Source organism: Furipterus horrens, unplaced genomic scaffold (assembly GCF_987537825.1).
Source record: "Furipterus horrens unplaced genomic scaffold, mFurHor1.1.pri manual_scaffold_5, whole genome shotgun sequence".
Taxonomy (NCBI): Eukaryota; Metazoa; Chordata; class Mammalia; order Chiroptera; family Furipteridae; genus Furipterus; species Furipterus horrens.
In genome coordinates this window covers 69,948,021-70,092,199 of record NW_028327175.1, presented here as the reverse complement: position 1 = coordinate 70,092,199, position 144,179 = coordinate 69,948,021, and the positions used below count along the sequence as shown (strand labels likewise).

Sequence of the window (144,179 nt, the reverse complement as noted above, 5' to 3'; positions counted from 1 at the left end):
TGTGCAGTCCGACTCGGGAGTGACACGGTATCTGTCTCCTCCCGTGTTGAATCGACATCTTGCGATGACGCTGGAGTGTCCTCTCCAGTGAAGCTGAAGCTACAGAGCCTGGGCAGGGTGATATGGAGGGTCTGCTGTTGCCCATGCAGCAGACCCCCCCTCTCTTCGCAGCTGAAGGGTCCAAGGGAAAGACGGAGTCAATACAGCTTGGCTTCAGGTGCGCCGCAGGAGTTGCCGGTGTTGACTACAACGTCAAACCGCCTTAGGGACTCCGGCTCCGGATTTTCTGTCGGGGTTTACTCCCTTAGCCTTTCCCCTGAAGAGGTATGCCGCAAGGCAGCGGAGGTTTTTTGGGGTCAGAGTTTTCCTTCTCTGATGTACCCTGACTGGAAGATCGAACCAGCGACACTTAGCTCGCAGGCTGACGCTCAATCCACTGAGCCAAACCAGCCAGGGTTAGTTTTGGTAGTATGAAGGCATTAATGAACAAGAGGAGTGTCAGTGGAGTGGAAGGAATAGAAGCTAGATTGTTAGATTAAGGAGTTGATGGGAGGTGAAGAAGGGGTCACTTGTCAGTGTTCACCTTCCCTTAGGTGATGAGGAAGGCTCTTACAGAGACATGAATGTTGGAAATACAGTATTTTTTAATACTCTGTGCAGTTCCCAGTTGTAAAGAGGATATGTTCCACAGTGATATGGACCAGTAGTGGCATAGTCACGTAGTGATGGGTTCCAGAAATTTCCTAGTAATATTGCTTTTTATAGTTCAGGTCCAAGTCAGCAACTGCCTTTGTAGTGTATTTTTTTAAGTCTCCCTTAAAAAGCCACTATTTGTAAAATCACTATACACCAGAATCTTGTATACCCAAAATTTCAAAATCACCTATAGTAGAAGTCTGAGCTAACACAATGTGTAAAATGGATGTTAGTACATCTATCTTATATGAGAGTTATACTTTATTAGTTCAAATTATAGTTAAATCTAGGCTTTATTTGTCATATGTAGAATTAAATCTTTCCCTTTATGTATACATACATCATAAAAATAGGAATACTAAACCCTTGATCACACAGCTGTTCAGGAGGATATGTCTTTATTGTGACTTAAGAACATTTATATTGTTAGAATATATGTCTTCATTATGGCTTAAGAACACTTTACTTATATATTAATTTGTTTACTATTTGTCACAGAATTAAAACTTTTTGTTTCTCCTAAAGGGGTGATAGCTCAAGCAAGATCTGTTCTTGCCTGGCACAGTCGATATAAGTTCTGCCCAACCTGTGGAAGTGCAACTAAAATTGAAGAAGGTGGCTATAAAAGAGTATGCTTAAAAGAAGACTGTCCTAGCCTTCATGGCGTTCACAATACATCATATCCAAGAGTTGGTAAGCCTTTTCTTTTACAGTGAAACCTCAGCCATCCAGAATCTTAGGCAATAAGACATTCTGGAAAGACACGATTTTCAGTTGCAGAGGGGTTAACATTTTTATTAAGAGCATGTTTAATTTAACCATTAAAACTATAAATATTAAGTTGTTACATACTTTTATGACTTTTAAGTAAAGGACATTGTACACAATTAACCAGAAGAAACAAACAAAAAAAAAGAGTGCTTGTCTGAGGCATCATCACCAAAGCAGCACAGCCTGGAGCTAGCTTCTCATGACTGCTGGTATCTGCCTGTACCTTCTCTCCTTCTGCTACAGATTTGGAAATCTGATAACCCAGCCTTTTAAAACTGTGAAAAAAAAAAAAAAAGTAGACTAAACAACACTTGGGGAGGCCTCCTGGGAGTAAGTAAAGTGCATGACTTAGTGACATCTGTTTTTACTGCTCGGGAGCCTTTACTTTTGATTCCTGGATCTTAGTCATGATATAGGGAAAATAATTCATTAGATTAGTGACTCCCGGAGAGATAAGCTGTTATTTAATTTATATGTATGTACATTTTTTTTAATGGCTTAAACTTGATCATAGAGCCATCTTAGCTTTGAAAAGCATTTTGTTAAGGATTGGGATGGAAGGGAGAGGGAAATTTACTATGATAGAAGTTGAATTTTCTCCATGCCACCCACGTATTATCTACTCACATTTTTCTTATAAAAGAAATAAGAATATGTGTGGCATACCACAGGTACACAATAAATGTTGCTGTTAAGATGAGGAGGACAAAAATGATTTTTTAGTTTACTGACAGTATTCTATACAATTTCCTTGAAATACTGTCGTTAGACAGAAAGGAACACCCTCTTGTAACTAGACAACAGCCTTGTTCTTACAATAGATACAGCTTTTAATTATCCTAGTAGATAGTGACTCTACATACACAATGAGTCTGAACTACTTTTTCCTGTCATTCGTACATCTGATTTTTTAAAAATAGATCCAGTAGTAATCATGCAAGTTATTCATCCAGATGGGACCAGATGTCTTTTAGGAAGACAGAAAAGATTTCCCCCAGGCATGTTTACTTGCCTTGCTGGATTTATTGAACCTGGTAAGCTTCTTAAAATAATTTTTGTAATAATTTTGATTTAATTTATAATTTCCAAATAATTTTAGACAGCGTTTGAGAAATAATATTTGATAAATTATTATGTTATAAAACATTCCTAAATATTTTTTGTGTATTTTTAAATGATAATTGTTTTTACTAGTGGAATAATTTTGTATGTTTTAAAAATTCAGTATTTGCTCTTTCATATAATGTTGTTACCCAAGGAACAGCATGATTTACACTTTACTTCCTTCTGTTACCTTTTCAAATAGGGCCTTTCCTGATAGCCCCAAATACATTAGTTAGCTCCATACCCTGCATTTGCAATCCCTGTTATCCTGCCAGTTTTTTGCTATAGTATTCAACACCACCTAACCTGGTATGTATATATGCATCTGTCTATCTGTTTGTCTGTCTCTCTATTTTTCTGCTCATACCAGAAGGTAAGTCCCATAATGTCAGGGACTTTGTTTTATTCATCCATGTATCCCAAACCCTTAGAGCAGTGCCTCTTACATGAATGAATATCTCTAATTAATACATGTGTAATCTCAACTTCCAATATTTATCTGCACTTCTAGATAATAAATGCATGTAGAGCCACATTCTGTTCTGAAGGCTTTCCATATATTAAATCAATTTTACCGATGGGGCAGTAAGGCACCAAGGCTGAATAACTTGTCTAAAATCAAGCAGCTAGTGATAGGGCAGGGATTCAAACCTGAGATGTTGGCTCTGAGTCCATGCTCTTAATCACTGTGCTGCGTCTAGTAGCTCTAGGGTTTTTTGTTTGTTTGTTTGTTTGTTTGTTTTTTTACTGCTGTGTAGCATTCCATTTATGAATATTCTGCAATTTAACCATTCTGCTGTTGGTCATTAAGCTTATTTCAAAACTGTAGCTATTACAAACAACACTGCCATCAATATTTGTATACGACTCCTTATAAACATTTGCCAGAGTTACCTAGAGTACATACCTGAGGGTAGAATGGCTACATCATAGGATATGAGCATCTTAACCTTTTCTAGATATCGCCAATTTGCTCTCTGAAGTGTCCTGCCAATTTACATTCCTTCTAGCAGTACATGAAATCTTCTGTTGTTTCACATCTTCACCAAGTTAGAATTTTCAGACTTTTTAATTTGCCATTCTAATGGATATGAAATAGTATGTCATTGTAATTTTCATTTTTATTTTCTTGCTGATGGGGTATCTTTTTCAAATATGCATTAGGCATCCAGTTTTCTTTATCACTGAGTTTTACATGTTTATGTTCTTTGCCTATTTTTGGTTTGGTTTTTATCCTTTTTCTTATTGACTTTAGGAGTTTTTTAATATGATTCTATGTTACTCTTTAGTTATAGTCTTGCAAATATCTTACACTAATCTATGAATTATCTTTTGCCTATATTTTTATGAACATATGTTGTTAATTTTAATGCAGAAAATGTATTAATCTATTTGAAAAAAATCTATATTTAAATAGCAAAATATTTCTAAACTTCTAGATAAACAACTTAGAAACTATTCCCTCTATTCTAATTCTCAATACCAACAAATCAAAATATAAAGTACATTTATTAGCATCCTTTTATTTTCTCATAGTTGAGTCAACAGTCATCTAGAACAGTGATTTTCAACCTTTTTCATCCTAGGGCCCGTATGAAGTAATTATTAAAATTCTGCAGCACACCAAAAAATGTATTTTTTACTGATCTGGCAAATAAAAGAGGTATAAATGTGATTGATTTACAAAAATAATAATAATTACCTACCCTTTTTGCTCCAAAGTGACTTTCTAAAAAATTAAGTGCCTATACTTGTATATAAGGATTTTGGGTACCAAGAGTTAACCAATCAGACGCACCCTTATTATGCGATGTGACTGATAAGATGCAATTCTGTTAAATGACATATGTATTTATGGTTCCAGACAGGGCATTCACAGTGGACGGCTATTGTTGCATTAGCTGTTGTCATTTTTTTATTTGACAGTCTAAGGGAAAAGAGGTCAGTGCCCCTTACTAAACAGGTATTGCATACATTTTAAAAATTCTAGTGGCACATTGGTTGAAAATTGCTGATCTAGAGGAAAATAATCATTTAGAAAGAAAAATACTGAGTTTTATTTAATGTTGTTTTTAAACTTTTAGTGTTATGCACTTTCTAACTACTTTGAAAAGAGTTATCTACAATAATTGACAGCATAAGAAAAAAAGAGTTTGAAGATTTTAATGAGGAAAAGACTAGTCACATAAAAATCATGTAATGATAACTTACAACTATTTAGTGATGATATATAAACGAAATACTATTTAAAGTCTTTACACAGTATTCAACCAATAGTAAATGCTAGATAGTTGTAGATGTTATTTTTTTAAACATAAATAAAAATTTGAACCTTTAAGAAATGAAAAGTGTTAGTATTTTGATTGTGTATAGAGTCATATATGTTAAGAAATAAAGTTTTCTTGAATTTCAATCCAGTTTTAGCCTGTTTTCTAATTCTTTGAATTGGGTTCTGTCCAAAGTGATTTCCAAATCTTTGAATCATTCAGAGCACAATATTTCCAGGCCGTGTTCATCAGCTACTTGTTCTTTTGCCCCATTTGATTAGGGGAGACAATAGAAGATGCTGTTCGTAGAGAAGTAGAAGAGGAAAGTGGAGTCAAAGTTGGCCATGTTCAGTATGTCTCTTGTCAGCCATGGCCAATGCCCTCCTCCTTAATGATCGGTTGCTTAGCTGTGGCAGTGTCTACAGAAATTAAAGTTGACAAGAATGAAATAGAGGACGCCCGCTGGTTCACTAGAGAACAGGTAAAGTTCAATTCAATTTCCTTCTTCTATTGATTGTTCCCTGACTGTATTGGTGTAGGCATGCAGCAAGGGTACCTGTTTTCAACAAGTTGAATGAATGACCATGGCCCTCTCATCATGCATGGATTACAGTGTAATTGATGTGTCCTATGTTAATTCATTCTGTGGAATTCTTCTAATAATGAGGATTCTGTGCCATTTTCCAATTTCAAATGCTATTCCTTCAAATTAATGATCCCTTTCAATGGACTTAAAATAGGTAACCATTATTTCAGAGATGAGAAATAGGAATATTATTTTTAAACATTTTATATTTACTTTATAGCTTTAAAACAGTCCTCTCTTTGAAAATTTCAGTAAATATGCTTGAAATTTGTGAAAAGTTCTTTTTCAGTTAAAAATATACTTAAGGACAAGAATGACAAAATTGTATAACATAAATACACTCAGAAGAACTTTTAAAAATATCATTAAGTTTTATAATGACAGATAAATTGCATGTGTGTGTTTTGCATGACCCAAAGTATTTGTATAGAAAACAAATGGATATTCTACAGTACTGAAGACCTGAAGTCCTTTCTGACTTTGTCTAAATAAAATTAATTTTATTTTATGCTCAACCTTTAGAATCAGAAATAAGATTTTTTTCAAAATTTTATAAAATGGTACCTATCCCAAAGTTGACATCACTTTGAAAAAAGTATGGAGCATATGCTTTGCTTTTTCATGACCTTATTTTCATAAGGGAATGTACATTTCTCAAATATTTTAAAATTGAATCATTAACTCATTGAAGCAGCTAAAGATGGTGTACTAAATTTTGCCTGTTGAATATAGATATTATCACTTTCTACTGTTGTTATTCACTATAAAAGTCATCACATTTTAGTCAAATCGTGTAAGCATAGAAATGGTATTTAAGTGTTACTGAATTGAAATCCTAATACATTTTATTGTGGTATATTTTAGGTCATGGATGTTCTGACCAAAGGGAAGCAGCAGGCATTCTTTGTACCACCAAGCCGAGCTATTGCACATCAATTAATCAAACACTGGATTGGAATGAACCCCAATCTTTAAGTCAAATAACTAGGCTTTGAGTACTAATTGATATTTAATACCACTTATCCCTCAAGTGAGATTAGGAAATGTTCAGTGCTCTTTAGAATGTCATAACACAAAATATTAAATTGAGTTTTTGAGCTATTTTCAAAGTGTACTTTTCATCTTAACCACAGAATTCTTATTTTTATAAATTACAACATTGCCTCAGATTTTGTTAAGTCTGGATCAGCCTTCTGTGAACACTTTTCTTGGTTGTGCTCCACAATTTTATCTCAGAAAACCATATTTCTGATAAGAGGAAACATACTGTAAAGAAGTATGTTCTAAAAATGTAGGTAAACCTAAATTCTAGCACCTCTTGTAAGCATTAGACTAGTCATTAAAGACCTATCACTGAAATTAAACATATTTACAAGTAATTCTCCTCAAAGATCAGATATTAAATCTCATATATATTTACATAGTTGTTAAAAACATGGGCTTTATGTCACATATGTTTTGAGAAATGAAACAAAATAATTTTAGTGAATTTTGAGCTTGAATATTTAATCTTTTCATTACCATAAAGTGTCTTTTAGATGTCAGTAGCTGATTTTTGCTCAGCTTCCCATTGTAATTCACTTTTTCCCCTGGTTTTATTGTTCTAGCAGCGCTGCAGTTGCTACTACTACTTACTAGTCTATTTTCATCAGTTAAGAATTTTCTATTTTGACTACTCTACAGAATAAGTGAGACTATTACCATGTCTGGGGCCTCCTCCTTAAACCTAAAATTACTTCATCTATTTTTCTGTTAAATCTACTCAAAGTCTTAAGACAAATCAGGATTCTCTGCTTTTTCACTGAAATTCATCATATTTCAAAGGATTATCCTCAAAGGTCAGATGTTACGTAAATCACATATTTATATATTTTAAAATAACACTGGCTTTATGTCATTTTGTGATAAGGAATGTATCTGCATTAGCGAAAAATTACATAAGCATTACTAATAACATCTATTAAGCTCAAATATAACATTTTGGTTTTGGCCTTAAATCAACACATTCTAAGAAACCTTTGTAAAATAAGTATTTCTTAGTAATGAATCAGTAAGATTCTAAAGAAAGTAAATTGTAGTTCACTGTTGTGCAACATAGAGCTGTCATATTTTACAAGGCTGTTTTAAAATTGTTTTAAAAGGTAGCATTTAGGCCTGGCTGGTGCACCTCAGAGGACTGAGTGCAGGCCTGCAAACCAAAGTGTCGCTGGTTCGATTCCTAATCAGGGCAGATGTCTGGGTTGCAGGCCAGGTCCCCAGCTGGAAGACATACGAGAGGCAACCACACATTGATGTTTCTCGCCGTTTGTTTCTCCTTCCCTTCCTCTCTCTCTAAAAATAAGTAAAATCTTAAAAAAAAAAAAAAGTAACATTTAAATATATAAATTTATATAATTTGGCTCTACAGTATAGGTTGTTAGAACTAGAAGAGACCTAGAGGATAATATATAAAGTAGTGCGTTGCCCTTCTTTTATAGATAAGGTAAAGGAAATCCTGAAAGGTGAATTTAATTAATTTAATTCATTAAAAGTGAATTTATTAATTGATGAAAGTTACACAACTACAACTTACAATTTTTAAAACATTTATTGTATTTACTATTAAGTAACTTAATTCTTCCTCTAATCAAAAGTAGAAACTATTTCTAAAAGTGTATGCATAAATCAAAATAACAGATAAGAATAATAAATTCAGTTTACCAAATGTTAAATAAAATTTTAGATACTAAAATTTATGTAACTTAAATAAGATAATTTTATTAGATAAAACTTTGTTTTATTAATAAATAATGGTTTTCTTAGTAACTGATGAAGGCTTATTGATATCAGGACATTTGGATACACAATAAAATTTGAACTGCATAGATATATAGAAAATGCCGTGCCTGGATTATTATGAAGTATAATGAATTAAAGTTCAGTTTTACTTCACATACACTTTTAATATTTACAGATCCTAAGACTGCATCAAAAATTTGAGGATAACAAAGTAAAATACAAAGTATCAACAAAGTTGTTATTAATTCAGTTTTTGATATTTAATCCTGTACTTAGGGAAAATCAGTATCTAAGTAAATTATTGTTTTAATAATCATTCTTAAATTGTTAACCTCTGAGAGGTGAATAGTTATATGTAAGTAGAAGAAACAGCCAAGAAATGGTAGAGGTTCAAGTGCCATCAATGTATTCTAATGGAAATAAAAATAATTATACATTAGCAATTTTATCTACTCTCAGTTTTGTGTGTTATGTGTGCTTTTTAATGTTTTGATAAATTTCTTCTGAAAAAATTGAAAAAGCCAAATTTCAGTCATCAGCCTCTATTTAGAAATAATGATGTATAAACAAAAAGTACAAATGCCTTTCTAAAAGTTGTCATATTTGAAGATTTAAATTTTTTGTTTAAATCTTTTTAATTTTATAGTTTTGGGACATACATATGTATGCATGTACATACACACATACACTAACCTACATATACATATATATCAATAACTTATATTCATGTTTAAAGTTATATATCTAATGTCTATTTTTATTACTTGTCTAATATTACCAGTTTTTGCATTTTGAATTTCTTATTTTGTTTTTACCATTCATGGAAAAACTAGAATTAGAAGCCTACATATTTTATTTAGTTGGAAAAATAATTGAATAACTCTTGAAGTTCGGGTAAGGAATGTAGATAAAGACAGAAAAAATATATAGAACAACCAAGGTGAGACCTTAAGATGAAAGGAGAAAGTATAAGTTTGTTAATAAATTAAATAAACTCAACTAAATCTCATATGACAACAGGAGATAGAACTGGTCCTTGAACTGTGTTGCTAATGTATCGTCGTCGGCAGCCGTCCGTCTTGAGAGACGATGGTGTAGCTTCTTAAGAGTCTATCTGCACCGCCGAGAATGGCTGTGCAGTCCAACTCGGGAGTGACACGGTATCTGTCTCCTCCCCTGTTGAATCGACATCTTGTGATGACGCTGGAGTGTCCTCTCCAGTGAAGCTGAAGCTACAGAGCCTGGGCAGGGTGATATGGAGGGTCTGCTGTTGCCCATGCAGCAGACCCCCCCTCTCTTCGCAGCTGAAGGGTCCAAGGGAAAGACGGAGTCAATACAGCTTGGCTTCAGGTGCGCCGCAGGAGTTGCCGGTGTTGACTACAACGTCGAACCGCCTTAAGGACTCTGGCTCCGGATTTTCTGTCGGGGTTTACTCCCTTAGCCTTTCCCCTGAAGAGGTATGCCTCAAGGCAGCGGAGGTTTTTTGGAGTCAGAGTTTTCCTTCTCTGATGTGCCCTGACTGGAAGATCGAACCAGCGACACTTAGCTCGCAGGCCGATGCTCAATCCACTGAGCCAAACCAGCCAGGGGTGCTAATGTATATATAGCAAAATATTAGGTGAAAATATTCTATAAAACAAATTCATTAATTATGAGAAAAGATATAGGGATGAGAACCAGTTATTAGGTTCTAAAAGTTTATATATATAATTGTGTGTGTGTATGTGTGTGTGAGAGAGAGAGAGAGAGGTGGGAGTGGTGGGTGTTGAATGAAATTTATGTGTGTGCTATACTTAAAAGGGTCAGTTTTCTGTAGGATAAAAAGATCCAGGACAACATAATTCAAAGTGCAAAATTAAAGAGTGTTTGTCTACAAGTGTAAAAGATCTAGGTCTTGAGGCATTTACAAACGGGTTGGAAAAGGAGTGCAGGAGAGTTTTACTTCAGTGCAGATGGGGGAGGGTGCTCCGTAAGGGGGCCGAATGCTTAGGAGCTTTGACACCACAGTGGTAGATGAGAGACAAACATGGTACATTTTGAGAATTCCTGTTTTGAAGAGAAAGATAATAATATTTCCAAGAGCCTTCATCTTCAAAGAGTTTCATTGGTCAGGAGAGAACTGGAAGAGTTTTTTGTGAAAATCAAAACTGAAAATGATTTTTCTATACTACATCTTGTCCTTTTTCTTCCTGGTACACTCAATTCGGAATAGCTTTTGAAAGAGGAAGTGCAGTTTATTATCATATACAAGAGATTTTCAAATAATTTATTTTCCCAAACTAGAAATGGTCAAAAGAAAGTTATTGGAGTAATGAAGAATACATGGGAGCCCTGGCTGGTGCATCTCACTGGATTGAGTGCCAGCCTGCAAACAAAGGGTCACCAGTTCGATTCCCAGTCAGGGCACATGCCTATGTTGCAGGCCAGGTCCCCAGTTGGAGGCACACAAGAGGCAACTACACAATGATGTTTCTCAGCCTTTCTTTCTCCCTCCCTTCTCTTAAAAATAAAATCTTAAAAAAATAAAAATAAAAAGAGTGCATAGGAAAAAAATGGGTACTCAGAAGCCTAAACTTTTTTATTGTTTGAGAATGATTTTTCAACTATAAAATGAATATTTGGACATATTAATTGGGCTAACATGCAAGTTCCTCATTCTGCAACAGAACCCATGGGCTGTTCAGTTATTAGGGGCCCGATTGCCCGCTGCCAGAAGCACAACTCTCAATACCAGAGTTTCGTGAAAAGAAAAAGAATTGTTTATTTAACAGTTATATAGATTTAGATTATTTGCAGATTTCTGCCGTTAAGTCTTATTTTCTTTAAAACACCCACAAACACACATGGTTCTGCCTCCCCCCACCAAACCAGGCTAGTTTTAGAAAAGTCAGAGATACAGTCTTCCTACTTCCCAGACACAGTTCAGTTTTACCAGCAGCTCCCCAATCATTCTATCCTGATTGGGGAGGTTTTGCCTGTGTTGCGGTGCCCTCCAGCTCTTAATGCAGAACCACTTGGGGTTCCCAGCCTCCTTGTAAACCACATGGAGTTGTCCCTTTCCTTTCAAGCCTCATGGAGTTCTCTTCTGAAATCCAGATGGTGTTCTCCTAGCCAAAGTGTTTGCCGCCTGTTTTTTAAAACCCCTGACTGCGTCCTCTACTGGAGTGGGTGTGGTAACCAGTTCTGACCATTCACGGAACCTTGTGCAGACTCTGTGTGCTCTTTCTGCACCATTCCTTGATCAAAACCCCTCCCATCGTCTTGGGCCCTTGGAAGAATCAAACCATTTGCATGACAAAGACACTAGCTACTAACCATAGTCATGCAAAGACATCTTAAAAGCTGTCCTTTTTCCCCATTCCCCAGCCCGCAGGCTCTGGGGATTTTTGGACTCCCCGACTCTGTAACAATTCTATTTTCATTGAAAGATATGCACATATAATTGTACTCTTTGGTGGAAGTAGCACTTTTAACTTTCCTTTATTCCTCCAAGAATACTGTGTTTCTTTTACTGCCTAACAGATAACGCCATAGCATTGGACAATGGATATTTCTCCTTTTCACAATTCCCATTATAATGATGCTCTACAGAATAGTGGGGGTGGCTGTGAAATTTTAAAACAGATACTAAGTTCAAAAAGAAACCTTTCTGCTAATGGAAACATTTTTCTTTCTAACTACAAGTCCCATAACAGACAAACTACAGCATAAAGAATTAAAAAATGTCCTGGCTTTCCATTCCTGGGCTCATGGGAGCTATACCAGACCATCTTTCATCTCCCCCTTGATGGATTAAGAACATTCTTCTAATCACTTACCTTGTGAGGTAGTTTCATTTTTAGTAATGTGGGACTTCCACCCAAGAGTAGAAATTGAAAATGGTACTTTTATCTATTTTAGAACAGAGTGAGTAGAAAACTTACCTAATCCAAAGTTTATTTTTGTTTACTTTTTATTCAGCCCATTTTACTCTAGCCTGAAATTGTAGTCTATTGGAGCAGTGTGATGTTTTGAACATCTCAGTAAAATACCTTACACATATTTATTACTGCTTTCAGATAGCAGTAAGCTGAAGTCATCTCTCACTGGGGGTAAAAACAATTTAAAATGCCATTGATCCAACAGCTTTGCTGCTAAGAGGTTGTTTTTTGTTGTTGTTCGTTTTTGTTTTTGTTTTTGTTTTTTTGCTGTTTTTGCTGGGTTTATTTGTGTTATAAGACAAGTTTGAATACTCTAGTGCCAAGAGGTTTGTAGGATTTGGAAGTCCAAATAAGATGCCATAACAATGGGTGCAAAATCTACCTCAGGGGCTGCAAAGGCCCTGACCATCTGCTCTCCATCTTAGTGAGGGCTTCAGTGGGATCGTAGTGGTGAGTGGGAAGCCAGTAGGAACTTGGTGTGTTCTTGGAGACACTGTTAAGGATAAAAGGAGAAAATATGCCATTGCTTCTAATAAACTGAAAATTTAATTCATATTCAAATTTGTGAACTTTTTAAAAGTTGTTTTTTGCTTGTTCTTTCCAATATTTCTAAGAACTAATCCATATCTTTCCAACAAGCTCCTAAGAAATAGAACTCTTTGGTTAGCTTATTCTCATAATACTAATACTGTTTACATGGAACTCTATATAGAATATTGACAATTATTTTTTATTCTTAACCCTATGAAATGCATGTAAATAGCATTATCCCCATTTTACAATTAGCTTAGAGGAGTTAACTTTCTCAAGGTACATTGTTAATAAATAGGAGATCCAAAGCTTTAACCCAAGTATTTCACTCCAAATTCTTTCATCTTTCCACTTACCAGAGCTATCTTACAGAAGTTATTTCACAACGCTGCATTGACAAAAGCACGCCCAGTCTCGATTTCCTCTTAGAATTCCTTAAATTTTGGTTGTTTTTTAGGGGGAAGAGGGTCTTTTTTTTTTTTATCATTACACATTTTTTCACAACCTTCAATTACTTATTTGGTTCCGAAGCCTCTGTCTCCAACTATCTGTTAGACATATTTGGTTAGACATCTCGGAGCCTCCTAAATACTATATATGTGAAGTTAAATTATCTTTTCTCCAAAGGATATTCCAGTTTCTATATTCCTATTTCAATAGTCTTGCAAGCGTTATCTTTAACTTGTCTACTTTATCTCTCACCCTAACCATACCCCAGAGCCAATCTCCAAATCCTCTCCCTTTTATTTATTTACTTCCTAATACTTCTTAAATAACTGTCTTGTCTCTCTACCCATGCCCACCCCATCTGTCTGCAGCCACCATTCTACTTTGGGCTACTCACCTGGGCTGGAGCTCAGCTCAGCTTCCTAAATTAGTCTCCCTACTTCAAAGTTTTATTCTCTATTCTTCTCACTGCAGCCAAGGAGAACTTGCTAAGAGGGAATCTTATCTAGTCTTTTCCTTAATATATTTTTTTAATCCTCAACCAAGGGTATGTTTATTGATTTGAGAGAGAGAGGAAGGGAAAGAGAGAGAGAAACATTGATCAGTTGCCTCCAGTACACACCCAGACCAGGGATCAAACCCGTGAACTTTTGATGCACAGGGCAACACTCCAACCAACTGAGCCACCCAGCCAGGGCTCTCATACTTAATATTCTTCAGGAAGATCCCTCTGTGGACAAAGGATAAAGTCCAATTGCCTTAGCATAGCAATTTACCTCTGCAGTTAAACTCTCATCACTTCCCTTTCTTCCAACCCCTTATATTTATGTGGCAAAAAGCCACAGACAAACCTAAAATTTTATTATGCATTAATAAACTTAATTTAAGGATTATCTGAATAATTATGACCAATATATTATGCTATTAGTTTAAGTAGAAATGTTTCATTTAGTTAGATTCTAAACTATATTTTTATTTACATTTCTCATAGTATTTCAAAAATCCTAGTTCAGGGCTTATTTATCCCAGTTTTATAAATAAGCACATTGAGTCTAAAAAGTCAGATGACTTCTCCAAGATCAACATAAGATATGGAAATAGGACTCAAACTTAAATCTCTCTAACGAAAGTCTAGAACCTCCACTATAACATACACCATACTGCTTCTGCTCCCGTAATCTACCACTCAAAGATAAATAGCTGATAAAGAGTCAAACTAGATATTTAACTTTTCATTCTTGTTTCGGTTTCTTTCTCTTACTCTGCTTACCATGTGAGCATCATACCTGTGTATTAGGAATGCCCCATCCAAGTTCCTAAACTACAAGATCATCATTGTGCACTAGAAGTATCTTTGAAAATAAACAGACTTTAGGGATGTTTAAGATAGATAATAATAGACCGATTAAAGGACAGTGGATCATTTCTGACACTGCATAAGATTAAATATGATAATCAGATTTTGGATTGAGACAACCCAGATAATTCCAGAGTAGAACAAGAGGAAGTCCTCAAATCTTTATCTCATTTTCTTGCCTTTCAAATTACCTATTTGCATTTAATTCATGTCTCCTTCAGAGCGAGGAATCTATGAAGGCTTTACCCAGGTGAGCTGATTATATTTTCTTTTCTACTTTTTCTATTTTTCTGTGCTGTTTTGAATGAAATATTCTATTTTCATCTTTGTTGTCCTAAATTAGTTGCTTAGCAAAGGATAATAGCAAAGGGAAAATTATTTGAATGTTGTATATGAGGACAATTTAGCATTGTATTTCTTTACAGTTACAGAAAATCCAACAGCTATTTGTGACGTTCTCTGTTATCAGAGAGGATGGTTAATACAAGGAAAAAAAAAAAAAAAAATCTCAATCATCAATGTGTTTAGGCCTCTTTTATTTGGGCTAAGAAAGACATCATATGCACATTTGAATAGCCACCAGCCTATCCTAATTTGGTTATTTGAAATAGTACATTTGGAAAGCAAGGAAAATGCAAATGACAAGCTAGGCTTCTAAGGATAATTGAAATTCATTCTGAATTCAGGGAAGGTCAGTTTCATTTCAAAGCAGTTATCTTTGTTTTGAATTCTTATATTCTGCTTTGTTTCTATTGCAGCGTTAAATTTATGACCAAATGTATATTTGATTTTAATAAATCACCAAATGATTTTCTCATCTGGTTTAGTTAGTTGGATTTCTCTTTATTATTTTTACCATAATTTAACTTACATAAATATTTTTATTTAAAATATGAAATATATCAATCACCCAAAACATTGTGATCTCATCTCAAGAAAGAACACATTACAGATTACTTTTTTTTCATAACAATAATTGCAATTACTCTGAGATTTAAACCAATTTAATAGGCAAATATTCTGGTTAATGTTTTTGTGTAAATAATCCCAATTCAAATTTTGCAAAATATTGTATTTGCAATTTTATTGTTAGTTGGTCTTTGATTTTGATTTTGATGGCAATACATATTTACAATCAAAGATTCCTCTCACAATTAGGAATTTAGACAGTTCTTACTTTCCTCATTCTCACTCAGAATTTAAATATTAGGTGGTTTTTAATCTCCCTTTTCTTCTTCCAGAATGTAAACATAAATTGTTGGGTTTTTTTTCTAGTGTCATATTACCTTAATGTTAAGTATTATCAGATTGTTCATCTGCAAAGAAAACTGGAAAATAAATCTGTTGTCTACTTACTTTTTTAGATATTGCCTCAATTGCTAACAATTCACTTTTTAAAAAAATTTTATATGAAGTCATTTAACTGCTCAAACAAATCTGTAGTGGCCATGTGATGAAATTACAACAGCATGCACATGAAACGATCTTGGTGCCTTCTCTTCAGGGAGAAAATCATCCAGTAACCAAATTTTCAAATAAGTCTTTAAAATGACATACCAGAAATTTAAATGCAATGGGTCAAATTCTCAACTCTCTCATCAGCTATGAAGTTCCTTTCAGAGACTGGTTCCAGATTATTTTTGAGAAGGAATAAAAATTCTAAATATGATCTGACTTGTGAAGATATACATTAACTACACAAAATCATTGGTAGGTTACTCTTCCTATCTCATGGGATTGCCCAGACCTCAGTGAATTTGGGAGCTAGGATAGAATGCTAGCACTAATTATCTGCCCAAAAGAAATCCAATCATAAAGTGATTAAGTTAACCTGGCAGATTAATTCTAAGCATAATTATCATTGGTCAGGCTTCAATTTAAACACTTTTTTATAATGAGCAAAAAATACAGTACAGTCAGTAGTTCAAGCTATGTAAAAAGGAAGATCAGCAGAGTATATCAAGCGTAGAACAATTTAAAACAAATGCCATTTCATTGCTTTCAAAAACATACATTAGTTTGGATTAAGCTACAAAAATTAATTTAGTGAATAAGGGAAGTGATTATAGAAAATATTTTTAAATGGAGATGTCTAAATTATTGAAGTTATCTCCTCTAAATCTTTTAATTGAGGCTTTTTTCGAAGTCCTTATATCTTGTTTACATTAATATCCGTATCAAATTATTTTTTCAGAGGTAACGGTAATTTCAAGGGTAATTCAAGTTCTTATATTAATAATTCTAAACAAGTAATGAGGTTTAACATTGCCCAAAGTACACTAAAAATTGCTAAAAATAAAAAGTCTCTTACTATATAGCAGATGATAACATTTCCACTGAAACATTTGAAAGAACATGTTTATTGTTTTCTTCTCAATAACTTGAAGAAGTAAAATTAACCTATAGTCATTTTTAGGGTACTATGAGAAAAACACAGTTTTTTGCTTATGGGAGTAGGAAGAAAGATTTTGAGTTTTGTTTTAAATACTGACTTGAGGTTATTACTCATTAGAATTTGACAATGTGGTTATATCTCATGTTTGGGTTTTTGTTGTTTTGTTTGTTTTTGTTCTAGACGAGAAAGAAATATAGTTTGTTTTGCACAATCAAAAACTCTGTCAGCAGAATTGATGAGATATATGTCCCAAGGGAATAAAACCTCCTCACTGAAAGAATCAGAGAGATTTCATATTTTGCGGGAATTACACACAGAGGATGCTTCAAAATTAAGAGGATATCATCTCTTCTGTAATATAGTTATTGGAGTAGTATGCCTCTATTTTAATAAGCAAAAAAGGAGACAGCATTTCTCTTTAGAAAACTCAAAGGCATTCTTCATTTAATTAATAGGTAGGCAAAGTCTTGGGCAGAATAAAGTAGTCCCTGAGATCTTTTCAATTAGCCTTTTGTACCTATTCTTTTGCTAACTTTTAAAAGGTAACTAATGACATATTTAAATACACACGTGCTTTATTTTGTCTCTTTATCTTAATGAAATACACCATTTTAGTAAATTTATTATCTGAAATATGTGTGTTGAAATGAAGTCATCACTTATTGTCTAGTTGAAAACAGTATCCTTAGACAAAGAGAAATAATGTAAAGTGTCACATGAAACTTGAGTGAACAGAAATAGATTTCTCAAGATAGATTCTGAAAGTCCCTGTGTGGGTCAAGGCCACAGTAGGAGAAAACCATAATTACAGGTTTTAGAGTAGCCAGGGATCTAATTGTAGTTGGATAAGGTGACTTCTCTTCATATGCTGATATTTAATTCATGCCTCATTCTGCATGTGGAATTAGCTAAACTTGAACTCTAATAGAACTTCTGAAGCCAAAGAGGAAAGTAAGCAAAACAAAATATACTTCTTTGGGGTTTTCTAGTCTAATAATGTCATGGTGATATCACATAGAGTATAACTGCACCTTCTAGAGTGAGTGACACATGGTTTTAGGGGGTGTAGATGAAGATATTTTTATCATTTTTAATTGTTTTTTTGTTTTTGTTTTAACTGTGTTAGCTACAACCCAGAATTTTACATATATAATTGTTTAATCAAGCTAAAGTAAAAAATGTAAGACATCAGACAACTCTTAAGCAAGTAACAGCACAGCTATTCTATGAGAGTAGTAAAACTCATGAAAGTAGTACACAAATGCCTGAAGCTGGAAACAATCCTGCCAGTTGTATGCACTCATTCATGCATCCAACAGTTATCTATTAACTACTATGTTCTTCTGCATATGTGGAATAGGAGCACATCAAAGTATAAAATAAACATAATCCTTGCCCTTGTGAATCCTACATTTTAGCCCACATCACTAGTGATTCCTCAGAAGACTAGGATAATCTGAGGCTGTATACACTAGGGTATTCTGTCTACCTTTGCTGGGCCCAAAAGTAAATTTGCCCTGTAGTTCTGTTGGCTCAAGTAAGGTTAACCATGGAATAGCTAGAAGTCTGGTTTAATCCCATGAAGATAATCTCACTAGGAGTACTTCATAAAGAACCATGCCCTATAAATACTGGAGCCAATAGGAGATGATGGATGCACCATTATTAATAGGAAGATCAAGGTTTAGGTGTGTCATTCACCCTGCCAAATATCCTCCTTCTGAACACTTCCACTACACTGTAATCCTCCAGGTCTTGCCAACCATTTTAGCTCTCACAGGCAAAGTCAAACCCAAAGTAAAAGAACACTTTGACTCTGATAAGCCAAATGTGAACACAAGGGAAACAAACAATGAAAAATACAACACGGTATCTTTTTACTCTAGTGGCCCTAGCCTACTAATCTGACTTGCTAAATTTTTATCATAGATCATGTTTAGTACAGATGAAAGAAGGATATTGAGAAGTTTACACCTAGAATTGATTTAGGACACAATTTGAGTAGAGCATCTTTACACTGGGCTGAGAAAATATAAAGTGATCTCTCAAGGAATTTTCTTTTTCTAGAAGTTTTTGATATAGAAAGAAGAGGATCTGTACCTAAACCAAAAATAAAAAATAAAAAATTTAAACCTTAGTGTGTACCATCTGGGAGAGGAGAAATATGAAGTGGAATGAAGTGAAACTGAATTCATTGCAAGTTTCCTCAAGACTGCCCTAGCCTAAAATCTTAAGGCCCTTAAAGATTTTCTGAATGAGGTTCCATTCCACCTATTAGATTATATCTGCTTCAACAGTGCTTCTGAAATCAGAATCACTTCGTGTGGATGTGAGGGGGTTGGAGGGTGAGTGCTTATTTAAAATGCATATTCCTGGCCCCACTTCAGAATCTGAATCTCTAAAGTGAGGCCCAAAATCTATATTTTTAGCAAGTTGCTCAGTGATTCTTGAGCACTCTCAAGTTTGAATATCCCTGTGCTAAACTACAAATTCCCTTAAGTTTGTATTATATTTCCATTTTTACGTTAAGTCCAGCTCAGAATCTTGAGCCCCTAGCAAGCACAGACTGCCGAATTCTTAAGGCTATCTCTGTGGGAAGTACACTGGGGTTTCCCAATTATAATTTTGCTCTTTCGCTTGAATCATTCTGTAAGAAAGTGAGAGAGGAAAAGTGAGAGAGTTTCTGAAGCATGCAAGGAAGAGCCTCTACATTTAACACAGTAAAGCAATAAAAATCTTCCAAAATCTTCAATTAAATAAATCCTCATCTCCAGAGGCTTGCCAGGTTGGGGAAGGAAGTGAAGCAGAAGCAGCATGTCAGCACTCTGTTTCCTCTTATGAGAGCTGAGGGAGTTCAGTAGGTGACCTCACACCTATCTATCTGTCAAGCAAAGGTAGACACTTGTGGAAGTGTGAGAGATTTTCATTTTTAGTCTGCCCTTCCCTTCCTTTACTGATATTATTTAATCTATCAAACTTTATTAAATACTGAGTTCAATTTTCTTCTGGTTTACTAATAGAAATCTTTATCTAGCTTTTAAAATATTAACAAGTATAAATTCCACACTGCACAATGCTCTTTTCTATCTGCATTTTATTTCTGCAGATTCTGATTTAACTTATATAGGGTGGGCTTCTTGTTCTTCAAGAATTACCCCCATCTATGAAGTTATGTTAATAGTGTGATGGCATTCCAACAAACCTTATATTTAAAGATAATTATTTTTATATTAAAGTACTTTTAGACTTATTCTTCTGAACTTAACACCTTAGCAGATTTATGCTCCAATGATTACCAAGAGTTCCTTTGCAGACAGACAGGAATACTCCTATGAGCTTCAACAACCTGCCCATTGTCCACTCAGGGAAAGGAAACATTGGTTTCATTGGACATGAGATTTGGATGCTTCTGTTTATAATTTTAAGCTAATAAATTATGATACTTTGCCCATATGAAAGTATATAATTATAGATATAAAAACTGTCTACAATGTTTTCAACAGAAGGAAGGAAGTAAAGGTGTGAAGAACAACTTGCAATAACTTAAATGATATTAACCAAAGCTGTTTTGTTTCCAGACACTGGGAAATTATTAATTAAGAAATACTGCCCAACAACCAAGTTTGTTAAATTTTATCCTTGCAGCCCCATAGTGCAAGTCCGAAGTGATATATGGGCATTATTGAAATGCTATTTTCCAATATAACTCCTCTTATGCTTATGCATACTTAAAAAAAATTTTTTTAAAGATTTTATTTATTTTTAGAGAGGGGAAGGGAGGAAGAAAGAGAGGGAGAGAAACATCAATGTGTGGTTGTCTCTTGTGCGCCTTCAACTAGTGAGCTGGGCCACAGCCCACGCACGTGCCCTGACTGGGAATCGAACCAGTGACCTTTTGGTTCACAGGCACTCAATACACTGAGCCACACCAACAAGGGCTAAAAAACTTTTAAAGACAAATGAATGTAGTTTAAAATACATGCTATTCAAAATCAGGAGCGACAACAGGTAAGTTTGTACACTCAAAACATACTTTCAAAACTAAATAGAAAATTTTAGAATTCTCTAGTCTTTGAATATTTTTAAACTTGAGCTTTTCATAATTTGTTGTATGTAAATTTTTTTAAACATTTAGTGCAGAAAACATAGGCTTTGTGTTAAAATCAAGAAAATGAAGTTATAAAAAATAGACTAATGTTGCTTCCAGATTCTACAGAAAACTGAAGCCAAAGGACATTACAAATAGTGCTGGATGATATGCTACCCTTAGATTAGCATGTAAATTAATTTTATATTTAGTCTCCTCTAATAGTGATCATTATTTATACTTTTATGAATTTTGTCTTCTTATTGATAACAATTGATAACAAGGCATTCCCTTTGAATGTTCCAAGGAAAATATTGCAGCTTAGCAATACAATAGAGAATTTTTAAGTAATTTATCCAAAAAGTGTCACTAATAGAATTTCCTAATACCTAAAAAAAAAAAAACCCTTTACATTCTAACGGTTTTCTCAGAATAATGCTGTCACTATGGAACACTGCAGTGGAAAGAATTTCCAGTTTACATTTTCTCTCATTCTCCCGTGAGTTATAGTAATGAGTCAAAGCTCAGAAAAAAGATCTATAAAATTTAATATAAAGGTCTCAAATGTGATAGAATTTGGCTGATATATAACTGCAATCATGGTAACTTTCCTGAGCTTTATTGCCAATTTTGCACAGAACAAATAAACATTTATGAAAAATATAAATCCAAGAAATCTGTGGTGAAACTGGTACCTTAATATATATTCCAGGGCTTAGTGCCAATGAATTTTACTTCTGGATAAAATTATACTTTATACATATGTGTAAAAAAAAAAAACTAAAGGGCTTAGAATTTTTTCAAAGTGGAATGAGCAGCCATTAGAGAGAGGATTTTAAACAAGGGATGGCATGATTTAATTTACATATTTTAAAAGTCTGACTGCTATGTAAATAACCAAAGGATATAAATATAGCAGAAAAGCAGAAAGCCATTGCAATTGTTCAGATTTAAAATATAAATGAATATATATTTATATATTTAAATATATCATGAATATATAAATATATATGTTTTTAAAGTCTGGACTACATTTGTATAAAGTAGAATTTTATCCACAAGTATAATACATCACCACTAGGCCTGGGAATATATATTAAGGTACCATGTGATAGTAAATGGAGGAGTCAAGGAATGTTTATATACTGAAATAATAATAACACAATGGAGGACAGAAATTGATATCTCAGGAAGAGGATGAGAATAATCACAGGAAAATGGTCCCAGGGACACATACTTCATTCACAAAATAAAAAGATTTGATAGTATATGATACAAATCAAAAAGTTGGTAGTTTGAGTATTAGAAAATGGAGAGAATTTTAGTCAGCTTCTATTTCCTGAGACTCCGTGTCCAGATCATTATGACAAATGTGGAAAGAGAAGAAGGGATAGAAAGTTGGAAAAGGGAGAAATTGTGTAATGCTTTTTTAGACATAGGAAAGAGGTAAATCTTATTAACTCGTTGTAGGAAAGATTTGAAATGATTGTGGTGTTCTCATGTGAAATTTAAAATTCTAAACTATGTGTGAAGAAATCCAACAATATTCTGATTTTTTCAAGTGACCACTTTAAAATATGTTTGAAATATTAAATTCTTTAATCTTCTAAAACTTTTTTGGTGCCCCTTCTTTGCTGGTGTCCTAAGCACTCTCTCTATGGATAAGTTTATTTAGCCTGTTCTGAAAGAAGAGTGAGCAGCTGGAGAGAAAATAAAGTGACTATTTTGAAGTAAGAGAGTCCACATGAGACAAAGAAACAAGAGTCCAGGATGCTAAGGAACCTTCTCCCACCGCTAATTTTGCTCAGGACTAGTTTAGACAATATAGCTACAACCATGCCCCATTTAATAGGCAAACAGGAAAAAATATCTGCTCCCCCTCAAGTAAAGTAGAATTTGTAGCTCCCTCCTTACAGAATGCTTATAGGATTCCTACCAATTATTCCAGGTGCTACAATCAGCTGGCTTCGGTGCCTCTTATGGAAGGAAGTACAGAACAAGAGAGAAAACTAGTGTGGAAAAAGATGGGCAGCATATACTTTAAAAAAGAGAATCTATTACAGTTGTCCCATCTTTCTGTCATAGAACAACAATAAAAAATGGGAAAAAATTATTAAAAGCTTTGAGAGGAAAAAAAGGTGCAAATTGGTAGTTACAGAATAGTCATGGGTTGTAAAGGACAGCATAGGGAATAGAGTAGCCAAAGAACATTCATGCATGACCCATGGACAGGGAAAATGGTCTGGGGACTGCCTGAGGGAGTGGGGGAGGGCGGTGAGGGGAGGGGGGCAAAGGGGGAAAACTGGGACAATTATAATAGCATAGACAATAAAATATAATTTAAAAAGTTAAAAAAATAGAATATTAACTATGAACAGATTAATACACAGTAAAAGGAAAAATACATTTAAAAGTAAAAGAAGGCCCATTATTGAAAACATAATTAAATAAAGATTGGGCTGTCTAATTCATTTATTCATGCATATTTGCTAGGTGAAATGCCTACTATGTATCAGGCAATGTGCTAGGTACATATTCAACAGTATCTTCAATTTCCTGGAACAAAATTGTGGTGCTATTTGGGAGCTAAAGCGCCAACTGATTTAAATTTGTTCTGTGTGATCAGAAACAATCCTGGTGCATCTGTACCATGTGTGTCCATTCAAAGAGAGAGTTTGCCTAATTCCTAACAGCCTGGGTCCTAGTCCTGAATTTGCCATCATTGGTGCAATATTGGAAGCAAGGACTCTCTGGGTATCAGTTTTTCTCATGTAAAGAGAACTTTGGATGAACTGATCTTCAAAACGTCTAGATTTTTTGGTCAAAAAGAGTTCATGGTTTGATCAGCTTTATCTAACTACTCACTTGCAGCTCTGACATGATGGTATTCTCCCAGAGTCAGGCACTGCTCAACTTTAATTACGTGTACTTGTATTCTAGTAGATATAGGTGTCATTTGACTGGAGTCATTTATAACATATTGTCAACTGTGGCTCTTCAAGACGACTCTGTAAAGTGGAATTTATAATTTCCACCTTAGAGGCAAAGGCAGCTCAGCCTAACAGAGATTACAAGACCTGCCAAGGAAGCAGCAGAGCCAGACCACGACCCAGATTTTGTGAGTCAAAGCCCAGAGCACTCTCCGTTAAACACAGCACAGCAGACTGCATCATGCTATTCGAACTCTATGGGGCCATAGAGACATAATCAATAACCTAGCCAAGAGTTTTTCAAGTATTTTTTAAATTAGAAAATCCAATATGGGCAAGACAGGGACTAGACAAAAAAAGGTTATGATATTAATTATGTGTTTATAATCTTCTCCCCAACCCAATCCCCATGTTGGCCTTCTAAGAAAAAGGGATTATGTATTGCTTGCTTAGTCAGCCATAGGAACTTAATTGGGCCTATTGGAGGGGAGAATAGAAAGAGTAATTGGAAGATGCCAAAAGAGTGTCAATTGCTCTCTAAAAGAAAGGTAGCCAAGGGGAAAAAAATTCAGAAAGCATATAAAAAAGAAGGAAATCTTACCTTTTGCAACAGCGTGGATGTACCTGGAGAATATTATTCTAAATGAGATAAGCCAGTCAGAGAAAGACAAATATTATATGATTTCACTCATATGTGAAATATAATGAACAAAATAAACTAACAAACAAAATAAAAACAATCACATAGATACAGAGAGCAAGCTGACAGCAGTCAGAGGAGAAGGAATGAGGGAGCTGGGTGGAAAAGGTGAAGGGATTAAGCAAAGAAAGAAAGAAAAAAAAACCTCATAGACAACAGTATGGTGATTACCAGAGGGAAAGGGGTGGCAGAGGTAGAAGAGCGTATGGGAGAAAAATGATGATGGAAGGAGACTTGAGTGGTGAAGAGAGAACACAATATACAGATGATATATTATAGAATTGTATACCTGAAACCTATATAATTTTATTAACCAGTCACTTCAATAAATCCAATTAAAAACCTTAAGAAAAGAAAATTATGAAACTTTGAGAATTTATGGAGAAAAAAGGATTTGAAATCAACACATGTAGGAGATTTTAAAGAGAGAGATAAGAAAAAAATTTTAAATATTTTTGCCAAAACTGGCCACAAATGAGCTCATTTTATATTAGTTATGGTAAAACAGATAAAAGTTGAGCTTCTCTGCTGAGATATATAAAGGCACAGCCTGCCAAAATGCACTCAGAACAAACTACTGAAGTTTTCTCTGCATCTCTGCAGACAGTTCAGTCTTCTAAAAGTAAAGCAATTGAATCAGGCTCAGCTCTAAACGTAGGCAGGTGCTTATTTGAAATGATACCTGGAAAGTTAGGAGGCTGCCTTTCCCCCAGATATCTCCCCACAAATACTTCCTATTAGTTAAGACATAATCAACAGGGATAATAACCCTTTATTTCACAATAAAAAGTAAAAAATTAATTTGGTCTTCTACAAAGAATATATCATGTGCATTCAATCATATTTAAATATAGTATATATGAAAATGTAATGAAGGTAAACCATCTCCCTAATTCACTTAATTTAGCAAAACAAAAAATTTGATGGTGTTAAATTTAGTTCAACTTCATAAAAAAATTAGATATTTCTATTAGACCAAGAAAAAAAGGAATATAAAAGCAATCAGTTAAACAGAATGTGATTTTATAATTTTTATTCTACAAGTCTACACATATGGAAAACATATGTTTGAATGTTCATGTGGTATAAAATAATGCACAAAATAATTGGGGTAGAATTAAACAAAAACATAAAGTATAATAATAATTATACTTCTCCAGTATTTGCAGGAGAACACTGTGGAATAACAGAAAGATACTATGCTATCAAGTTGGCAATGTAGTGAGTTAGTAATTTTACTAAAACTAAATTCTGAGTGGAAAATAATTTCAAATTTTATGCTTTCAAAGGACAGTGAAAGCTGAAGACCCTCAGCTCCTGAAAATGAGGAGAAAAAGAAGAAAAGCCTATAAAGAATGGAAACTCTTGAATCCCACAATATGTATGTCTAATTCATTGGTTTTATAAGTATGTATAAAATGAACTAGTCAGCTATGTACCCTATCATATGACTGTTTATAAAAGTAGGAAGATAAATGCATATAAATGTTATAAAATGATTTAGAACTTTGATCATTGTTATGTATATACTTCTGCATTAATTATTAATGATAAATGTATTGTGAAATAAAACTTAAATAAAGTATTAATTATTCATACAAAGGCTATTAAGACTTCTGTTCTTAGAATCTGTGTCTAATATATTATCATGTAAATGTCTCAGTTTTATCTTTCTACTTGCAGAAACTGAAGTGTAGTCAATTGAAAGAGGCTGTAAATTATAAAATTGAAAAGAGCTATAAACTGAACTGCTCTTGGCGTGAGGGTGTTTTTTTCAAAGAATAGATTGTAATCTACAGTTCTGGAAGGCAGTCCATCAGTCTATAAACTGCTCTTGCGTACATGCTGCAGTGTAAATGGGTTTCAGAGAGATATGTCTCCATGTCTTTTCTCCCATGACTTTCTTGTTATAGCTCTCAGATTATAAGCAGTTCTGCTGGAAATTGTTTCAGTACTTGCCATGAAAAAAAGCCATTCCCTTAGACTAGAAGAGAGACCAATGGGAATGGTTAGAATTTTTAGTATGCTTGGAGAACATATGTGTCAAATCAGAAGTTTGTATACCTCTCCTGAAGAGGGCAAGTTATGATTCCTAAACCTATGATTCTTTATTTGATTCTGAAGCAGCAATTTTTTTTTTCTGCATCCCATACTTCTATGCCACCTCTAGCCAAATTTTGATGGGATGGTTTTCTATTTCCTGTTAAAGAGAATTTATGCATTTACTCTTTATATAAGCTTATTTTTACATGTTATATTAAATATATATGTATATATAAAATCATATTTGAATTAAGAACATTTCAAGTTAATTTATAAATAATCCTTTTTAACTTTTAGCTTAATCAGTTTATTTAAAAATACCCTTGTGGACACCTGATTCATAGGTTTACCTGACATCATTATTTACTTGTTGCCCATTCTTGTTTCTTTTCTTCCGCAAATACTCTTTCAGATAGAGTTTAAAACATAATTTGAGGTCTTCATATTCTTTCCACTATTTTTTACACAAGATCTGGTAGCTCATGTTCAAGTTCACAAATGTCTCATAGCAAAATATTTTAACAATTCAAAACAGAGGAGTAAAGGCTGCAAGCTGGCAGTTCTTGGATCAAAGCTGGTGCCTAAATATATTGGCCTGCATCTATATAGAGGGTTTGTCAAAGTGTGAGCCAATCCCCAGAAGTTGGGAGCTTTCATATAATGAATCCAGACTAGTTTAGTTCTGGAAAATGAGGGGATCTGGTGACACTAGAACACCTTCTCTGTCGCATAAAAAGCTGCTACCCAAGGCAACAGAAGCTATCACATTTAACATTTAACATTCTGTCTAGAAGCCATACTGAGGTATCTTTTGTTCACTTTACCCACATGTTTATTTGTTATACCATCTCAAATTAAATTGAGCTTGATTATTATCAGTATTATAATTGGTGTTATAATGCTATGCTCAAATACCTGATCATGGAAACTTGCTCTTTATCAAGAAGTCTCTTAAATTTGCTCTGAAATTGTTATTTCACCCATTTTGGAAGTCTTTGTTTTACAGTTAAGCTTAATTATATTCTTACTTCCTAAAACTACCAAGTGACATTCTGCATTCTATGATAATTGAGTTAAAATAAGATATTATTAATGAATTTTGTGGGAAATACCTTGACATACTAGAAATGTGTTATTCAAAATACTTGATAAAAAATATGCATTGAATTTCATCCTAAAGTTTGGAACATGTGCTCTTTAAATGGACACAGAAACTTTTTTTTCCCCTTCCTCTTTAGGTGAACCTCAGCCTGCTGCTAATCAAGCATGCCAAAAAAATGTAAAAGATCATGAAAAGAAAATCAAAGGAGACACCTCAGAGGCTGTATTTCATCAAACTGGGGCATTAGGGAAATCTAAGGAAAATGGAGATGAGCATACATCCGCTTCTATGAATGAAAAGCAGAATTCCTCTTTTCTCCCTAAAGATAAGAAGCGACCTCCATCTGAAAGCAAAATAAGTAGGGAGAAGGAAAATGATGATTCTCCTCCATCCACTTCTCATCACCTAAAGAAAGTCTTACCAGTGGTCATATTTAATGACTGTGAAGAATCATTATCAGGAAAAATTACACAGCAGGATTTCCCAAACACAGTAGAAGGCTTTGGACCAGCAAAGGGAAAAATTATTACACAAGTAAAACGTGGGGATTTCAATGTTCAAGGAGCATACAAGAAGAGATTTTTCTGTAAAACAGAAATGCAGGTCCCAACAAAAAAGAGATGTCCAAAATGTCACCAGTGTTACCCTGTCAGATGTATTCAAAGACGTTACTCTTCCAAAAGCTGCTCTTCTAAATGCAAGACTATTTTGAGGGAAGAAATAAAATCTGAGGCTCCATCTAAATACGAAGGAGAAACTGCCAGAACTGAGAGTCCCTCTCTGAAAGTTAGCATTGTAGGAAAAGGAATTAAAGTTAAATATATGAGTAATAGACAGAATATAATTAATATAATTCATCCTAAAATAAGGGGGGAAACAGTTAAACACAGAAATGCATCCTCTGATCACACCCCTAAAGAACGTTCCAGGTCTTCTGCGCAGTCAAGTATCAGGCTGCCTAGAAATTGGCAGCTTGAAAATAAGCATCAGAGTTTATTTTGTCCTCCTGTCTCTTCTGTTGTGTTTGCTGCCTAGAAAGAGAATCACAGCACAGCTGTGGTTTCTCTATGCTCAACCTCTGAGAGGAAGAATGAGCCGGACACACTATCCTCAATCTTAGATGACTGTGACTTAGAATCTGCCATCTCTCAGCAGAAGGACTTTAAAATTAGTCAAAGCACCCCAGAGAAGAAACATGACTTTGAAGCTGAGACTCTTCTCAAAAAATGTTTTTCCTACTTCACATGATGTTCTAAAAACCGCAAGTTTAAGGGAAATAGACTTAAGTAAAATGCCTTTTGAGGATCCTAAAGACGTAGATAGAGACAGAAAAATCAACTTTGATATCCCAAAAAATACCACATCAGACTCATATATACAGCAAAGCACAGAAGGAATACATTATTTGCCATGTACCAGTACTAACATCTTCGCAGCTCAAGATGGCAAGGACTTTTATTCTTCATCTTCTCTGAGTGTGAAGCGCATAGAAAAGGCAGCCAATGTTTATTGCAAAGGCAGCAAAATTCCACCTGCAGAATACTGTGAGAACTCAAATTCCAAATCTTTCCCTTCCAGTCAAAATACTGTGGAGCCTTCCACCCCATCCTGTCCCTCCCACTGGTCTACCAGACATTCAGAACTTAAAGAAACCCCTGGGGACACATTTTCCTCTGATCACTGTACCGGATTTGTGATAGACTTTGAGGAAGAGCAAGTTGATGTGACTGACAGAGACTTGAACAAAGCCACTTTGCTTAGCGACTGCCATACAAATGCACAGCAGCTACTGGAAACGAAGAGCACGCAGTGTCCAATTCCCAGCCTTGCACCCTGCGGTGGCCTCACTGCCGGGAGCCCGCTCAGCAGGAGCAGCCAAACAGAGTCCCAGGCAAGTCATGCAGAGACAGCAGCCCCCAGCAATCCAAAAGTGCCCGTCAGGAACTCAGTAACCGATGAGTCAGAGCAAAGATTAATTATTCAAAATGATAAAGAAAGTACGGTTGATTCTAATTGTCCCATGGGAATGAAAAACCTTGAAGAGTCACCCAGCTTTCTGGAAAATGTTGAAAGAGACAAGTTCCTCATAAGGCCAGTGGTAAAGAACACATGCCACAGAGATTTTGAAAACCTATCAAATGAGAATCATGATGAAGTCTGTTTTCAAATGGATTTTCCACCAAACACTGCTGAGTTCAGCTCTGCAGGGTGTGCTGCAGATAATCTGTTTCTTATTGAGAAACCACCGACCAGTGATGCAGACCAACACAGTCATCAAGATGAAATAAACCTTGGACTAACCAGTTTTAAACAGGAGGCAGCAGAGTGCCAAAGGATTGCATCAATAAGGCCAGATTCTGAAGGAGATAAAAATGACCCACAGGAAAATTACTATCACCAAATAGACATACTGCTTTCACCTCAGAAGCAGAAGGCTTTGAAAGGTACAGTATGCTACACAGAATCTTTCACTTTCTTTATTTTTACGTTTGAGCTTTGTAAAGTCTTAATGTGAGGGCATTTTTTTTTTTTTTATTGCTTGGGATTTTTTCTTTATTGCTGAAGATATATTGAGTATTTTAGAGTTAGATGAATATGGGCAAGCATATATCACCCACTCCACCCATAAATGGTGCATAACAAAATCACCAAGACTACAGTTTAATATAAAGTAAAAAAAAAAAAAAAATCAATTTCTCTTTATAAGGTTGATGTATTGCCAAATCAATTTTGTAAGAGACATTAGCCTTTTGCCATTCTTCAATAATCTACCATTTCTTTCCTTCTTGCAAGCTAAGCAAGTTTAGAAGAATAGGAAAAATGTGTTTTTGATCAAATGTGTTTTTTAAACCTTGCTGTGGTGTCACAGAAGCATGGTATACATGTCTCAGGAGGCCATATGGAATAGTAATTAAGGCAAAGGACAAAAAACAGAAATGGCCATGGCTAATCCTGACTGAGACATCCATGGGGCCTCTGAACCCAAGCAGACCTCTGACATCCCTTGTGCATTGACTGGCCCTGCTCAAATCATTGATAGAACCCAGAAACTTTCCAGACCTCAAGAGGGCTAAGATGGAAGCTTTTTCCTAAGTGCATACTACTGCCTGTCTGCTTTCAATCTTGGATCCATACTATATCATTTTGGTCACTTCATAAAAAGCCCTTGTTGTTTTTCTCCATAAGTCCAAAATATTTTATATTTAGTGTTAGCATTATTACACATTGTATATTAAATCATATCCTGAACAAATAAAAACTTTATACTGCCAGTAACATTCCTAACTTGTCCAAAAATGGAATTTGGAATGACATAACTTAATTGTGAAGCTATATTTTCTTTGTTGTTGTTCTATTCTTTTTTTAAATAGAATTAACAAAATTTAGAAGTGAAAATAAAATACAAAAAGCACAGTCAATTACGTAAGTGTTGGCATCAAATGTGAAATTTACTGCATGGAGAATAAATGCCCTAAAACAACACAAAATCTATATAGTCTTCTGTTTAATATGAGCACCCTAAGGCAAAGATCCATCAGTCACAGTGACTGCTTCCCAGTGCCAGCATAGCTCCAAATACCAAGATGAATGGCATTAATCCCAGCATTAGGTTCAGTCTATAATTACTTAGGTTTGCAAGAAAGCAGACCTGCAATAAGAGCACATGTGTCTTCCAGGGCACACACATGCTCGCCTAGATGTATATTTTTCCCACCCAGGGTGGCTCTTCTTCTCCCATGATATGTCTCTCCCTGGACTACTTTCCAACAAGGCATCTTTCCTTAAGAAAATCAATAATTCAAGTCAGAATCCTCCCAAAGCTGATATTGTACTCCAGTAGACTTTGAAATCGTCATATTTGGTGAACAATTGCTGCTATAGGTTCTCTGTGTTACTGTGATTATCGAAAGGCTGCTCCTATAACTCTTGCTCCTTTACTCTTCCTCCACTCCTCATTCCCCCATCACTTTGTTTCAGCCACGTTGACATCCTTGAGTTGTTAGAACCTGGCAGACAAGATCCTCCATCAGTCCCTTACCTGAGCTGCTCCCACAAACTGAATCACTTTCCCCTACATGCCCACATGGTTCACTTTCATGTCTCCAAAGTCTTGCTCACAGGGTACCCTCTCAGTGAACCACTCTCAGACCACACAATTTAAAATTGCAATCTGAGCCCTTTCCATCACAACCCAAGCGTACTCTACCTCTTTTCCATGTTTTACTTCCATACACAGCATTTTTCACTTCTTAATATGCTATATATTTTACTGGTACTTTTGTTCTGTCTTCTCCCACTAGAATGGAGTCATGAGAGTATGATTTTTTTTTGTTTTTTTTTTGTTTTTTTATGATTTGATAGTTGCTGTATCTACAGCACCAGAACAGTGCCAGCCCTATCGTGGAGACGCTCAATGAATATTGGTTGAATGAAAGAATGAATTCAGAGAAGTCACGTCAGGTTTCTTTGTGCAAACCTCTGTTCACATACAAAAATAAAAAAAAGCAGGAAAATGATTCAGAAATTAAATGTTTGTATTAAAAGACATTGAATCTATAGATTTTGTGCGGCTTTGGCTTTGACTCTCCTAGAGCTATGAGTGTTCTTATACTTTATTCAGTACGATTGTCATCACACTATTGATACCTCAGGCCAAGATTTTGTAATCTTTTCAGGGTGTAGATTGCTTTGAGAAACTGGGATATCTTCATATGTTTCACCAGAAAATTATAAATTTGATATAAGCACAAACTTATGCTTATGTTTTCAGATGGGTCCTTCAACTCCTCTAAGTCTAGCCACACACCTCAGATTAAGAATCCCTGACATGAATGCTGCCTATATCATTTACATGTTGTACTTCTCAGGAATTCACTACATTAGCGGTCACAATCAGGACTGCCTACAGGGGCCAGGGATGTAATGTAAATGAGTAGAGAAGGCTGCCTGGGACAAATAATGGGGTGTTGAGGAACTAGGGGAAGCAGTGTCCTAAGGGAATAAGAATGCGGGTCTAGTACAGCCAGGCTGTTTGAAATTTTAAGATAGCTGGAGATATGTATTTTTAAGATATAGAAACATCTAGATTATATGACTTGGAGGACTGTGCAGACTAAGCAATCTATAAATTCCAAACTAAATAAACAAGAGATGGTAGGGGATGGTATGGTGGAAGGTAGAAGAGCCAGTGGCAAAAAGGACAGGATATCAGCTTGAATCCCTCAAAATGAGATTCTGGTTCTTCCTCTGCCAGGTCAGGTCTGTACATTCTTGGGTAAAGAGGTTTTGCAGGGACTCGTTTCTTCAACTGTAAATGGACCGAAATATATCTTTAAAACCTCTGCCCAAGTAGCCTTAGAAATACTCGGTCATTTAAAAAAAAAAAAAAATGAGAAAACCAAAACTAGGCTACTCTGAGGGAGTAACAGATAATGAGAAGAATGAAACAATATTTTACATGGCATAGAAATATTTACAATTAAACAGCCCTTTGTATGTAATACAACACAAAACTCATATGCATTGTATAAGATATTCTATTTCCCTGTGCCGCTAAGGAAGAAGTGATTCCAAAAGTCCACACCAAGGCAAAAAGGTAAAGAGGACTGCAGCTCTGAGAAACTTTGTTGTCCCTAAGTCTGCGCCAAGCACCAGGGATGTAAAGTTGAATGAAAAAAATGTATTTCCTGGTAGCAGAATACAACTGTTGAGATGATTTCCAACATGCTGACTTATGGTGATATTGGAAGCTTTCCACGCCTGTGCCCATTTCAACATTTCTCAGGCAATGAGCAAGTCCAGGGTCCAGGGCCCAGGGTCCAGCTGCAGTGCCCGAGCTGCCTTCCAGCCAGGCTCCTCCCAGATCTGCATTTTCCTCTCCTTGGTTTCCAGCTCACTTTCCAGGCCCATCTCTGCCTTTTAAAGTGGTAGCTTTCTCCTTCCACACTCAGGTTTGATAAAATATTAGTTTGTTCTCTAATGGATTCACATACTGTTCCTATAAAGTGACAGTGTGTATTTTAACAGAGTCCCTTAAGAAACTAGAGTGTCTTCATTCCAGCCCCAAGCAAATTGCCTGATTCCTGGAATGGCTCAATAAACATATATTGGATAGTTACAGAATGAGGGAGAGAGTTACATGTGAATAAAGGTTACTGGGATATAGACTCAGTTCACCATGGAAAATCTTTCTACCACCTTGAAGTATCAATGATTATGCTAATTCAAATAGCAAACAGGCAGCAATTTTGAGTCTGGGAAGTGTTCAAGCTTAGATTAAGTGACTACTTGGTAGAAATCTTGTAGAAGTTTTTAAGCATATAAGAATGGTTGGACCAAATTACCACTATATTTTTGCAAACATAAGATTCTATAAATAACAAGCAGGACTATGGAAGTGATGCTTTGTAGTCAGTGGGCATTACAAGTGGTTCTCAAATAAAACTTCAAAACATAATGTAGGGCACATACTTTTTCCTTATTTGAGTATGTAAGAAAACATCCTAGACAAACACTTTTCCCACCGTATCACAAGGTCATATTTCCATCACTTTCCTAGACCCGTAAACTTCCTTTTTCTCCAGCAATTTCAGAAAAGAATCCCTTTTAGATGTAAAATATTTAACATTAGAAAATTCTTCTTCTCATGGATGTCTTCAGAATCAACCTGGGCTCTCCATCTCTACAAATAGTAGAACTATACTCATATCTAAGGAGCATTGGAGAAAATGGCCAGGGGCCAATTCTGTAACATTTTTTAAAGTTCCACTACTCTGTAAAGTTGCAGTCATCTGATTCATAAGTGTACACCAAGTAACCAGCACAGTGCAAATTAGTATATAAAAGGTGAACGATAGTAAATATAGAATGAATGTAATTGGATAATGACTCTTCTCTCTTCAGTGTCTTTCACCCTGACAAATAAAATTTAAATGATTATGCAAGTGGATCATTAATAATGATACGTAATAATAAAGTAGATAATTTATTTATGAATATATCCCATCTATTATTTAGATAGTTCTGAGAACAAACTTTAATACTGATAAATTAGATTTTAATTTACAAAGACCAAATTTTAAAAACTCATTTGCTCTTGGAAGGAATAGAATAAAAATAAAGGTTAATAGTTGGTCCCTTTTTAAATTGATATTATTTTTCTTTTCATACAGTACAAAAAGTTAAAGCAAGTAAAATATTAATTTTAACCTATCAAATTACTTCCTAGGTACTACATGCTCTTCTATTTAGGCTTACTTTTATTTCAGTTTTTTTAGTTATTATCTTAAATTGCTTGTATTGCAATTAGTTTATTTGTAATTTTCTTTCTTTTAATTAATACACAGGATTGTTGCTTTGTGATGACAGAAGGCAGAAGTTTTGAAGTTGATATTTATTAATAAGTTATTGTTACTTTTTCAGATATAAAATTACCAAAACCTTCATGCATTATGGCTATTTTTTCTTCTTTTCCTGCTTTTGAACCAACACATGCAGCAAGAAAAGTATCACGAAATTTTTATTCTTGTGATTAATGGAAATCAAACCATAAAAGACTTGAGTTCAATAGTAAACTTATTATCATAGATTGTATTATAACTTATTTAGGTAATAATATCTTGTCTTCTTATTGAGAATTCAGAGGACATAATTAACAATTTATTTGCACTTTGATCCTCCAGGGTAACTAATTAATATAAAATTTTGTATACTGCTGGTGCCTAGGGAATATCTGTCAAATTGAATCCAGCTGAGGCAATGGGTGGTGATCCCCCTTTTCTATTTAAATCAATTTTTCAATATGTGACTCTTCTCTCTTAAGTAAAACAAGTTCAGAAAGTGAATCATGAAGAAGGTAAGTGAAATTATTCTAGTTCTATTTTACAGTGATTCTGCTTTAAAGATTGGAATATTTGAAATTCTATCTTGAAATAATGCCTTACTTTCATATATAATGTGATTTAACCCAGACTGGAATTTGGAAACAAATAGCATCCTCAACTTACTTCCAGAATTGGCTCCAAGAGGTACAAGGGCCAGTGATGGTTTCCAGGAGGAAGCAACAGACCAGTGGGCCAGGAGGAGGCAGCAATTCAAAGATGGCAAAAGATGCAGCTCAACAGGGGGAAGTTCGTTTGCCAGCAGCATCACTGAAGGATCCAGTAAGTAGACAATCACTTTTATTTCCAAAACCCAAGAAAAGGGAATTACTTATGGAAGCTTAAACATGTCTCCTCCCTCTTATCTCCAGAATATAAACCTTATTGTTTGAATGTGGCAATGTGATAATTATATGCTTTTATATGAAATATATTTTTGGAAGAATCAACTTTTTATTACCCACTAGGAATCCCAGCGTGGTAAATTATCTCCTTCAAAACATACAGCTGCCTACTAAGGCTGCTTTTCTCTTCAGAAACTGAAATAACTAACTACAGGGTTCTTTACTGAATTAAATTTGTGTTCTACTTCAAAAAATTAGAGTTGACTTAATGTATGTATATAGCAGGAAGACAAGATTAACATGTTTGATTATAAGAAACAACTTTGTTCTTCTTTTAACATTTTTAAATATTTATTTGTTTGTTTATTTATTTTTAGAGAGAGGGGAAAGGAGAAAGAGAGGGAGAGAAACATCACTGTGTGGTTGCCTCTCATTCACGCCCCCAACTGGGGACCTGACATGCAACCTAGTCATGTGCCCTGACTGGGAATCGAACCAGAGACACTTGGCTCGCAGGCCGACACTCAATCCACTGACCCACAGCAGCCAGGGCCTTCTTTTAACATTTTTGAAATAAAGAAGTGTCTCTAGATATATGCTTTAATGAGATAATGTTCCCCTTGCTAATGAAAGTGTGCTATTAAATCAGCATAATATCTCAGCCCACAGTTAATGGTAATTGACAAGGCAAGATGGGTCATCATTGACGAAATCCAACTAAAGGAAAAATACGTTGAAAAAACATAGAGGGTGGCATTAGTAGAGTTAGTACGTACCACTACTAATTGGTTCTAAAACTCTAACAGCTAAAATTGTTAGAAGATACCCAATTAATAAACATTTGTTGTTAGCGTATTATTGACAAAAACACACCAGCTGTTCAGGAAAAGCACTGACACTGTAACCTAAGCAAACTTCAGTTTAAAAAAAGTAAACACCTCCATAGCTGAGGGGTTAGAGCACTGGTCTTGTAAAAAAAGTAAAACAGTGTTGTCGCAATATTATGATTTATAAGAAATATATATTTGGTCATTCAGATGAGCAAAATATATTCCTCATATATATTTGGTGTTTGTCTACTGGTTCCTGACTCACAGCTCTAAAATCCTTGGAATATCCTTCGAGGAGCACAACAAAGATGTCTTTTGTTATGTTAATGAAGTGACTTTTGAAAAGTACCTGGTAACCCTGGTCATGCAGGTTTTTCCCAGGGAACCAGCCATGTGATTAGGAGGTTGGAACTTTCAGCAGCACCCCCGCCTCCAAGGAGGGATGAGGGGTTGAAGTGTGAATCAATCATGCCTCTATAATGAAGGGTCCATAGAAACCCAAAAGGATGGGCTTCAGAGAGTTTCCTGGTTGGCGAACCTGCTGAGATTTTTGAGAGTAGTGCACCTGCAGAGAACATGGAAGCTCCCAGTCCTTTTTCTATAACTTTCCCTATGCATCTCTTCCATCTGGCTGTACCGGAATTACATCACTCTATCATAAACCAATAGTAAACTGTAAGTATCTAGTAAGTAAAAGGTTTCTCTGAGTTCTGTGAGCCACTCTAGCAAATTAATCAAACCCAAGGAGGTGGTCCTTGGAATCTAGTCAGTCAGAAGTAGAGGTAACAACATGAACTTGCAATTGGCGCTCTGAGTCAGAGATCATTGGAACTTCCAATTTGTAGCCTGTTCGTCAGAAGCACCTGGACTTGAGACTGGCATCTGAAGTGGGGAAAAGAGGGGTGGTCTTGTAGGACAGAACCCTTAGTTTGTGGAACCTCATGCTATCTCCCAGTAAACAGCATCAGAACTGAGTTGAGTTGTAGGACACCCAGCTGATGCCCAGAGATGTGCTTGCTGTGGGTCTGGGGAAACCTCACACACATGCTGGAAATGGGCCCAGAAATCCGAAAGAGCTGTGATGCAGAGAAAGCTGTCTTTATAACAGAGATAACAGTGAGTGTCTTGGTTCTACCCAATAGACAAGCTGATGAAATGACACCAGTACAATTCACAGAGGCAGTAGTGTAATTAATCCAGAGTGAATTAGTGAGCTGGCTCAGATTAGGGATGGAATGTAGCTACAGGTGTGTGGACAAAATGATAAGTAATTTCAATAATTAAACTCTGTACTGTATTATCCTTTCTACCGTATTTTTACATTCACGTACAGAGTGAAGAAAACAATTTAAATGTTTCATTTGTCTCAATAGTTTTCATTCTTGTCCCTTCATCGATATCTAATTTTTCCAATTGCTGCTTCTTATTTTACTTCAAGGACTCAAAATCTGGAATCTTACATTTTATTCTCACATATATTATTATACTGGGTTGTTTTATTATTCCTGTCCTGTTCATGGATCCTGGAAATACTGCCCTGGAGAATACCATTCTTTATTATTATTTTTTTTAGTGTTTACTTTTTCTTTTTTTTTATTGTATTTTTTCCATTACCATTTAGTCTCCTTATTTCCCCCTTCCCTTGCAATCACCACACTGTTGTCCATATTCATGAGTCCTTTTCCCTTTTTGTGAAATCCCTCCACCCCTAAACTCCCCTGCCTTGCTGTCATCCCACTCTATATAGTAGACTTCAAATAAAATATTCCTGCTGCCTCACATTTTGTTATAATGTTCATTTTCTTTCATCCCTAGTCTCCCTTTCCCTTATCAATTTCTCTATTGATATACTCTAGAATTTGGTCCAAATGTTTAAAAAATATTTTAATAATACTTAATATATTTTATTAACTTTTCTCATCATTTTTTTTGCACCAATTACTTCCAAGAGAATTTTTTTTCTTCTTACTATAGTAATTCTTTAAAAGTTTTCAGAGAGAATTTTTGGAAAGTAAACTGAGTCCTTATATATCTGAAACTGTATCTACCTCCATCTTAATTCTGAGTGGTGGTTTGGCATAGTTTGGTATAGAATTCTATATTCAAATTATTGGAGAAACTGGCTCATTTTCTTTCCATAACCAGTGGTGCTAATGAGAAGTCTGAATCCAATCTCATTCTCACAACTTTTGTCATCAGCCTGACTTTTGTCTCTATTAGCTCTTAAGGATTTCTCAGTATATTTGGTATTTTGAAAGTTATATGTATGTATATATCAGTGTGCATACTTTTAATATATTTTCCATGTTTGGCATTTCATAGGCTATTACTGATGATTCATATGTCCCTTCAAGTCTCATAAGTTTTTAGATACAATTTCTTCAAATATCCCTTTTCTTTCTCTTTTCCATTGTCTCCTGCTTGTGTCTCTTTAGATGGGCATTTAAACTTTTGATCAGTCCTCCATGTGTCTAACTTTCTCATTATATTTTGCATATCCTCATCAATTTGTGCTACATTCTGAGATAATTCCTTAGCTCTACCATATATCTAAGTCCTTTCTTTTCTGTAGCCTGTCTTTTTTAACTTTTTTATTTCAACAACTCTAATTTTAATTTCAAAGATCTTTAAGTGATTCACTTTTATTGAACTGCTTTTATTTTTATACCTCTGAGAACATTAAGTGTAGTATATACAGTTTTAATCAAATTGCTCTGATTTCCTCCGATCTATGAGTATATTCACATTTGCTGAATTTACTATCTTTCATAGTGTTGGCTTTTCTCAAATGCTTTGTGATTTTTAACTGGGCATTTATTTTTTGGTTCAAATTCCCTGTCCACCAGGTGCCTCCAACTGAGCACTCTATCTGGGCAAGAAGTAAAGCAACCACTTTGGTTTTTGCTGCATTCAGTGTAGAATGCTTCACGTTGCAATAAACCACTTACCACCTCACAGGATGCTCCATATCCCATCTAGGTGTCCTCTGTCCTCAATCTTTGACTTTTTCACACACTTATTTGCTTCTAGCTGGAGGTAGATATAGTCATTGCTACTACTTGACCCATGGTGCAGTTCTAAGTGAGGAATGTGCAGACATCAAACTACCTGCTGTTTCTGCCATGGTGCTCCTGTGGACCAGCCTGTTGTTTGCAGCTGGGTTCTCTCTAGCTTCTGGGTTCTCCCTCTCTGTGATGCTCCCATCATTCTGCATCAAAACTTTCTCACAGTGGAGACACACAGAGAAAGGCAAGTACTGTATTATATCACATATGTGAAATTAAAAAAAAAAAAAAACTTGTAAAAACAGAGAGTAAATGATAGTTACCAGGATATGGGGAGGGGAAGATAGTACAGATGTTAGTGTACAAAGTTGTAACAAGTAATGAATAAGTTCTAGAGACAAAATGCACAGTACAGTAAATACAACAATATTTTATTATAATCTTCAAAGTTGCTAAGAGACTAAAACTTAATTCTAACCACTAAAAAGGATAATTACATAATGTAATAGAGGTGCTAATTATCACTGCAATGGCAATAATTACGATGTATAAATGTATCAAATTAACATGTTGTACACCTTAAATTTATACAGTGTTCTATGTCAAATATATCTTAATAGAAAAAAAAAAAAAAAAAAAACTTTCTCACGTATATCCTCTGCTGTGATTTCACTCCATGGTTTACAGAATGATTCTGGACTTTAGTTATTTCCCAGTTACGAGTCTACTGAAAATTCTTTTTTATTTTTTTAATATGTTTTATTGATTATACTGTTACAGTTGTCCCGATTTCTTTTCCCTCTGCTCCCCTCCATCCAGTAACCCCCCTTTTTCCTGTTGTCCTCCCCCCCTTAGTCCATGCTCATTGGTTGTGCATATAGTTCTTCTCAACATCCTCCTATCTACTCCACTCCCTCCTACGATGCTTCTTATTTCCTGCATCATATATCTCCCCCTCCCCAGTGACCTCCCCCCAATATGTTCCCCATACCTATAATTCTTTTCCCACTCTTGTTACCTACTTAGTTTGCCTTTGTTGCAATTCCCTAGCTTCTGTTGTTGGTTGTTGTGATGTAGTTTTCATTTTAATGTTCATAGTTTTGATCCTCCTTCTTCTAAACAAGTCCCTTTAACATCTCATTTAACCGTGGTTTGGATCTAATGAACTCCTTCAGTTTTACTTTGTCCTGGAAGCACTTTCTCTGCCCTTCTATTCTGAATAACAGCTTCGCTGGATAGAGTAATTGTGACTGTAGGGTTTTGCTTTTCATTACTTTGAATATTTCTTGCCAGTCCCTTCTTGCCTGCAGAGTCTCCTTTGAGAAATCAACTGATAGTCTAATTGGGACCCCTTTGTACATAATTCTCTTCTTCTCTCTTGCTGCTTTAAGATTCTCTCTTTATCTTTAATTTTTGACATTTTTATTATAATGTGTCTTGGTGTGGTTCTCCCTGGGTCCAATTTATTTGGAACTCTCTGTGCTTCCTGGACCTGTACGTCTATTTTCTTCCCCAAGTTTGGGAAGTTCTGCTTCATTATTTTTCCATATAATTTTTCAATTTTGAGTTCTTCTTCTTCACCTTCTGGCAACCCTATAATTGGGATATTCGCTCTCTTACAGTTATCCCAGAGGTTTCTGAGCTTCTCATTTTCCTCACTTTTCATTTCCTTGTTCTGCACTGGTTGACTGATTGTTCCTTCGCTATGTTCTGATTTGTTGATTTGATTCCTGGTTTTCCTTCCCTCACCACTTGTTTTGTATGTGTTTTCATTAATTTCAGCAGGACTAACCTTCTTTCCTTCCCAATCTTGATTAAGTCCCACTGTTATTTCTGTAAGCTGTCTTATAACTATCACTCTGAACTGAACCTCAGAAAGATTATCTATCTGTTCATCCATTAATTCATGTATTTGCTTTCTGGTCAGCTGTGTGATTGGGATCTCTAACATTATCCTTGCCATCCTGACAGTTTTCGTTGTACCTTTCCTTCTTGGGCGGTGCTTTCACACCTCCTAGGCTATAGTGGGTGGGGCCCCATGCACTTGTCACTACCAGGCAACCCTTCTCACCACACTGTGGCGCTTTGTGTGGGGGCGGGGGTCCAAGGTGGATTCCTGCTGTTTGCTCTCCTCTGAGAGACCGGGAGCCTCCGCCTCCATCCCCACACCCTCTGGGCCTCACAGTCTGAGGCAATGGGGGTCTGCCTTCCCCAGCACTGGAATCACAAGCTGACGGTTCCGGTCTGCAGCAAGGGTTCTGATACCCAGGTGCTTTTCACCTCCCTTTAAATACAGGTGTCTGTGCTTACTGCCGTCCCGCCGCTCGTCGCCGCCTGCACAGCTTGATCTCTCCACCCTGGCTTCGAACCTCCTACCCATCTGGACAAGCATCACTTGTTTATAACTTCATATGCTGGACTTCCATGTAGCTTTATTTTCTGGAACTTCTGATTATTTCTGGTTTTGCGGTAGTTGTAGTCCTTCTTAGTTGTGGAGGGACATGGAGCTTGTCAGTCTAGGCCTCCATCTCGGCCGGAAGTCCAAAAATTCTCTTTTTGCTTCCAAACACGTCTATAGATCTTACCTTCTATTTCCTTCCTGACTTTCATTTAGACTCCGAAATACCGTTTATTATACAGAAAAATTTAGCTCCACCCCCTGCTCCTACACATGTATAACTGAATTTACCTTAGTGTTTATAAATTTTTTTTAAAACCTACAGTAATTAGGACCTACCTGCATATATGTTTTCTAGCATTCTTGTCAAAATGGGAGACAGAGTTCATGCTTATTCCACTATCTTGAACCCACATCTGCATATAGCTTCCATATGTAGCTTACTTTTTCACTTTTTTCCACCTTACTTTCTGCCCCAGTAGTCTTACTTCTATGGATTATATTTATATCAAGGGGCTAACTTGTCCTCTGGCTTCCTGTTGGGCTTGACCAATAGAGAAGATGATCAGGAGCCTGAAGGACATGAAGGGAGTGAGGCAGTGAGGACCAAAACCACCTACTTCCATACATCTTAGTCTAAATCACATGACCTTATCCCAGGGCTTTTGTTAACACATTACTTTCCAGGAATCTCTTGACCAGGCAGATATTTTTATTCATTACAGAAACTCCCCACCAAAACAATCAACTTTTCAACAGAAAGCACCAACAGAAAGCTTATTTTCTTAGCCTCTTTGAAACCTTCAAAAGCCTTACCTTGCCATGTCTGTAAGTCATGATTCTGACCCAGTCCTTATCAAGGTCTCACTTTGAAAGACCTTTCCCTTTCTCAGTAAAGTTGGACTTTGCCTCAGATCTCTCTCTCTGCGGTGTACCAGGGGCTGGTTGTGTCCTTAAATCCACACTCCTGTAAAGTGGCCCTCTCCACACAACCTTCTATGACTCCGGTTCTGGTAATTGGTATCTGCTCCCTCTCCCTTATCTTTTCAGTGTTAAATTGATTAGTGTTTTTCTTAAATATTTTATTGATTGTGCTATTACAATTGTCCCAATTTTTCCCCTTTTGCCCCCACCCCCTGACACAGCAACTTCCACTCCCCTCACACAACCCCCCTATCTTTGTTCATGTTCATGGGTCATGCACATAAGTTCTTTGGCTACTCCATTTCCTATATTTTACTTTACATCCCCATGGCTATTCTGTGACTACAAATTTGTACTTCTAAATCCCCTCACTTCTTCACCCATTTCCCCAACCCCCTCCCCTCTGGTAACCATCAAAATGCTCTCTGTATCCATGGTTCTGCTTTTGTTCTTCTTGTTTACTTAGTTTTTTTTTAGATTCAATTGTTGAGAGGTATGTGTTTATTGCCATTTTGTTATTCATAGTTTGGATCTTCTTTTTCTTAAATAAGTCCTTTTAACATTTCATATAATAATGACTTGGTGATGATGAACTCCTTTAGTTTTTTTCTTTTCTGGGAAATTCTTATTTGCCCTTTGGTTCTAAATGATATTTTTCCTTGATAGAGCAATCTTGGCTATAGGTCCCTGTTTTTCATGTCTCTGAATACTTCTTGTCAATCCCTTCTGATCTGCAGAGTTTCTTTTGAGAAATCAGCTGACAGCCTTATGGGAACGCCCCTATGGGTAACTAACTGCTTTTCTCTTGATGCTTTTAATATTCTGTCTTTACCTTAAACCTGTGGCATTTTAATTGTGATGTGTCTTGGAATGAACCTGTTTGTGTCCATCTTGCTTGGGGCTGGCTCTCTTTGCTTCCTGGATTTGCACATCTATTTCCTTCACCAAGTTAGGAAAGTTTTCTTCATTATTTTTTTCAAATAGATTTCCAATTTCTGGCTCTTTCTCTTCTCCTTTTGGCACCCCTATGATGCAAATGTTGGTATGCCTATAGTTGTCCCAGAGGCTCCTTAGGCTATCCTTGATTTTTTGGATTCTTTCTTCTTATTGCTCTGCTTGGTTGTTTTTTGTTCTTTATGTACCATATCATTGATTTGAATCTTGGCTTCATCCACTCTACTGTTGATTCCCTGTAAATTGTTCATTTCCATCCTTCATTTCTGCCTGGCTCTTTTTTATGTGGTTGAAGTACTTACCAAGTTCCTTGAGCATCCTAATAACTAGTGTTTTGAATTCTGCCTCTGATAAATTGCTCAACTTAATTTCATTTAGTTATTTTTATGGAGTTTTGATCTTTTCTTTCATTTAGGCCATGTTTCTTTGTCTCCTAATTTTGGCAGCCTCCTTGAATTTGTTTCTGTATAGTAGGTAGAACTGCTATGACTCCCTATCTTGGTAGCGTGGCCTATATGGTCCAGTGGCACAACCTCTCCTATCACTCAAACTGGGAACTTGAAGTGTGCCCTCTGTGTGGGTTGAGTACACTCTCCTCTTGTAGCTGAGACTTGATTGCTATTTGCAGGTCTATGGGAAGGATTTACCCAGGCCAGTCAGCTTCAAGGACTGGCTGTGACCACTGACCACCAACCTCCATCCTCCATGGAGGATCAGCTGTAAAGGAATTGGGTGGTAGTGCTCCGACATGGTCTGTAGCTGTCTACTGGGTGTGCAGGCTCTGGGTCAGCCAACACCTGTGTTTCACCCAGGGCCACCCAACATGAGCTACAAAGCAATCTACAGATGGCTGCTACTTGTGCTGGGTTTGGAGGTTTCCAGGCAGAGCCAAACTGTTGTCCAAAACTGGCTGCTACTAGTGCCTAACCTGGGGCCATTTAGCCAGAAGTAGGACAGCTGTGGGTGGCCCATAAGTTGGGTGGAGTGGACCCTCAGGTAAACACCTGGTTGGGGCACACAGGTGAAGCCAGATTGATGGTCTCAGATATGGCTCCTACCTGCCTATTCTGTGGCTTTGTATGGCAAGGGCTCAGAAAAGGCACAATGGCCTCTACCTGCCTTTCTGTCTGAGAGAGAGCTGTTCCCCAGCTGCCACCTTGATGTCAAACACTTTAGTTCCTCCCCATAAGCCATTGGTGACTTTCAAGTTGCTACCCTGGTAGTGCAGTGTATCTGTGTAATTTTGGCATGGGTCTTTCAGGGGGAACTGCCAGGGAGTCCAGTAGTTTTTTTCACTTACTCAAATCCTGCTGGTTTTTACAGCCAGAAGATATTGAGGCTTATCTTCCTGGCACTGGAACCCTTGGCTACGGAGCCTGGTGTGGGGCCTATACCCCTGGCTCCCAAGATATTCCTCCTGAATATTTATCCACCATATGTGGGTGTGGGGATCCACCCATTCTACATTTCCATATCTTCTACCCATCTTGATTGATGTGGTTTCTTAGTTCCATAGTTGTCGGACTTCCATTCAGCTTGATTTCTGACAGTCCTGAGAGATCATTGGTTTGGAATTTAGTTATAATTTTAATGTGGTTGTGCAAGGGTGTGAGCACTGTTTACCTATGCCTTCATCTTGACCAGAAGTAAATGGACTAGTCTTATTTCCACTCTATCACATCTGATTTCCTTAAATCCTATTCATACCTTGTAAATAGCATCTCTATTAAACTGTCCATAAATTACTCACTTAAGTGTGGCACCTATTTTATGCCATGGCCCTATGGTACACCAGTGTTCAGTTCTCATACTACAGCAATGGTCAAACATCACCAACACAACACATTGATAACATATTTGCTTATTGCTTACAAAGATAGGGGAGAACATCCCATCAACAGAGTTTTGGTAATGCCTCAAAGGGGAAAGGCAGAGTTGATTTATTGAGAAATAGAGATGTTTTTCTCGGTGTACTGAAATCTTTCTTAGTCTTGTGGTGGTGAATAAATAGCTGAAATTTCACTAAGATGAATCCCCTAAACTGGATTTCCTAGACAACAATGTTCTTGAACTGCTGCCAGTCAAGGGTGTCATGGCCTTTTGTTTAATAAACTTGTAGTTTGAATATTTTCTTTCTTTTCACCTAAGAATACAAATCTTGTGTTATGCATGTACATCAGATACAATAGCCACTGGCCTACTATTCTGGATTCCCCAAAGGATATACTTACACAAAAGTAATAGTGAGAAAGACAGAATCACCTGAAGACATCAAAAGAGAGAGAGAGGGAAGGGTGTATATTACATATTCCCCAGCAAGCAATTTTGAAACTTTCTCTAGATACCATTCTTCTTTAGAGGTTCCTGTGCTGCCCTACAGTCACCTAAGGTGGCCCCTGTATAGCAATGCTTCCCTCATATAATACCCATATTCCTTGAGTTCTATTTTCTCCTCTCTGGGTTTTCCCTTAGACCTTTGAAATTCCTCTTCTTTATACTGCAGATAATTCAACTGAAGTTCATACCTCTAAATACATGTAACCAACACTATCAATGTTCAACAATTAACATTGTAGTATTCAGAATTAACCCAGCTTAAAAGCAAAGAAGGAAGAAACTGAGGGAAGAATAATTTTATTATAAATAAGAAAAATAGAGGCAAAATCTTACTTGTAGTAAAAAATTTTTACTACTTATAGCAATACCTTCCATTATTATGAGTCATCTAAACTAGAAATTTTCTAGATTGAATGGAAACTTTGATTAACCACAGATGATCTTCATGTGCCATTGAGAAAAGTTTTCAGCTCCCTCTAATATAGAAGGACCAGTTCCTTCTAGTTCACTGTGTCTTTCAGCATTCCATACCCTTTAGCCCAAGTCTATTTCATCCTTTTTTTTATGGACAAATCTTCTACTAGTAGTCCTCTTAGACATTCATATCCATTCTGCATTTCTTGAAAAAAAGGAACAAGTGTAGGTATGCAAGAATCAGCCCACCATGGTTCACAAGAGCCAACTGTGCACATTTTTTATTCCTAACACTGCAATTCATCAGCATGAGGTTAGTAGCTTGAAATTGGCTATGGTGGGGGTATATATACAACAGAAATTGGCAAACACTACAAATCAGGGCTCTTTTATTTTTCTTTTGGAGAATCATTTGTAAACATTTACCAGAAGCAATTTACAACCCAGGAATCAGCTGTATAACTTGCACCAATTCAAATTTAAGACCAAAATAACAATCATTTTAATTAAAACAATGATTATGTTTTGGGGGCATGACTTCTGTTTTTAACAAAAACCTATACTAACAATTTGTTTTATGTTAGACTTAAGGGAACTGAACTGTCTGCCACTTTATTTTTCAATTAATCCAAGCCACAGACACTCAGAAGGCATGTTGTATTTCTTCAGCAACTTTTGTAGACACTGCACTTCACTAAGAATGGCTGCAGCTAGCATTGTTTAATGTGTGGTTTAAATTCTATCTCATTTATAGAGTCAGGATCTGCTACTAATCCATGACTTAGAACCTGACAGCTTTATCGAGCATCATTACAGCTGTGTTTTTCAGTCTCTTAATCTCACTCATCTCTGACTTCCTACATATTAACTGGAAAAGACATTAGCCATGACATATTTATGTATGTGGGCACAGTTGATCAATCCATCTAGACCGTGGGGAATGCTGACTAAGGCACACCAGGTAAATAACTTGAAGACTGTGAACTGAAGTCAGAAGGGACTACAGGCTCCGATTTTTATAATGACTCCAGTATCACCAACAGATGTGGCAAGAATTTCGGTCTAATTGTGTGAGGCTATTTGATAGCATTTTCTCATTTCAAAATGGGTTTGGAGGTAGGAATGGCAGTTGAATTGTCTGCAGTATAAAGAACAGAAATTTCAAAGGTCTAAGGGAAAATGCAGAGAGGAAAAAACAGAACACAAGGAATACATGTATTATATGAGGGAAGGAGTGCTATACAGGGGCCTCCTTAGATGACGGAAGGGCAGCTCAGGGACATCTGAAGCAGAGTGGTATTTAAAGAATGTTTGAAAATTGCTTGCTGGGGAGTGTGTGATATACACCCTTCCCTCTATCTCATGTAAAAGTTATTATGGAAGTGAATTTCCAAATATTACTTTGCATGGAAATAGGAAGCAGAGGGTTAGAGTGGAGAAAGAAAGAGAGAGAGAGAGAGAGAGAGAGAGAGAGAGAGGAGAGAGAGAGAGGGAGGAGAGAGAGGAAGAAAGGCAGGCAGGCAAAAGAACTTCAATTTCTAATAATAAGAGCTACAGATTACATTGTACTTACTATGCCAGGCTTTATGTTGGCTTCTTAATTCTCCCAACAGTATGAGTTAAGCACTATTTTTTTTCCATCCTCACTTTACCCAATGAGGGATCAGTCAGGGAGAAGATAAGTGACTTGCCCAATGTCACTTGACCATAGTTAGTGGTGGACTGGGTTTCAAGCCCAGACAACCGGACCAGAGTCTGTGCTCTTGAACACTACAGCTCGCTGCATCTGGTTGTACCATTCAAATTTGATCTTGGTCTCTCTCTCTCTCTCTCTCTGGGAAAATCCAAACAGGGTCTTACTTCCTCAGATACCACTTTTTATTATCCTCAAGTAATACAGTGGAATGAAAGAGAGAGAATATCTAAAGACAGTTGAAATTAGGTATTTTATCTTTTTGATTCTAATGTCAAAAAAAGGGAACCATTTACATTTTTCAAGAGCACAGAAGTACACATGCAATTTCAGTAATACCACGATATTTAAGACCTCATCCTTGTGTTAAGGTTTTATTTATTAAAGGCTCATCTAGCAAGCCAAGTTTTGGTGACAGAGTCACATTTGGACATGTTTCCTATTTGACTCAAAGTTCCACAGGGACAGTTGTTGAGAGATCTAGCAGTTTGACACTGCAGCAGGTGTGTGGCTTGCTGCTTCACTGGATTTTAACACAAATTTTATGTCTCAATTTATGTCAGAACATGTTGATTAGCTCTGTCTTGGTAACTGAATAAACAGAGAACCACTCATCCACATAATCAAATATGTTTGTAAATAAGTGAGCTGTTTTAACAGTCCCCTGCTTGCTGTTAAAAACAAAGATCACTATAACCTAAAGGCCCACCCTCACACCTTTTCATAATAGGGGGATCATTACATATCCTGCATGGACAGCTACTGCTCAGAAAATAATAATAATAAAGATAAAACCAAGGGCCCAGGAATGTGTGCATTATACTCATAAATATTAAAATGTAACTGAATATTTAAAGCTAACCATATAGAAATCGACTAAGAGAAGATGCTGTAAATTCCTTTGGGGCTTCCATAACTTTAACAACTACTATGTATGAAGCAGCTTGCGTTCAGGCTTAAAGCTCAAAAAGATGGGTCAGTAAATTATTATAATATTATGAGTTTACTTTTCCTACCACATAAAATCAAATGTCACACCCAGATTTGTTCAAAAATAAATGCAAAAATCTTTAAAGTATTTTGAAATCTGATGTATGGAAGACAGCATCCCCTATCTTGAGTTAAAGCATTCTGATTTAAAGTGTTTATCGGGTTTTTTCCAATAAACAAGATGTCTCATAAAATTCTCAAGTCATTTACATTCCAACATTGTTATTACAGAATATTCCTATGTGTCATCCCCTTTATTTTCACACCAAAATTGTATTTACTCAATCAACATGGTATATTTTTCCAGTACCTATTTCCCCACTGCAGGCTACTTAGCTATATCATGTTTATCTAACAGTCCACAACCCTATCTTGCTGCAGAAATCTTGTCCACTCCTCAGGGTCCAGTCCAATGAAATTCTCGCTTTAATCTCACCCTCCCCTGCAGCCAGAATCACCCTGCCCTCCCTTTGAACTCTCTTTCATCACGAGTTCCCGATCTAACTAATTTTTCCATATCCTTTGTGCCTTAAATTGCACCTTGCTCATGGCAGAACAATTATTTTAAATTAATTCAACTTAATGATTAATAAATGAGTGAATGTACCTGAAACTGTTTAAACTGTGGATTAGCATCAAGTAACTGATGAAATCTCATTTGGTGTACAAAAAAAAAAAAAAAAAAAAAAAAAAAAAACCTGTAAGAACAAGCATTGTTTTTGACTGTAAGAAACTATACTTTGTCATCATATCATCCCTGACCATTTCTACACAAGTTAAACAAATATGTGAGCTAGAAAACTATTGTTGCATTCATCTGCGTGTCAGGACAACAGCTAACATTTACACTCTTCAGCTCAGTACTAGGAAAGCAGAGGTAGACATGTAAGGGCAAGGGCAAAACCATTAGAAACAATTCTCCAGAGAAAATGAGTGCAAGCAGAAGAACCATTCTTCCCGGGGCTGTATGAAACTGACCTGCAGAGGAAGTGCAGCTGACCACTGCTGGTCAGGGCGAGGGGAGGAATAAAATGGTTTTATCTAGAATTTTTAAGAGAAGAGAGGAGTATTTTTGTTGTTTTTGTTGTTAAGAAGCATTTCTGTGGTCTTGAAGTCCCACCCTCTTCATAGGAGTTGAGAAATGCAAGTAAAAAACTTAAGCGTTTGAAATTACATTTTGGTTATGAAATGGTGCTTCTTAATTCCGCACCCTTGAAAGACTGGAAGACTTGGGGCAAGACTTAATTCAGGTTTGAAATGCCTGAACAAGGCCACAAAGAAGCACATGGAAGCTGATGCAGAAAAGCAATCACATTTCCTTAAGTGGCACAGACTTGCACACTATCCCAGAAACTCCCAACAATACAGAAAACCTTAGGCTGCTATGAATAAAATTGAGATGAAACTTCATGTGCTTTTCTATATGCTTTATTCCACAAATTAACACCATAGTGAGTTTTCTAGAAAGGTATGTTTATTTTTGCTGCATCTTCTTTGAAACACAGAGAGACCATAATGATTTTTTTCCCCTTGTGTTTGGAATTTTGAAAGGAATTCTAAATCTAATTCTCAGTCTTATGTGGCTTTCTCTTGATACCTAAATACTAACAGGTACATCTCAAAAACAATTGTTTTTCCCACAGTCTTCTTCAACTAAAGATTTATAGTGCCATGTGTAGTCTACTGACTCCCACAGTGTAGGTCCTCAAGCAATACCTGTTTTATTTATGATATTTTAGGATTGTGTAAGTTCTTCCCAAGAGAATTATCTAACCAACTCGGCTGCTGTGTTTAAGGATGACTGCGGCCTCTAAGATAGACTTTGTCCCTACACAGTCATTGGCTGTTTTTCACCATGGCCATTAGCATGTGTGCCTCTTCTTTCTTCCCAGAGCATAATTCATTCATGGTATCACGTCTTCTGCTCCTCAGTCACCTCAGAAGATGGCCATTCTGCAGATCTTGGCTCTCAAGTTGATATTGAGGACAAAGGTTTCTACACAGAGAATTTCCATTCAGCAGTGTGGGTTTTTCAAGGGGATGATGGGAATCTTGAGGACAGTCCCAGATGTCTTAGTAAAAAACCCCAACTGGTAGCTGGTACGGATTTAACAATTATGATAAGATGGATATGTAAGTCTTAGAGAATCTCTGACCAGACTCCAGACAAGTCTCTAAAGTTGCACACTGGTTGTATGTAGTATTTGGAGACAAGTATGTGTGTGTATGTGTGTGTGTGTGTATACATACACACACATATATATACATATACATATATATGATGTATTTCTTAATATTGTGAAAGAATCTGAAGCTATTAAAATAAACTGTATTAAGACCTCATTCAAACATAGAAAGTAATTTCAAAGTTGGAGTAAAGATTAATGGAGGAAGAGTCAAGTCTGTTTCATTCTGTGGGTAAAAAAAATACTATTTTTCAAAACTGTAGTGGAAAGCAAAACAAGTAACAGATGATCATTTATTGTTCCAACACCAAAATCTAACCATTTTATTGTTTCTGCATTGTCTTTTTATTATCCATAGGTCTAGTCCTGTTTTTAACATGTATGAAATATGCATTTGATATTACCATGTATGTACTTTGATATGTAAGACTAATAGCCTATATTTTACATTTGGTAACATAATTTTCAATAATTATATCTTCATGTAATAATATACTTTTCATCTGTTTTTTCAGACTTCATTAACATTCTAATAGTTTCATGAGGTTTTTATGAGATTAATTTTTAGTTTATTAAGACTATATAATTTCCCTAATGCAATAACAACTTAATGATTTTTTTAAGAACACTTATACCTGAATTACAAGTTCTAGCAAATTATTTTTTCAGTCCAATCTTTGCTGCAAAATCTAAGGTGTAGACATTTTGTAAATGTCTCTATAAGTATAAATAAATGGCCTTAATTAGAAGTAAACACTTTAATTTCAGTAAGCAAAGATTCAGGTTGCAAATAATGTTTTAAATTAATTATACAATCATGCATTCAACAGACACCATGTCTACAATGGCCCAGGCACTAGGGGAACTTGCTAAAGACACACAGAGAAGTTACAAGTCTGAGTTTGATATATCCTACAAAGAGGTACTCAACATTGTCAGTACAGGCACCAAAATTATCACCATATCTACAGCTGTTTAAAGGCAGCAAAGAGCAAGCATTTGGTTAATTCACTATTATTTGCTTTGTTAAAAAAAATGTTCAATTTTTCCAAAAAAATTTATATATATACACATTTATATGCACACACATATATACACATACATGTACACATATATAAAATGTTTATATGTTTCAAGTGAGTTTTATGATAGTATGTATTGCACTGAACCTTACTTCAAGAATGTACTAGTTGTCTTATTGTTACTAAGACTTGAAGTGTTACATATATAAAATGCATATGTTCTTAACAAAGTGATATTGAGAGATCAATAAAGAAGGTCGAGATTGGGAGGAAAGGTGATTTGTAGACAAATCAATAATTTTAAAACTAAAAATATCTTTATTAACCTAATGGCATTTTAAGGTATTGCAGTACTAATTTATATCTACCAGCATGTATACTGTGAGAATAAAGTTTATACCTTAAAAATATCCAATTCCTAATCTCCTAAAAGAACTCTTCTAAAAGTTGGAGAAATAGATAAACAAAGGTTTACGTCATTACAAAGTGTGTTGATGATCCATAAGAAAATTTTAGGGGATTTTCAATGTATGAGTAGTGTTGTATTTATGGAAATATTTACCCTTCATTTGAACTTTTACATTTAACAAGATGATTCTAAGATAGTGATATTTGAGGGGATAAATTACCTGGAGATGTGCCCACCCAGTCTCTGAAAAGACATCACATTTACTTGTGGCTTTTCAGCAGCTGTGTGGAACTCATAGATTATCTACCAGACAGTGACAAAGGAAACTGGAACTATAAATCTTAAAATATGAGAAAATTGTCTTCAGAATGTTGCAAAATATTTTGATTGTCTCTTCTCCCACAGGAGAGTGCTACAATTGAGCTCACCATTTAAAGGCTTTATTGAATTGTTTATATCTTAACAATCTCATATAATATGAAAAACAATGAACATTATTTGATTTGAATCAACTCAGTAAAAGTACCCTATTAAACAAATATTTGTTGGGTAATCAATACATCCAAAGCAGAAGACATTATCAAGAGGGTAACCTAGAGGGAGCAAAGAGTTTGACAAGTCAGGATATTAAAAATGACTTCTACAAAGGTCAGAAATAGGGTTTCTGATTTTTCTTTTTGCCCTGATTTGCTATCAGCCTATTGCAGACTTAAAATATTCATTTCTGTAGCTTTGAATTTCCCAGTTCTACTTCTTAAATTATACTGAGATCCAGTGAGTGGATTCAAACAGTCATGTAAAATGACTGCCACAAAGAATTTGTACTAACAAATAACAGAGGTTTTCCCAGAAGCATAGAATAAAGCAGAGGACATAATTTAAGGGTGGAATACAATAATACCTTCATGGCAACTTTGGTATGCTTTCTCTGATGCTGTTTTCAACAACAGAAAAACAGTTTATTTTCTCCAGATATTTTGGAAAGACCAACATTCCTTCAGGAATCCACATGAATGGACTTTATCCTTTCTGTCTTTGAATGTTGCCAATTTTTACATGATAGCCAATGTCTATCATGTAAACTCTATGAGAAGTATTTTGTCAGTCTTCACCACTACAGTGCTAGTGCATAGGAACACACCTGGGCACATAGTAGATACTCAGTAAATGTTTGTCACTGATCAACTTCTGCTCTTAGGCTACAATGGATTGTTAAAAATAAAGACGCTTGTTTCCTTGTATTTACCAGATATTTTTATTACTTAGCTGACCAAGGAGATGGTCACACCCAAGCACATTTGTACAGATTGAATAATCTTTTACTCTGTCATTTCTTATAAGAAACTTAATTTTTTTTAAAGTATTGATTTACTCGAGAATATCTGGGAGAAATTTTAATAAAATAATGGCTAAACTTATAAACTCTGCAAAATATAATGTAAATTTATAACAATAATACAGCTCCAAAAATTAGGGTCTCACCCAACTGGACCACCTGTCAGAGATGACAAGGAAGTGATTTCTCATCAAGTGGAAGATGGACTAAGGTCCTTTCCCGCAAAATACAAAAGTCATCTTAAATTCTTAAGATTTCTTTGAATTCTTTATTGCTATTAGTTATATCCATATTTTCTCTATATTACACATTCTGTAATAGTCTTTGGATATGTACCTAAAGAGGATGCAGCCCTGCAAAGAAGAAATGTTCCTGATATGCAGCCTGGAAGATATAAATCTATCTGAGAAACAAAAAGTGAAATACAAAAATACAGAAGATTGAAAAGAAGCAGCAAAATATACTACCCATAAAATCTAATGTATTCCTATTTTTTAATGGAAAGGTATTATATTAAATTATAATTTTAAGGTGTTAATATACCCTGTCTTTATTAGTAGATCAGCATTCTTATTTTATAATTAATCACCTCACTTTTCCCAGAGATCTAATAATGGCTATTACTAATAAACTTCCTAAGCCTTGGAAGTGAATTATCATTATAGTTTATTATGATTTATTCTTTATCATTTAAATATATTTATTAACAAGTAAAAGAAAAAATTGACCAATGAAGTATGCCAATTTAATTGTTCAGGACAGATTAACTCTCTCAGTATTGCATTAGCACTTATTTCTGTTGACCTTGACCTTAAATACAATCTACAACTCAGTATATTGAAGCTTTTTGTTACAACTCTTCATTGGATAACTTTGTCAGCATTTTTAAATGGACCCTTCTGATAGTAGCTAAGTCCTTCAGATGTTTTACTTTAGTTTTGTACTCTAGGAAAAAATTGTATGCCTGAGTCATGCTAAATAAAAAAAGAGATATAAATCTAGTGTAAAAGATAAAATGCCTACGGTGGCCACATTTCCCTTTATGTAAATTGTCCTTCCACAAAAGGAGCAGTCTTGCACAGATGTCTTCTGCCTTGGAATCCTGCCCTTTCCTTGCCTCTGAAGAGTAATAGCCCAAGGACTTATGGGCAGAGATAGTTTTAACCTATGATGTTCTCTCTTCCAGGAATCAAAAAGGGAAATGCCCTTGGTAGTGGGCACAGAAGTTAAAATGTCCTGAGGTCAAGTGAAGAGGGTCATGACTGAACTGAAGTTATGAATAAGCACACACACATATACTACATACATACATATATACACACACGTGCACAGAAAAGACTGTATTGAAGGTAGGAGGAGGAAAAGAAAGAAGTTACACGTAACAACAGACTGAGAAATGACTGAGCCACACTAATTAAAGATCAATGGACTAAATGTTAAAAATAATGAATTGTTACTGGGACGTCTCTGATACTCTCTCCACCTTCAATCCAGCAAAACTTTACAGTTACAATTTCTGCAAATCTCAACTATTTTTTTTTTTTTTCTGGGAAGCTCAGTTGTTCAGGTTTTCCTGGATTCCTATAAGACCTACATGTATGGCTGAGAATTCTGTTTTCTTATTTCCATGTATAATCTTGAAATAAATGTCCCATTATGTATGGATCTGAGTGGCTCAGGCCTGCAAGGCTTAGCTGCCTAGGAGCCCTCGGCAGTGCCCGTTACTCACCGTGTGACGTGTGACTCAGGTGAGTTGTTTCACCACTCTGCCTCAGTTTCCTCCTCTCCAAAATAATAATAATAATAATAATAATAGGCTAATCAGAAGATTAAATTAGATAATACTTGTAAAGTACTTAGAATATTTTTATTAGGCCTGGCATGCAATAAATCAGCAATAAATACTAGCTACCTTTATAGATCATATTTATAGATTAACTCAAAAGAACACCCTCTTTGCTTCCTCTGTAGTCCGAGATCGAACTGTGAGGCTCTTCAAGGGAACTGGCGATTATCCCTGAGGCTTCCGGATTCAATTCTCCAAACCAATCATGGTAACAGAAGTGGATGCTAGTAAGTATGTCACTTACTAGCAGCTTTAATTCAGACCAGACTACTAAAGAGCCTTTGATATCATAGTCCTGTAAAGCACACATATGCAATAGAAGCAGTTTCTAAATCTCAGTTTATCAAAAACTCATGATGATTTACAAGTGTCCACATCATGATCAGATGTTTTTGGAAGACATGCTTTCCTAACAGAAAATACTCTTCCAGTATACATAGGACACTGGTGTACCTACCTGCAAGAAGGATGTTATGAATAGGAGACTGCTGATTTATTAGTATATAATAGTTTCTGGGAAGAATTCCACTCCCTCTAAGTTATTTCCCTACAGCTTTTCAGATCTCCTTATTTGCTAACAAGCAAATTAAAAATTAGTAGATGCCTAGTGAAAGTTGGATCTTTTTTTGCTCAATGATCTATAACATGAGAATAATCGAAAATCAATGCTTTGAAAAAAATTAAGGTCAGAACACGGACATTGGTAGGAATATAAAAATAAAGATGTCCACACCCAGCAGGGTTCATTCGGTGAGGCCTAATGAGATTACCACAGAGGGAAGCCCAGGGCCACTAGGGCGTTTCTTAATTACGTTACAGTACTCATCTGGATTACCCTGGCTGGTTTGGCTCAGTGGATTGAGCGTCAGCCTGCGAGCTAAGTGTCGCTGGTTCGATCTTCCAGTCAGGGCACATCAGAGAAGGAAAACTCTGACTCCAAAAAACCTCCGCTGCCTTGCGGCATACCTCTTCAGGGGAAAGGCTAAGGGAGTAAACCCCGACAGAAAATCCGGAGCCGGAGTCCTTAAGGCGGTTCGACGTTGTAGTCAACACCGGCAACTCCTGCGGCGCACCTGAAGCCAAGCTGTATTGACTCCGTCTTTCCCTTGGACCCTTCAGCTGCGAAGAGAGGGGGGGTCTGCTGCATGGGCAACAGCAGACCCTCCATATCACCCTGCCCAGGCTCTGTAGCTTCAGCTTCACTGGAGAGGACACTCCAGCGTCACCGCAAGATGTCGATTCAACACGGGAGGAGACAGATACCGTGTCACTCCCGAGTCGGACTGCACAACCATTCTTAAGATAGACTCTTAAGAAGCTACACCATCGTCTCTCGAGACGGACGGCTGCCGACTCATCTGGATGGTGTGTTTCCCGAGGTCGGAAACTGTATCTTACTCATTATTTTATCCTCAATACCTTGTGCAGTATCCCAAAGGTAACAGAGTAGATGCCCCGCAAATGCTTGCTTGAGTGCCTGGGACGGCCCTTGGTAACTGAGGGCGGGGCAAGCGTGGGGTAGATTGAAGGGAGGATTATGACCCTTCCTGCTTTGTTCTGGTGCTTTAATTTCTTCTCTGGTACCATTGTCACCCAGGGTCACATTTCACTTTCCTTGGCTTGTCAGAATACAGGTATTCATGAGTTATATACTGCACCCAATGATTCTACTGGGAATCAGCTCTCATATCTGTAAAGAAGGGGAGGGCTACTCAGCCCAGCATTTCAATCAAAGGTGACATCTGTGGGTAGCAAACAATGTCCCAGACAACCATTTGTTTTTTATATGAACAGAAGTTTCTAATCCATTCTCAGTTCATGGGGCTAAAGGGAAGAAATATTGAGTCCCTAGGTAAATGTGAGATATTCCTGGTGCAACAAAGAAGCTAAGTTCTAAGTTTTATAGTTTTAGGACCTGTCCTAAGGCTGCTTCTTATAGGTTACACTCATGCCAGGTAAGCAATGGCACAGATTTTTGCCTAATACTATAGATGCTTAGTCTCCTTTAAGAACAAAGGGATTGTCTAAATACTAAGTAACCTGTATAGCTATATCACACTCATTGATGTTTATAAAGAAAGAAATTTACTTATTTATAATATTAAAGAAGTAATTACATTTACTTTAAATATAAAAGTCATGTGATGTCACAGAGAGGAAAGAAACTCGCATTCATTGCGTGCGTACCTATTATTGGCGGGGCATTTTATATATGTTCTCTCATGTTTCTATATAGCAGAACTTGAAACTTGATATGACCACTTCCATTTAACAGATGAGTGTAGTAAGGCTCAAACTGGTTAAATGACTTGCCTAAGGTTATATAGCTATATCATGGCAACTCCAGTATTCAGATATCAGAATTTCTCCCTCCAGAACCAGTTATTTCCCTAGGACTTCTGTCAATCAGGACTCTCTGTTGCAACTGAGAAGAAATCTGGCTCAAAATGATCTAAGAAATGAAAGGGACTGATTGACTCACAAATGTTGACGGTTCTGAGACAACACAGGTGTCTGATTTGTTTCCATGGTTCAGTCGTTTCATTGAAGGCACAATTTCTTTCGGTCCCTTGACCTAGACTTTTGGATGTTACAAGCTTCCCATTTGTATCCAAAACAATCTAAGGCCTTCTAGCTTTCCATGAAACGTCAGAATCATACAGACTGTTGGAAGTGGCTTCAAATGTCCTCATGTTTCAGTGTCCCCTGGGGGCCCCCGTGAGCTATTTCATAAGCCCAGCGCAAGGGGAAGCGCATTATCCAGGCTGTTAGTAGGAAACCTGGCCCACTCTGGACCTGAGTGGGGAGTAATGCTTTTGTGCTTTCCCCAAGTGACCACATAATGAGAAGAAATGGAGAAGATGTGAGAAGACCTCAAGGCACTCTGCCCCTCTCATCCCCAAGTCATACCCATAGGTGACACTCTGTACCCAATGAGTAGTAACAACAGTCACACAAACAAACCATCACTCATATATACAGAGGTGGGGTTTTATCTTTTCTTGATGTAACAGTACTTCTATCTAGTCACATTTTTTTTTAATTCTGTTATTCTTATCAAAGAATTGCTTTTGAATTTTCATGACTTGAATTAACCTAGGGTATTCTCAACTATTAAAAAATTACATCAACTCTTCTTAACTATACAATAGAAACTCACATTATCTCAGATACCTAACAGTTGTGATTGAATAGGATTCAGTCCATGTAATATATAAAATAATTTTTTCTCAGTACTCTCCATTAAGCTTACCTTGCAGATCCATATTTGCATGCTCTGGGTGAGTTGTAGGATGGATCCTAATTTTTTGTCATCTCTCTTAGACAATAAAAGCATTGTTGTTTTCTCATTAAAGCTTAAGTGGAATTTAATAATTATAGAAGCACAGATCAGTCTAGTGTGATAATCAAAACTGTTGAGTTCATATCCAATCTCAAGTTTCTCTCCTCTCCCAGCTTGAGCTTGCCTCATCTTGCAAGCATGGATTATTCTTCTTCCCTGTTTCTCATCTCCAGTTTCTATTCATCAGAAATCCCACCTCTATGTCTTCAAATGTGCTCACATTTTTATCTGTTCCTCTTTTCCTCCTTTTCCAATTGAAGGCCAGTCCTTATACACAAAGAAAGTTAAGAACATCTAAATTAATGGAAGGAAAAACATGTGTATCATTTGTAAATCTTAATATTTAAAGATGTCAATTCTTGATCTATAACTGTAATCCCAATTAAAATTTTATTAAAGTATGTGTTTTAGCTTTTGCTTTTGTGGTAATTTTTTTTCAATTAGATTTTAAAATACTTATAGAAAAGCAAACAGCCAAATTATTAAGCTGAAGAATTCTTTCATCCAGGGAAAAAGCCTTTATTCTGACTTAGATATTAAAATGCACATGCATGAATATATTCTTACTTTGATATGAATAAATTTTAGTTAAAGTTTAATCAGTTAATCAAATATATAAATGATGATTTAACAAATAATTCTCTTATTAAGGGAAGGGGAAAGGAAGAGAGTTCACCCAAATGTTGGTGAGATTTGGAGGTGGAAGAGTGGACTCCAAACAAATGGAGAAAGGACAGAAGAAGAGGAACATGATGCTAGAACTCTGGTGACAAAAGATAAAGCTTGCAAATTTTGTCCAGGGTCAACCATACTAGTGCCCTTCAAATTGACAATGAAAAATAATTGTGAGATTAATTATTTCTGTATAGACACAAAGACAGGCAACTTTTTATCCTAAAGCAGCTTCTGATTCTCTTGTTATATTTTTAGAAGGCATCTGGCTTTAAGGAAACAAACGTTTATTCGTGGGGAATGTAGGATGTTTCACACTTTCCCACTCCCACTTTCTTCTCTCTCCTCCCTCCTCTTGCCATTTTTTTTTTCCTCTTCTCTTTCCTGGTCCCCTTTTCCCTACTCTCCTCTTTCTACCTCTGACTTTGAAAAATTAGTCTTAAACAAAGAAATAAAATAAATGGTTACCCTTTTTTTTTCTAAAAAGATCCAACAGGTCTGACTTGATAAGTTTAGCAGATTTTTGCAAAATATCCAAAACCATGACAAACGTTCCATGCCTGTCATTCTAGATAAAAATAAACTGTCATCCCATGCCAGTTTAGTAAAATGTTATGATTTCTTTCATTTTTGATACCTTTGCATCTGTTCAACTGGGAGAGTTAACTGTATCTCATCTTTTCAATATGAAACAAATAAAATGTTTGCATTGCAAATGACTTTGTATTCACAAGGTCCCGAGGATTTGTAACAGGAAAAGCTGAAGCATGTCTACTGTAGCAGAAATGGTACAATACATAGTTAACCTAGGATTTTATGCAATATCGTCCCTGGCTGGTTTGGCTCAGTGGATTGAGTGTTGGCCTGCGAGCTAAGTGTCGCTGGTTCGATCTTCCAGTCAGGGCACATCAGAGAAGGAAAACTCTGACTCCAAAAAACCTCCGCTGCCTTGCGGCATACCTCTTCAGGGGAAAGGCTAAGGGAGTAAACCCCGACAGAAAATCCGGAGCCGGAGTCCCTAAGGCGGTTTGACATTGTAGTCAACACCGGCAACTCCTGCGGCGCACCTGAAGCCAAGCTGTATTGACTCCGTCTTTCCCTTGGACACTTCAGCTGCGAAGAGAGGGGGGGTCTGCTGCATGGGCAACAGCAGACCCTCCATATCACCCTGCCCAGGCTCTGTAGCTTCAGCTTCACTGGAGAGGACACTCCAGCGTCATCGCAAGATGTCGATTCAACACGGGAGGAGACAGATACCGTGTCACTCCCGAGTCGGACTGCACAGCCATTCTCGGCGGTGCAGATAGACTCTTAAGAAGCTACACCATCGTCTCTCAAGACGGACGGCTGCCGACTTATGCAATATCAGAAAGTGCTGCCCTGGCAGGGATTCATGTAGCGGCTGAGTCTACTTCTCCTTTTTTAAAATGTATTCCTCAGTGCTGAAGAACAACCTCTGAAACCCATTGTCTAGTCAAATCTACTAAATGAGTGGTTGAGGGACTTTAAAATTACACATATTTTCAGCACTTCTGACAATCTCATTCACACCATAAAACATTGTTCTGGATGCACTAGAGAGGCTTAATTACACACTGAAGATAAAAGAATAAAGCAGAAGACATGTAGATGGGATGGAAATGATTATCCATAACTATACTAAGAGGGAGCTTGCTTGTAGCTTACATAACTAATTGCCCACACCCAGCTGACATTTGCATGAATATTTTCTATGAAAGCCTCAGTGTTTGTGAGATCTGTTGGCATAAACAAAAGAGCCAGATGTTCCAACTTTGATACCAAGCGAACTTGAAAAGAAAACTATACATTTAGGGGTGGGTAAACCATAGAGGAAATTATGGACAGGCCCATCATTCTGGAAGCTCTCGAAGTTAAAACACTACAGTTATAGTACAATTTTTTTTTTAGATGAAAAGGACAAGCCCCTTTTTAATTATAAGGTTTTCAGATACTGCATTATAAGTAAATATGCATGAAAGGATGAAGTAGCTCAGCACTTAACTCTTTATATAGACTCTAGTATCCTTTTGAGGAAACAAGCTTAGAAAATTATGGTCTTGTTTTTTCTATCATCTCACTCCTTCCTGTGCAATGTAGGATACATACTTCCATCTGCTCCCAAGACCAAGTAGAGCAACCATCTGTATGGTACATTACAGGGTCACCTTGAAATAATTCCCTCCTCCAAGAAGTCCTAATGCCTCATACTTCTACCATAATTAAGTATATAAAGGGAGAATTTCTAGGTTGTGTTAAAAAAATAGAACATAATTAGTATCCTCTGTAATTAAAGCTAAAACAATGAAATAAACTATCAAGAAGAGTTACACTTCAGAAATAATTTCTTTACAAACAGGAATCATTTTCACTGTCATAAAGATAAATACTATAAAAGAGTAAAGTTTGAGTAGACCTTTCTCCAATGGAAAAAAACACATAGCCAATAAGCGCATTAAAAATGTTCAGTACTCATCAGAGAAATGCAAATAAAAACCACAGTGAAATACCACTTCACTCACACTCATGAGGGTGGCTATAATCAAAAAGTCAAAAATAAAAAATACTAGAAAGAATGTGGAGAAATTCAGAACATTTATACAATGCCATTTGGAAAACGGTCTGACCACTTTTCAAAGAGTTAACAGATGTTGAGTCACCATTTGACTCACAATTCCACTCCTAGGTATGTCACCGAACAGCAGGTTGGGGGCCTGCTGCCCACTGCCATCCTCTAAGCAAAATTCCAGTCATGTTTCGTGAAAAAGGAAAAGTCTTTATTCAAAAGCAGTTATTTAAGCCTATCCAGTCACAGCTTTAATTACTTAAGACTATCAATTAAGGGTAAGCTCTAATACCTGGGTTCTCCTAGCTCTTTCCCCTGTTAGTTTTTGTAGGGTTAGTGTACAAACTAATACAACATAATACACAAAAGCTACACAATTCTGGAAGAATGGCAGGCTTCTGCCTCAAAGCCTGCTCCTTCTAGAGCACCCAAAGAATAAACCTCCCACCCTCTGCCAGGCCAACCCGATCCTAGGTGGTGCCCAGAGTTTCTTTCCCTACAACATACCTTCAGTTGGGAAATGCAGGCAGCTGCAGAATGATCACCCAGGCATCCTTGAGGAAGAAGAGCCTGAGAGTGAGCTTGAGGGGGAGCCTGAGACCCAGAGCCAGAGCCAGAGCCTGAGAGCCAGCCAGCTCAGGAGCCAGAAAAGCTCCTGAGCCAAAGAGCCAGACCTCTTTATTTCCACTGGTTCTGTAGGCATTCATCTTCTCAGCCAATCCCGTCCAAGACTGCCTCCCACTGCCTCCACAAACTCCTCCTGTGGCCCTTCCTACTTCTCCCCAGTGATCTTTATCACATCTCTCCATATCAGGTATATACGTAAGACAAAGGAAACATATGTCCGCAAGAAAACTTGTACACAAATTTTTATAGCAGCATTGTTTATTTAAAAAGTGAAAACAATACAAATTTCCCTCCACTGATGATGGATAAACAAAATGTTTTATATCCTTACTATAAAATATCTATTCAGCAGTTAAAAGGAATGTAATACATGCTACAATGTGGATGAATCTTAAAAATATTTTGCCAAATAAATTAAGCCAAACATAAAAAGACTACATATTGTATGCTTTCATTTATAGGAAATGTCCACAATAGGCAAGTCCACAGAGGGGAAAAAAATGGATTAGCGGTGAGCCAAGAGGTTAAATCTCAGTGGTGTTGAAAATGAACTCTTTCCATATTGGATTATTTTAGTCAAAAATTATTGTTTAAAACAGTTTACTTGGGAGAGAAAGACCTGTTATCAGACACTTTGATCTTTGATCATAGTTGTTTATGACTTTATCTAGTAAATTATTTAGCATGTGTTGACCAGCACAAGTAGGTCAAACATTTATCTTCCACTTATAATTCTTTAATTATTATTTACTTTCTCATCTCCAGATTTAATTACTTTTCCTCGATTCTTGTTCTTGTCTTGTTGTATAGACTAAGATTCAAAATGTTGTTATGGAAATTTTTGTGGTATCACTATAGAAATTCTTCTCTTCCTTCATTGATCTTACACTCTTGCTTCCATGCTCTCTGGGATTCTTCTTCTTCTTCTTTATGTTTCCCTTTGGTTCCTCTTTTCCTCCTCTTCCCAAAGGGAATTGTCAAGGTTTTATCTTCAATACTCTGTATTTCTCTCCATAAATTTGTCTCTTTCTTTGTAAATTCTGAATCCATTTCTCAGGCACATCACATATCCTAGGTTTCAAAGATATTTTTCTATGAGCCTAATAGACATTTTCAATTTTCTTGTCCATGGTTATTTTGCTATTATCAGAAAAGTAAATACATATCTTTAACCAATTTTTTTTAAGATTCTACCATGTGCCAGAGATTATGCGAGGCATGAGAAATGCATAAATAAATAAATAAGAAATTTTACTTGCCCATGAGGTCCATTAGGGATACAAAAGCAGATATATAGCGTAGTGAAATATTTTAGGTCCTATGACAGCATTTTATATCTTTTACCCATTTTCAGTTCCTATTTCCATAGTCATATTACAGAACTGTATCCTGATAATATCCTCACTTATCTGCTTAACTTAATCTCTCCCTATTTTAAATTAATCTTCTAAAAACCACTGCATATCTATATTAAGTATATTTTATTGATTATGTTGTTATAGTAGTTCCAATTTTTTTCTCCTTTGCTCCTGTCTTCCCAGTACACCCCTTCTTTCCAGAAATCCCACCCCCCCCCTTAGTTCGTGTTCATGGGTCATGCATGTAAGTTCTTTGGCCCCACCCTTTCTTATATTATTCTTAACACCCCACTGTCTGTTTTGTACCAACCGATTATGCTTCTTAGTCCCTACACCATTTCCCAATTTCTCCCCCTCCCCCTTCCCAGCTGATAACCCTCCAAATGATCCCTATACCTATGATTCTGTTCCTATTCTGGTTTGCTTAGTTGGATTTTGTTTTTATTTTTTAGATTCAGTTGTTGATAGTTGTGAGTTTGTTGTCATTTTAATGTTCATAGTTTTGATAATCTTTTTCTTAAGTAAGTCCCTTTGACATTTCATATAATAATGGCTTGGTGATGATGAACTCCTTCAGCTTCACCTTGTCTGAGAAGCACTTCATCTGCCCTTTCATTCTAAATAATAGCTTTGTTGGATAGAGTAATCTTGGTTTTAGGTTGCTTTTCATCACATCGAATACTTCTTGCCAGTCCCTTCCTGCCTGCAAAGTGTCCTCTGAGAAATCATCCGATAGTCCTATAGGCACCCCCCTGTAGGCAATGCTCCACCTCTCTCTTGCTGCCCCCAGGACTCTGTCTTTATTTTTCACCTTTGGCATCTCAATCATGATGCGTCCTGGTGTGGTCCCCTCTGGGTCCAGTGTACCCAGGACCCTCCATGCTTCCTGGACCTGTATGTCCATCTTCTTCGCAAAATTTAGGAAGTTTTCCTCATTTTTTTAAATTCTTGCTTCCTCATTCTGCACTGGTTGACTGTTTTTTTTCTTCATTATGTTTCAAATCATTGATTTGAACCCTAGTTTCCTTCCTTTCACCATCGGTTTTCTGTGGATTTTTCTTTGTTTCACCTAGCATAGCCTTCACTTCTTCTCTTATGCGTTTGCCATACACAAGCATATCTGTCAAGCCTGTGAGCATCTTTTTCACCAGTGTTTTGAATTCTGCATCTATTAGGTTGTCTATCTCCTCATCTGTGAGGTTGGCTATCTCCTTGTTGCTTAGTTCTCCCACTGGAATCTTGATCTGTTCCCTCTTTTGGGCCATACTTCTCTGTCTCCTCATTCTGACAGGCTCCTGTGTTTGTTTGCCTCCTAGGTAGAGCTGTCGCTCCTGTTATGTTGTCAGGGGCGGAGCCTTAGGGATTCGTCAGTACAGGGCGACCTGTTTCATCACGTTGTGGTGCTGTATGTGGTGGAGGGATCTGAGAGGAAACAATGTCATCTGCCCAGCACTCGCCCATTTTCCAGGCACCTCTCCCACTTCTGCACCAGACTGGTGCCCTCTAGCTGCTGCCCTGGTTGTTGTTCCCAGAGTGGGTAGGTCTGCAGACGTTCTAGGACCATGGGGGCCCTTTAAACAAGTGGACTCTGCTGAGACCAGCAGTTTCTGCCTGCACCCCAACCCCCACCGGTCTGCACAGTCAGAAGCAATGAGGCTTGATTTTCCCGGCGCTGGGACCGTGGGCTTCGAGGTCCAGTGAGGAGCTGGGAACGCTCCCAGGTGTCCCTCCTGACTTTTAAAATGTGTGATTACACTTTCTGCTGGGCTGCCGCTGCTGCCGCCACCGTTGCCACCACCACACCGTGTCTTCTCCACCCTGGCTCCACCCCTCCTAGCTGGCTGGATGAATATTTCTTCTTTATATCTTTGTTTGCTGGACTTCCATGCAGTTTGATTTTCTGGAACTTCTGGTTGTCTCTAGTTTTGAGGTAGTTGCATTCCTTCTTAGTTGTGGAGGGGTTCACAGCATGTCTGTCTATACATCTATCTTGGCTGAAGTCTGCATATCTATTTTTTGTTTACAAACTTTTAATGGCTCTTTATTGTTGAAAGATCAGATACAAATTCCTCATCTTCACCTGGAAAACCCTTTACACACTAGCTAACTGTTCAATCTCCTTCTCCACACTCACCTGACCTACTCACAACCTCTGCTACAGTTTATCTGAGATACTAACTTTTTAGCATGTCTTAAAGTATTATGCTTGTGTGCCTTCGCTCAGAAAAGTTTCCTTTCTTGATGTGATGATTGAGGCTATGCTAGCTTAGTAACAAAAATATATGAATGGCTTAAGACAATAAAATCTCATCTGTCACTCATGTTAATAATCCAATGCAAATGTTCTTCTTTGGACTCTGGCTTTGACCTACATAATGTTTCATTATCCAGGGGCTATTTGTTTGTTTCTTTTTAGTATATTGTCACCTAGGGCTCTTGAAGTTATCTGCATCTGGCAAGCCAATGGAAAAAGAATATGAAGGGTGGTCCATGGGATGTTTTTATGGGCCAGGCCTAGAAGTGGCATACATCACTTCTAGCCACATAATAATGGCTAGAACTCAGTCATAGTGCCTATCCAATTGCAAGAGAGTCTGAGAAAAGCTGTTCAACTGTGAGTTCAGATAGAAGAGGAATTGGTTTTGCACACACCCAGCAGTTTTTGCCACTCTGCCCTCCTCATTACTTCCCACTGTGCAGAATACATTTATTCATCAAGGTCTGACCAAGTTCCACTTCATCTGGAAAGTATTTCTTAACCCCTTCAAATTGGAGTTAGAATTCCATTTTATGAAGTTTTACAAAACCTACCTATTTGTTATTTAATTTAAACTTACTATTCACTGTGTAGTGCATGACTTTTCTTTTTGATTGTGCACATCTTTTCATCCTCAGCAGAATCCTAAACTTCTTGAAGGTATAATTTTGGGTTGGTTATTCACTTATTCATCCATTCAACATGTATTTAATGAAAGAATCCTACATGTAAGACAATATTTAGTACAATAGGGAATACAAAGGTTTATAAAAAGTCATCTCTGGACCTATTTTGTCATTTTAGAATTTGATTCTGAAGGCATTGACCTCAGCAAGCCCTCTGAGTCCTTTAAAACTATGGAGGAATTCATTTAAATGATCAACCATACCATGAGACTTTAATTCATTGCAAGGATGACATCATATAAATGAATAGAAACATCAAATATTATTCTTCACTAACCTTTCTACATTGATCGGCCATTGCTTATCCAAGCAGAGAAGACCCTCCCTACTATTGTAAACTGACTTAGACAAATTGTGGTCATTACTAAAAATATTCAAACTTACGTTACCTCACCAACTGAGTCATGCTTTGAGATTCAATGTCTTTGAGAAGGTTTATGACATTCTAGATAATGAAAGCTTGATATTTCTGCATAATACTCTGCACATCCATAAATAATACACATGCATCCAGTACTGAAATCTAAAAAAAAGGAAATTGGTTCAAACTGAAATGAAAAAGAAAAAATAGATTTAAACTGCTGCCGAATGGAACTATTAAATATATGGGAGGACTTATTAAAATGAACTAACCTTAAAATGGCTTATTACAGTTATTTTTTTTTTGCCCCAATAATATTATGTATTTTACAGTAAGTGCAGATACTAGAAAGCCAGGGGATAAAATAAATAGCAGCTAAAGAGGTCCTCCCCACCTTCCAAAGCCTGAATCCTAAGGCATAGGCTATTTTTGGTTTTCTTTCTCAGAAAGAAGCCTGTACAATGAAAGTAAAAGCAGCTCTTTATTTCTTTTTTTTTCTTTTTTCTCTGACTACTCCAAAGAGCTGTTTTTGCCACAACTTCATAAGTATTTCAATTACGTGTTCCTTCAACAATCCTGCAGAGAAACTCTGCCCCCATCCCCCTTTCTCTAGATGAAGATATTGAGGTTAAGTGATTTTCTCAGGGTTACAAAGAGACCTAGCAGCAATGAAGGAATGAGAACTAGCAGTTCAACCTTCTGGTGGATGAATAGATTGAGTTTCTGAGCAGCTGCTATTATATTGCAAAGAGGCTACGTGGCCGCCTGGCTGAATGTGCAAAGAAACCGGGTCCTGGAAATGAAAGGGAGGCTGCGAGGACAGCATTTTCCTTCTTATTAATGACATAGTCAATTGTTTAAAGTTGGAGGGAAAGAAGGCCCTTTAGAGAGAGTGCTTTCTAAAAAGAGGACAAAAAACGGGGCACTCAATTTGGGACCCTGCCTCAATGAGACCCTTGTTGTCTGTCTACTTACAGACGGCGCTACTGAGGAAGCCGGACTCCAGATTGGAGATGTGGTGCTGGCTATCAATGGCACCGAGGTCGCCAGTGTGGAGCATGCAGAAGCTGTGCGCTTTGCAGGGAAAGGTAGGTGGGCTAGCTATCTGAAGAAGCAGACAGCTGCAATTCACCAGGGAGTTTGAACCTCTGGAAGAGGCAACTGCAGAATGGGTATAACTTCATTCCTCTCCGGAAGCTCCTTTTAATGCTTTGACATGGACATGACTTTTTGTAGGAATTAAATCACATTTCTGACCCATGTTCCTTCTGTATTGATGGCCAGCCACAAAAGCAAAACTAGAAAATGGCAGTAAGCGAAATGTGCTTTATTTAATACCAAAATATTTCCTTAAATTCCTTGTCATGGAAAATAGCATTGTAATGATATTCTCTTTACAAGAATTATCTTCCTTCCTTCTTCTCTTCTCTCCCTCCCTCTGTTGTCTCTTTCTTCCTTTCTCTCTCTTTCTTCCTTCCTTTTTTTCTTTCTTTCCATCCATTGTTAACGTTAAGAGACTTGGGGTTTTCATGTGAAAAAAAGAGAGGAAGGAGAAAATTACAAATTGAAGCTTCTCCAGATTGTCCTAGGGCCACACGAAGCCTGCCCTTAAAGCAATTCTTACACAGATGGAACCACCAAGAATAATAACACATGCCCTGTACCCTTGTGTACACTCACATTAAACTTTGTGGAAAAGCTAATACCATCTTCCTCTCTGCAGGACAAGTTGTTTCCTTTGGTGCCATGTTACAAATCTTTATCTCCCACAGACCTAAAAATATACATCATGAGGTTATTTGGTGAGCTGTCCTATTCAGTGCTTCCCAATAGCTGTATGCATACCTCCCTGTCCCTGAAGTATATTATGGGGCAGTGGGATATTAAAATCTGTGCATTTGAGATAGACTACAGGCACTACTTGCTGAGCAATAGGCATCACTTGCCATTTCTCAGGATGCCACTAGGCTTGGGGATTAGTGACAGTAAAAGACTTCCCTAGAGCAGCCCAGGACAAGAAGGTCACTAATAAATGTTGTGTCCTGATATGCTATTATGGACCTATGTAAAGAAAAAAATTAGCTTAGTTTTGGCTGGTGTGTAGGATTTGTCATATACTAGGTGCACCAGGAATCCAAGGATGCTACCAGTTAGCATGTGCACAACTACTTATAAGTCTTATGTGAATACCTATCTTGTGTGCAGCGCAGATGAGAAATCAAGATAGAATAATAATGATCCTCCTAATGAATTGGTAGTATCCCACACAATATGGGAATTTCATCTCCTTATTTTTAGATTTACCTGTGGCTAGGTTCTTTGTCACAAATGATTATTTTTCTGATTTTTTGAGTTAAATAAAACCCAATTTTAGTAATATTTACACTCTTAGGACTTCTTTTATTTCCCCTCAAGAAACTTCGTATTCTTTATGACACTGAATCATTCAGCCTCACTATATCAGTTCATAGAAAGCAGAAAAAATCTCTAAAACTTGAATGGAGGATTTTCAGATTTCTAAAAGATGATGAACTAACAATGATACTGAAAGAAGAGCTAAATTTAGTGCCCTCATTTTTGCTATTCCTGGCAGCTATTTGTAGGATGGATTTCTCTGCTGTTATAACCTGGCTTCTGCCACACGTTGACCTCCCTTCCCCAGGAAGACACTGACCCTCAGTGAACCTCCCTGTGTCTTTGCCAATCCTTTTCAAACCCAACAGGAGAGAAGCCTTAGAAGCAGAAAGGCAAATTATAAACCTGAGACTCTAAAGTGAGGACAGTAAGAGACATTTCAGAAAACAACATCATTGTAGATGTTTGGAAGGGTGGGATCTGCAGCCAGCAGCAGAAGAGGGCTAAGCGCCTCATAGTGGGGGTAATTGAGAGACCACTTCTTAGTGTTTTCCTCCCTCATATGGCCCTTGTTGGCCAATTCCCCACCACTGAAAGCAAGACAAACAGCAGCACCTGTCATGGACAGTCAATGGGAAACAGTGTGGCCCTTCAGCCCAGCCAGATTAGGAAAATTATTCTTTCTTTCTCAGGCTTAATCTGCACATCTCTAAGACTAATTGAGAAATAATAAAAATTAAAAATGCAAATAAATAAAATAAATATAAAAATAAATAATAAAATAGTTTTTCAAATAATTAAATTCTAATTTGAACAACTATATAACTATATGACTATATAAATTTTAAAACTAGGTAAATAAAAACATTTTCCAAAAACATTTATGATGCCAAAGTAAGTGCAAGGATAAACAGAAAATTTGTACAGAGTAAAAAAAAAAGATATTTATAAACAAAAAGACCACCTCACCTCTCCCCCATTTTCATCCTACTTCATTCACCGTTCAAAAGCCCAGAATACCAGACACTTTATAGATGAGACTTATCCTATTCTATAGTTTTGGTTTGTTTTGTTTTTCAGAAAATAGGAACAAGTGAATGCCTCTCTATTCATTTTCTGAAACTACTATAACTTTGATTCTAGAACCAGGTAAGTATAGGATGAAAACTAAAATAATATGTCCATTTTGCTTATGAAGTGTATAGATGCACAAATTCTAAGAATAAATACTAGATACCTGAATCAAGCTGCTTATTCAAATTATATATAATACATTATAATCAAGAGGATTATAAAGATGGCTTATCATAAGAAAATATCCCATCACAATTTATCGTATTAATGGACTAAAGAAAAAAAACATGTAATAAAGTTAAGCAAATACACAACAACAACAAAACTTTTAATAGGAAAACTTGGCCACACTTCTTCTGAGATTGAGAAAAATAATGTCAATTTTAGCAAACTCTGCTTACCATAATATCAAAGGTCCTGACATCCAAAAACACAAGAAAGAGAAAGATGTACGGTCTAAAAGGAAAAAAACAAAACCATTATTATTTGCAGATTATATAATTATAACAAACTAAATAGACTAATGTTTAGAACTAATTAGAGAAATATTGACTAAGCCAAGGTCTCCTTATAAAATGAGTAGTATTATACCAGTAATAACTGAAAAGGGGGAAAAAGGACAGTAAGATGTGAATAACAATAGCAAAAAACTATAAGATAGAAAATAATTAATTTAATAAGGAATGCACAAGAACTTTATGAAAAAAATATGTACAATTCAACCAAAGTATGTAAAAGAAGACATAAGTAACTGAAGACATACAGTATCTTTATAGGTAGAAAAACATTGCAAACTTCTTAGTTCTCCCAAAATTAATAATAAAATTTTATTTAAAATGATTGAATAGCTTGTCAAACCTATCCTCAAATATGTGTGAAAGAATAACTGTCTACAAATAGCTACATCATTTATGAATAGGACAAGCAATGGCAAAGGAACTTTCTATACCAGATATTTAGGTATATTACAAAACCATAATGATAATAAATAAAAAGTGGTATTGTCACAGAAATAGACCAGTGGGATAGAATAGATTAGAAATCTTAGAAAAGCACTAAATATTTATTAAAGCTTGACCTATGATAAATGTAGCACCACCAAACAATGGGGAAAGGACAAATTTTTTTTAGTACCTTATTTTTATACAGAACTAGAAGTTGGGTGGATTTATACCTTCATATATGATGTCTTATACTTTATACCATATACAAAGGTGGATTTCAGATGTATTAAAGACCACAATCTTTAAGTTAAAAACATAATGTCAATAAATTGTAGGAGAATAACTTTGTTAATGATCAGAGAATGCAAGTTAACAACAAGATGACACTTTACATCTACCAGATTAGAGAGAGAAATTAGAAATTAGATTGTATCTTACTTTGATAAGGATATGAAGAAACGAGAATCCTCATGCACTCTTGTTGGGCTATAGGCATTTCAGAGAGCAATCTGGTAACATCTAGTGAAGTACCTAAAAATCCTTTGTCCTAGCAAATTGCACATCTGGGTTTATAAGCCCAAAGAAGCTGCTGAGAGTACAAATACAATTACATTCTATGCAATGTTCTGTGTGGTAGAGAATATTTAGAGTGACTCTGGGTGACCAATAATATGGTTGGACTTTTATGGCACACTTTGGAACAATAAAGAAAATGTGCATTTAGCCAGCACCATGGATAGATCCTTTAAAAAAAGGAAATAGAATGAGTTATTAGTTTAGTATCATTTATCCAAAGTAAAAAATGATGTGAACTGTGCCTGCAGTCCTATATTAAACATGTTCTATGAATGCCTATTGGGGGGAGCAAAATATGTGAGGAAAATCAGGAATAGAGGGAGAAAATTATGTAAAACAAAACAAAACAAAGGAAAGCTGCAGCCCACTGACAATTGTGTGCAATAACCTAAATGTTGTGATGGGCTGGGCAGTCTGCTCCTGAGTTCAAGAGCAGCAGACAAATACCTCCTGAATGGGGACCTACCCATATGCAACTTTAGCTCCATCCACATTCTAAAGTTTATCAATGGTAATTGTGAAGGAAGGCAATAACAAAAAACAAAACAGGGTAACTGAGACACAGTGGGTCTATGAGAAGAAACTAAAAAAGAAGAAGAACAAAGGGAAAAATAAGATTAAGTTAGTTTAATGTAATGCTTTACACATTCGATTTTGTCAGCCAGCCTATTAATTGGTCGTGGTACATCCAGAATGTACAGAATTTGAAATGAGCTCCTGGGTGTCCTTTTTAAGAGAGAAAGTCACCAACTTATATGAAGAAAGCAATAATCATGAAACAACTAATAGAGCCTTTTGATAAATTCATCTGATGTATAGAGGTCTTGAAATACATACTTACGAAGTATGTATTAAAAGCTTGTTTAAAAATCTAAATATTTCTGCTTGCCTTTTGTATCTGTTTCCCTAAACTTCTTAAAAGTCTGATATCATTTTGACAGCTAGATATTTCTGTACAGTTTCATTCCCATGTATTTAAAACTTTGGTAAAATCCTATTATATTACTGGTTGCTGCTTTGCTGATTTAGATTTATATACATTAAATCACTTTTCTCTAAACATTTAACCTTAAATCTAACAGTATGTCAGACTCACCAGAAACGCTCTTTTAAATACAGAATTCCTGGTGGTGGCCTGCACATGTGTAATTTTAATCAACTCTCCCTGGAGATTCTTTCACAGCTGGCTCAGCATCAGTACACAGCCCAGCAGCTTGGCGGCATGGCCAACATGTTACCTCCATAAGATTAGGAGTCCATTTTGTTAGCTTCCAGTCCAGCCAGCGCAGGTGTTATCATATCTCCCTAGACTCACGTTAGAGAGGGGATCCACCCTATGTTACAAGGTCTAGTTTTCAATAAATCTATTGAAATAATAATTCTATACAATAATAATAATAGAATATAGTAATATAGTATGTATTATAGAATACTATTATATAAAATAAAAATACATGAATAATAATTCTATTCAAAAATACTACAAATCACACCCACCTGTACAAATTACCTTAATTTTGCTGATGGGAAATCCAAAAGAAATTTAAGAAAGTGTTCAGTATCACATCACAAATGACAATAAATCCATGTAAATCTTTATTTAATTAGGTCCCTCATATGTTCTAGTTGGGTTTTTATCAAGCTAGTTACTTGCAGACTCAAATAGAAGATTTAATCATCAAGGAAAAATGCTGAAAAGAAGGAAAGGAAAGAAAAACAATAAAACATAATCAACCTGGAAGTCCTTTGAGTCTGCAAGTGCTCCTTTGTTTCACCAAGAGCAGGCTTGACTCAAAACAAAACAGGAGTGCCTGTCATGTCTGGGACCTCGGCAGCTGAACCCAGAGCTGGCCCACCAAGCAGCCCTGAGGGACAGCGGACGTCTGGCACATTTCTCTTCTGTGCCTGCGAGGCTGTCTGACAGCAAAGGTGCGACTCCAACACAGTTTAAGATTGGTGGCATAATGAGAAGACAGTGATCCAAGAAGAAAGTGTGAATTTGAAAAAGAAATCATTTGTCTCTCTCCTCTAGCTGTAAATAACCTCACCCACAACTCTTTACTTCCAAAATTCTAGGGCAAAGTGAGAGAGAATAAGAGTATGCTAGAGCTTCTCTTTTAAAGGACATCATCACCAAAGAACTGTACTTGCTAAAGACATGATTTTCAAATTCTCATCTCATGAAATGAATAGTTCTCTTGACTCTTTCCCCTCAAGACATTCCCCGTCCCACATCCTTCCTTCCACCCACCCCCCCAAAAGCAAGCAAGATTTCTGGGATGTCCAATAGAGAAAGGCAGTGGTGATGTATGTTCTTTCTCCAGGGTGAAGAGATACTTAGAAAAAGAAGGGTTGGAAAAGCTAATAATTTTGTGGTTGCAAAATACTGGGGTTGAAAATGAAAGCATCCAGGGGAAATTGAATTATAGTCAAGGAAATAATGAAGCATGTGGTTTTTAATAAAGCTAGGTTTATGAGCAGAGCCTCTCAGCAACTGAGAACCGGCCACTCAAACTGTGATTTGACATCACCTGAAAACTTGTACAGATACAAAATCTCGGGCCTCATCCCAGACCTGCCGAACAAAAATATGCATTACAACAGACCCACTGGGTGACTTGCATTTACATTTAGTTTGAGAAACACTGAATTAGGACATTTCAATATTTTTAGGATCCCAATAAATTAATACCTAAATAATAACAAAACCAGGAGGTTTTAATTGTTTGTACATTGAGTTCTTTTCACATGCGCGTGTGCATGCACACACACACCAATGACTACGTAAATAATCTAATTTGGAAATACCATCTAAAGCCTAAAGTCTCTGTGAATGCCCAGGTCCTCCTGGCCCCTGATGGCACCAGCAAAGAGGATAACACCACCATCACCCAATAGCTGTTTGGAATTCAGCAACTCCCCATGCGTCAGGACCATGTCCTAACTCTGAATATGAAAAACTTTCCTTTAGTATGATGACACCATGCTGCAGTAGGACCATCTGTACAGTATTACATTCTAGACACCCCCGCAAAGTAGGAACCTTACATTTATTCTACACTCTTGAACCTGCGTAACTTTAACATACGTATACAGTACCGCAAAATCCCACGATATAGTGAAAAATCCGCGATAAATAATTAATATAATATTTTTTAAAATCCCGAGATACAGTGAGGTCGCAACAAGTGAACCGCGATATAGAGAGGGACTACTGTATCCTTGCCCCAGAGAGAAGGTTTTGGTATACCAAGTCATGTTGATGACTAGCTGAAACTCAGCTGAGCTTGATCAGTATCAGAGAAAGGCACATGCGGTGTGTGTAAGCAAGAGGAAAATGACCTCCAGGGGCAGCCCACTTTGGCAGTACATAAATAAATTGGCAGATGTGTCAACTGCAGGAGTGCAGTTCTTTGGGGACTGAAGTCCAAAGACAAAGACATTTGTGGTTACTGGTCAATCTGGAGCATTTCTTCTCATTTTTCTGGGATGTGTTTTTGACAGGAGCTGAAGGGCAGTTCAATAAATTAAAATGTATTTACATGGCAACGAAGAATTATCTTGACACACAGAGTTATTTAATTACCAAGGTGCTTTGCGTGCTGCTAAAGTTAAGACTGTGTCAGCCTTTCTGGGACAAATCTTTATTTTCAAGGCCATGTGGCTCAGCCAGGAACGATCCCTTGGGTTGGAGCTTGTCATTTATATAAGAGGAGTCTCCTCACTGACCCCCATTTCCATAGACAGCTCTAAACAGACTGGTAATCTCAATGTCAGACATAATGATGAAGTCAGCGCAGCCAAGGCCAAATGTCCCCCTTCAGAGAGGTGGCCCGCCTCTCAGAGGAATTGTAAATGAAGCTATACCCCATTTGCAGTCTTCAAAGCATGTCAGGGTTGCTGTTTGTCTGAATGACATTCAGAGAATTTTCTTGAGGCATCAAGAGGTAGGCATATGATGCAAGTCTGTGTCCATGCCAGTAGCATCAAAGCACAGTGGGTAAACAGTGATCTCATATTATCAGGGATGGGGACAATTTCCCCTGAGCTATGCACCACACTGATCCCATAGGAAAGGAGGTCCAAGCTCCAAGAAAGGCACTCTAAGAAGTAGAGGACAAGCACCTGGAAGCTTAGGGTCCAATCCTCAGTGCTAAGTTGGGTAGCAAGAAAAAGGGATAAGAAATACATGCCTCAGCTGTCCTAGAATTTCGTCTACTTCCAAGCTCAAACGTTGGTCATTGATTTTGACTTGAGATAATATTGATGACACTATAGATCAGCAGGGGTTTAGATACCCCCTTGAACCCAGGTCAAGGAAGCTCATTGAATAAAAGTGAAATAGGAAAGCCAAACATCATCTACCTTCCTTCTTAGGATGTAAATCCAATCATGTTAAAGATTTCACTTGGCATTATTACAGACAGTAAGAAAAAACAGACTTGAGTTGTTCATGATCAGACCCAACAAGGCCGGGTGGTGGAAAAGGGAGAGTTCTGCACCAAAAGCCAGGAAACCTGAATCCATCTGATTCAAACCCTTATGAGCTGTGGGTCCTCAAAAAAGTCAATCTGTCTCCCCAGCTTTTATTTCCCTCATCAACATGAGGGGTTAAAGTACTAAAGAATTCTGATTCATCCCAATTGGAGGATGCTATTTCATTTTTTCCATTTATGAAAACTATCACCTCTTTTTCATCCATTCTTTTTGAAAAGCGACAATCCTTCTAGTTGATTAAAAGCTTTAGCCTCTGCACTGGCTGGTGTGGCTCAGTGCATTGAGTACTGACCTGGGAACCAAAGGGTTGCCAGTTTGATTCCAAGTCAGGGCACATGCCTAGGTTGTGGGCCATGTCCCCTGGTAGGGGTGCACGAGAGGCAGCCGCACATTGATGTTTCTCTATATTTCTCCCTCCTTTCCCACCTCGCTCTAAATATAAATAAATAACTTTTAAAATAGTAATAACATTTTTTAAAAGATTCACTTCCTCAATCATTCCAAATTCATTCCTTTAGGCCCAGACATCTTGACTTTGGTGGTCGGATCTGACATTAGCCACTGTCCCAACACACCTTGGCCTGCCTTCACTATTACATACATAAGAAGGTAAATTGAGGGGAGGTGGAAGCGTTGCAGTGGTTAAAAACAAGAAAGCTTTGGAAGTTATTCAGTCCATTAGCAAAGTATTGTCTTGTAAGGTGGTAGGAGTCTGGAAACAATGTTCTGTTTTGTGAATTTAAAAGAAATTTTCTTTCTTCAGAGGTTCAGAGAGTTGTAATTTATTTTCTCTGTGGCTGCGTAAATCAAAGTTGGCATAAGTTTCTATCTCATTTATTTCTATTTTCAGATCCTCTGTGAAAACTTCCTTATCAAAGCCAGGAAAATAAGAACCAAACTGCATACTTAGTACCCTAGAGAAATCAAGGTGGGCTAAGGCAAAGCACAGCTAACATTGCTCTGGACCACAGTGCCTGGGCACCGTTCCCTAGGTTACAGAGGCTGATGTCAGCAAGGCTTCTGAAGCAGAGCACCCGAGAAGCCACCTGGAATACTTTGCTTCATTTCCCAGATTTCGTTAGCACAGTGATTTCTAACTATAGGTGAAGGTTGGAATCTTCTGGGGAATATTCTCTAATTCTGCACACTCAGTCCTCCTCCCAGAGGTTTCTCAGTCAGTAAGTCTGGCACCGGGCCTGGGCCTGCTGGTCCGCGGAAAGCACTTCGGGTGCAGCTCAGGCAACCAAGCTGCGGGGCGTGTCTTGTCAGCACAAGTGTTTTCTTAACCCTATGCGATACCGGGTTTAATTATTTTAATCTGATGCAAACATAAGAGTCAGAGATTTCACATAGAAATCCCTATTTCCAACTTCTCTTGAAAATTTTCTGAACATCTGGTGGGGGCTAAATAGTGACTCCCTGTCCTAGGAGTGTAAACGGTCCTGTTCAACAGAGAGCCCACTGCTTCCCGTGTCCCACCCTGTTGACTTCACTCCGAACCACGTGTTTGTGACCCACAGTTAATACGTGTTAAAAACAGGAGTTTCGGTTGTTTGCCTTAGTCATGAAACAATCTTATTATTTCGACCTTTATTTTACATTGCCCTAGTTGATTCATTTTAAGCTTTTTGTGTGTGTTTTATATATATATATATATATATATATGTATATAATGACCTTAATTCTTTTCTGGAACAAGGAAAGGAATATATCAATATGGAAATCAATACATTTTTTTTAAATGAGGGATTATTTTGCATACTGAATCATTGTGAAGACTCTGTTCCAAAATCATTCCTCATTTATTTTTGACATAGACCAGGAGGTGTCTGCCTTTTGTGCCAATATGAGATGTACAGCTACTTTGCAAAAACTTTGTCTCCCTCCAGTGCAGGAAAATAGGATTCTCTGTAATCAGGATAAGAAATGATGGTCCAGACTACTTCTCTGTATTCTGAGTATTAAAGTAGAACAGACCAGAGGTTTCCAGCCTGGGTACGCTTCAGAAGCCCCTGAGGAATTTTCCAAAGTACACAGCGCAAACCATCTTTTTCCTCCTTACCTCCCGAGTGGGGTCCTAGAAACTGTATTCTTTTTCTGAGCTTTCAAGGAAATTATGATAGAATTAATCTGTAACCTGGGAGAGTTCCACAACAAAGTTTATTTCCGTCTATAGTCAGAAGGAAAAAAATAATAATGCAAGCTTGCTAATTTTTCTTTCATGGTTCTTTATCCTGAGATTGTGTTATTTCTACCTCCTGGTGATAATTTTTGCTTCCTCTCATGAAATAGTGACAGCAGTAGATGTAGCTTTTCTTTAATGGCCTTCCTCAGCAAAACAAATGCATAAAAGAAGCTTTATGTCAAACGCCCCATATTTTAAAATTCCTGGTTCTTGAAAGTCAGAATGGTTCCTGGAGCCAGTGTTTTAGGCTTGGGTTTGCCAGGTGGTGATCACGGGACTGGTGCTGTCTGCAGATGTTATGTTTGGCTTGCACAGTGTTTTTATAAACTTTTTAATTAAATGCATTCAGGTGAACCATGTGCTATCCAACTTGCCATAATCCCTGCTCCCCTCATTTCCTTGCACTGAGCCTAGTCATTTAAATTACCCACTAGGCCCTGTAGGGATTTGAGTATATGAATCCTGGGGTAAAATTTATGTGAAAAAATTAGTCATATGGTGGTATAGCAGTTGGAATTTAAAATAGATTTTAAAAAACTGCTTCTAGTCCTCTTTGGAAAAGAAATGTAGATCTTAGAGTAAGTTTGAACACAGCTAAGAAGAAACAATTTGAGTAACTATAGTTGGGATCATCATTGCCACAGTGGTAAAATATAAAAATACAGCTTCATTTTGTTTATAAAGGGCCAAAATCAGATCCCTTGTGGTGCTACAGATTCCATAACACATTATGCCTGATCTTTATAATAGATAGCAATGACTGAGAAGAATTAATGGGGCATGATAAGAACATAACAGAATAAATTAGCAGAAAATTAACTCAGCCATACAGTGTTTATTCATGCAACAAATATGTATTGAGTGCTTTTTATGAGCCAGGCATTATGCTAAGTACTGGGAACACACACACACACACACACCAGACATTGTACCTGCACTGTTTGTGCTTTTGGTTCCATAGAAAAGACTGATATTAGGACAAGGATTCACAAATAAATATAGAATTGTGGTTGGTACGTAAGTAAAATTACAGAACAGGAGAAGAGAATTGTAGCAATCTGGATCCAAGAGATGCAATCACATAGTGATTTAAACAAGTGAAATCTAATATAAAGTATTACTAAATTGTAATAAAAGAATGGTTACATGCTGTAAGAAACTATGATACCAAGGGAGAGCACCTGAGGAAGGACAGAAAAAGGAAATCCCTCTCTAAGGCCGAGGATTCTGTTCTCCTTGAGAAACATAGGCAAACCCACTGCGTGGCAGAGCAACTCACTGGTTTGCTGGGTCAGAGCTAGTCTGCAGTGACAGGGCCAACAGGAAGCAGCCCTTTGAGCGCGGATGAGGCAGGTGAATTGAAAGCTGAAAGCTAGTGCATGGGTGTGTAAGGGGAGCAGGGATGCTGTGGTACCAGGAGGCCTGGAGCCCAAGATGTCCTGTCGGGAAGGCCCTGTCTAGACGACAGTGGTGAGGGCAGACAAACCTAGGGGAGAGGGGAAGTGAGCAGAGGAATCAGGGCCCCAGCGCAGGCAGGACACCTGGAGCACAGGATGTCCATGTGGAAAGGGTCACAGGAAGGTGATCACAAGGCCACCTGGGGCTGCAGGGTCTCCAGGGACAGCAGGTTCTGGGTGCATGGCTGGGACAGAGAGAGCACCCCCAAGTGTCCACACACCCACACTGAAGACTAACCCGGAGCACCTGGAAAGGGCAGGAGTGCCCTTTCCTCCTGAAACGTTCCTCTGCCGCCCTCTACTGAGAAAGCTTAACACCATGCTCACTATACAGGGAGTAGTTCCATCCATTATTGCAGAGCATATATGGAGGGGTGAATCTGGAGCTGGGGGGCAATAATTTGACAGCTGGTACACAAGTGAAGCGGAGGATCTATTATAAATTAGGAAAAGAAAGAATACTGAATGAATTTCATATTGAGAATATAACATTTCAGCTGAGGCCTGGACATTGAATAAAATTAGCCAGACAGAAAGGTGAGATGAGCTTTCTCCAGGAAGCAGAGACAGCAGGTGTGAAGTCCTTGAGATGGGGAAAAAAAAAAAAAAGCTTGGAGAGTGTGAGGAACTCAGAGAAAGCCCAGTGCAGCTAATTTGGAGCATAAGAGGGAAAGCAGGGAAGCAGGCAGGGGGTCAAGCAATTCTGGGCCCTGGGTCAATGACAGGATTCTTGGGTGTTCTTCTAACAACAATAGAAAGCCACCCAAAATATCTTAGTCAAGGGGATTTTCAAAAAATCATTCTGACTTATGTAAAGAATAAATTGGAGGGGACAAGAGTGAAATGAAAATACTAGTTAGAAAGCTAGTGCCATAGTCTAGGCAGCAGGGGAGAGGGGTTAGCCAGGGCGGGAAGAATGAAGCCGAGAGCACAGATCTTCAGGCAGATCTAAAAGTTGAGATCAACAGGACTTAGCAACAGGTTGAATGTGGCTGAGAAGGAGAGGTAACAGGCAATTACAGGGGCCTTCAAAGTTTCTAGCAAAAGTAACTTGTTGGATAAGATATCATTAACTGAAAAAGGAGCATGTTATAAGGATATAGGGTAAGGTGAGGTTACTGGAAACTTTGGCAAGAGATGCCTGGTCTATAGAAAGAGAGCTGAGAAAGAAACAATTCATTAAGATGAATTGGAAAATTGTAACTAGCATTCAAAGACCACCAGTCTTCTGAAAAACTTGCCTATGAAAGAGACTAAATTCCATTCATTATCAGGGTCCCCTATGAGTCCATCTCTATCGTCTGCCGAGTCTGCAATTTTGTTTCTGTTGAAAAGATAAGGGCACTAATCCCAGTACTGAAGGCCACCTTCAGTCTTTGTGAGTGTTGGTCTTCTTGCTATTCACCCTAATTACTAGGGTTATTCTTTAGGCTTCTAACTCAGAGCCTGATTGATGGGGTCAGAATTCTATGAGTCTGTTGAAAGCTCTACTCAGCTTCTCAGCCTCTTCAGATGGAAGTGGCCCCAGTGTTGGGCTCGTCTTCTACTGATTTTAGCCCCATTATTCTTCACAACCTCTCTGATATATTCAAAGGGAGCATTCATATATACTCCAGCCTTTCTATTTCTATCAGCCATAGAGTTGATCCTAATTAACTAGCTGACTGTTACCAAAAGTACAATTCCAATGTCAGCAGAAAAGAAAGGCGGTACAAGGGAAGTGTTGTTTTTGTTATTGTTTTTAGGTGTAAGATGCCAGTTTAAGCATTAATGCTGTTGAAAGTAGACTCAAGCAGACAGAAAATATTAAATGTAAGGAGAAAGAAGAATAACTAATGGATACATAAGCCATCTTTCCTAAAAGTCGGGTACATTGAACCCATAAGCACCAGCAGAAAAATTGAACTTCGTGAAGGATAAGACTGAATGTTCAGCCAGGATAAAAACAAAAGGAAACATTCTCGGTACATTGTAGCAGAACAAGTCAGTTTTTGTTTTGTTCTGTGAATCTGTGTATGAAAGTGGGTGAGTGTGGGACAAGTGGGAGCTGGGAGACACTTCACACACTGGACTTCACAGATGCTCAGAGAAAACAGCAGTGTTACGCTCTCAATAACTGCCTCTGTTCCGGACTTCGGATGACCACAGCATATTTGCTTTGCTGTATTGGAGGAGGAGTCCCAGGGACCAAAGGGCACACAATAGTGTGAGAGACTCTTCATTTTGAACAAAGAGTAAAATTTGGAGCATGAAATAAGATTATTTTAGCCACGTGTCTTGAATATCTTTTGTAAATAAGACCTGTTAATCTTTGATTTTCTTTTATGGAAGGCAAGTGAAGGATATTCCTTTCCCCAATTGCCGAGATGCTAACAATTCACTCTTAAAAGCTGTAAAGCTCTAAAACTAAATGGAAGCCTGGTGAAGTAGAATCAAGTGTGGGCTTGGAAGGTCAGTCTAGCTCTACAGTCTCCAATCTGAGAATCAAATATTCCCCCTTTAACCACAGGAGATTCCTTCCAAGACCCCCCTTTGAATACCTGAAACCAAGGACAATACCTAGTCCTAATCAACTTCTTCAACTCTGCCAGGAATGCTGCAGCATCTTCTTCATCGCAGATGCAACCTCTCTAGTACCTTTTATATTTTTCAGTCCAAACCTTTTCTTGAGTCTGGGCTACAGTGAATGGCTTGGAGTCACTCGTTTCAAGGGACCCCTTGCTGAAGTCTCACTGCTTTCTGGTACAGCACCTTGCCCCCCAAAAGAACATATTTGTGGCTCATGTCTTCCACCCCTACACTAATGCCTTTCCCACTTTAACTAAGCACTGATGACACTGTGGCTATCACTTGCAGTCTGAGGTGCAGGAGCAAAACTAACAGGGATTTCTTTTTTCTTCTTCTTTGTCTTCTCAATTTCATGGCTGAAAGACTTATTTTTACCATAGGTTTTAGCGACCTCAGCATATGGTGTTTTTCTTTCTTTATTAAATCAAGAACTTTCACTTAAAGGAATCACTTTATGGTTTCTCTTTGGCATATCAGATTGCCAGCATCACTGCTCTTGTATTTTGGGGTCATTATTAAATAAAATAAGGACTATTTGAACACAAGCACTGCAATGCCATGACAGTGGATCTGATAACCAATATTGGTATTAAGTGACTAACGGGTGGAAGTGTCTCCATTGTGGAAAGGTAGGTGAGTCATACCATGGGCCGGATGGAGCAAGATGGCAAGAGATTTCTTCATTCTGCTTAGAATGGCCCACCCATAGTTTAAAACTTGGGAATTATTTATTTATGAAATTTTTCATTTAACAGTTTTAGATTATGGTTGACCACAGATAAGGAGAGACTATCATAAATTTATACTATGTCTTCTGATAAACTAAGAGTTACCATAAAATGGGTAGCTCCCGGGACTTGCCCTCGAATTGACCCGAGAAGAAGAGGGAACCAGGCTCACAAAATGGGTTTGAATGGACAGTGTAAGGAATCAATATAGTTGATTTCTCATGACACCTATGGTCTTGCTTGTTACCAAAACTATTCCAAGTCTATGGCTATCCAGGTGACCATATGGTGGAGACAGAATGCTGGAGCTCTGTGGAGTGATCTGGCAAGACACTCAGCTGTGTTAATCATCTGCATATCGACTTGGAGGTCCCCTAGGAAGAATGCAGGTGACAAGAGAAGAGAGCTGAGGTCAGAGTCATTGGGACGAGGACAGAGCCAGTCAGAAACCTGGCGCAGGGAGGAGTCCCCAGCATTATAGCCTGAACAAGAACAGCCAACAAGGCAAGAGGAGAACCAAGGGAGTCTTATGTCCTCAGAGTGCAGAGACGACTGTGTTTCAGAAACAGTGAGTGGTCGGTGGAGGCAAAGACTGTCATGAGGTGATGGCCGCCAGATACCTGCTTCTTAGTGGACACCCGTGAGATGACTGGATGTGTGCAGGTCTCACTTCTTTCCCATCTAGAAGCATATTTGTCCCAGGCATTTGGGGGCCAAGGAGACTGCCTTGAATGCACATTTTTGGGGACTAACTTTTTGTCTTTTTTTCCCTCTTTCTAAAGCAAACTCTTGGAAAGAGTTGTCTAACACTATTTCTTCCACTTTTTTTCCTAAACCACTGCAATCAGGAGCCTGCTTTTGCTATCCATGTGGTTGTTGACATTATAGTCATGCCTACATTATTCAGGAAGAGAGTGTAGGATGAGAAAAACAATGGGCCACCAACATTTAATGGGACAGATACTATCTACCTGATAAGGCTCTTATGTGAACTAAATGAAGTAATATTTGTAAACCAATAATTAGAGGGTCAGCACATAGTTTCAAGTACTAGTTTCCATTCTCTCAACCCATTTTATTCTATTCTAAGTAACCTGCCCGTGGTAACGTAGCTGGTAATTGAGAACAGATTTAAACGTGTGTCTGCCTGGCTAAAAAGACCGTGTTCTTCCTTGCCCCTACACCAAGCTTCCTTCTCAGTGCTTTTGTCCCATTTTGTGCCCACCCGCAAACTACCTGCCCTGGAACCCGCAGGTCCCTGATCGGTTTCCCAGGTTCACACCTTGGAACTTCACCTCACTTTGCTAATCTGCTTCTACTCCAGAGAGCAGCCTTTCTTCTCTGGCCACCCATCCCATTTTTCCTCCCACCCTAATTGTGTCAGCCCCAGAAAAAGAGGCAGGACAAAGGAGGAGTGAATGTAAAAACTATTGACTGAGTTTGTGCGCACCGTTTGCTCAGTTTACAAGAATGGAGTAAATGCATACCCATCAATGGGATAAAGCTTGTGGCATTCTGAAAGCATGGAATCAGTCAATATGTGTTTGTGGTCAATATAATAGGGGATCTTCAAGTTTCTTATCAGTTCTCCAGGTAAATTAATCTCCAAAAATTCTCAATACCTCATTCAACCTTACTTTGTAATTTAAGAGATGCCCAGTAGGTGGAGTAGCTTACTCACAGATGATTTTCAGAGACCCTGTGGATAGTAGTTTGAATCCTAAAATTCTTGTCAATTCAAGAAGTGATTTTTGAGAAAGAGTCAACACTAACCTCTTCCTTTTCCAAGACACAGGAATGAGGATTAAAGACTATGTAATTTACAACAGGCTATCCAGCACTTACAGCAGGTGACTAAAGTTCACCTGAAGTCTTCCTATTTAGACTAGCTAAGAATTCCCAACTGGGGTAACTTCCCAAAGGAGGCCATGCAAGACACTAAGCAGCAAGTTCTGGGTTAGGAGGGCATAACGTACATAGGGAAGCTGTCTAACATGAGGTGGCCACACTTCTTAGGATGATACTCAGTTGGATCTATTTGTCCTGTATTAATAAGTCCCAATAGAAAAGGATGTTTTAGAATGGGAAGAGTGCACACCTTAGCCTTTTTGGCTTTCTCCCAACACCTTCTGCTTTTTTCCCCTACAATAAAATTCCACTTGCAAAGTGTATGTTCTGGGTATAAAGCAGAAGAAAGTCAGTTCCCCGCAATGGCTTCCTTTCTGGGTGGCCAAGTGCTTTGAATTCCCAGGGATAACGGTGAGGCCATGGCGCCATGTCCACTTTTAGAAGATATTTCTGGGAGAAATCACATCCATTTGGCGCCATGTCCACTTTTAGAAGATATTTCTGGGAGAAATCACGTCCATTCAGTTATTGGCAAAACAGTTACTGAAAACTTAACTACTTGCCAGGAACAGGGCTGTAACAATAGTCAGCAAAGCCAACAGCTTTCCTAAAGTTACGCTTAACTGTGGGAAGAGACAGGAAAGAAACAAGATAATTTCAGATACTGATAAGAATTTCGATTTGAGAATGCCTAAGGGAGGGATGGGGTTGGGAGACTATTTTCAAGGAATGGTCAAGGAAGTTTGTCTGAGAAGATAATATTTCAGACAAAGATCTGGGAGAATGATTTTGGCAGAGGAAACAGCTAATACAAAGAATCTGAGGAAGAAGTCTTAAGCCATTTAAAATTTTTACATTCTTCATTAGCATTAGATAGTCATTAGGTTGCTTCTTTTTTTTTAAGTTTTTTTTTTTTATTATTTATTGATTGATTTTCAAAGAGAGAGAGAGAGAGAGATCAATTTGTTATTCAACTTATTATACATTCATTGGATGATTCTTGTATGTGTCCTGACCAGGAATTGAACCCACAACCTTAGCATATGGGGACGGTGCTCTAACCAACTGAGCTATCTGGCCAGGGCCAGGTTGCTTCTTAAATACTACTTACTATCTGGTATAAAGAAAGATACCGACGGAACCCAAGTTTCAATGAGGGAAGGAAAGGGATGATCCTAAGCAGTGTGTCTGCTTTTCCCAGTGCGGTGTGGAGGTGGCAGGCAGCCACGTCCAGCCTTGTGGCACTAGTTCAAGATGGAGTGCCAGGAGGGGGTGGGCAGCACAAGGAAGCAGACAAGACTCACCAAAGGGACAAACTGAATGCTTCAAATACACACTGTAGGTATTTTCAAGTAGCTCTCAAAAGAGCTTTATAATCACCTGCTTATCTCCATTTCAGTGTTTCTCAAAATGCGGTCTAACAACCACATGTTAGGCTAACCACTTGTTAGGTCTGAATTTATGGGATGAGGCTCAGGACATGGATTTTAATAAACACACACACACACACACACACACTGTGAATATCTTACACACTGAAAAATTTTAAAGATTTTTTTGTTATTCTATTACAGTTGTTTCCTTCTTTGCCCTCCTCTGCCCATCCCACCCCCACCCCTGCTCCCACAGTCAGTCCCCACACCATTGTCCATGCCCATGCGTCATTCATACATGCCCTTTAACTAGTCCCTTCCCCTTCTTTTCACCATTATGCCCCTCCTCCCTCCCCTCTGGTCACTGTCAGTCTGATCCATGTTTCCTTGACTGTGGTTCTATGTTGTTTCTTAGTTTATTTTGTTCATTAGATTTGTGAGAGCATGGATGTAATTGGAGACTATTATGCTAAGTGAAATAAGCCAGTGGGTGAGAGACAAATACCATATGATCTCAGTTATGAGAGGAACCCAATGAAATATGCACTGAAATTGATGATTGACACACTAGACTTGCATTTCACCAGTGCTTCAGCTCCCCCAATAGCGTGGCCCTCTACTTTCTCACAGCACAGGGTCAGTTTCTTCCAGAAACTTTTGAGAGAAAACGGGAAGATTAATGCATGACAAAAACGTTAGGAAGTTCTAAAGAGATCTTTAATAGTTTCTTTGTTTAAAAAAAGACATAGGTGTTTGCTTTGGTAATTTGTAATTCCTTTATCTATAATAGGTAAAGGAACACTTTTCTTTCTGAATTTGAATAAACAATGGCACAGTTTTATTATTCCTGTGGAAGGTGGAATTTTGTGGGTAGTAATGGGCTCTCCTAAATCTCAGGAGCATTGAGCTCTCACCTCATCCTCTTCTGGGAACCCAACGGGGGAGGGGGGGGTGTCCCTTTGGGAGGTTGTGGGTTGGGAGGAGGTGATTTTAACTCCTGAGCAGACGGCAATGAGAACGCAGCAAATGTATTTGGGATGGTGAAGAAAATGAGTCTGTTCCTCATGTCTTCTAGTATCTTTGTATTCAATTTAAAAAACTATGGCCAAAAGAGAAAGAGTAAATTTGGACTTCTTACTTACCCACCTCCTATCTGTAGGTAGGTGTGTATTGAGGTTTTCATTTGTTTGTTTAACTAACCCTTCCACTGACCCAGCCCCAATCAACAAACAAAAAGAGCAGGATTATTTGGTTGCCTAATATAGTATAATACATTTAGTGGTATATATTTTTTTTACTTTTATCATCAAAAATTTGAAGAGAAAGCCAATGAGTTCTTTCTTGCACCCCTTTTTTTAGTAAGTCCTAATGCCTAAGAGTAGCAACAGCAGCAGCAGTTACAGCAGCAGGGGCTTTGGAAAGATGTTTCTTTATTCAGAAACCTAACGAGCTTTGCTTAAAAACTGTTCAGCCACTATTCACACTCTTCAAATGCTTTAACTGAAATGTCAGAGGCAACATCAGGGTGGAAATTATTTTATGGCTCCATAATACATTATTTTGTCTCTGCATTAGCTTTATCTCCTTATTTCAGTAAAATATCTGCTAAACCAGCAAAAATAAAACCAGTTAATTAACGTTTGCATATTTGTTCTTCACAAGGAGTTCGGGGGTCCAAGTTTAAGAATGGACAATTAAGGCCAATTACTCATGGTGTGTGTGTGCTATTTGGCTTTTTCCCTTTGGGATGCATTTGTTATCATCACTTACAAGGACGGTATTTGCTTGCACATCTGTCCTTTTACTCAGAATAAAGATAATGTTTCTATTTAAACTGAGTCATCCTTGTCCTAAATATTGCATAGTGGCAAGGACGCCATCTCCTGTTTCTTTGGGCCAAGTACGATGACAAGGCAAATAAGCCTATGGTCCTCAAATCTCTTTGTACTCACTGCCATTTTGTGTGGCGATCAGAAGTGTTTATTCTATTGCAGAGAATGATAATACCGAATGAGTTGCATAAAATTCTACCCAAGAAATTTTCAAATAAAACACTTGCAAATAGAGTGCCTGCTCTAGCTATGAAAAATGTGTTCTGAAAGCACCAAAGGAACATTTGCAACTTGAAACTTTCCAACAGAAATTGAGAGAACTCAAGGTCAATTTAATATTAATTCTCCCCCAGCTCTTTCATCTAACAGATATCAAGTTGCATTTGAATCTGGTAAAGAGATATGAATTTAGGTCAGTTTAGTCTTCAAAGGACACATTTCTTGAGAAATATTTTGTATCCATTTATTTAGTCTTAAGTATCACAGGTTATTTAAGGTGACAATGACCAAAACTTGCCTTCTTCATAGAACTGGAAATTCATTTCTTGTAAATTGGAGTTGCTTTTGAATAATTTATAGCAATGGAGAATTCATCAGATCTGATGTCATCCGTAGCCATGAGATTACCTTGTTCTGCAGTGGATGCTATGGGGACTGCGGAGCTGGAGTTGGTTAGCATAAGACTTGGTATCCAGAATCTCATACAGGTTAAAGGCAAGCAACATTTAAGAAATGGGAAGCTTGGGTCAAAACTATGTAAGAAGTAACCTTTAAAAAATGCTTCACTGTAAAGGATGTTCTCTAGTCCTCCTTCCCGGATGCTGACATTCATTCCACCATAGTTCCCAGCTAATATACAAGGGCCTTATCTCTTAATATCACCACTCTTGCCTCCATTTCATTTGTTAGGGTGAGAAAAAACCTCCAAGTTGTGACTGACCAGGTCCCTATTTCTTATACTCAACATTAAAATTCTTTCTCCCATTCTTTTAGACCTGCTATTGAATCTACTTTGAATCCCATCCTAAATTTAAAAATGTATAATTTTTGAACTTCCCCAATAATTCATGTTTAGTTTTCTTGTTCATTAACTTAAAATGCTCTATTGGTCATCTTTTGTGTATAAAGGGCACCACTAATCATTAGTCTAGAAACCAAGTTGAATAAAACAAAGTTCCTACTTTTATCATAGGTAGGATTTTGGCACATGTAATGTAATGTGGGGAAGAAAATTCCAGATGGGAGTGACAGCCTGAGAAAAGTTTGGACAAGAATGTGTCGGGATTCAACCAAGGAACTGTGAGTAGACAAGTCTTATTGTATCATAGGGTGCTTAGTGAAGACTAACAGAGACTTAGATTGAAGGGACAGACCAAAAACAAATTCTAATGAACCTTAAATTCAAAATTAAGAGCTATATCCTACTTGGGTGGCAATGAAGAACCACTGACTGGTTTTGAACCCCAGAAGCATAACTGAAAGATGAAGGAAGCTATCCTTTAGGACCATGGGATGGTGTTGGGAGGTGGCTATAGAGTGAGCCAGGAAACCTTGCACTAGTTCAGGCTGGGGGTTGGGGGACAGTGGAGAGCAACAGGGGAAAAATTGGGACAACTATAATAGAACAACAATAATTTTTTTTTTTTTTTTTAGGAGATAAGAGGCTGAATTTGGGTGATGCACAAAGTATCGGGAGAGAAAATCTCAGAAATATCTTAGTTATCCATTTGCTGTTCTAAACTTTTTCCTGTTATCCTACACTGCTTTTAAGTCTTGTATCCTCTTCCCCCACATTAGACAACCCCCTTTACAGTTCCTTTACAGTTTCAGCCCCTAGCTGTAGAAGTTATTAACCTGGAGGCCAAAGACCCGTGAAGGTATAATATTAAAATGTCCTTGAACTTGGATGGAGAAAAAAAAGTTACATCTTTATTTTCATTAACCTCTAACTTAAACTTAAAGTGTTCTTCAGTTGTAAAATAGGGCATAAACCACCATAAAATTAGCTTCTCTGTCAACTCTTTAATAACATAAATTACAGATATTTTGTGTCATATTGGAGTTATTGCTCATATATTAAATTATAGTTTATATTCATCACTATTTCAAAATTAAGGTAGCAATTACCATATCCTATTGTCTAATATGGCATTAAAGAAGCAGATGCTACCATATCACAAATATTTTTTTTTATTATTTTGATAATGGTACTTCAATATAATTGGTTTCCTTTGTAATTCTATGTATTTTGATTTTTGCATTTAAACATGTTAATCTAAAAAAAGATACATAAACTTCTCCCGGCAAACATCAAGAAGCCTCGTAGAGATCTGGGTCATCATTTGAGATTGTGGCCTTACATGATCCCCAAGGTCTAACTCTATTTCCTTGAGAAGAAGTATCCCATCTCTCATCCCTTCTGAAGGCAACCTTGCCTTTGTCTATTACCAGTAGGCCAGGGGAGGAATGACATCCCCTCACTTGCCACCTCATTTCAGGTTTCACCTCTTCCCCAACCCCAGCCCACCCTTTTATTTTCCTTTTTCTATTTTATGATCCTTCTTTGATGCACCTTTAGAATGCCAATTTTTCTGTAACCAAGCATAATCTCAATCTCCATTTGTCCTTTGTTTCTTAAAGAATTCTTTTATGCTAAATGAAATACTGTACTCTTCCTGGATCTAGTCAGTTTGTTGCTGCTACATACCAGAAGGCAACAACTTTTAAAGGTGAATGCCAGGTCTCCACTGATTCACTTCCTTGTAAGTGGTAGCAGGAGATGAGAGAGGAATTCCATTCTGGGAAAGTAATGCTGCACGAAGCACCTGCATGAGCCCATTGACTATCCAATGATGTGGAGAGAGAGGGCAGGAAGGAAATCATTGACTAGAAAATAGAAAAGAGGGTATTTTTAGGGTACAAAAAGCATACTTAACATGAGTTTCATCTAGGACTGACCCTGACCACTCCCACTGAACAACTATGTGTGTTAAGAATCTTGGCACATGTGCATAAGTTGATAACCTCTGTTACATAACTTCTCAAAGGGCACAGGCTTAAGCCACACACTGATAATGAATGTACAGTAAATATTTTCTTGGCTGACATTGTGATAAAACTAGAATAATTTTAACAGATTTTGTTTTCATGAAAGTTCTTTCCAATTTACCTCATTTCCTATGACTAAGAGATGGCATTGGTGATAGAGAGAAAATACTACGCATACTGTAGAACTTTGTGCAACTTTCCATTTGGTTTTGTTGTGTTAGTTTCTTTTTTCTTTTAACATACACATTAAATAACAAATGAAAAAAATCATTTGCTGGAAAAGTGTACACAGAATTTTCATCAATAGTTTCTCCCATTACTGGAAGTAAATAATGAAAATTCAGGGATTGTATCTGAAAACCTGTAATGTGACATTTTCATAAATAATCAAGAAAACAGGGATATGAAGTTTGATCAGCAAGATTAGAGTCCCAGATGGAAGGATGACTAGCCTCACAAAAGGCAGGCTTAGAATTCAATGACTTTACACTTTGAAGAAGTAGGACAAATATATACTTAGGGAAGAGGAGCCAAATGTACATTTGTGTGAGGCCAAAAATGTTAAGGGGTCAGAGTGGACTATAAGCATCTAAAAAAGTGAAACTAAAATGAAAAATGCAAAAATGTTCACTCTTTGGCTTCTGTGAAGTCCTTGTTTCAGTGAGGATAGCACTGCGTGCTCTACCTGACTGAGCCTTGTGCCCAGGGAGACATGAAGGAAGAAGATAACTGTCACAGAAAAGGTAACAATTCATATAGTATTCAGAGACAAATTATTTTAAAAGTACAAAGGATGTGGCATATTACTTTTGGAAAAAGAAGATTATGAGAATTAGGTATACACACCAGTACTGCTCCGTAGTGGTATTCAAGGGGTCCACAGGGGTGGGAGAGACTTAATGTTTAAGTTGTTCATAAGCAAATTATTTTCAGTTTAATGGTTTGTTCTTTCTTCTGCAATTACACTTTCCCTGATTTTCTGCTGTTAAATTGCCTTTTCCTTTTAAAATCCAAAAATAGATGGCAGTCTTTTCTCAAACACTCCTACTTTAGAAAACATATTTTTAAGAGAATTGAAAAGTATATCCAGTCTCCCCAATTTATTTTAATTGTCTACTTTGGAATGGGTAGTTCAGATCCCTGAACCTATTTATTACATAAATCTTTCAGAAAAATTTTAGCAATACATCCCCAGTATATGGGATTTTATTTAAAAGTTACAGTCATGTGCCTCTCTGTAATATATATTGATATTATTAAACTTACACAAAAATATAAATTTAAAAGGATGGAATGAAAAATAAATAAACATTAAAACTTATTTTTATTTATTAAAGATTCAAAAGACACTTTATGTTCTCTCTATCTTAAAAATATTGTTGAGATCAACTTTGTTGATACACCTTACTTTTAAAAAATCTTGGTATAATGCTTCGTGAGACAGGAATTCAGTTTATTTTCGTAGAGTTTTAGTAGCTGTCATAACTTAAATGCACATTTTACTAAGATAGCAGAGATCCAAATGGAAAGTGCCTTACTGGCTGCACTTCCTGAATCATGGTACTCATTTTTCAGTCCCATCCACCAATTATGGAAAAGTTTTTCCTTTAAATTTGGCTAGTAAATTTCCATCTTCCCTGATGTCAGTCATTCATCCATGCAAACTAACTGGGCAGTGTTGCACTTTGCTATTTTTAACAAATGGATTCAGAACATCTTATTTGGAAGTTTTTTTAAATTCATTAATAAGAGCAGCATTCCCCAAATGCTTTCTTCATAACATGAATTTCTTTCCAAAGCAGTTCCTTTCTCATTCATTATTAAAATGTGACCTTTACTTTGAAGGGGCAGGTCGAGTCTGTTTATTTTTTCAAATATCTGCTAGTAACACACTACTGATAGCTACTTGTCGTCACCAAAAAAGGTCAGCAAAAACATAACCAGCAAACCTCTGTGTTATGGAAAAAAAATTCATAGTCATTGCCCCACATCCTTAAAAAGTATTCTAAAGATATGTTTAATTTCAACAAACCACTGACATAGTTAACACTATTATGCCCATTTACAGGAGAGAAAACTGAGGCTTAGAAAGGAAAGCATTTTCCTCAGGCTCACCGAGCTACCAGCTGGCTGAGCTAGAACTCACTGTAAGCTCGAAAGTCAGAGTACTGCAACTGCAGGAAATACGACTTTCCTAATTTAATCCTAGGCTCTAAATCAGTAAATTTACCATAATGCCATCTTTTTTTCTAGAATGTAGTTGCATCTTTTCAAAGTTTTTACTTTGTTCAGGTTCTTATAAACTTTCCATATAAATCATTCATCTTAACTATGCATATCCATTCTGTTGGCATTCTTGTAAACTCCATGGAACATAAAAGAGCAAAATGTAACCTTTCAGAGAGCACAATCCTTCTTTCTTGTATTTGTTCAGGAATACTCTCGTATACAAGCTTACAATACTTTCTCAGAAAGAAATTAGGAAATGTGTTCTTTCAAGAACAAAGATGGTAAATACTTGCCACACATTAAAAATGATGCTAACTCTTTATAGTTTGTTATAAGTAATGGGGAATTGTGTCATTTTGTTTAAAAAAAGTTTCAATAATTCCTTACTATACACAAAACAAAGTCAAATTCCTCAGCCTGGCACTTAGAGTCTCCACAAGCTGAGTTCAGCTTCCAGATTCACCTCAATGCTCCCTCTGCTCCATCTAGCCTGTTTCATTTGCTGCTACTTCAGGACACCCTTTTTCTCCAACTCCTAGCCTTTCCTCACACTGTTCCTTCTACTAGGCTGTTACCTTCCAGCATCTCTGGATTGCAAAATGTGACCTCCTTCACAAAACCTCAGTATCTCCAGGTCATAATTAGTTTATTGCACCTTCACAGCTCCTACATGTCCTTGTCTTTGAAAGCCACTACACGTCGTAGGTGTTCGACATATGTTAGTCAAACGGAAATGAAAGAGCCATGAATATCTGTGACTATGGCCTATCTGTTAGGACGGCTTTTACAAAGGAAAGCTGAGACATACATCATTGCTAATCCTTCTTGAATAATGGCTGAACTTGCCATGGGGACAGACTAGCTCTGGGTATTTAGTAATCAGTCAATAAGTCCACACTTTAATATAGTTCTTGGTTTTTATTAGCATTCTCTACACCTTCCTAACTACCTGGAAAGATAGTTACTACCCATAGATTTTGGTCAATCCAGGTCTTGGGTTATTGAGATCTAGATCACATTAAGAACTCTCTTCTGAGCTGTAAAGGAAGCAGAGATAAATTTCATTTATTGATGCTCTTGCGAACATAATTGTGCCCATGTCCTTGCAATTAACTCCCAGTGAGAGAATGAAGAGTGATTAACAGCACCTTCTCCACGAAGTGGGGAGATGAGCCTGGATTACCCAGGTGGGCCTAATGTCATCACAATCATTCCTGTAAGAGGGAGGCAGGAGAGTCAGCATCAGAAAAGCAGTGACAAAGGAAGCAGAGGCCACCAGCCTAGGAATACAAGCAGTCTCAAAATCTGGGTAAGGCAGGGAAATCAATTCTCCCCTGCAGCCTCTAGAAGGAATGTGGCCCTGTCAATACCTCAGTTTTAGCCCAGTGAACATGATTTCAGACTTTGGATTCCTAGAACTGTAAGAGAACAAATTTATGTTGTGTTAAACCACTAAGTGTGTGTAATTTACTACAGCAGCAGTAGGAAACTAATACAATGCCTGTGGCTTCTGAATGGAGAATGGCTTGGAGGGGGGTCAAAGGTGGAACTGGGAGACCAGTTGAGATTCTATTACAGCAATGTGGCCAAAGGAGGTCTGTCCAAGCGTAATGGAGCCTGTGTAAACCTGAGATAAGGAGACAACCTGGAAAAATATTTTGGAAGTAGGGCTGACGGGACTTGCTGAATTCCCTTAGCTCCTAAACCATTCTTTGTTTTGGCAGAAGCTGGAACCCCTTGGTACTATTTGGCACACTAGAGTCATCAGTCTTAGAAAGCAAGTGCTGCTGTACTAGGTGACTGATTTGACAAATAAATAATTTACTCACCAACTGGAAACATCCAGCCAATGGAAAATAACAACTCAGAGCCCAGACTAAACAAGTCTAAAGGCAAACTCTTCAGTTCTGTACTGTTATAAAGAATAGAAAAGCAAGGTCAAAGCTAGCAGCAGGCAAGAGAGTGGATGCCTCCGAGGGGAAGAATGTGCTATGGTCTAATCCCAGGCTCTGCAGAATTTCCTCTTTACAAGAAGTAAGAATGCTTTTCTCCACAGTGGAAGAGAGAAGGGATGTAATAGCTCTTTCACCCCAGTACCATTTGTCAGACCTCTCTAAGCACCCTTCCATGGTCCTTCATGTCTCCTGCTCCTCAGATCCCACCTGGCTGATTACAACGAGGCATTCCTATAGGCAAGATTTCAAAACTGTGGCCTCTGCCCACAGTCCTCTCTCTGTAGCCCAGAGCTGTCTTAAAATGCTAGCATGAGCACTGAAGACCCAGGGGAAGGGGTAGTTTCATAGGAGACCAGCAATGCTGCCCCATAACACAATAGGCATTTTCCTCCCCGGAGGAAGACTAACATAAACCTTCACTCCACCAGGCTGTCCAGAACCTTGCCTTCGGGATCTCCTAAAATCACCTTCCCAGACCAGCTCCAGTATCCCACATCATCACATCCTTTTCTACCGGTGCCCAGAGTTAATCTCAGCTTCCTGAGGAGGTATCTGACCCCAGCAGACAGGTCTTGGGAGCTACAGCCTGACTCTCATTTATCCCACAGCCTGCATAATCATGTATTGTTCTGCACCTACCACACACAGCCCTTCCCTCCAAGACACCCTCTCTGAATTTCTAACTCCCCCCCAGGAATGAAACCACTTGTCATCACAACACAGAGGTGCCCCATCGCAGGGTTTTGCACAGTTGAGAGAGGAGGGAAGCCATCTCCAGTGTCACCATTAGCAGCAGGGATGCCTGTGCTGGTCTCTGAGGCTCAGCATCTCCAGTGAGAAGCTCCTCTGTGGAGTAAGGGAAGAGGAAGTTGTGTGAACATGTTTCAGAATAGAGCATTGCATACCCTCTCTCCCTGCCTGGCCTCCAAATCCCCCCCCCCACCCCCCCGGCCTTGTGCACAATGACTCTGTTCTCCAGTGCCTGGAGATCTTTTGCAGCTCCAGTTTCTTATCCTGGAGCTTAAGAAGCCTCATCTCAACCCAGCTGACCTGGTCAGCAGGCCTCCTGTTCTTGTCCAGGACAACCAGAAGAGACCACTCTTCTTCTTTTTTTTTAAGTACACTATTTTGGCTTAATGGTCCCATTTCTGCCCCAAACCTGTCACTCTCTAGATTAATACTCCACTTTACCTTCTTCACATCCCCTAGATTCCCAAAATGATTTGTGGGTGAGTATTTTTACTGCTAATGAAAATCAAAGTGCTTTGCTAAAAGAATAACACAGGTGCTCGATGCTCATAAAGAAGGTGCCCGCCCGCTCTGATCCCTCCCATCAGAGCTAGACCTCATCCCTGGTCTCTATTTCGGGAAGCTTTTCATCCCACAGGCCACAAAGGCAACCAATTGCCTGAAAAGAAGAATGGCACTGTGATGAACACAGAGGTCACACTGAAAACTGTGTGCTGTTAGTTGATTACACCTTTTTCCAATCCGTCCTTGCTACAGACACAGTGAACGCCTAAAATGGCATGCGCTTCTCGTTCCGGCAATTAGTTTTGATCTCTCTGCCTTAATGCTGTGTCCAGTTGTTTGAAAGAGAAAAGAAATGCTCTGCCTCTGCACCATTTATTTTTATATCTGCATTCAGGGAAAACTTATTGAAGCCAAGTTCTCGCCGAGGCGTGATGATGGATAAGAATGAATCTTTCCCACCTTCAATAAGCCAGTACTAGAGAAGAGTGGAAACGTGTATATGATTAATATATGATACACAGTATACTCCAATGTTTGAAGGAGAGAAAGGGCCCTTCCTCTACTCAACAAATATATGCAAGGCATGGTTTAAGGCATGTGGATACATAAATGAAGGAGGCAAAAGAGGTCCCTACTCTCATGGGGAGAGATGATCACTAAACCAGAAAAAAAAAATTAAATAGGTAAAGTAAATTTAAAAAATGATTAATACAATTAACAGAAGAGGAATGTGATAGGATGGGATGGAGGTTAGTTTAGAGCAGGTATGCAGGTAGACCTATCTGGAAGGGGAGGTTCCTTCAGTATGATGAGATGGTTCTAGCTGTACAAGACCTAGAGAAAGAACGATATGGGCAGAGGACCTGTGTCAAGGCCACGAGGTGGGCACAGGCTGGAGGAACAATGTCAAGGCCATGAGGCGGACACAGGCTGGAGGAACTGTGTCAAGGCCACGAGGCGGGCACAGGCTGGAGGAACTGTGTCAAGGCCATGAGGTGGGCACAGGCTGGGAGCTTGAGGAGAGAAGTGATAGTTCAGCCTCCAAGAGTAGTTAAATTGGCATTTTACAACTACAATAGCATAAGCAAAGGCACAGAACTGGGAAAGCATGAAGCTCACTTAGTTGGCAGCAAGCCTGGGCCTGAATCAAGGTCCAATGAAGCCCGAAATTCAGGCAACAGGATGACGGTAGGTTTTTTATGGAGATCCCAGGGCCCGGCCATGGCTGTGGAATGTATCCGTGAGCCAGAAGCGCTGCAGGCTGGAGCGCGGTCTCTGACTGGGCAGGAATGCGCTTTAGGAGGATTTCTCTGGCCTTGGTGGGAACTATTTTTGCCTTTGACAAACAAATATTCCTCTGCGCTTCTGTCAAAGCTCACTATTTCCAGATAAATATTCATCTTCACACCTAGGTTTCTTGTAAGAGATTGGTCTATAAAATGCTTTTAAGTTGTGCTGGCAATAGAATTTGTGGGGCCCAGCACAAAGTGGAAATGGCCCTTTGTTCAAAATGCAGTTCAAAAGCTTTTTCCTTTCCTCTGCCATCTCTGTCATGACTTGTCGTGGTGTTTTGCATCTGTTATTTAATACAAAATAACTCCCTCAGGATACTCACAGGGCAAGTGCAGACTCTCACATACACCACATGCCTTCCTCCCCACTAACCCTCTGGAACCCACACCCAGCCTGTAGCAGGGGAAGGGAACAGTGTACACTGGGTGGGAGCTCAAGAGCAGGAGACCCACACCATGTCCCACAGAAACAGAGAAGTGGACCCACATGTGAGCCAAGGCTCCCAGCCCCCGGCTCATGCTCCACTGTTCTGCCTAATTCTCATACAGAATGTGATTCAAAGCCAAAAATCATTAAGACGTTCAAGACGCTGACTGCATCCTCCTGCTTTCAGAGCTTGGTGTGGTGGCCCGGTGGCACACATGAAGCCTGCCCTGGTCTGAGGCCTGCTGAGCAGATGACTGCTTCCCAACATGAATTTTCCCTTAGAACTGAAACTCAGTGAGCTACTGCTCATCAAATCACCTACATGGTACTTAGGACTATGCTAATGAAATTTCTTTTCCTTTCTTCGAAGGTCTGAGTCAGTCCATTTGTGTTGTTGTTGTTGTTGTTGTTTGAGGTTAAACAGAAGAGGTTTTGCTAGAAACTCCAGTGGATTCTATGGACATGACACAGCATCCACTAAAAGAGAGGAATGTTTTCTGACCCTTTTCATTATCACCCTGAGGTTTCACTGTGGATCATAGGACGGGTCATCTCACTGGAGGGAGGTTCGGTAGAAAGGCCTCTCTTTATTTTTCACTAGAAATACTAAACCAGTAGGCAATTAGAATTTTCAGATGCACAGACAGATTTCTCACAGGAATATGGTACATATTACATATCCTCTCCCTCATTTATATACCTGTCACTTATCTTCTGAAAAGGGTGTGCACAGACCTTAGGATGTCTTACCTAGGAACAATAGACCATTGTCCCACTTTGCCAATGTCATTTGGTTCTTCAGAAAAAGAGAAAATTTTGATTATATGGTGACTCTTGGGGGAGTATATAGGTCTATACAGAGAATATTTGATAGAGTACCTCCCACTTGAGATGATTAAAACTACACAACACAGTACTTAATAAAAACACAATTTCAATAAATATTAGCAAAAAAAAAAAAAACAAAAACACATGAGGCACTATATAATTCAGCACTCAATTATATGGCACATGAATGTTTTGTGGGAACGGAGAGAATAGTGATGGCTATAAGAGGGAAAAAAAACACTTAATGGAGGAAGAGGAATTGGAGTTGGACCTTGAAGGATGGCTAGAATATAAATGGAAGGAGAAGAAATGAGAGGACACAAATGTGAAGGAAACTTAAGCACAGACAGAGAAGGAGTGAGTGGTGTATTCCTGGGACAATGAGGACTCTTCATGTCATTGGATAGTTACGGTGGGACCAGGTTATAGAGGATTTTTGGAATCAGCAGGAGAGCCTTGATTGGATATTCTTGATGTGTTCATGAGTCTAGCAATCTGGGCCCATTCAGGAGATAGAAATCACACGGTATATTAGTAAGGGTTCTCCAAAGAAAACAGAACCAGTAAGATATATGTATATGGTGGGGGAAGGGTTGATTTTAAGAAACTGGCTCACACAATTTTGTGGGCTGGCAGTCTGAATGCTATAGGACAGTCCCGCTGTCTGGAGACCCAGGAAAGAGTCAGTGTTGAAGCTGAAGTCTAAAGGCACTCTGTAGGAAGAATTCTTTCTTCCTCTGGAAGAACTCTGTCTATTTCTCCTAAGATTTTCAAGTGGTTGAATGAGGCCCACCCACATGATGGAGAGTAATCTGTTTTACTTAAATGCTACTAATTTAAATGTTAATCACATCTGAAATATACCTTCACAACAACATCTAGAATGGTGTTTGACCAAATGTGTAGGCACCATAGCTTAGCTAAATTGATACATAAAATTAACCATCACATACACTAATTTAAAAAGGAAATTTAATATAAAGAACTATTAACAATGATAGGAGAGTAATTATAAGGATAAAAAAGAGAAGTCTAGGACTTCCGGCCAAGATGGAGGCATAGACAGACATGCTGTGTCTCCCTCCACAACTAAGAAGGAATACAACTATCTCAAAATTAGAGACAACCAGAAGTTCCAGAAAATTGAGCTGCATGGAAGTCCAACAAACAAAGATATAAAGAAGGAATACTCATCCAAACAGGTAGGAGGCGTGGAGCCGTGGTGGAGAGGATGTGGTGTGGTGGCAGCAGCAGCGGAGGCAGCAGCAAGCCAGCAGAAAACACAGTCACATGTTTTAAAAAGTTGGGAGGGACACCTGCAGAGCACTCCCAGCACCAGACCAGACCGCACAGCTCACAGCTCCAGCATCAGGGGAAATAAAGCCTCATTGCTTCTAACTGTGCAGACCAGTGGGAGTTGGGACAGAGGAAGAAACTGCTGGTCTCTCAGCAGAGTCTGCTTGTTTAAAGGGTCCCACGGTCCTGGAACATCTGCAGACCCACCCACTCTGGGAACTACAACTAGGGCAACAGCTAGAGAGGCACCAGTCCCATATGGAAGTGGGAGAAGTGCCTGGAAAAGGGGCGAGTGCTGACCAAGTGGCATTGTTCCCTCTCGGACCCCTCCCCCACATACAGTGCCACAATGTGGTGAAACGGGTCACGCTGTACTGATGAATACCTAAAGCTCCTCCCCTTACAACATAACAGGTGCAACAGCTCTACCTAAGACACAGAGGCAAACAAACACAGGAGCCTGACAAGATGAGGAGACAGAGAAATATGACCCAAAAGAGGGAACAGCTCAAGCGACAAAGAGATAGCCAACCTAATAGATGTAGAGTTCAAAACACTGGTGATAAAGATGCTCACATGCTTAAAAGATATGCTTGAGTATGGCAATCGCGTAAGGGAAGAAGTGAAGGCTGTGCTAAATGAAATGAAGGAAAATCCACACAAAACCAATGGTGAAGGGAAGGAAACCAGGGTTCAAATAAATGATTTGGAACATGAGGAAGAAAAAAACCATCAACCAGTACAGAATGAGGAAATGAGAATTGAAAAAGGTGAAGAGCGGCTTAGGAATCTCTGGGACAACTTTAAATGTGCTAACATCCAAACCATAGGGGTGTCAGTAGGAAAAGAGGAAGAGCAAGAAATCAAAAGCTTATGTGAAAAATAATGAAGGAAAACTTGCCAAATTTGGTGAAAGAAATAGACATAGAAGTCCAGGAAGCACAGAGAGTCCTAAACAAGCTGAACTCAAAAAGGACCACACCAAGACACATCATAATTAAAATGCCAAAGGTTCAAGATAAAGAGAGAATCTTAAAAGCAGCAAGAGAAAAGCAGAGAGTTACCTACAAAGGGTGCCTATAAGATTATCATCTGATTTCTCAAAAGAAACTTTGCAAACAAGAATGGGCTGGCAAGAAGTATTCAAGGTGATAAAAAGCAAGGAGCTAGAACCAAGATTACTCTATCCATCAAAGCTATCATTTAGAATGGAAGGGCAAATGAAGTGCTTCCCAAACAAGGTAAAGCAAAAGGAGTTCATCATCACCAAGCTATTATTATATGAAATGTCAAAGGGACTTACTTAAGAAAAAGAAGATCAAAATTATGAACATTAAAATGACAACAAACTCACAACTATCAACCACTGAATCTAAAAAATAAAAACAAAATCCAACTAAGCAAACCAGAATAGGAACAGAAGCATAGGTATGGGAATCATTTGGAGGGTTATCAGCTGGAAGGGGGAAGGGGGAAAAATGGGGAAATGGTGCAGAGACTAAGAAGCATAATTGGTTGGTACAAAATAGACAGGGGGAAGTTAAGAATAATATAGGAAAGTGTGAAGCCAAAGAACTTATATGCATGGCCCATGAACATGAATTAAGGTGGGTGGGATTGCTGGAGGGAAGGGTGTACTGGGCAGAGGGGAGCAAAGGGGGAAAAACTTGGGACTACTGTAACAACATAACCAATAAATATATACTTTGACAGAGAGAGAGAGAGTGAGAACTCTAAACGGTACCTTAAAGCATAGAGAGAGAGCAACCAAGGAAGCACAAATTTGCAAGTCGAGGTTCAGGCTTCACTAGAGGGGTCACCTGCATCCACAGAACAATAGAGGATTTTGCTGAGTTGGCTAGGCCAGAGCTAGCCCACAGTCCCTGGGCAAGCAGAAGCAGCTTCCTGGGACTCAATGGTCCAAAACTGCTGGACAGGTATGCAGTGAGTCAGGAGTACTGAGGGTATCAGAGTTCTGCTGCAGGTGGGCAGTCTACTGTCTGCACTAGGGCAGCCACAGAAAACGAACGTCCACAATGTAGGTGAACCAAGGCTGGGCACACAGAGAGAGCTGGGAACTGGAGGGCCTCTCTCTGTGAGAACCTAATGTACTTCCGGGTACCTGTTAAGCAGTGATGGGGGTTGGGGGAGGCCGGTTTCCTACATGTCCAGTCCCACAGGGTTGAGGGAAGGGTGTGCAGAGTGAGCAAGCAGAAACTTGGGATAGAGTGCAGGCATCATTTTTTGGGACTCCTCACAATGCCAGGGCTTCCCACAATGCCACTGCTCCCCAAACTGAGATCTGGAAATCGTGGGGAAGCCACATCCGCGAGCATTAGCACTGGAGGAACTCTGGAGGGCCAGGGAGGGGAGAAAAAAGCAGCACATTCTAGGCTCCTTTGGACATGTCCACCGGAACCAGGAAGAAGAGCCCTTCCCTGCAGTGTCTCTCCAGCCCTCTACACTGGCAACACTTAACTTCCTGCCAGCTGGCCAAGGGAAAAAATTTAAAAAGTCCCAGATCTATTTTCACAGATCAGTCAATGAAGTATAAATTAGGAGCTGAGAGGCAATAAGATGGTGAAGGCACTGTGGGCACTGCAGTGGAAGCAGCGCTTGGGTGGGTGAGATCAGATGGTTCCAATTATGTTGTCAAGATTTTACTGGTCTCGAGAAGCTCAGCTGGAGGCTGCTGGAATGATGGAAGCATGAGACGCCATGGCCTTGGATCCAAGTGATGTCAGGAGGGGAGTGAGATACTTCAAAGGGAAAACAAAATTCTTCCTTCAGGTCCATCACCCTGTCATAGCCCCTTCAGGTTGCTTAATAAAAATACCATAGGTTTGGTGGCTTAAAGAGCAAACATTTATTTCTCATAGTTCCGGAGACTGGGAAGCCCAGCATCAAGATGCTGGCAGATTTCGTGTCTGATTCACAGATGCGTCCTCCTATTGTAGAAGGGGTGCTGATCCCATTTTCATGAGGCTTCAACCATCCTGACCTAGTCACCTCTCAAGGGCCCTACCTTCTAATACCATCACATTGGGGTGAGGATTTCAACATATAAGTTTGGGGAGGGGGACAAAAGTTTTAGTCTATAACACATCTCAATTTTTGTAAAGCAAAGAAGTGGATCATCTGCGAAGACATTAGAGAAAAAGAGCCAGTCTTCCTCTCCTTGGCACTGCTGAGTAGGCCATTCAGTGTGGAGATAAATACCTGAACCCTCTGAGAACGAAGCACCCCTCTTTGGAGAACCGGGTCTCCCCTTTCATAATGAGGGTCAGAATGAGCCTGTCGTAGGACCACGAGTAAGAATAAGCACATTGGGTTTGGAAACTTCCTGTGGTCTAAGAACAAGGCCAGAAAGGGGGCTGTGGAATTGTCAGGGATGAGTCCTGGAAATTAGTCCAAGATTAAAGCTGTGCAGGGCCTAGTATCCAGTACAGCATCCGGTAGAAGGTACAGACAGACACACTCAGTAAGCACTGGTGGAAGGAAGGGAGGGGGAGGGCTTGGCAAAGGCCCAAAAGGCAGCCTGTGAGGAAGAGATCGCAGAGGGAGGCAAAGACAGTAGGCAGTGCCTGGCCCTGGCCAGCATGCAGCCTCTCCCACAGCATGGGCTGTGGGACACTCTCCATCCAACTGCAGCTGTGCCAGAGGCAAGCACTGAATCCTCTCAATCTCTGAGGAAGGGGTAGCAAGCACTCAATGAATGAGCTGAGTCACCTGAATGACAAGAATCCAGGCAGAGAGCCAACTGCTCAGATCATCCCAGCTCCCTTCCAAGATACGATAGCAGTCTCCCGGCCTCCCACCTCTCTCTCTTCTCCCTCCACCCCAGGCAGAGTATTATTGGGAGGAGGGCTGTGGTGGCCTAGAACGGGACCTTTTCTCACAGCTGCCCTGAGTCCTAAAGATAAGGTAGGGATGCTTCATTGGCACTTAAACTGAAAGTGGACCCAGATGTGGGAAAGAAAGAACCATCCTCTGAATAGCTATGTGCCAAACACATTATGTAGATGATCTCATTCTCACAAAGGAAGGCACTGCTACTCCCATTTTACAAATGAGGACACAGATTTCCCAAGATTAAGTCCTTCCTCTTGTTCATGCAGCTGTAATTCTTGGAGTCAAAAAAAAAAAAAAAGACAGATATAGGAACTTAGTTAAATAAAGTTACCGTCACTCATATTAAAACTTCTTGGTAAACAAATTTTCTGGGCTCTTACTCTTCATTTTCATCAAATTTCTACATAATAATGAAAGGTACCATGGATACATAACTCATACAGGGCCAAACACTGTTCTGAACACTTAATAAAATATATATTAACTCAATCCTTATAAAACAACCCTATTTTCCAAGTAACGAAACTAAGACACAGAGAGTTTAAGTAACTTGCCCAAGGTCACATAAGTGGCTTGATAAGTGGCGCAGTGAGGGTTCAAACCCAGCACATCCAGCTCTAGAATTCACCTGCAAACCAACACTACACTTGAGCTCAGAGGGAAGCCTTGTAGGACAGTCAGTCAATAGCAGAGCTTAAGATGTGGACTGTCTTGATTTTATAGTTTTCCCTGTGACCTTTTGACAACTTTGAACAAGGCCTGAGTATGACTCAGATTAATTTCCGCAGTCTTTCTGTTGTGATGAAGGTATGGGGTAGTAGGTATTGGACTCTAAGGGACAGTTTAGGAGCCAAGGAAAATGGTGGCCCATGAGATATGTGATTGAGGCTGAAAGTGCTTCTTCAAAGCTTCAGAGCTTGGGCAGCCCTGACCCCATCATCATTAGCATCCCTCCACTTGGCTGACTTTCCAGCAGGAAGCCTGTCTGCACAGATGAACTCCTTCAGCCCACAGAGCCGCCTGCGTCTCCTGGAGCCCAGAGTCTCCCTGGTGCCAGGAAACAATGTGGTGCTGCCAGCATGGATGTATCACTTCTACAAAAGGTTTCACCATTGCAGGCCAATGGAAAAGGAAGGGCACAAAACCCCAGTTTGCAACCAGTTAGTTATGTCTGCTGATGTCACACTGGCAGCCAGGCAGCATTATACAGGCAGAGAAAGAGCAATAGCATGTTGAGATTACAGAGGTGCGGCAACTTGGGGGCAGGAAAATTGTCATCGTCTCAATTTCTTGCTGAAAGCAAAAAGAGAGAGGTTAAATTCACAAAGCTCTGACAGAGAACCCATGCCACCCACAAATATGGGTCTGACTTCCATGCTCACTTTACTTTCTGTCCTCTGTTCTCCATCCATCCTTTCTTGCCTACCTGGGGGGTGGGGGTGGGGGGAGCATAACAAATAAACAAATACATGCCTACATATTCACACATATGTATGTAATAATCCTGAGTGGTATAGTGAGGGACTCACAGCCCCTAAATTCAGGACTTGTATTTAATCACAGAACAAAGATAGCAAAGTCACTACAGTGAGAAAGCACTCCTATCTTTCTCTTCTTCTGGTCATTGCAGGCTTTGCCATGCTCCTGATCCTATCAGCTAAGACATGGACAGAGGCCATCCTCTCATAGCTATCAAAAAGTGATGGTCGTCCATCACCAGTGGAGAAGGGTGCCTCTAAACTGCTGCCTGGAGATAAAGAGCCCTCAGCATCATTAATAAGGCTCCAAGAGACACTCATCCTTCAATTTCACTTCGTCTTGGTGGCTTTAAGCATTGCACTCTAGATGTATATTTCATGCAGCCTTTCATGTGGTGTATTGCTTTAGGACATGCTTTCTTTCCCTCTAAATTTATCTTGGCTCTGGTTTCCCCACTGAGTTTAGCTGTTTTTCATAGCTAAAGATGCCTTTTCCCCTCATCCTTAGTTTGTGAATGTTCATGGCTATGCCTTCAGATAAAATAAAATATGTTTGTTGAGTGCCCCAGCCTTTTTCTCTTTTCATAGAAGAAGAGGCCTTACAACAACAATAAAAAAAAATTCCTAGCATGTTCACACTAACATTTTGACCAAAGCAAGAAACTCAAAACATCTGTAGGTAATTTTATTTTACCACAGAGCCAAAGGTGCAGACAGACACAAATGTCCTCATCTGTATTTTTGTTTATAAGGAATAATTTAATTTAGAAGTGGATTCACTCGGGGGTGGGTTTTTGTCATTACTATTGTTTACTACTTCCCTTTGCTGAGTAGTGTGACCTTTGGGATTACTGCTGCAGAAATCTTATTTCCAAGATAGACAATGTCAACATTATCCTAGGCCATCTGGCATAAACAGCCCATTTCTTCACTCTCAGTCAATAGCTTCTGGACCTCACTGAGCAATTCCTTGGTAAATCCCTTTGGCATTTCTGTTATTTTAATCAGTCCTGCACACATGAAGCAGCTGAATCTCTGATGTAGCTCAGGAATTTTTTTTAATGGACCTAGAGTCTTTTTATGTTTTGGAAAGGAGGATATAAAGTTGTGGGGAAACCAAAGTTTTAAACAAATCATCACGGTTTCCAGTACTGACGAAAGTGAGACTTTTGGCAGAGCCAGAGGGAAGATATCAAACAGAACCCATTAAAGAATTAAGGCCAAACAGAAGGACAGACTTCTGCTTAAGTGACAAGTTGAAAATTCAAAGGGCATGACTGTAAGATAGAAAAATGATTCTAGCTGTTCTTTATCTCTTGAAAACATTTGATTGGGGAACATGGAACCATGGGTTCAGGCAGCATTAGGATTAGACTGAACAGAGAACCTGCTCCAACCTCTGTGTCTCCACAAGATTGGAGCATCAAGGTGCTTGGTATGGTGAAATCACAGTAAAGAGTAACACAGATAAGCACAGCTGCAAGAGCACCCACACCTCCCTTGCAGGCTCTGTGTCCATGGCTTTTACTGCAGCTGCTTCCAGGCCACAACAGGCTCATGATCATGGGCAGTGAGGCAGCAGGTGATATTAGTGAAAATGGAATCTGGCTATGACAGAGACCATATAAAAGACAATAGTCCTCATTTTTAATCTAGTTCTATTCTCACACAGCTACAACTTGAGCAGAGGGGAAAGAGCCTCAAATGTGACTTCGGGTACTCTTCTTGGTGTGTGTCATATTCCATGTGAGTGTACTCTTCTGCATGTTACAACAGCAAAGGACGTGGGAGAACATGGTAGTTCCAGAGTGACCTAATAGGGCTGAATCTGAGAGACCAACACATTGTGTCATCTTATCTGCATAATGGGCCCTGAAAGGAAGGCAGATCCAGTGAATATTTGCTCTTAGCAAATGAACAGAAGAAAGTGTATTCTCCAAGGTTTATTGATGCTTCCCCCCTTTATATATGTGTATAAAGTTATATATATATATATATATATATATATATATATATATATATATATATATATATAGTTTAAGATACTCTTGGGGAAATGATGTAAACAATTAGCCATAATTTATAGTCATGAAAATTCTTTGTCCTTATTAAAGCAAAATGAAAATATATTCTTCTGGTTTCTAATGTCATAGTATTAGCCATGCACAATTACTATAAGATGTGCTAACTTTCTAATATTTACTAAAACAGGTCAAAATTTCAGATCTCTGTCTCTGTTCAAGGAAAGCTAATGGCTCCAGGAAATACTGTCTTCTAAAAAGTTGAATACTACAGCCTTCAAGTGCTGACTCTGGGAGCCAGCAATCTCCCAAACTGCAGTGGCCCAAGAAGGCAACATGCGAGAGAAGTGTGCGGAAGACAGAGTCTGAAGACCAGTGCTTGTGTTCTATCTCTCTATACATAACCTTCAGGCATCTCGTTGAAACACAGTTTCTTTTTCTAGAAAATGGCAATAACATTAGCTTCCTACTTTACAGAATAGTTGTGAAGAATAAAAAAGATAAGAGTCCATGAAAATATTTTATAAACTGAACTTCCATACAACTATGAGATATTATCTTGAGATGAAGAATATCTTCATATTCATTTGCCCATGAGTTGCAAGAATTTTTTTGCAGTGTGTACATGCACACATACACACACACAAGGGGGCACCCCCCAAAAATCCTAGAATTATCTTCTGGAGGGCAGGCCCCTTGTAGTACAGTCTTCTACCTATACTAGGTGAGTGTTCGGGGAACCCATCTGTATCCGTGTACTAGCTGGCATTGTTGTGAGAGGCTGCATTTGCCTTCAGTGAATTATTTTTGAAGACTCAACACATTTTCCCATTTCATGATGGGTGATTTAGGAGTGCATCTGCCCACACCGCACTGTGTTCAGCAGTTTTTAACCAAAATGGCATGACACCCCCCCCCCCCACCTTCCTTATTCACCCGGTCTTGCCCTGAGAGACTTTTTATTTTGTTTCGAAAAATAAAAAAAGTCCCTAAAGTGAAATGCGTTGCTGATGTGGAAGAGGTGAAACAAAAAAAGGCAGAAGCACTAAAAGGCATCAAAACTGATGAGTTCAAAAACTGTTTTGAGCGTGGGAAAACCATCTCAATAGGTATATTGCATCAAATGGAGAGTACTTTGAAGGAGACTGAAGTTTAAACATGTAAGAATAAATACATAATTTTTAATGCATAAATTTTTGAGGGCCCCCTCTTGTGTATATATATGCACATGTACACATTTATGTATTTTGGGAGGCACCCATAGTTTTCATCAGAATCTCAAAGGAAGTCATTTTCTAAAATTGGTTAAGCCCTCTGTGCTAAATGGGTTCCGCATCATCAGTCACTAGAAATGCACAAATTAAAGCCACTAGAAGATACCACTGCATGCCCAGTAGGATGGTTAATATCAAAAAGAGAAGCAATGCAGAGTATTGGCGAGGGTGTGGAGAATCTGGGACACTCACACACTGCTGGTGGGAATGGAAATGATACAGTTGCTGCAGAAAACAGTTTGACAGTTTCTTATAAAGTTAAAGATAAACTTACCATATGGCCTAGCAATTACATTCTTAGTAATCTACCGAAGAGAATAAAAGCATATGTCTACACAAAGACCTGTACACAAATATTCATAGCACCATTGCTCAAAATAGGCCAAAACTGAAAAGGAAAGTTTCCATCAACTTGCAAAGGGATAAACTAAATGAAGCATATCGATATAATAGAATTCAGGGTGGGGTAAAAGTAAGTTTACGGTTGTGAATACAAAAAACACAGAGTCTATTTTTGTATTATTACTTATTAACTATTGTATTATTTTCCATATAAACCACTATAAACCTACTTTTGCCCCATCTGTATAACTCAACAATAAAAAGAAATGAAGTACTAAAAAGTGCTACATGAACAAGACTTGAAAACATTACATTATGTGAAAGAAGCCAATTACAAAAGACCATAGAGTATATGATTTTACTTATATGAAATGTCTAGGAGTGGCAGATCTGTGACTGCCTGTGATTGGAGGGGCAAGTGTAGCACCTGAATGCACACTGGCTCAAAGTAAATTTAGACATTGATGGAAAAGTTCTAAAATTGCACTGTGGCAATGGTTTCATGACCCTAAATTTATTAAAAATCACTGAATTATACATGGACCCAAGTGACTTTATGTATGTAAATTATACCTCAAAATAGCTGTTTTTAGAAAAGATATGAATAATGGACAGGGTATTTTGAGATATAACTGTAAAATAAATATAAATAACAAAATATCTATAAAATGATTTTGTTTTGATACATATTATGGTATTTTAAACTGTCATTTTTAAGAAGTGTTCTTTATTCTTTCTATGCTGCAGTTTCCTCATCTATAAAATAGAGATGATAAAAGTAAATACTTAAAAAAAATAAAATAAAAATAAAAAAAGAAAAGTAAATACTTCTTGAGCATTTGTGGAGATGAATCAATTAATATGTATAAAGTATTTAGTATTTACGAGCAGTCCTGACACACAATAAGCATGAAGTACGTGTTAATTAGACACAACTAGAGATCTCATGTCACTACCAACCATGCACATTTTATAATATCTATTTCTTTTGATGTTATTTTTTCTGATAGGAAAAATGGGCATTAAAACTTAATGATACTTTCCTAAGTTGGCATGAATACAATGCATAATAATAGAGGCTATTCAAAAGGAATGTGGGGAAATATCATATTTGGAAGTCTTGAGTTTTATGGAGTATATCGTGGAAAACATCATCCACAAAAACTCATTTTGGTTTTATTTTTATTTCAGAAAAAGCAATCATTTAAAAATAATAATAACTTTAGTCCTTTCCTTTCTCATTTTCTCCCTGATCTGCTTAGGCAGTGCCCATGCTGAACCTCTCCCTTATCAATTACAGGATGAAGGCAAATGCCTACTTCTAGAGGTAATAAAGTTAGAAGTGCAGAAGTTGGCACTGATAGCAGTTTGGGAAAGCCACCTGTGTTCAGCTGTGTGCCTCAGTCTGGAAACAGAACTTTCTGCCTCTGTGCAGCCTCAAACCAAGAAATGAAAAGGTAATTCATTAATCTTTTATCTTACCAGTTTCACTTTGGGGAAGGGGAGGCTTCTTTAATAACAGTCTTATAGATTATTAGGATTAGAACAGCAAATTCATAGCAGAAGCCAAGAAATTGTCTATTTCTTAAGTACAAGAAGCCTGGTTCTTCATTTTTCTTCCAGGTTTTTCTAAAAAAATTTCTGAAAAAAACAGAAGCATCTTCTCCTAACTAATTTACTTTGAATCTCTGCATTTTCTTTAAAAACTTCAATAATGCCACAGTCCATATCTAGCTTCCCCCAAAATTACTGAATTTATATATCTGAAGCTAATTGGATGGATAGTCCCAAACATAAGGGGAATGTGATAAGATAACACATTACAGTGCATTGAGCAAAATAAATAATAATAACATAGCTTTGTGGGGAATGAATCCAGCTGACATTTTGTAAGCACACAAGCTGATGGCAGGGTGGGCGTGCACAGGCATTTTAAGAGGGTAGCCTACAAACTGGAAGCACTTAGCGATTTATGATCATTATTCAGTGTTTCACCCTGAGGGAATGGAGATCATTGGTCAATTCAGTGAGTCAACTAACAACTGTCATATAAATACTGCTAATTTCGGGTGAGGGGTGGGTGAGTAGTGGTGAGGAAAACAGTGACAAAACAGGTATTGGATCAACAGTGTTAGTGTCAATGGCATATCTCTTTAAGAGAATTTGGACTCAGCTCCAATTTTAAAGAAAGCCCTAGGTCTACAATATCTTATACTGTCCCTATGTGTAGAACATTATGGATCAAATACATGTTGCTTTAAAGGACAAATAGGGAAATATGATGATAGTGACTAGATTGTATTTCAATTCATGGACAAAATATGAGGTGGGGCAAAAGTAGGTTTACAGTTATTCATAATGGAAATAATACAACAATTAATAAGTAATAATACAAGAATAAACTGTTTCACGTACTCACAACTGTAAACCTACTTTGCCCCACCTTGTATTTATTAGATAGCAGCTAATATGTTTAAGATTGCTTTAAGGTCTCTAGGACTATTAGTATGATTAAGCCTTCAGAATAGGGCATTGATGCCAATATTTCTAATTCAAAATAGAAATTGAGACGTGTTATAGGAGAAGGCAAAGGTGGCGTGGAACTGAGGGAGAAGGAGAGAAGGTCTCTGGGTGTGGGGATGAGGGAGGACTTTATGAAGGGGTGGTGCAGGATTAGATAGGCATACAACAGAAGAAGTGGAACAGAGGAGGGCAGAGGGAATAAACCAAACTTTGGGAAGAAGAGTAAACAGTATGGTTTCATTAGAAGTTACAAGGTTTAAAAACAAATGTTTTTACTTGGCAACATGGGATGGAGTGGACAGGCTGGTGCATGGCTAAGGAAGAAAGACCAAGAAAATTCAGTTCTCAAGCAGAGGCACTAATGGTGCCCTAAAGGTGACCACTGTGTCCAAGTAACACTTGACAGTATCTATTTACCAGTTATTCCATATTTTGACAGCCAGTGCCTCAGGGGTAATACACTAGTTGTTACGAGTCGTCGTCGTCGTTGTCGTCGACAGCCGCCTGTCTCGAGAGACGATGGTGTAGCTTCTTAAGAGTCTATCTGCACCGCCGAGAATGGCTGTGCAGTCCAACTCGGGAGTGACACGGTATCTGTCTCCTCCCGTGTTGAATCGACATCTTGCGATGACGCTGGAGTGTCCTCTCCAGTGGAGCTGAAGCTACAGAGCCTGGGCAGAGTGATATGGAGGGTCTGCTGTTGCCCATGCAGCAGACCCCACCTCTCTTCGCAGCTGAAGGGTCCAAGGGAAAGACGGAGTCAATACAGCTTGGCTTCAGGTGCGCCGCAGGAGTTGCCGGTGTTGACTACAACGTCAAACCGCCTTAGGGACTCCGGCTCCGGATTTTCTGTCGGGGTTTACTCCCTTAGCCTTTCCCCTGAAGAGGTATGCCGCAAGGCAGCGGAGGTTTTTTGGAGTCAGAGTTTTCCTTCTCTGATGTGCCCTGACTGGAAGATCGAACCAGCGACACTTAGCTCGCAGGCCGACGCTCAATCCACTGAGCCAAACCAGCCAGGGTATTGTTACGAGTCCTGCTGCTGTTAATAAGTTCAGATACTTCGGTGGTTAAAAAAAAAAAAAATTAATGAATGAGTTTCTCTTAGGCACTAATTAAACCATAGTAAAGAAAAAGAATAAGAATACTTTATTTTAAATATGCCTGATGGGAGTAGGATTTTGCCACCTAGTAACAGTAATTTCATTAGGAAGTGTTGCCTTTCAGCCATGAACTGTGAAATATATCTGAGCCTCAGGACCGTTCCGTCTGAATGACGGGTTTCCAGGAAGACAGCCAGCCCCTCTGAACGGCACTTATCTGGGCCCCCCAGGGGGAATGCCTCTCATTTTCCTGTCTTTCAGGTGGCTCGAGGCAGTGGACAAAGCTGCCCGTCCTGTCTGCCGGGTAAGTGTTCTTGGTATTTATCTCCATCTTCATTCTGGTTTTCTCCTCAGAGGGGCAAAGCATCAAGTTAGGTGCCATACAGTCCTCCTGGGGACACCTCAGATCTGCTCGGACAACTGGGAAAGAGGATTTTAAGTCAACAGGGTTTCCTACTCAGACACTATGGGGGAACTTGCATTCCTGCTGTTCTTTTTCTTTCCAGGGTGTGTATGACATTTCTCTTGGTGAGCTCGGCAGGGAGCCACAGGCTGGGGCGGAAACTGTTTCACACAGAGCGGTCCAGTGGTTCCCCAGGAGGTTAAGACACTGCTGCAGTTTTCTTTTCATTCCCTACCTTCGGGCTGTTAGGGATAGCTTGGGATAGCGCTGTTGGCCAAGCAGCTTATTAGAAAATGAGTGTCTTCTGTTCAGAAAGGCAGTGCTTTCTGTTCATATCTTGGCTCTGGAGACATATTAGGCCACCTTCCTTTCCCTGTTCTTTCATTTTCATGATTCCTAGCTTGAAGCAATATAATTTTTAACTTAGATTTGACCTATAAACTGATAGATAACTTCATAACATCAACAGGTGAGTCATCACTTGAGTCCCTAAGGCCTTTGATATTCCTGTCTGAGCTAATGCTATGACCTGTGTGTGTGTGAGGGGGGGGGGTTGCTTTAATACTCAACTATGTATACTATATATATGAGTTCTAATGAGGTGATAGATTTCCCTTAAATACGTTCATTTCCTCACAAAATGGTATACAAACAAAAGGCGTTTACTATCAATGACCTTCTGTACATATTTTTGCTCTTGTGTATTTCAGAAAATTTGTATTATTTGAGCTTGAATGTACTGCCCTATACCCTGTAACTGTCCTTTCAGAAAAATCACTGGCATCATCACATGACAAACACCAGGACTTGTGTTTCATTTTACCTGGAACACAACACTCATTACACTCATCCATCTCTTCAATGAGTCATCCTAATGAGCCTCGAGATTTTTAAAAGGCATCTATCTATTCTGCTAATGCACTCAGTGTCTGTAGCAGAGTGAAAAGGGAACAACCAAACTCCCAGCAGGCTCCCACTTCACAGCAACGAATAAAGCCAGCTCTACAGTCTGAAATCTTTTGCACTGCTTTGTTAGAACTAAAGAGCAGAAATGAAACCAAACAAAGAAGAGAAACTGGCCAGACGCCCAGCAGGGCATTATGATAAAGAGAGGAAGCACTGTGTCCTATGCCTCAGGTCAAGTTTTCAGGAAGAACCTGCTTCTCAGGTCATTGGACTTAGGGCTACCTACCCTCCCAGGGTAAAGGATCTTGATTTATCATGGGTCTTCTACATCACTGACCATGAGAGCCTAAGGCCTGATCTGGGGCACTTAACTCATCCCATTGCACAAATGGGAATTCAAGATAAAGTAAAGCATGAACCAGGCACTGCTATTAGTCACAGTGGATCCAGCAGGAACAGGGCTGGGAGGACAATCTCAAATATTGAGTGAAATAGCAAATACAGACAGCACCATTCAAAATAGTTGTCGCAGAGGTGCCTGTTTCCCTTTCCTTTCTATACACCATTTATGTTCTTTGGATTTCCTCACAGTAGAATAGAAGCCAAAGAAAAGGGATATCTATGGACATGAAGAGGGAGAAATTCTCTATGCCCAATGAGCAAATTCAGGTTTTCTGGATAACTGATCAAGTATTCAGATTGCCTTAGCAATAGTGTCAGTTAAGGCAGTGGCTTCTCTGAAGTCAAACAGCCCCGGTGCTGATGTCGCCAGCTCAGGGAATCTATGACCATCGATTGGCACAGGATGCTCACTCAGATGATCCCTTTGTGCTACACCTGCAGAACCATGTCTGGGAAGATGTTACTCTGCACAACAGCAGCCTCCCAGCCCTGGCTATCAAGAACCCAGAGTGCCTGGGCCTTCTGCACCGCCTGGACGGAGGCACAGCCACAGGGGTCCAGCACTATTGCATTTTGAAGGATGGCTGCTTGTACTTCTATGCTAGCATCCGCTCCTTCCAGGCCTCAGGTATGGACTCAACTTTCACATGAAATAATAGTAATTGTAATAATAATAGTATGACCTCTTAGCTTAATCGAGCCTTTATCAAGTCTTGTGCTATGTAATTTACCTATATTTGCTCATTTACCCTCCAAAGAAATGGTACTATTATAATTTCCATTTTACAGATAAGAAAACTGGCTGGAAAGTCTATATAACTTGACAAGATTACACATAATAAGCAATGAAGCTGAGCTCTGAACACAGCCTAACAAACTTCAGAGCCTGTTCCCTTAACACCATGCTTCTACTGCCTGGAAAAAGAGAAAAATAAACTCCTTTATTCTTTTGGTCACAATGACATTCAGAGTGAATGTCAATGGTTTTCTTGTGTAATAACTCCACCCTTTTCTCACAGTATCCCTAATCTTTGACAAGTGAGTAACAGAAAAAATATTAACTGTCAATTTTCCCTGGGCAAGTTCCTTGACCTCTTAAAACTTACTTTTCCTCATTTATAAAATGGAAACAGTTATTTCACAGGACTATTTTTAAGATCAAATGAGATAATTGACAACATAGTGACATAAATTCTACATACAAAGCTCTCTACATAAAAAGTTCTCTCTGTATTATACATGTGATACACACATTTGTTATAGTTGTTAAACTGTATATGTTAAAAACTATACATACAAAATAAGAACATAAACTATATAATTTAATAATAAAATAATTGTGCCTAATTTCTATGAGAAAGATTATTTAGCCTTCTTGTAATTTTTGACAAAAGAGATTATTGGTGTTTTATTTGCAATTGGACATTTTCCCAAATGAATAATCCTTGAAGAATTAGCAGTAGTCAACATTCTGCAATCTCAGTCAATTAATTTCTTATTTTTAGCATTAGGTGTAATTAAGCTAGATGTTGCCGAATGGGAAATGGGTGTCTTGTGACAAGTTTTACCTTCTTGGAAGAGTACAAAAAGAGGTACAAAGTAAACACGGTTCAGTTCTCACCCCTTAGGAGGAACAATACAATGATTCTATTTTACTTAAAACCCTTTCATTGTGAGAGTGTTAAAACATGACCCACAACATTATTCAACTATTACGAGATAGATGACATCCCTAAGCACTTACAGGACAGGCAATTCCTATTGAACTCTAAATCCACAGCCTCATGCACCTGATACCAGGATGGGAATGAAGTAAACAAAACAAACCTCCAAAGTGGTCATTACCTAGGACTTCTCTTATAAAGTATCATTACAAAAGTCTGAACCATTTTAATTACCAAATCAATGAAGTTCACTTTCAAGAGCCCTTCCATAGCTAGAGAAGAAATGTTTAGGATTGAATGCTCAGATTACTCCAAAATGAAATATTAACAGTCCCCTGGGGTCAGAGATGGCTTCTCTTCACCTGAAAGGTCAGAGGAGGCCTTACTTAGAAAGTCATAGTTGCACAGCTGGGAAACAGCTACTAATAAATATCCTAAAAATAGTATCAGCAAAAGCAGTGTTATCATTCAGTGAGATCAGCTTTTGTACTGGTCACTCTGTTACGTGTTTTTATTTATCATTTCATTTAATTACTACAACAATTCTATAAAATAGGTCATTGTCCCAACTACACATTTGGGAACTAATGTTTAGCAAGGTTAAATCATTTGTCCAAGTTCCCTTGACTCATAAAGGGTGAAAGAATGCAAACCCAGGTAGCTTAAGTTACACCAACAAAAAGAAAAAATACAAGTAGGAAAAATTGGGAGGTTTGTTTATATTCAGATCTTATTATTTCACACATCTTTCCTGAAACTTGGATGGTTTTTTTGCTGCCTCTAGAGCACTGTACAGCCTTATACTTTGTTCTGAAACTATTCTTTCTGGTTTTCTCTTCCATTCCTTGTGTTAAATCACCCTATACTCCACCCAAACATGGTCACACTCTATTTCCTTAGCACACCCGCCTCGAACATTCTTCTGAACTCATCTCTTTGCTTGTGCTAGTTCCTTCCCCTGAAACATCCTGTACCTACTGATTCCCCAACACAAGTTGTCCAGATTCTACCTGTTCTTTAAGTGCTTGTTCAAATGTTTGCCATCTCTGCTATAAAACAATCCCAGATGGCCCTACATAAACACACATCTCCCTTTCCTGAATTTGCATACTTACCTATCTTATGACATTTACCACACTCTACTTCGTATTTTTATCTGTTTAGCAGTCCTATCTCTTCTAAGGGATTATACACTCAGCAATATCATGTATGTTGAATAAATAAATGAATGAATGAACAACATATTACTGTCAATGGCCATTATTCCCATGAAGTGTGAGTAGTTTGACATTCCCTCATTTAATAGGGGAGAAAGATTAGAAAATAGAAAAGCCAATTCAGAGGTAAAACCAAAACTCAGGCCACCAAGTAGAGATGCCTGGCCTTTCTGCTATATCACACCCTTTCCAGCAATCACGAGTTATCTAATTTCTATCTATTTTTAAATCCTTTCTTGAAAATGTATTGTTTTATGGTTAAAAAACGATTTAATTCAAAGCCACTCATTCTTTCCCGGCCTTAAGTCTTGAACAGTCCTATCTCCACAGGCCCTCAATTTTTAGCCCATATTATCTCAAATATGGATTAAAAGAACAGTGTCTTTACTGAAATTCCAACAGAAATTGTATATCTAGGCCATGTTCTAAAATAGAGGCCTGTGATTTTTAGTTTTACATGACTCTCTTCCTTGAATAAAAAATACCACTTGCCTGAACACACACCTTATTTCAGAATGTGTGTGCTTCGCTGCCACACCCTCCCCGCCCCTGCCAGGACAGCTGCTGGGTCTCCCAGGGTTAATCAGTGGCTAACCCTCCCTTAGCATTAAGGTGGCTATGCAGAAACTCTTCTGAAGTCTACCACCTTTCCTAGATGTTAATTTTAAATGAGGTTTGCATTCTTTTCCTAAGAGTCCCTCTCAACCTTCTTATACATTTTCACTTAATTCAAGACCTGACACTCCTAGCTAGTGATCTGGCACAATGAAACCCAAGATAGGATCAATGCATATCCACATCTCCTGTAATAAATCCCCACAATAAATATGGCCGCATCACCATTGTCCACCAAGAATCACTGGCCTGGTTAGTCACTTTTTTTTTTTTTTTCCAGAGAACAGGATCATACTGCTCAGGGGTGTTAGAGTAGGGAAGTCAGCATGTATTATTGAGGGCTTCCTATGTGTCTAGGACTTGAATAAACACATTTGTTATCTAAAACTAATATTTGCAAAATATGCACTGTTATTGCGCCATGATATGTGAGAAATTAAGGCTTAGAGAAGTTAACTAATATCCAATGGTAACCCAGCTAGTAAGTGACAGAGACAAAATGTGAGCAAATGCTATCTGAATCCTGTGCCCAAACTCTTAGCCACAATGCTATGTGTAGCACTCCCTGTTAGAAATTAGTCTTCTTGAAGGAGCACTGAGTTAATAATGCTGTGTGTCTGGTCTCTACACTCTAAACATCAGCATACTGACAGCAATCACCAGAGTCCACCCAGTCCAATTACTTATCACAAGAACCATAGAAGTTGTGAGGACAACTGAGAAATTTATTGAGAATGGCTAAATCCATGATGTGCCACAAACACTACAGGCAATAAAATGTTTAACTTAACTTAATCACATTATATGCATGGACTATGAATCATTATTAATTTCATAAAGATTACACAGAGTCTTAATAGTCATTTTCAGTTCTTCTAGGTGATGCCATGTGAGTGATCTTTGTGCTGGTCTAATCTAAAATTCCTCTTGTATTGTCCAAGTTCTGCTTGGATCTTGCACATCCACCCTAATTTGGTTCCTTGTAAAAGGTCATAACCTTGAAATAGGCCTTGATTACTATTTATACCAAATTGCAGGTTTTGACCCTATTACTGAGTCATGCAATCAATGTAGTAGCTTGTAAACAGTATTTAAAAATACTATAGAATAGGATGGAAAATATTATGATACATAACAATGTTTCACACAACTTTTGTCTAAATGTCCATGTAGAAGTCTGTATTTCTCTCAGGTAAAACAGTTGGAAAAACACTAATATACAAAAACACTGTCTCTGACTAGAGGCTTGTTCAAACAGTCAGTTTTCTGTTCAGAATCTTAAAGTGCTTAACAAAGGCTCTGCCACTCAGTTATCTTTATAATATACCTGCCACATTAGCTGCTTTGTTATTAAGACCCAGGCTTCTGTGGGACAACTTCATACAGACATAATCCACTGACTGTAGCATCTTCATTGCTTTACTATTTCACTTTTATTTATTTTATTTTCTTATTTATTTTTTCCATTCATTTGTGTTCTTTGTGAGAGCTCTGGAAGATTTCATTGGATAGTTCTCATTTCTGAAGGGATCTATGGTACTTGGGAATGACATTTCTTGTAACAGTCATCTGAGATGCTGAGACAAGTGAGGGCAAGAAAGAAAAGACGAGAAAAAATAACAGTGAAATAAGGGGAAAGAGCAAGATATGAGAAGCAACGCAGTACCGATTTCCTGTAAAAACCACATTAGATGCTAATCCCACATTTTACTATCAGCTAGACAAATATGCCTCTAATGTGCATCGTGGGAGTTAGAGAAACAGCTGCAGATAGTTCCCTGAAGTATTTCCTTACTATCAAGGAAAGTGCTGGTACTTTAACAATATGGATTACTGGCTTGCCTGTGCCTGCTAATATTGAAGAGGTACTGTGTGAGTATTCCAGAAGCCCTTTAGTCTAGCACCTCTTCACAGGCCTGAAGCCCCTTGTCATTCACCATACACTTGATTTTTTTTCCTCCAAAAGCTAGAAGTAACTTTTAACTATGATTCTTGAATAAACCACATTAAGATCTGTGAGCACATCTCAGAAAGATATATTTTACATTCTTGCAACAAATGGAACATGTGATGCTTGTACAGTTCTTGTGAGAAATCTCTGTCCAAAACTGTGCTGCCTTGCGATTAACTGCCGCTACCTAGAAACGGGTAGAGACCAGCCCAACGAGATCACCTCAAATGAGGTAATTGGGTTATAGTTGGATGTCTTTAGTGCCAATCATTTCTACGCTATTGCTGGTTAGAAAAGGGGTCAGATAACCTTCCTGTTTGTAGCAGACAAACGTTGGACAATACCTTCTACCCTTTCTCAGAAAGGGCAGGGATAGGGGAGGGTATTCATATCTGCTCAGATAGATGAGAAAAGGAAATTCCATAAGCAGGAAGATGTCAGAAATCAGTGCAGCAACATAGAAATGCTATGCACTGTAGTTTGGAGCAGAAAATTAAGACAGCAAGATAACCCTCTGACATGTCTTTAGGTACCCTATGGTCCTGAAACATCTAGCATGTTGCTTATTCCACTTCTAATATATCCTCCCAAAATATATATCTATGCAAAAACTTGTACATGAATATTCATAACAACATTATTTATTACAGAAAATTTGAAGAAAACCCAATTGTCCATCAACTAACAAATGGATAAATAAAATACGATATAGTATATCCATACAACAGAATACCATTCAACAACAAAAAGGAATCAATACTGACACATGCGTGATACAACATGGGTGAACCTTGAAAACAACATGCTAAGAGAAAGATGACAGTCACATGCTGTAAATTCCATTCATACTAAGTGTCCAAGGAAAAGCAAACTTATAGAGACAGAAAATAGGTTTTAATTGCCTAGCATTAGGTTGACGTAGCAGATGGGGCATGATTATTAATGGGTATGGGGTTTCTCTTTGAGGGAATGAAAATATCATAAAATTAGATTATGATGACGGTTACACAATTCTATAAATACACTAAAAAACATTGATTATACACTTTAAATGGGTGGATTTTATGATGTGTAAATTATATCTCACTAAAGTTGATACATATAGCACAGAGAAAGAGGTCACTTGGATTTCACTAAAAACCATTTTACTGGGGTCTACTTAAGGAAAAAAATCTACCCATTTCTAAAATGAATGTTTTCCTAGTAGTTCTAAAATTCACTCTTTAAATGAACATTTATTTTTAAAATTTATATTATATCCAAATCCCCATATAAAAGAAACTTTTCCCCCAATTTTTAAAGTCTAAAAGCCACTCATTCTGTTTAAAAAGAAAAATCTATGGCTTCCTGACAGTGTACATTGGTACCAGGTTAACCAAAAGGAAGCAAAAGTCAGCTGTGTTCAAAGGGACCAAAATTTTCATTGGCAGTTCCTTATTAACACATGGGCATGAAACTGTTATTGTGTAGAGGAGCAAAAATCCAAGCCATAGTTCTGTTAGTACAGTGCACTGAAATGGCTCCTGCAGGGAGGTGGGGCATGAGAACAAAAAGTAGCAAGAAGAGGAGAGGGGTTTAATCATCTCATCATTGTTGCTAATGATGGTTCCTGAAGTCTCTGCATAGGATTCAGGTCATCTCAGAGTTTTAAAACACCATTAAAACACACACACACACACACACACACACACACACAAATGCACACGCATGCACACACACACACAAATGCACACACATGCACACACACACACACAAAAGCACACGCATGCACACACACACACACACACACACACACACACACACCCCTTCTCCTAAACTGATATCCTTTCCCAAACCCCCAAATCATGGAAAGAAAATTCAGGCCAAGCAATATATAACCACTAACATAGATTCAAAGGACCATGGGGAGGAAATTATCTTTTAAAACCAGTCATTTACTCTCATTTTAATTCAAGTTGCCTCCCTCACATCACTCCATGGATTCATATTTTAAATGTGCTTTGCATTAAATATGAACAATGAAAGTGAGAATCTATGCTGGTTGTAGAAACAGCTGGCAGTGTTCATTATTTTTCAGAAAGGGTGCTTTAATGGTTCTGCCCAGCCATTATTATTAAATTTTCCTCTAATGTGATATTGAAGGTGTAATCTTCGATACCAAAAAAATTATTTCCAAATGTGTCCCCCAGGTAGAGAAGTTAGCTTAGGACCACAGTAAACCAATGCTCAACACTGAATATATAGTAAGAAGATTGAAAAAATGAAAACCAGGAAATCCAAACTTTATTACCAGTCTTGCCACTAATTATTAATGGATTTCCTTAAATTCCTTACTCTTTGGGAGTCAGTTTCTTCATCTATAAAATGAGATAGCTGGACTAGAGTTTCCTTCAGATGCAATTTTTTTAACACCTTTTCAGACTTCCTTTCTCCGTCTTAACTCTTTCTCTAATCTCCTTTTTTTCTTCGTTCACCTTCTCTAGGGGGCCTATATCTGCAAGGGTATAGGGTGAATGAGCAGACCCTTAGCTGCAGCAATCAGTCATTGAACTCGAACCTCCATCTGAAGACTTCAAGACTTTCTATTTCTGTGCAGAAAATAAAACAGAAAACCAACGGTAAATCAAGATCTGCATATTTCTTCTTCTTTTTCAGTCTTGACAAGAGCCTTCATAGCAAATCCTTATTCTTATTTTCCAACTTCAACTCCATATTTTCAGTTAAATCATGCCCTATCTTTGCATAGTCTCCATGGTTAATATTACCTAGGATTCTTTTTCTTTCAATGCATAGATGGTGACTCTTCTAAAAGTATTTTTTTCAAATGGAAAAGGAGTCCACAATTTTTCCCAAGGCAGTACCTGACTCAGGCTTCAACATAAAAATAATCTACTAATACCGTTATCACTGATGTTGTAATTTATTAATTCACAGACTTGCTGTTTTACCTCCTTTCACATAACACTTATTTATATGTCCATCTGAATTTGGTCAGTGTTTTGCTTTTGTCATAAGCCACTGAAGGACAGAGGACTTATCCATCCAATTCAATATGTACAGCATCCAACTTGGCATGTACACATGGGCACTTGGTTCATAATGATTCTGGGGGAAAAGAGCAAGAAAGTCAATATAGACAAAACCATGAAGCAGAGAAAGCGTACCTGGTACCTATAGCATCTCCCTGAATCTGTCCAGTCTCCCTGCCCTAAATCCAATCTCCTCAACAGCCACTGCCCTCCAGCTGCTTGGGACCATTCTCATCTCATACAGACACTTTCTTCCAACTAGTAAAAAGTATCTAATAAAAAATTCACAGTAATTTATTAAAACAGATGATATGGGAAATTTTCCAGAAACATTTGCAAGGACTAGATACACTGTTCTAACCCAAAGAAATAAAATTTTGAAAATAGAATTTCAGGATCTCCAACAAGTGACCATTTGGGGAAGGGAAAAAGGATCTCTCCACACCTTCTCCCATTATGTAAATCTCATCTGTTTCACTTATTCCTAAGGATAGGCTAGAGTGAGAGGATAATGAATACAGAATTGCTCGATATTTTGCCAAGATCTTCCTTGGGCTCAGGCTATACAATCTGGGTGGCAGATTAGCATGGTTCTCTTGAAGATTAAGCACCAACTAGCATATATAGGGAAAGGGTCAGTGGAACAGAGTTAACTGCTATTTGATAAAATCTAAGACAAGGTAGCCTCGTTGGATCTCACCACCAAATCCATGAATGGATATTATCAATAGGAAACAAAATGTGGTTTATGAAATCATGGTCTCACAAAATACTCCACTTGCAAAAAATAAGTAAGTTTAGGAAATGATTCAAATTATACTCCCCTTCTTAGATAATTACAAAGCACATTAACTTATTAATGTTGCTAAGACACCCTGATAGGAAGAATTCTGGGTAACTCTCCGTAACTCCCATTACCTAAGCTTATCTAACCCAAACCATTAAAAAAAAGATAACAACTCCTACTAACCACCTTTAGAATAAATGTTATATATGTACATTTCATAAAACATCATCCAAGAAATTGAAAGTAAGGGAGAGGAGAAGACAGGAAAGTTAACCGAATAGTTTGCTATGCTTTCCAGAATTTAACAAAGAAATATTTACCTTAATGGCAATATTGTATTTACTACATGTTTGATCCACTGAATTTTATGTTTAAATAGAAACAGTAATATTTTTTAAGTCCTGCAGCTTCCTTATTCTCTATTTATAAACATTGCGCCCTTCTCTGATCCTATTATTTATAACAGTTTTATTTCATAGATACAAATGCATATTTCTCATTTGATGTTTTATCTTTTTATTCAATTCAAAACCTAAGGAACATTGTTTATCTTATTAATTTCAAGCTAAATAACCAAGAGAAACAATTAGAAAATAAATTACATTATTTTGTAACATTTCACCTTCTTAGAGTGCAATGATTTTTTCATGACCTGTCATGTGCTATTGTTTCTGCAGCTGGATTACAGCTCTGAAAATGTCTATCAAAAAATGGCTTCCTTTGCATCAGGCTGTTCAAGACTTCATCAATCGACCTCTAGAGGAGACCAGAATGTGAAAGAAACCCTAATCTTAAGAGAAAAGGTCCACAAAACTATCACCAGCTACTCGTGAGAATAAACAAAAACATTTATTGTTATATAGCTTTCTAAATGAATGTGTTTCCAATATAGTAAAACTTTGTGATAAAATTATAATTTTGTATTTGAACTGAAGAACCAAAGTCGAATGTGACACTCAAATAATACAACTTATATCAACATCATTAGTACCCCCCCCATGGTTCCCCCTCAGGCTGTACACATTAGCATCAAGTACAGTATGCTCCTTATCCCTGTCTTTTGAAAGCATGAATACAATAAAAGTCAATTTATTTTATTTTCTCTTTTTTGTTCTTTTCTAAATGTCCCACTCTATGCTTTAGCTATAGGCTTCTTAGAATGCCTATAGGCCATGATGTGGGAAGCTGATGCCTGGGAAAATTAAGATCATGGAAATGTAGTGGTTTAAATGATAAATAAATAATTCAGCTAAACAAGGTCCTCTCTGTTAGGTCATCTTACAATCAACTGACTCAAGTGACTCCCAGGATCTCCCACATGAAAGAAAATAGTAATATTATTGTTATAAAACTAGAACAAGGATAGAATTAGACAAAAATTTAGGGGAGAAAAACAGAAAGATGTGGATATTATTACCTGAATGTTTATCTGAATATTCATCATACTGTAAGGGGCAAACAAATAATCAAAACGTACTGCTCTTGATACTGAATGTAAAATTTAAAGAAATAGGAAAGCAAATTCTAATCGTTGGGTTCATTCCTCAGGGGAACAATCCTATGTGTTTCCAAGATGCTGTGATGCATTTGGAAGTCCCACACCCTTACTAATGGAACATGGAACACAGATTTCAAAGACTCCAACTCTCAGATTCAAGTGCTCTGCAGCAACTCAAAATGGGGGAAACAAAACAAAACTGAAATCTTGTCTTTTCATAAAATCATAGTACTTCAGAGCTCCCGAGGACCTTACAACTCAATCCCTTTTCTCCGTGGCTGAGGCTCAGAGAGGTTGTTGTGTGTTGAAGATCACATTGGTTGTTAACGGCAAAACTAAAACTGAACCCAGGTCTTCACCTCTCCATACACAGCTGTTTCCACCCATCCTGCGGCTCTTCATTGTGCTCAAGACTGCAGTGTATTTCCTCAGAGACAGTGCAACCACCCACTCCCCAAAGTTACCAAATACTTCTTATCTTCGGCTGAGAACTGAAACATAATTCCAGCAATGAATCATGTTTATATTTCCACATTGTCATGGAAGGACTTCATGTTAATTCAAATTATATCCTTTTCCAGAGACTCTTAAATGTGAAAAAGATATCAAAATTCAAGTTAGTGTTCCTGTACTCTTCACTTCCCCTCCCAAACTGTGAGCTCTTCAAATAGACGGCCCCAGTTTGCAGCTGCTGTTCACAATTCAGATAGAGGAGGCTTGTGAGTGTCGAAGTGTGGGCTACGTAGTTTCCATATTAAGAGAAGCTGCCTAAATGAACTCATGCCCAGAATGATGTGTTGTAATACTCTGGCCAAGTTAATACCATAATCAAAACTATCCAGTTAACAATGACAGATAGCCCTCTGTTCTGAGAATAGTCCCTTTGTTCTCTCAGTAGGTACCATGATATTAATGAGGACTTTCAACTGAGGCACCATCAGTGCTGTTCAGGTCAGAAACCTGGAGTCCACACAGGGACTCCCCAGCAGAGCTCTCTGTGTGTCTGGAGTCCCACCGTGGGCTGCAGAAACTGCCCAGCCAGCTGATGATCACAGCCGATGGTGACATTGGCACAGAGCTGTGCCCCACCCCCACCCCCCACCAAGGAGAAGAACAAAGGCAACTTGCTCAGTAAAATGTGAATGCGATTTTACCTAAATTAACCACTCATATAACTCACTTTCCAGTGAAAGGTATCAACATTCCAAGTCCCTCCTCAAAAACTACCATTGTCAGTCCTGGAAGGTTCTAGAGACCTAAACCATGCTGGACATTATGAAAAAAAAAAAAAAAATTCTGTGTATTTTTATGTGGAGAGGATGCTAAGCTTTTAATATGGTTTTCACGGGATACGTGACCCAGAAATAATTTTTGGTTCTAAGATTAAGAACATTTCCCTGGATCCACAAGATGTCCACCTCCAAATGATAAAACAGGGAAGGGAATGTGCAGGGCCAGCCCCCTACATATGTGCTGACTGCACGTTTTGCGGTTACCCCCGCTTTTGGCGAATCAAGAAGCACTTTCCATGAGCCCAATGGTCAGTCAGTAAGTGTTTATTCAACACCTAGGCTGGGCCAAACGCTTGTTGCCACCCAGTCTGCCACCACTAAAAAGCAGCAGAAATAATTATTCACAGCATGCACTCTGCAGCCCGAGGGTACAAGTTCAAATCCAAGCTTTATCACTTCTGTCTGTGACCTTGGCAGATTACTTTAACTCTTTCTGCTTTAGTTTTCTCATCTGTAAATGGATATTATTATAACAACTGTTACATGTGTTTATGAAAATTAAATGAATGGTGCATAAAAAGCACTGGAACAGTGAGAAGCCCCAGTGAACCCTCAATACAGTGATCAGCATCATCAGCGAGGATTGTGAGCTTCAGAAGGAACACATCTCATCTCCTTCACCTCATTGCCTGCAGAGGGGGTAATGGAGCATTCCATCAGGGTTTTCATCTTAACTGGACTTAGGAGAAAGCCAAGTACAGTTTCAGGCTTTCTGAATCATATGCAGCATAGTATTGCCTATTTAGAACCCCAAAGACAGGCTCGCAGTTGTCAAAACTCTGCTAACCCCACTTCTTGATAAACTTGGAAGATTTTCCATCAGTGTTCCTAGAAGCCCTAAACTAAATCCCAATCATTCTCAGAAGGTTCCTGCAGGGCATAAGTGGTGCTGGTTTAATTCCAGTTCTTGTTCTACCTCATCTGCTGTCTTCAAATGCACACAGTAAGGAAAGCCCCATGAATTGTTTTGTACTTAGGGATTACGTTTAGTGAAGATAAATTAATAAACATCAAAGAGACAGTAATTCATTTCCATAAAAGAGTGACACTAGGAGCAATCATTCTGTGTTTCCTTATTTGCCTCACCCGCTCAGCTAAGAAAATGATCTCAATGATCCCCTGTCTCCAAATCACCTCTCTAGCTTCTTTCTGAGTTTGGAACAATCTGCTCTACCCTCAAATTGAGAATAAATGTGTTCTCTATAGAGGTGTAGCTACATAAAAGAATTTTCTTTTCCATTCTAATCTACCCAACAACCATACAGAACTCATTTTAAAGACATGACCATAGCAGGATGTGAAAGCTAATGAAATGATAAACCATATTTTTTGAAAAGCAACCACCTTTTCTTACAATACCTTGCATTACACACATGCACACGCGAGGTCTGTCTGGAAAAAGTCCAGCCATTGTTAATATAACGAGAATGGTTTACACAACATTGATGTAACCTGACAGTAGACTGTAATGCACATGTGAGAACAATGATGACTTCACTGTACTAGTCAGTGGGGGTGGTAGACATGGTAGAGTGAGCATGTGTACTGTGTGGCCTTCACATCCAAAATGACTGAGTGCGTAGAGCGACAGATCTGCATAAAATTTTGCGTTAAGTTTTAACAATTTTCCGCAGAAACTATGCAGCTGACTCAGAAGGCCACAGTTATGGGCAATTGGTGATTGGCATCATGACAACGCACCCACTCACGCATCATGTCTCGTGCAGAGTGTTTTGGCAAAACATCGAATTACCCAGGTGATCTGCCTCCCTACAGTCCAGATTTTGCACTCTGCAACTTCTGGCTTTTCCCCAAAGGAGATTCAGGAAAATATGACGGGGCAGCTGATGAGCAATTGGGAAACTGTGTGAGGTCCCAAGGTGCCTACTCTGAAGGGGACTAAGGTGTCATTGTCCTGTATACAATGTTTCTTGTATTTTGTATTTAGTCTCCTCACCTTTATTTATTTAAGATTTTATTTATTTACTTTTAGACAAGAAGTGAGAGAGAAAGAGAGGGAGAGAAACATCAATGTGTGGTTGCCTTTTGCACGTCCCCAACTGAGGACCTGGCCAGCAAGCCAGGCATGTGCTCTGACTGGGAATAGAACTGGTGACCCTTTAGGTCGCAGGCTGGCACTCAATCCACTGAGTCACACCAGCCAGGGCTCACCTTTTATTTTTGTGCTATGCAGACCCAGCCCTAAAAGATATTTTAAAACTAATTTATTTAAGCAACAGTTCTTGAGAAATTATTGTTTTTTTCTGAGTTCATAAGAGAATAGTGAAATTAATTACCCCACACTTTAAAGAGGTTTCTATATTATACAATAAATTACAATGTAGTTTAAGATTACGAGAAAGGTATAGTAACCTGTAATTAAAATTATAAATAAAAACCTGAGGCCCCTTTTGGGTGGATGATGTTCAAATAACACTGGATTCAAACCTGACCTTTCCTAGGGCTTCACTACTATGTTGATTTAGTAGCAAAGCAATAAAATGTCATATTATAAATGTGAGTTTGAAACAGGAACTCCCTTGGGTGAATGCCATTGAACTACACCAAGTTCTTTATTTTACTAAACTCCCATTCTCAGACGACTTTCCAACTGATTATACATATTTGTCCTTTATGCTCCACCAGTTTCTCAACTTGTAGATATAAATAAAATGTTTTGCTCAGTGAATGCATTCAATTGTAGTCAGTGTAATTATGACTTTATTTTTAAATAATCCAAGCTGTATTTTCCTATGCTGTAAGATAAATTTTTAAAAAATTGGGGCGGGGGATGAGATTTTACTCTATTCCTTGTGGCAACATAAGGTAACACGGTCCAATAATTTTGTTCTACTTTTGTATGGACTTTTCATTCTAGCTTCTCTCACCTTCCTCTGAGTGTTAATGTTCTGTGACATCTGATGCTAATTGTACCAACAGAGTTATATATAGCCCTAGTTCTTTCAGCATTATCATATTTACTGTGAATTAATTAATTATAGATTTCTACAAAAATATACTGATGATGATATTTTCAGGGTTTCTTTTTCTTATTCTCATGAGGCCATCTTCCTCATCTTTTGAAAGAAATGTGTGTGTGTGTGTCTGTGTGTGTGTACCTCTGAAGTGTACAGATGTTTTTATTGCATGACAGGGTTTTAATTGAACACAATGTTCCTTGAAATGCAATAGCAATACTAGAGGTTCCTCTTCCACTATAGGCCTGAAAAGAGAAGTATCATTACAAGTGGGAGGTTCCTCTTTTCTCCTACAGCATCCAGTTTTCTGTTCACAGCTGTGGTGTTTTTACCTCAGGAACTGCTCAAACCTGGTTTCAAATGCAGGAGCAGCTTAGAATCATGTGTACACCATTCAGCTAAAGTTATAGGTGTTAATCAGTGCATTCCTTCCTAGAGAGATAAAAATTTCAACTTCTTAATGAGAATGAACAAACATGCATGTCAAATAAGATCATTACTCCATCATCTCCTGCTACATTGTTTCACACTTCAGATATCCAGTAAAATAAATGTGGTTACCTAAAACACCTATATGGAATTTTTTCTCAGGAATATTGGTAAAAACATCAATAGGCTTTCATCTAATTGATAAATACTCAATTTACTAAGTAAAAAATTATGACCACAGCAGCCATATATTTAGTTGAAAGATAACATCAGTTTTTAAATGTATTCAAAGTTTTATTCTCAGTATCTGTCAGGCCCTGGAGAACAGTTGCCTGGCGCACAAGGTCTCCATCCTCACTGAGGAGCTGAACTTCTTGTGGGGGAGTCTAGCATTGAACTAGCATACAATAAATCAATAAATCAAATAAGTACAAAAAGTGATGAGTGCAAGGAAGAAAATAACCAGCCTTTTCTGAGAGAGAATAAAAATGATAATGTTAGTCAGATAGGATGGGCAGGGAAGACATCTTTATTGAGCTGATATCCAGAAGATGAGATGAAGCCTCTTTGGGAATGGCTGGGTTTCTGTTAGAGGAAGAAAAACATGTGAACAAAAGAAAGAGGCTGCAAATGCAAAAGGGTTTGCTGATCATGGAGCAGAAGCTCTGGCAGCACAAGGAGCCCTGCAAGGTTCAGTCAGATTACCAGACTTACTGAGCACCTTACAGAGATGAGGTGATAATAAATGCCTGGGGACTTGGGCTTCATACCATCACTGGGGGAAACCAGAGAGAAAGGCATGATTGAATTAGTTATAATAAATTCTTAATTAAAAGTAAGCACTGTTCTAGCATTGAGGTCTCAGCTATTTTGCTGACTGGGGTGGCATTCTACCCCAACTGACTAGCTATTGTTAAAGCACCACTGCTTAAATTTGTGATGATATAAATTTTTCATCATTATTTTCAACTAATTATAATAGTTTAAAAATAAAATGTGATAAATGTGCATGACATTTTCTTCACACTGCTTAATCCCTGTACCTCTTGGTAGGCTGAACATGCAATGAGAGTAGATGAAACTGGGTGCTAATGCATTCTGATTCCCTACAGCTCCTGAACCTTTTCTGCTGATAAATACACTGTCACAAAAGAGAGTTAGGATAACAGAGTGTTGTGTTCTAAACCATTTTTTCTTTACCCTGCAACTATATGGCTCAGTTGGTTATTTGCAATGCTAGTTAGGGTGTTTTAATAGGTTAAGTACCTTCATGATTGAGTTAGCTTTGTTCTCTTCCAATGCCGCAAGTTGCACCCTTCAAATGGAGAATTTTCTCAAAAGACTGAGTTGTTTGTTGTTTTTTTAAAATTTCTGCCATTATAAAAATAACTCAAAGCAGTAGTCCTAAAATCATAGGTCAATTGTGTCATATGCAAAGGACATTCATTATATTTTTTGTCATATAGTAAAATACTTGTTTTGTACTGAAACAGACATAAAAAAGGTAAGTGACTTGCTGAAATCGTAAAGAAAAACTATGATAAAATAAAAGAGAGAGAGAGAGAGAAGTGAATATCCAGGCTAACAATAAAGAGGAGAGAGACTAATCCTGCAAAAGATAAACCCTCCCATACAATCACTAACATGACCCAGAAAGAATTGCCTGGCAATTTACAAGTGAATGTGTTGGAACAGGAAGAGAAAGGCTCAAGGCAACCAATTCATTGGAAGTTTCCATCCTCCTTAAAAAAAAAACAAAAAGATGGAAAAGTGTGGGCTTTTCAATTCTCATTTTCAACATAAAAAAAACAAAAACAAAAAACAAACCTGAAGTCTGTTGGAAGCTGAAAAATCTAGTTGGCTCAAGTTTAGAGACACCAGATTCTATAATAACACAGAAGTAATAGTCTAAGAGGAAAAGATTTGCTTGGAGAACCCACTAGTATATGAAGAAACTTTACTAAACTTTACTAAAAAACAGAAAATGTAGGGCGAAGAGAAAACATGGTGACCAGAGAAATGCATTATGTTCTCTGTTATGCTTTATGAACTGAAGTCAGTTCATTGACATAGAACCAGAGGCTCAGTCATTAAGATGGTGAGTTCTGGATGTATCTAAATGAAATGAATCCCCAAAGGCCTAATGACCTGGTCTCCCAAAGCAGGAGTTCTGCTATGGCAGTGGCTGTATTACTTCATATGAAAGTTATCCAAATATTAATTTTCCCCCAAATCCAAAGGCCACTAACCATCGCATGAAAAGCATTCCATAATGACAAGAAGTAAGATCAAGAAAACACTCAATTTGGGGTAGAATAGATTCAACTGGCCCCAGTGACAAAGTCGTACTTGTAAAGGACGAGTGACAAGAGATACTGCAAGTTCAGGCAGCATCACTGAAAAACCTAAGTACTAAATGTCTACTTCTAGAGAACACTGGCCTTCTGCTCCATGAAGGAAGAGTAAAAGATCATGAAGTACTACTTTGGCTAGGAAGAAAGAGCAAATGCAGGCCCATTGCATCCAGGATCTGAAAGTTCACCATCCCACTACCATAAAAGCAAATGGGGGGTGGGGGGCGGGGAAGTACTTCCCATGTTAGTTTCCATGTCAAAATCCAATCCACCTAGGAATGCCTTTGAAAGACATAAGATCCACACGTGGTTGCTACTAAGGAGTCTAGACTAAACTATATCAGTCACGAAGTTATCCTTGGTTAGAACCTTCTAGCCATACATGGTCAGAAGCTGAAAATTCTTGGTGCAGAGCAGAAGACATGGCAGTTCCAACCAGCTTCCTGCAACATGTCCAAATCACTGAAAGAAGTGATGTTAACAGAGTAATTCCCCTTCCGTGGACCTCTGAGCTACAGTGATGAAAAACAATAATTACCTAAAGACAAAAGACCATTACATTCTGAATGAAAGTAAGTTGTTCTCTGTCTACATAGGGCAGCACTGTCCAATAAGTAGCCTCTAGCCACATGTGGCTATTGAATACTTGAAATGTGACTAGTGGTGTGTTGTTAGTGTAAAATATATACTAGATTTAGAAGATTTAGTACCAAAAAAATTAAACAATTTCATTAATAATTCCTTATATTTGCTATATGTTAAAGTGATTATCTATTGAAGATATGAAGCTAATTAAAATATATTTTTAAATCATTTTACCTGTTTTTTGTTTGTTTGTTTAGTTTTCTAATGTAGTTACTAGAAACTTTTACATTACATATGTGGCTCACAATATTGGACAATGCAGAGCTACAGCTTCCATAAGATCCTGATAAACAACAAATCAAACAGCAATGGAGACATGAATTTCCTCTTCCAGGAAGTATGGGCTGGAGTCTGAGCTCTGACACAGTATTACTAAGAAGCTGAGATATGGAAGGTTCCACTTCTCCAGATGACTAAGAACTAGGAAATATGTTTTTCCACCAAAATTAAACAAGACAGCTATGAAAAAACTGTCCATGCTGGAAATGTCTACATCCTTTAAAAGAACAAGAGAAAAAGGGCTCAGAGAATCACTGGGAAGAGACCTCATTCAGATAGATACAGTAAGATAATCAGCGTGAAGACTGTGCAAGTTCAGATGTAGAAACTAAAGTGTGACATGCTCCAGAACGCATTTGTAATCTTGCTGCAGGAACCTACCCCCATAAACCAATCCCAGCAGTGTGCTTCCTGCTGTGCCATCGCGAGGATTAGCTAGCTCTACACCAATTCCAATGCCATTCTCGTATTTCTTCCTGTACTACAGAGCTAGAAACCTGAAGAGTACATCCCAGACTCCATAACAGCATGGGTTCCAGTTGTGATTTTTGGTTCTATCAATCAGATGCACAAATACAAGACTTGAGTTTGGAACTGGGTACATGGGAAAAGAGCAGAGCAGGAGCACTAATGTTGTGAGCTTGCTTCTCAAGCAGATAGATGGGAAGGTAGAGCTTCAGTTAGACCAGCAACTCTCCGATGGTGACCGGGGCAGCAGCTCCATGGCAGCCCAGCTTTGCCATGAAGACTTGGGAGACATTCCCAGAAGCTCAATCTAATATCTGTCTCTTCAACTATACATCATACACAAAAATGATACATATCTTACAGCCTGTTTTGAGTAGTAAGTAATAAGCTACTGTCCTGGCTGGTTTGGCTCAGTGGATTGAGCGTCGGCCTGTGAGCTAAGTGACGCTGGTTCAATCTTCCAGCCAGGGCACATCAGAGAAGGAAAACTCTGACTCCAAAAAGCCTCCGCTGCCTTGCGGCATACCTCTTCAGGGGAAAGGCTAAGGGAGTAAACCCCGACAGAAAATCCGGAGCCGGAGTCCCTAAGGCGGTTTGACGTTGTAGTCAACACCGGCAACTCCTGCGGCGCACCTGAAGCCAAGCTGTATTGACTCCGTCTTTCCCTTGGACCCTTCAGCTGCGAAGAGAGGGGGGGTCTGCTGCATGGGCAACAGCAGACCCTCCATATCACCCTGCCCAGGCTCTGTAGCTTCAGCTTCACTGGAGAGGACACTCCAGATGTCGATTCAACACGGGAGGAGACAGATACCGTGTCACTCCCGAGTCGGACTGCACAGCCATTCTCGGCAGTGCAGATAGACTCTTAAGAAGCTACACCATGGTCTCTTGAGACGGACGGCTGCCCATGACTGCACAAAGGGGATTAGCACAATGATTGGCACCTAGAAAGCAAGAACTGTTAGCTATTATTAGAATTTGAATGTTAGTTATTAGGATTAACATTCAGTGTTTATTATGAAGGAGGTCTGCATCGCAACTGACTTTCTGGCCAGAGGTAAAACTGATCAAGTAGTCCTTTCATGAAGAACCAAGTCCTTTAATCTGGAGCCACACATTGAAGAGAAGTTAGAGAAGCATCGTCTTCCATAAATTCCTGAGAGAGGATAATGCCTCTCCCAAGCTGGTGAGAGTAAGAGATCTGAACTACAAGAACCTGCCACATAAGAAATATTTTAGGAAGCAAATTATCTGGGACTGTTCATGAAAACATGTGCAGCTGGAGGGGCCATAAACAGAAGTATCCCTTTCAATAGAACAACACAGAAAGCAAAATAAACAAAAATTCTTTGCTGCTTAGTTCGTATACTAATGGATGTTGAGCTGATTTATTTTCTAAGACTTCTTTGCTGACTTCATTTCCAGAGGACACCATTAATTAATTCTTTCAGTGGCTATGAGCCTCCCATGTGCCAGGCACAGGGGATGAAATATCAGAAAGCAAATCAGTGGCCTATAGTTACAACAGTGAAGGTTAATAGGAGCTGAAAAGAAATAATTCTGAGGATGAGTAGGATTCAGTGGCATAATATTCCCCATAAATTTTATCAATTATACACACTTTACATTAGCCTTCTTCCACATTCTCCTTTGCCTAAGAGAGGGACTCACAGCCAGTCTAGAAGCAATGCTATCAGTTGCTTGGCAAAAGTCAGGGGAACAGCTTTAATCTTTTAAACAATCTAAAATTTACAAAAAGGACAAGTATTGTACAAAAAAATTTATTCCTGAGTCATCTGAAAATAAGTCACTGCCACGATGCTCCATCAACTCAAATATGTTCATGTGCATTTCCTACAAACAAGGACATTTGCTACACAGCCACAACACAACCATCAAAATCAAGAAGTTTACACTGATACAGTGCCACCAATTCATCCTCAAGCCCCATTTGAGTTTCTCCGATTGTTCCAATAATGTCATGTGTTGTATTTCATTGACACATCTTTTAAGTCTTTTTTCATCTGTAACAGTTCTTGGACTCCCGTGAACTGGGCACATTTGAGGATTACAGGTCAGTTACTATGCAGCATTATTAGCATTATCCTCAACTGCAGTTGCTCTGATATTTTCTCATGATCAGATGAAAAACATCACAAATGTCAAGCTGTATCCTATTGCATCTTATCAAATGGCAAACAATCTCTGTTTGCACCATTACCACTAATGTTCACCTTGATCACTTGACCAAGGTAGTATTTGTCAAATTTCTCCATTGAAACCTTGTTCTTTATCTCCTATAATTAATTAGTAGTTTGTGGAGAGGCATTTTTAAACTATTATTTTTAAATAACCCTTTCCTCACCAATTTTTTAATTCATTCATTCATTTATTTATTTCAGTATGGACTCGTGATCTCTATTTTTATTCAATGATTAGCAATCCATATTCTCATTACTTATTTTGATGTTCAAATTATCTCAGATTCAGTCAGTGGGAGTGCCTTCAAACTGACTCTGCATTCACATAATATTGTCCACATCATTCTCTGAGCACACATTTTTATTTTCTGATGCAACAAAATGTTCCAGATTCATATTGTACTTCCTTCTGCCCCTCCTGGAATTAGCCATTTCTATAAGAAGTCTTGGATTCCTTTTGGTTGACGGTAAGAGTATTGTCAAGCTGGCAAGTGGCAGTCACTTCAGGGAGTGCCTTAGCTACACACAGCCACTTTGCCCAAGGTCACACCCTATCCTGTATAGCCCAAATGAGGCAGGTCTGAAAGTCTGTCTCAGAGTATACCTCCCGGAAAACCCAAACTACAACCAAAGCTCAGATCTAGTCACTAGTTGTTTTCTTTGATATTGAGGTGTTCCTGCTCCTAGGCCTTCTCAGTGGGCAGAGAGGTGTGCATTCTGTGTGTCTGTGTGTGTGTACATAAAATACATTTATAAGTATATTAATATATCTGTGGTAGGTTTAAATATGCCCCCCCTCCCCAAAAATGTCCACATCCTGATTCTGGAACCTGTACATGCTACTTTATGTGGTCTTTTTTTTCTTTTTTTAAAGGAGAGGAGCCTTTGTAGATATAACTAAGTTAAAAAATTTTTGTGCTGGGGAAGTTATCATGGATTATCCGCGTGGGCTCAATGTAATCACAAAGGTCCTGATAAAAGAGAGGCAGGAGTGTCAGAATCAGAGAATGAGACATGACAGTGGAAGCGGAGACCAGGATGACACAGGGCCAGGAGCCAAGAAATGTTGGCAACTTCAAGAAGCTGGAAAAGGCAAGAAAATGGATTCTCCTCTATAGCTTGCAAAAGAAACATAGCCCTGCCAACATCTTGATTTCAGCCCAGTGAAACTGATTTCCGACTTCTGGCCTCCAGAACAGCGAGAAAATTAATTTCTGTTGTTTTAAGCTGCCAAGTTTCCAGTAATTTGTTATAGCAGCCATAGGAAACTAATCCAATATCTATCACCACACAGAAGCCTTCCTTACCCAGTTCAGACACTGACACCCTATATCAGGCCACCATCCTTGTCATCCTGCAGGGCTACAACATCTTGTAGTGAAAAGTTCCCCTGGAGAATGACAGTTTGATCCAGCTTGGACTCAGATCTCATGCTGGCCCACACTCTGTATAGATGCTCTCCTCACCCCACGGGGGTTCCAACTCCCCACCCTCACACCAGGCTGCCTTTCTGTGCTGAAGTAATGCCACCTCTGGGGAGTGGGACTACAGTTTAGGGAGGTTGAGACAAAAGATTATAAATTTCCTTTATAAGTCTTATGATATTACTGATTGCAAAAACTATCTCTGTATATTGCTTGCATAAAATAAAAATTGTGTAAAAATATATGACGACTACAATTATAGGCATTTAAAATTGTTCACATACTTTCATAAGTTTTCCCCATAGTTCAGAGGAACAAGCTAACAATTATTTTAGTAGTATTATAATAATGTTGTGACTTAAACCTCTGCATTATACAATTTTATAGGTTTCTCTAAAAAAAAACCTTTTATGAAAATTGAAGGAAGATGTCACCTTAAGATCAATACCTCCATGTATCCTGCTTAAAGTACCGTGTTCTTGAAATGGCAGCAAGTGCTTTATGGCAGAATAGCAGTAAGTCAATCTATAGACTCATCTTAATGAATTATAGAGGAAAGAGAAGCAGCTAAAAAAAGAAACCATTTTATTTTTACATTGACTGTCTTTGAAAAATGGAACTGAGGGTGGAATTAATGATTTAATTAAACCACTTAATGTTTTATTAAAGTCAATATGGGCTAGTGTTCCTGTGCTACCGTCAGCTTATCGATAAAATCTCTTATTTATTTTTTGCCAAAGAATTCATATTTATCATTAGATGTGCCTGCATTACAGAACCTCTAATTGTTTTCAGGAAATCATATATGCCCTTCTATTCCAAAACCTTTTCATTAGGGGATCACAAAATTCTACTGAAAAAAAAAAAAAAAAAAAAAAACAGGTCAGGCTCTGAAGGCATGATTTATTCAGCTTGGTTACTACTCTCCACGAGGAGCTCTATTTCTGCTCTATTCAGCAGAATATCTGCTTGACTTTTACAGCAAAGGAGGGGCTCAAGGTCACTAGTGCAAAATCCACTTGAGGTTAATGTATTCAGCAGGAAGCACTGAAGCACTGAAGAGACTTTTCTCACTAGAACCTGTTAGTTTCTCCCCTTTCTTTGGAGTAAGTCTTTTCTCATGCCCAACTTCCCCATTTCTGTATCCAGTAGAAGTTACTGGAAGTAAATGGCCAGTGGAGAGAAGAGAAAAGTAGATTAGGAGAGGCCTCTAAGACAATTTATAAATGTGAGCCTATTTTCATTTGAAGCATTGACATTATATAGAAACAGACTCGGCCAAGAAAGGAGCATGGAAATGAAAATCCAAAGAAGGAAAAGTGATCAACAAGTATGCATTCCCTGCCACCCTGACTTTCCCCTGACCTGGCTTCACAAATATATCTTCACTTATAAGACCTAGGACAGCCCTGGCTGGTGTGGCTCAGTGGACTGAATGCTGGCTGACCTGTGAGCAGAAGGGTCACCAGTTCGGTTCCCGGTCAGGGCACATGCCTGGATTGTGGAGCAGGTCCCCAGTTAGGGGTGTATGAGAGGCAACTGATGGATGACGTATCTCTTGCACATTGCTGTTTCTCTCCCTCACTTTCTCCCTCCCTTCCCTTCTCTCTAAAAATAAATAAAATCTTTTAAAAAAAGAATAAAAGATCTAAGACAGTTAGACCAATAATCAGTTACAGAGGCCATGTTTTCATGCCCACACCAGTCCTATTAATATTTTTGCATTGGTCTATATGTTGCTAGAGGGAAACTTTCCAGACAAAAGCTGTCTTTTAACCAGAAAGAAGTATCTGTTCCTGTAATGCTGACGCCTGTGTTCACAGATCAAAGCCTCTGTGGGTGGGTCATGTTCCCACTCTCTCTTCTCTAGACCCTTGTTTAACAGAAAACACAGGCACACAAAGGAATGTTTTCATCAAATTTATGATACATATGCTTCAATCCACCCAATGTTATATTTTCTTCACATGTTAGCCCAATGTATTTTTATCACTTATTTGACACAAATTACTTTTTTAATTCACAGATTTCACACTATTTGTTTTTAAAAATATTGACCACCTGACTTGACTGACTTTTAATATAATTGACTTGCTTTGTGATATGTACTTCTGACTGTCCCACATTACTGTCTCTGCTTACATTCTCTCTGCTTTGTCTTCTCTTCTATCACTTGTCCCTATGTGTTTTTCTCACATTTAATCTTCTGCCCCAAGCACTGCCATGCCCCTGTTCTTGCTCTGAGTATGGAATATGAAATACAAATTGGATTCTTTTTCTTTTCTTTTCTTTTTCTTTCTTTTTTGGCCTCTTTGCTTCTAAGGAATACCAGGTAGAGAAAAAGGAAGCCAGTGTTAATACTAACATTTTAATACACTAAATATTAAGATAAACAAGGGAGGACCTAAAAGAACTAGAAGTTATTTATAAAAAATTGTGTATTTATTCTTAAATGCTTAAACTTCAGTCACCTTCAAAGTACTTTCCACTTGATTCAATACATCTATTGAGATGTTTTTCCCACTGCTCAAAACAGCTTTTGAACTTGTTGATTTTCATGCCTTTTACTGCTTCTGCCATTTATTGTTTCACCTCTTCCACATAGGCAAAGCATTTGCCTCTGAGGACTTCTTTCATCTGGGGAAACAAAAAAAGTAGGGGCAAGATCAGGTGAACAGGGAGGGTAGGGCATGGGAGTCATGCCATTCTTGGTCAAAAACTGCTGAATACTCAGCGTGGTGTGGGCAGATGCACTCCTAAATCACCCATCATGAAATGGGAAAATGCATTGAAAGAGTCTTCAAAAAAAATTCACTGAATCCAAATGCAGTCTCTCACAGCAATGCCAGGTGGTACACGGATACAGATGGGTCCCTAGAACACTCACTGAGTACAGGGGGAAGCCTGTACCACAAGGGGCCCATCCTCCAGGAGATCATTTCATTTTTGAAATTATTTTATATACACACACAAACACACACACACACACACACACACACACACACACACACATATGAAGACATATATACATATGCTTGGTGGTATCATTTTAGGAAACATAAATTACATATATAATTTTTCCCCTATACCACAAGAATAAATAATACCTATATTCCCACAATTCAACCCCAGAATCAGTAACTTTTAATACTGAATTAATTGATCCAATATCTTTTTCTGTGTGGATAGTTTTAAATAAAACTGCACAAGCAATTTATGCTTGCATTATCTTAAGAAAAGAAGGACGAGAGGAGGGGAGAGGAAGGGAAGGAATAAAGTTCTCCTTGACAACCACCAACCTCATTTCTCATCTCTCCTCTTTATTCTCTGCCCCACAGGCGACTCCCCCACACCAGGAAGCTAGTAGCACAATATACATATTTTTTCAAAATTTTCATACTTATATATGTATCCAGAAATAACACACTGTACATATCCTTCTGCCACTTGCTTTTTTACTCAGAATTAACTTTTTGAGCTCTATTCCTGATGATTTATATAGATCCAGGGCACTGCCATTCATATCTTCGTCAGAAGTCCCCTCACTATTTGCTAAGAAAGTAGCATCATTCTCTAAGTACATAGGGACAAGCTCGCTCCCTGTACCCACATGAAGTGCTAAAAAATGGAGGTTACTTTGGCAAATTCATAGAAGGACTTTACAGTAAAGTCCTGATTTAAAGCTGAAATAAAAAGCTTTCCTTTGGAAACTTTAAATAATTTCATATTTGAAAAAAGCATTTTCCCAGCTGGCAAAATGCAGGCACTATGAAAGTTCAGTCCAAGAATACTCTTTGGCTTTGCATCCGTTGCCTTTTCTTGTGGTTGCAAATCAGATACATTTCTTTCCCAACAGCTCTTGCCAATGTGTACTTTCTTCTAAAAGAGTTAAATAAATGTCAATAGGCAAGCCAGCTCCCTTAATATTTCCTTCACTCAGATGATCTATTTTGGTTGAAGTTTTGCATTTAGAGATGCACTCACTCTTCTTGACACATTCCCAGAAAATATGCAAATACGGCTCATGTTCTTCTAAAGCCTTTCGTGCCACTGATGTTGAATATGTACCATTCCTTCTCCTCACTGCATGAAGCCTTACTATCTTTTTATATTGATGCCCTCAGAAAGGGGAAAATGTCTTTAAGAAGTCCTTCTCTACCTTTATCCTTATCCTACTAGTAAAGGCTTCAGGAACTGTTTTCAGATAGAATCTACCTCGTTTTCCATTTACTTTGCTTTTATAAGCCCTCCGTCTGGAATCCACTGCTCCTTAACCTTTAGAATTTTGAAGAAAGCTCCCAGGAAAGGCACACATCTGCACAGAGATGACGGCACTGTGCATGTGAGTATCAGGAGGATGGTGTGCCTGAACTAGACCCAGACTTTACCAAACAACACTTGCCCCTCTACTGCCGATCTCTGGAACCTCACACCTGGCAGAGCCAGCAATGCTGCTGCTCTCTTTTCTCCCACCTTCCCAAACACTTGCAGGCTCAGTCACAAAACAAGCTATTTCTGCCCATAAATGCAGGCAAGGTTGCTTGGTGGTATAATTTAAGGAAACATAAAACCTATTCTGTACACCCTCATGAAAAGTAACGCTGCCTTCGGCTATCTTTTTGTGGATGTGAAAAAGAAGTGTGTGGAATGAAAAGAGCAAATCCACCACATATTGAAATGCACACCATTTCGGTACAATTAGACACTCTGGTTGATCCATTTCCCCTCAAATGTTTCCTGCCCTCTTTCTATTCATTCTCTACTTCGCACAACTTCTCTCTGTCCCTTCTACAAGAGTAACTTGAGGGACCTGAAGGTGAAGACCTGCAGGGGTTAAGAGAACTGCCAGTCATACAGGCTGCCCCTCCAGCTACTCTGGAGAATTCAGTACCGAGAACAAAGAAGCATGACCTTTCTCTTTTGGGATATCCCTTGCTCTATGTAATTTTTTTTTCCAGTTCTGCCAGAAATTTCTGGTGAAAGCAAGTGACTACTGAAGTAATACCTGGATAGACTCATCTTAAGCCCTTCAATGACTCATCTTTGTTTCATAAGAATGAAAATACAGCACTTCTTAATTTTCTCTATGTATGTTATTCTCCTACAAAAAA

General features: G+C 38.2%; 2 protein-coding genes and 1 long non-coding RNA gene across 3 annotated transcripts in view; 2 read left to right on the top strand and 1 right to left on the bottom strand.

The window, feature by feature from the left end:
- The window catches only part of NUDT12 (nudix hydrolase 12), a 14,137-nt gene extending 5,487 nt beyond the window's left edge, over nt 1–8,650 (top strand). Inside the window, exons 4-7 of the mRNA XM_090279015.1 lie at nt 1,222–1,389; nt 2,388–2,501; nt 5,120–5,319; nt 6,289–8,650. Of these exons, the coding sequence (XP_090135141.1) occupies nt 1,222–1,389; nt 2,388–2,501; nt 5,120–5,319; nt 6,289–6,399 (593 nt within the window). The 3' untranslated portion in view covers nt 6,400–8,650. The remainder of the gene's footprint in view (nt 1–1,221; nt 1,390–2,387; nt 2,502–5,119; nt 5,320–6,288) is intronic.
- A 17,242-nt stretch (nt 8,651–25,892) lies between these two features.
- On the top strand, nt 25,893–126,564 carry LOC150008774 (uncharacterized). The gene is given in 16 exon segments (XM_090279324.1): nt 25,893–25,950; nt 27,851–28,929; nt 28,931–30,158; nt 35,685–35,876; nt 51,416–51,583; nt 56,408–56,509; nt 69,148–69,258; nt 78,135–78,225; nt 83,768–83,891; nt 112,204–112,243; nt 112,246–112,360; nt 114,788–114,830; nt 116,679–116,865; nt 124,168–124,212; nt 124,215–124,302; nt 126,178–126,564. Coding segments are annotated over 16 exon segments (3,771 nt in total). The 3' UTR covers nt 126,278–126,564.
- On the bottom strand, nt 69,501–72,045 carry LOC150008775 (uncharacterized). The gene is made up of 3 exons (XR_016511340.1): nt 72,001–72,045; nt 69,851–69,944; nt 69,501–69,687 (listed from the first exon to the last, which is right to left on the bottom strand). It is a non-coding gene; the product is annotated as an uncharacterized LOC150008775 (long non-coding RNA).
- Nucleotides 126,565–144,179: the final 17,615 nt, after the last annotated feature.